At 42.7% G+C, this 121,896-nt stretch overlaps 2 protein-coding genes across 5 annotated transcripts in view; one reads left to right on the top strand and one right to left on the bottom strand.

Moving 5' to 3' along the window:
* Positions 1-2,273: 2,273 nt before the first annotated feature.
* Positions 2,274-65,501, bottom strand: PCYT1B (phosphate cytidylyltransferase 1B, choline). 3 transcript variants are annotated; one of them, XM_054005940.1, is made up of 8 exons: positions 65,164-65,501; positions 34,069-34,168; positions 29,848-29,964; positions 27,528-27,679; positions 24,657-24,735; positions 17,571-17,713; positions 12,895-13,083; positions 2,274-5,754 (listed from the first exon to the last, which is right to left on the bottom strand). In XM_054005940.1, the coding sequence occupies exons 1-8, from the start codon at positions 65,233-65,235 to the stop codon at positions 5,542-5,544; spliced, it is 1,065 nt and encodes a 354-aa protein (XP_053861915.1). In that variant the 5' UTR covers positions 65,236-65,501; the 3' UTR covers positions 2,274-5,541. The 3 variants fall into 3 exon arrangements, with proteins under 3 accessions (XP_053861915.1, XP_053861914.1, XP_053861916.1); XM_054005939.1 differs by lacking the exon at positions 65,164-65,501 and adding an exon at positions 47,811-48,037; XM_054005941.1 differs by lacking the exon at positions 65,164-65,501 and adding an exon at positions 47,891-48,037.
* Positions 65,502-73,614: 8,113 nt separating this feature from the next.
* Positions 73,615-121,896, top strand: part of POLA1 (DNA polymerase alpha 1, catalytic subunit) — a 332,559-nt gene continuing 284,277 nt past the window's right edge. For both annotated transcript variants that reach the window (XM_054005937.1, XM_054005938.1), the window contains exons 1-14: positions 73,615-73,696; positions 83,330-83,454; positions 89,217-89,313; positions 90,143-90,223; positions 96,460-96,575; positions 96,876-96,938; positions 98,579-98,677; positions 103,145-103,340; positions 103,534-103,690; positions 104,551-104,729; positions 108,687-108,799; positions 109,408-109,524; positions 114,300-114,374; positions 116,446-116,584. In XM_054005937.1, the coding sequence (XP_053861912.1) occupies positions 73,669-73,696; positions 83,330-83,454; positions 89,217-89,313; positions 90,143-90,223; positions 96,460-96,575; positions 96,876-96,938; positions 98,579-98,677; positions 103,145-103,340; positions 103,534-103,690; positions 104,551-104,729; positions 108,687-108,799; positions 109,408-109,524; positions 114,300-114,374; positions 116,446-116,584 (1,585 nt within the window). In that variant the 5' untranslated portion in view covers positions 73,615-73,668. The remainder of the gene's footprint in view (positions 73,697-83,329; positions 83,455-89,216; positions 89,314-90,142; positions 90,224-96,459; positions 96,576-96,875; positions 96,939-98,578; positions 98,678-103,144; positions 103,341-103,533; positions 103,691-104,550; positions 104,730-108,686; positions 108,800-109,407; positions 109,525-114,299; positions 114,375-116,445; positions 116,585-121,896) is intronic.

Genomic DNA, 121,896 nt, shown 5'->3' with positions numbered 1-121,896 from the left:
GGCCAGAACTTTCCTACTGAGATTTTAAATAATGCTTGTTTCAAGTAATCCAGAACACCCAGAAATGCCCTGAGTGTCTACACTGTGAAAGCTAGGGGTAGGGGGGGAAATCAGGACCAAAAGTGAAAGTTAAGGTAGACCAGCTCAAAGGTTCCACTGCATCTGGGCAAAGACTGAGGAAGGCCTGAAGTATATGATGCTGCAGCATACCTGAATACCAACATTTATGGGGATGTTCTAGGCACCAGTGGGCAGAACCCTATTGATTTTGAGTAAAACTGAAAAACCAGAAGGGTGAAAATGGTGGACACATGGAGCCCATGGCATCTGGTTAGCAGAGCCAACAGCTTCACCCAGCGTGTAATTGTCTATAGACAAGAGAGCTTGTGGGGAGGAATGTAAGGAGCCCGCTGGTGTACACTATCTGGCCTACGGAAGCAACGGTGTGACTCTCTAGTTTAGAAAACACGGCTTTCACTAAATGTAATTGCATTTTCTTGTGGATTGCAGCCCTCCAGTTTGGCAAGGTACTTGTGCACGTATTTATTTTTAAGTACGTAAGTAGTCCCATTGACTTCAAAGTTAAGCACGTGCTGAAATACTTTGCTGAATCAGGGCCTGTAGCGAGAGGGGAATGAGGGAGAAGCTGTAATAAGGGGGTGGGGGGAGGAAAGGGATTAGGGGAGATATCTATTTCAAAACCAGCAACAAAAGCTCCCCCCAAACCCAGCCAACAGCAAGTACCCTTGGCCCAATGCCAGTGTGTGTAGAGGAATATGGGAAACTGAAGATGTTCGTGTGAGACGTTAAAGGTAAGTTGGAGAAAGTGTGTTATGGGAAAGTAAGAGTTAGCAAAGACATGATCATTATGGTTTCATTATAACTAGTTCAAGCGAAATTTTCAATGAGTGTTTTTAAGAATTGTAAAGGTTTTGTTAAAATGCTATCTATATTGATAGTAAGAGAAGGACATGTATGCAGATGTTAATTTAAATAATGTATAATATAAAGAGCCAATGACGTGGTGGAAATATAATTATGACAAAGGGGAGTTTAATGTTAATTAGCAGTGTTATGAAGTATAAAAAGTAGTTTTGCTAATTGCATGGGAGTTCCAATTAACATTGTGTGGACGGGGATGTTTCCAGGATTATAAGGTTCTACAGTACTACATTCTTGTCAGTGGACTGATCACCCATTGATACACCATTTCATCTTCGAGTGTGAGTATTTGTGTATGTGGTAACTGCATGCCTGTCTGCCTAACTAATCCTCCTCCTTTTGAATAAAGTTCAGTTGTATCACTAAAGTGTTGCCTAGTGATCCTCTCTAACTACATTTTCTGTAACTGACCTAGAAGCTTGAACTTGAAAGCTAAGTTGGGTTTTCTTGCACCTTTATCTTTAACAACTTAATATTAAGTGGGAATTAATTAAAAGGTTACACACCTACTAATTATGGGTGCCTTCTAACAGATGCTATACTGTAGCAGGAAGAGAGTAAAACCCTTTTTTCTACTCTTTGATTAATTATATAACTGATATATGAGAGCTGGCTGCTCCCTGGCCTGAAGAGCTTACAGCCCAGCTGGCACGAGACAAAACACGGGACATGGGTGCAGGTAAGGGAGGAAACAATACTGAAGACAGCCCCACAGGACAAACTCCTGGAAGAAATGGGTCTGAAGGTGGTGAAGGCAGGTGCTTGGCGTACAGGAAACGCAAGGGGCACACTGCAAAACGGAGAGTGGGAGGAGGGTTGGCAAGGAGCTGCTAGGAGAGACGATTGGGAGGTGGATGAGTTTAGCAGCAGGGGTTTGGACAGGTTGGAATGGCTGGCTTTTCAGCTCATTTAGGCTAGGTCTACACTACCCGCCTGAATCGGTGGGTAGAAATCGACCTCTCGGGGATCGATTTATCGCGTCCCGTTGGGACGCGACAATCGATCCCCAAATCGACACTCTTACTCCACCAGCGGAGGTGGTAGTAAGCACCGCCGACAGAAAGCCGCAGAAGTCGATTTTGCCGCCGTCCTCACAATGGGGTAAGTCGGCTGCGATACATCGAATTCAGCTACGCTATTCACGTAGCTGAATTTGCGTATCTTAAATCGACTCCCCGCTGTAGTGTAGATGTACCCTTAGTATCATGGCTGTAGAGAGAGGGGATATCCACAATGGAGCCACTGGGGTTAGAACATGGGCTTGATGGTACCCAAGAACGTTCCGGTAATGACTGGCAGAGCCGTAGTAAAATAAAGATGGCAAGCTGCACTCTCTGTTGTATTTCATTTATTTTCCCCATGGAGCTTGGGCTTATAAATAGGAACACAATAAAGCAACACTTGTTAAAAATAAAAAATGAAACCCAGCGATGACCAAAAAGTGCAAATCACCATCAGTATGTCCAGAGATGGTGAGGAAATTGGCTGTCTTCTCTGTGGGTGGTGGAGATTGTGCATGGAGGGTGGTATCCATACCAAGAGAACAGGCGCTCAGGCTTTCTTATCCCAAACGCAGACCAGACATCTGGTACAGGTATATGGCTTTGTCACTTGGTAAACCACACGTGACTCTGGGAGCAATAGCTAAGCTTAAAATGAGGTCATTCTGGTGAGTGTTTCTCCTGTTTCCCATTACTAGCCAAGCAGGCTAATTTTCCTCCAAAACTTTGCTGAACAGAGGGCATTGTTTTAACAACAACAAAAACCCACCAACCCTGACAGCCTCCATCTCATTTGGACAGGGCTCCTTGGTATAAACAGCACCATAGAGAGCAGGCTGTTTTCACTGTGGAGGGGTGGTTTGTGATGGAGAAATCAGAAGAACAAACAAGCACACCCCAGGGATGAAATTACAGTAGCTGGTTACCTAAGGTGGGCATGAAGGTTTTAATCACACCATCCTCTCTCACAGGGCAGGTGGCAGCCAGACACTGTGGCCCTCTTATTCTTACTAGTGAAAGAAGCAGTGAGTGCCCCTGGTACCATGATAGCTGCCAGTTGTTGCATCTCTGTAAAGAGACTGGTTGTGTCTCCAGAAAACCAGTTACTCAGCAAGGACGTCTTTCCTGGAGAGAGAGTCAGATAAGGGCCTGGCTGAGGTTGCATATGAAAAATCAGCTAGGCCTTGTTGGGTGGATAAAGGAATACTTGGCTATTAGGAAAAAAAACCACAAGGCTGGCTTGGGGGCCTGCAGCTAGGGTCCTTCAGTGGCCTACCTGGAAACTGCTGAGGGTGGGGCTCACTACCAATAATTTCTAATTCTGCAGGGCAAGGGAATGCAGCCAGAAGGTAAACTACTGCCAGTACCCTAATATACATGAATACACACCGTACATTTACACACCAACACCTGTTTTTCACAAACTCCTATTCTTGGTGCCTCTCTGAAATGTTACTGCTAGTCTGTTCTTCATGGGCTGGAGCAGAGTCCTCTTCTTTTGCTGATTGATGTCTCTGCCTCTCTCTCCTCCCCACTGGAGCTGTGTTGTCCTGTCTATACAGGAAACCAACAAAATGAAGAATACTACAATCTACAGTAACTTTCACCCTGGGACGTGCTCGCAGCATGAAGGAAGCGAGTGGAGCAGTTGGCTTTTGGCTACTGTTGTCCATGCCATCCCTTGTTCTGGCTGCCTTGCAGGCTGCAAATTGGAATGTATTGCAGGTTTAGTATGCCTTGCTGGTTTGGTGCCCAAACTGCTCAGTGGACTAGATGAAGAAACACTTGACATGCTAGCATAAGAACACAGGTAGGTCCAGTGCAGCAGTCTCTAGAGCAGTGGTCCCCAAACTTTTTACCTTGCACCACCCTTGGGGCCATAGCTAGGGCCAGGGCTGGGAGTGGAGCTGGGTGGCACTCCCTCCCTGCCCCAGGGGGGCATGATGCACAGTTTGGGGACCCCTGTATCAATGTAGAGGTGGATGGAGCAGATCACTTCTCTGTAGTGCTGTCCGATCAGTTTCTAATCTCATTTTCCAGGTTGGGAGGAACGTGGGAGTCTTATGGGAGGTAGTTCAGCCAGCCAGCCACAAAGCTGTAGGTCACCCAATCCAACAGCCACCCCTCCCAGTCGTTGCTCATCTGGCGTAGATGGCGTATGAGAGAAGTCTCATCTCATGCTGAGCTGAGAGGCTAGTGATGTCAACATGATCATGTAAAAAGGAGAAAAATTCTTAAAGTTGATGTCTTTGTGGCTCCATTAGGGCTATGAGGCTGCTCTGAGGGAAGGAGGGAAAACACCAGCATCCAATTCTGTGCATATAGTTTAATTATTTTCCAATTGGGCTGCCAATGTTTGGATGTATTAAGAGCAGGTGCCAGCAGGCAGTTAACCTGGATCCCAGACTGGGAATGCATATCCATGTGTGTGCATGCATGTACTGTATACCTAGCTGTAAAAGAACGGACAGTGCATACATGCTTTGGTCTTGTTTAGAGAAATGCCAAAAGTTTTAAGGTTGATCTGATTGATACATGGGATGGGCAGAAACGCTGTTGCATAGACAGTCGGTTGATAACTGACATCTCCGAAGGTATGGTAGGCCCAGGAGAAATGTGGCTGAGGGGCTTTGGCTCCTGTGTTGATTAAGGTGATCACTAAAATAGCCCAATTCTTTTAAAATATTTTTTTCCCAGACAAGAAATCCCAGCAAGGACATTCGCTGTCCTACGCTGCAGCCTTCAAAGCAATGTCACAAAGAAAACCAGAACACAACAGGTGGCTTCTGAGGCACTAGGAACAAGGAGTGAGATTTGCTAAAGCAAATGGGATTCAGGCTATATTAACCTTTGCACATGCCCTGACAAAGGCCTGGTCAGCAAATCTTCATTCAACTCAATCTGCTCAATGCATCTCCAGTGCCGACTGGCCAGATCCCCGTTGCACTGGCCTGGTTTAGTTTTTTGGTGGCTTTTTTTATTTTGAAAGAAAAAAACACATTTCCTGTACTGGAGAAGTTTTTTGCTGCTGTGACGAGAGACCTCATCGCACTGGCAGGGCTCAAGTTTAGTAGGGTGACCAGAGAGCAAGTGTGAAAAATCAGGACACTTTTTTCCCCCCAAAGGTGGGGAGGGAGGGGGTACAACGCCTATATACGATCAAGCCCCTAATATTGTTGGGTCACCCTAGGTGCATGCAGAGTCCAGAAGTGGCTAAATTGTCTCTTCACACAGTGCTGCTGTGCACATGCTCACTCAGTCTAGCTCAGGGGCTGAACGTTCCCCTGCACTGCAAATTCCCCGAGGTTCTTGGCTGGCCCTAGCAGCTGCAGCAAGTAGTGACTAGTGACAGGTACTTACTCCAAGGTCATGTGTCAGTTAGTTGTCCGGGTGTGTCTGAGCCCCAAGAGGAAATGGGGCAGGGGTGAGCTGTTCCTGAGAACTCGTCCCTGGCAATGCACCACTCCTCTTGCAATGCCTTTTCCTACAGCGCACTCGCCTCTGTCAGCAACAGCTGTATGTAGTTCCTCTCCTCCCAGCCACCTGCATGTTATATGAGTGTTGGTATCTTTTTTTTTTTTTTATCGTTTATTTTTCTTTACTTCTCATCCTCATCTCCTTCGCTCATGCTGCTGATGGAGGCCGAGGCCGCTTTCGGAGAGGAAGGGGGTGAGGCTTTATTGAACAACCAGGGGGAGGGCGGCGATGGAGAGCGGGATGGAGAGCGGCCGCGTGTTGGGCTGCTGGTTGGGCTCTGCCTCGGCGACAAGGCCTGGAGCATTCGGCCACTTCGCTCCTGAAACATCTGTTTCTGAAAAGCAGTTTGAAAAAGAGGCTGTGTGAGTCAGGCACAACAACAGGGGGCTTGGGTGCTGTGAGGCCAGTTGGGGACAATTACCTGCGAAAGGGGAGAGATTCTTTGGCCTTCAGGAAAGGGAGAGGCTTAACGTGCATTTCTGCTCTGAAATATGGCCAGTCAAAATGGCACCCTGGAGTCACAGTTTACAAGCCAAATGGTTTTGGTACCCAGCAAACTAGTGTGGATGCGAAAGTGCTGCTGGGAGCTTTCCAGCTACACTACACATTCTGCAGGTCTCCGAGGGGACGCTATAGGCAGAATTTAGTTAGTTGTTCAGTTCCTGGGTGAGCCAGAACAGACTCCATTTCACTCCTGCTTAGCTGGGCTGGCTCCACTGTACCAACAGGAGTCAAAGTCATAGAAATGTAAAGCCAGATTGGGCAACCCTGGTGATTATTCACAGAGTCGTCCCTTTGGTAGGGTGAATTGGGGCAACCACTCCACGGGCCGGTGCAATTGGCTGGCATGGTCAGTCCCGGAAGTGATGGATTTGTCACTTCCACCCCAGACCCCACACCCCTCTAGGGACAGCCCTGGTTATTCACATCTGAAGTCAATGGGACTGTGCTTATGTGACATGTGCACAAACCGGCCTTTACTTTGTTGTTGTAGCCAGCAGAGATGACTCTGGATACACATATGGGGTGAAATCCTGACCTTATTCAAGTCAGTGTGAGGTTCTCCATTGACTTCACCCATGGACTGGATCTTTTGAGCAAAAAAAGATGCCACATTTTGATGGAGTTGCTTTTCAGAGCAGCAATGTACTGTTAAGTTTGTTACAAAGGAGATGTGGGGCTTAACCTTCGTGGTGGAGTGGGGAAGGTGCTGTCTGGGCTACTTCTTGTGGAGCTCTCACTGCTGGCTGAGTCAATGAATTGTATTGGTAATTCTTTCAACAGCTTGCAGCTGGGCTGGGCTCTTGTTCAGAGCAAAGTGTAGCTCAGGTGTGACCGAACGCATTGTAACATGTTTCTAAACAGCAGCATAGGCAGGGTTGACACTGTTGACAACGATGTTAACAATCTTGGCCACTCCTGGGCTTCCTTCTAGGATTGGACCACAACCCACTAACACAGTTTGAAAGGTGTTAAACCTTGTTTACACCATTGTTTAGAAAGATGGTTAGTTAATGTGTTTGCTCACACACGCCCTATATTTCTAGTCTGCACAGGAACACAGCAAGTGGCTGCTTGCAGCCCGAGTTCTAATGAAAAGAATAAGGCCTTATCTACATACAAAAGTTGAACCACAAACCTGCTAAACTGGCGCAAACTCTTATTTTTGGCTAAAGAACCTAAATAAATCTAGTTTAAGCCAAAATAAGTGTGTCCACACAGCCTCTGGCACCAGTTTAACTAACATGATTTAAAAGCACACCTTAAGTTTGTGCCCCAAGGCTTCCTCCTCCAGAGTATTTCCATGCAAAATAAGAAGAGTTCTTTCTAGCTAACAGTTCTGCACAGCAAGGACAAGAGCTGGCTGACAAGGCCTTGCCAACGAAATTGTGTGACTTGCCCTTTGCTAACTAGCTGCAACTTCATGTGGCTATGTTAAGCTTTCGGGTCATCTTTTGTCTCACGAAGCTGGTTTTCTCTCTGTCCAAACTCTGAGCCCTTTTTGCTGCTAGAACTTCTCCCGGTTAGAGCTGGACAATAATCTCCAGCTGAATCCCACCCCACCCTCTCATGGCTGGCTTCCACTGCTGCATGGCAGATGGAGATGTGTGTCTCCCTCCTGCTCAGTGCTAGAGTTCTAATTCTGTGCCTGTTGAATACCGGCTGGATATACACACCTAACCGCAACACACACAACCCATATAAATACAGACCAGAAATCTTAACAAAAACCTTGGGTTGGATTTCATTTTCCATTGATCTAAAGAGGAATAACTGGCAAGGTCTGTTATGATTTGGTTTTTATTTTAACTTTCCTTTGAAATATGTGGTACTTGCCAGTGCTGGAGGCAGGATAAGGGTTAGATGAATGAATGGCCTGCTCTAATATGGCACATCATATGTTTCTAGTGCCATGCATGGCCTCATGGCTGAAGTACTGGAATATAGGAGATCTTCTAGTTCAGCTCTGCCCCAGACTTCTTATGTGGTTATGTAAATTGCGCAGTCACTCTATGGCTCTGTTCCAGTGTTTCTCAAACTAGGGTCACCGCTTGTGTAGGGAAAGCCCCCGGCGGGCCAGGCCGGTTTGTTTACCTGCCCCGTCCGCAGGTCCGGCCGATCGCGGCTCCCACTGGCCGCGGTTTGCCGCTGCAGACCAATGGGGGCTGCTGGAAGTGGCGGCCAGTAAGTTCCTCGGCCCGCGCCACTTCCAGCAGCTCCCATTGGCCTGGAGCAGTGAACCGCGGCCACTGGGAGCCACAATCGGCCGGACCTGCGGACGCGGCAGGTAAACAAACTGGCCTGGCCCGCCAGGGGCTTTCCCTACACAAACGGTGACCCCAGTTTGAGAAACACTGCTCTATTCTCTATCGGGGATAATAATACTTCTCTATTAGACCATCATAGGGCTGTGAGAAGGATAAATCTATGGGTGTGGTTGAGGTGCTCCCATACTATAACAATTAGCATGATAAAAAAACCCATAAGTAGCTAGTGTGCTGTCCAATATTTTGAACATACACCTTGCTGAGTATTTTCTGCTGTGCTTTTCCTCTTGGAGGACCCAAGAATTCCTCTTGGAGGACCCAAGAATTCCATGATTTTTCTCAATTCAATTTTTTCTCCCAAGTCATCAAGACCTTGTGCTGTGGTGACCTTCCTTCTGGTCAAGAAGGTTGGATGGCTCCCTTCGGAGCTCATCACATCTACTACAACAGCAGCTAGAGGCATTGCTGAAATGAATGGAAGGCCCTTCTGACCTCTGGAGACTAAGCTAGTTTCTTCCACCATGCTCCTGGTTGCTACTGGCCCAAGGAGTGAAGTACCAAAATAGAATAACAAATCTGAATTAACTCCAGAGCCCCCACACCAACCTTATATTTTATCTTCTATTTGAATAGAACTCTGAAAATTAATTTTCAATTATCAACTTAATGTCACACTCTACCTTCAGCTGCAAAACCAAATGGCAGAAGAGGATACAATCTCAGTAAATTCAACTTCAGCACAATATTCAGGTTGGTATCCCCGCTCCCCCTCTCTGCCCCCGCAATGGCCATGTGTCCATACTCCTGTCCTGCTTGCTAGGTCTGAACTATTTAATGCTTTGTAAATCTCCTGGGCTAGCAGGAAGTTCTTGCTCTTTGCAGTAGCTTCCAGCCTGCTAAGTAGAGGACCGGTTCGGGCAGGAAAGGGTTAATAGTGCTAATAGTCCAGCGCTGTCAATGTAATCAATGCTGGCAAAGATCCCAAGCCTGTAACAGCATCACAATCAATGGCAGTAGCAGTCCCACTGAGGGGTTTTAGTGTGGAGGGTTAAGAGAAGAAAGTGATGTGGTCTGGCTCTGTAAAGCATTAGTGTTATTGGTGCAAGAGTCTTTGTTGGGTTTAGGAAGTTCTATGGGGCTGTGCAAAAGTTACATTTACCGTGTATGGAAGTCTCATTTTCTTTACAAAATAAAAGTGACCAGGTAAAGAACCTAAGCATTGTAAAACTCCCTCTGAAGGGCTGCAGCTGCTGCGATTTGAGCTTCTGATTCTACAATACAATATGGACGTTTCAATGGGGTCAGATGTGGGCTTCAGGGTCCAGACTGAAAGTATATTGTGCACTAAATGTGGGATCCTGGATTTTGATTAAACTGACCATAAACTGTGGCAGTATTCAGGCTCTGGCCAGTCAAACATATTCCCAACGATGATCAGGACTGCTCTCCAAACGCTGAGACGTCCCGGTTGGGGAACTGAGCGGGCTGCTCTTTAAACTAATTTCCTACAATGTTGTTCCATTTCTGAGGACTTGTGTAAACATTTTTATTATTAAAAACATGGACCTTTTTGAACATCTTTCTTCAAATAGTGCAGTTCAACCCAGAGGATGTTATACTCACACCTGCCAGCAGGTTTGTGCAGGGAACTTGCTCCTTATCGACTTTACATTGTACTGCACTATACAAGGGTGAGATTGCAAGACAGCTTTCGGTCTGGCTCTTTTTCTAGAGTTTTATAGCACATTGGCCATTATTGTATCGCAGCACCTCTGGGGCTCTCTGCAGGAAATACATTGTGTATAAAACTATCTTGGTGAACAAATTCTCAAATGAATTCTATCCATCCTTTGCAATTTTGAAAAACAACATTTTGACCTTTTCCAGAAATTATATATGATTTTAAGTAGGTTGCCCAGACTTTAGTTTATATTTTAGAAAAGGGATGCCAGCACAAAGTGTATTATTTCACAAATAGTAATTATAATAATAGCATATTAATGGGATGCAAATTACTGATCTAGGAGTATAACATGCCTATAACTATTCTTGGACTTTTAATGTCAACATTCAAAGCAACATCTAACTAACACTGATGTGGCAAATTAATGTTAATAACAGTTTTGACACTGATAGCAAGTTATCATTATTTAAAAAAACAACAACTTCCAGTTGCCAGGCTGAAGATGATTTTTGAAAACACCTCAGTTCACTGTCACTAAAGCTTTCCTTAGAACAGGGCCAGCTCTGATTTCACTCTTCACCGGACACTTTTATGGGACTTTGCTCTGCAAATGTCTCTGCATAAAATTACATCTGATTTCCTACTCTGTATCTGCCATCCTAAATCAGAGGGCCAACAAATGTTCTTTAGCAGGAGTTTTAGCCTAGTGCTTTTCACTAAGGAATTTCAGTCTATAAAAATGTCTAATGTTTAAGATAAAATATTTCTCAGTAGTATTTTTTTTAGTGCTTAGAGCAGGGAACTGAGTCAAGGCCCTAGCCTCTATTCCTACCTCAGCTGATGACTCAGCGCATGGCTAGTATAGTGCAGATGCCACTTATCTTGGGAAAGCAGTTTTGCCAGTAATGCTTATTCCAGCCACATGAAATAAACTATATTGGCAAAAGCACATATTTGCTGGTATAACTGTTTCTGCACCAGGGGCTTTTGCTGGCACAACTGTATCGGTCAGCTCTCATCTCTTCACACCCCTGACCAACAGAGCTACGTCAGCAAAAGTTTGTAGTGGAGACCTGGCCTTAGGCACTTTACCTAACAAATAAGACTCACTCCCTGTTCCGAACAGCTTACAACCCAGTTTTAGACCTGACACACTAAATTAGAGTAACAAACGTGGGGAATGAAGGAAAGGGTAGGCCCAGAGGTGCAATAATACAAGTCTATTTAGAGTCACATGCATACACCTTGCTGGTGCCACTCTTTCATTCTGCATTTGTAAAACAGCTACAATATGACGTGTCCACCTCACAGGGGAGTTGTGAAGCTTAATTCATGAATGCTTGTAAAAGCCACTGAGATCCTTCAATGAAATGCACTAGCAATGTGCATCAGTAAGTTGTAAGTGTATGTTGTTATTGTGTTCTATAAAAAGCAACAACAACAGAAAATATTTCATTTGTTCATAGTCAGTTTTTGTTATACGCAAATCATTCCTGCTACAAGTTCATATTAAATCCCATTTTCTCCACTGTAAAATGAGGGTAATAATACTGCCCTCTTTTGTAAACGACTTTGACTTCTAGTGCTGATAAGCTGAATGGCAGACCTAGGTAGTATCATTATTATTAAACTTTTTAAGCTGACTGGTTGCATCCATTTGTGCTTCCTCGCAAAGTGTAATCCATAAATAATTAAAGCCTTGCATATGTTGTCAGCCACTTGACCCACTTTGAAGTGAATAGAAGCTGCGTGACTAAATCCTAATGTACCTTTGAATGAGCCCACATTCTCCTGGGGGCATGCTGGTGGGACGCTTGCTGGTTATGTACACTGCTGCCCTCAGTTCTTTGCAGTTTGTCAATAGGAAGCCTGTGGCTGGATGGATCCTGTGTTCATCAACCTCTGCAAAACACTTTCACACATGCATAACTTTAAGCATGTGAGTACACTCATGCTAAAAATTATGCATGTGTGTAAGGGCTTTGCTGGATCAGGCTCTACATGACCCAGAGTATAGAACCTTTGAACAAAATGTAAGTTCATAGATTTGGTTAGAAAAGACTCAATAGTACCTTAATAATAACTCCTGTGTCAACTACTGATTGTTTTTACAATACTATTGAGTTTTGCAACTAATTCCAATGTAATGTAAGACTTGGGACAGTAAGAAGAAATATCTCTAGGAGTGGCGTGGGATGCAGTCTCTCTGGTGATCAGTTCCTGGGGCTGGGTGTCAGACCATCTGCTGGGTTCTACTCCTGATTGTTTCACTAACTCACTGGGTGATTTTGTGTGACTCAGTTAATCCCTCTGTGCTTCAGTCTCCCCAACTGTAAAATGAGAACTGTAAATAACAATACTATGACCACCTTTGGGAAGCGCCCTGAGATTTCTGGATGAAAGTGGCTGGGTCAATTGTTCACAAAAAGTAGTGACTTACAAAAGTGCATCTTGAAGCCTGGCCTAAAACGTGTATCTCTCTGCAGGCATCCCTATGAGTCTGTATATTTCTCAGTATAAAGTTACAGCTACAACATGACCATTTTTATATTTTTATTATGCTATTTTAAAATATTGCCAAATTCAGATTGTTAATGTTCCCTGTCTCTCTATTGCCATTTTCTGGCGTATAAGCTCTTCCTGATATAGGTGCATAACTCCTGTTTATTGATGATGGGGGAATAGGGGGAGAATAGGCCTCAGTGTAGAAATGTACAATGTGTCTGTTAATACACAGTACTACGTAATGCAGTCTTACACTGTAACATACTTGGGCACTACATAATGTTGGTAGTGCCTTTTAAAAATACAAACGCAGAAATTGGCCTGAAAAAGACATTGGAAGTGGAAGATGTTTGCACTGTGATTCTGGTACATGTTGTTGGATGAAATGAGTGGAATTGGCACTGACCTGCTAGATTGGCTTTTAAAACAAAGACTGCAGCAAAAGAACTTGCTATGGGTCTGTGTTAAGAGAAGAATAAATCAAAGGCAGACAGAATTCCTGGAATGAAGTACCTACCCAAGCTCCGTCGGGTCCAAACAGCTCTAAAAAGTTGCCAATGAACTCTCTGGACTTCTCTTCCCATTTCTGAATGAGGTCATGACTCTTCTCTTCCACCTTATTAACAAATTCTTTTGATTTTTCCTCTACATTTTTCACTTTTTCTTTCATTTTGTCTACCTGGTTCTGAAAGCGATATTTCTTTTCCTGTTTGAAAAGTATGTGTGGACAGACAAAAAAATTATCAAGTGGGTTTGGGGAAAGAAGAAAGCTTGTTATTTGTGCTTAAATACACAGGGCTTTTTCTGACTACTATCATGTGTAATATTTTAATATGTAAATGTATGGATGTTCTGAAAATATTTATCATTTAGTGCTTATCATGTGTTATGTTCCCCAGTAGAAAAACAGAGCTCTAGATATATTAAAATAGGGTGTTCTTTAAAAATAATGTCAATTTAGTATTCGTGCAAGTAAAGAACTAATACCCCAGGCCTGTAGCAGGCAACATGCAAATTTCCCCACACTCTTTTGCCAGTGCATCCCAATACTGGCTTGCAGCCCTGATGCTATCCCAGTCCAAGGTATCTCCTGTGAAGAGATCTTTTCAAAACAGAAGAGAATCTTCATGACTGAGGTTTTGGATAATCAGAGGTCCCCTGCTTATACCTGAGAGAGGCGTCTAGGCCAGAAGGCTAGCTGACCAAACAGTTGAGGAGTGGAGGGAAAGAAGGGACTGATCAATGTCCAGAGATTCGCTCAGCTCATCAGAAGAGAAAAAGAATGGGCTCTCAGAGCTGCTAATTGCCTCAGATTCAAAGCTTTAGTTTTGAAAAGCTTCTAAACTCCTCAGAAGCACAGCCAGTCATGCAGAGCTTAAAGGATCTGTGGGGCTGAAGCTCTGTCTCTGGAGATCTTATGAGCTCTGTGGGAGCAGAGCTTCAGTCAGTTCATAACCAACTTTTGGCGGCCTGGGAACTTCAGTTAACTAGAATTTGAGTAAATCTGGATTCCACAGTAATTAATTAATTTTCCTCTAAAACAAATGTTCTTTAGCTCCACTATGGCAGCTTAACCTATAAAAGTGCAGCTTTGGTCAGAGAAGTGGGAGTGTAAATTTGGCATCTTATGACTTGAGGATCTACTTCCTATGTATAGCCAGAGTCATATTTTCCTTGCTGGTCTTGTTAGCATTGCAGTTAGGTGAGTGTGAGATGGATTTTATTCTAGCTCAAATATCATCAGTAGAATTGTCAAAGTCCAGTTGCAGAATCTTTATTAGTAGTGAGGAAGAACAAGCCAGAAAATACACAGCTTGGCTTCCAGCTTGAGTTTTCAGGGTTGGCATTCAGAAAACATTTTGTAAACCTGTTAATTAATCAGATATGATATGGAGTGATTGGGGTCTTGATTTTTCAAATGTGGCCATGCAAATGCATACACCAAAATATGTGAGCATTCACACACCTGATTTACATGCACAATTCCCACATTGCAGATGCAGATTAGTACTTGTGCTTCTGGTGCAGCTAGTTGGTCATCTGCATGCATAAATATTCCATTTGAGCAGGCAGTTATGGTAAGTACACAAATTAGGCGCACACGCACACACACCTGCACCTGAACTTTTAAAATGAGCACCGTTGGGACAATGAAAAAGGAGCTCTACAGTGCCATTTTAGAGCTACTTTCAGAGTTGACGTGTGCTTCAAAGTTTACAAGTTCTAAAATATGCCCATACTTTTACTAAGTCATTTTTATGCTAAACATTTAATGGAACTAGCAATTGCATTGTATCTTAAACTCAAAATGTTAGCACCTCAAAGCTGTAGCTGACACAGAAATTCAAAACAACACAGGAGCATTTCCTTTGCAGCTTAGTAGGACTAGCCAAAGAGGCTAAGTCAGGATAACGCCCCCCACCCCAAGCCCCACCATTACATAGGCAACCAAGCCTTAATTTAGGAACGCCTGCATTTTCATTTTCTACTGGTGCCCTTTTATTTGTTCTGAAACACTAGAAGCTCTTGGAGAAGAGCAGAGCTTCTCCTGTTAAACTGCTGTAACCCTAAGCCAGCAGGGATTTCAGAATGCATTAGGCTAGGTCTACACTACAGACCTAGCAGTGGCACAGCTGTAAGGTCTCCCATGTAGCTGCTCTTTGCCAGCCTGAGAGAGAGCTCTCCCGTAGGCATAATTAAACCACCCTCAACAAGTAGCAGGAGTTGGCAGGAGAGCGTTGCCCACCGACATAGCGCTGTACACCGGTGCATCTGTAGGTGTAACGTATGTTGGTCAAGGGTGTGTTTATTCACACCCCTGACTGACAAAAGTGCTAGTGTAGCCATAGCCTTAGTCTCTAGAAGTGGGGTGAAGAAATGCTGCATGTGCTGTGCAACAGTAATACCCTCTGACCAGTTGAGGAACGGATTTAATGAGCTCCAAAGCCAATCCACACCCAGTGTGTTCCTCTGTCGGAATGATGGCTGCAGTACTGATCCTCCTGCATGGATAGTTACAGCAGGGAAAATATGGGGAAGCCTCTAGGCCTACAACAAGGATACACAAGATACCCCTACTTCCACCTCAAACATAAAAACTAGCAATATAGTAGACCTGGATTGAGAATGAAGGTTCAGAGGGAAAATCTAAGGATCCTCCTAAATTGGAGTGACCGATAAATCTTGAGTCACTGCCTGAATTAAATTAGTGAGCCCCTTCGTTATGTGGCACATACAGCTCAGTCAGGTGGGAAATAGAAAAGCCAGTGCTCCAAAATGAAATATGAAACAGACAAGAAAAATGCCTACGTCTGTGTTTCCGACTCCAGCTGAGAGGTGCATATTACAAAAAAAAAAAAAAAAAAAAAAAAAAAAAAAATCTATAGACTGTCTGTGATTTATTCTGTCTCAAGTACGGGAGAATTGTGCCACTCAGCCTGTCATTTCTTGGCTTGAGAAAAGGCCAGATTTACAAAGGTACTTAGGAGCCTAAAGAGACAGACAGGCATCTAGTGGGACCAGTGCTTAATTTGTAATGAAAGAGGTGCTGGGGCTCAAGCAGTTTTTTTACTTTTTACTAACGTGGCAAGCCCAGAGGTGCCAGGGCTATGAGCCACCAAGCCGAGAGATGCCGGGGCTCAGTCCAGGCAAGCCCTCATACAAATTAACCACTGCGTGGGACTTACCAAAGTGCCTAATCGAGATAGATGCCTAACTCCCATTGCAAGTCCCAGGGTCTAATCCAACACACACAGTCTGTCCTCATTGCTTAGAAAATATTTAAGGGGGCACTGTCCTCTTCAAAATGACATGTCTGTCTGAAATAAGTTTGTTTGCTGTCGGAACAAGTAACACTTCAGATTACTGGAAATGAAAATTTGGAGGGAGAAAAATCTTTCTCCCCCGTTGCCTACTTTGTGACCTGATAGCACTTTATTTACAGTTTCCCCTGTTGTTCATATGGCTCTTTGATACAGAAAAAGGGGGAATAGAATATTAAAGAAAAAGTAGGAAAATATCATTGCAATCCCACAAAAATTGGCAGGGGGACTCAAGGACAGGTGTAAGACTTGTCAATACTTTTGACTCATTTTTTATCAAAATTGGCTAGATATTTGCTTAAGTGTTTCTCTTTATAGCAAAGTGCTAAAGTGAGGGCTAATGAAATAAATACAACTATCCTGCACATAGCAAATAAATGGGAAAAGTACATTTTGTGATGCATTGTCCTTCCTTTAAAATTTTTCCTCATTAATTAGCTATAGTCATTCACAACGTTCTTTTGTAATATGGCACAGTGCAGAGGAGCATTTCAGCATTGTCACTTTCACGGGGATACGCTGCTAAGCCTTGAAAGAGAAAATGGAGGAAGGAAAACGTACGTTTCCTTCACATCTTTACCCTTCTCCTGGACAGTACAGAGAGTGCTGTCATTAGAAGTTGCTTAATTTGAAATACTGCATCCTCCAGAGCAATCCTCCGCAACCTCTGAGCTTTTATACTGGCTCTCTAATTCATTCCGTTCTGCTTAGGTTTTGTGACACATGTTACATGACTTGACACACTGCTCTCCGACTTCTGCAATACCTGTCAAAACAGTGGCTCACCATTGATATTTCCCTCCCTCCCCCCGGGCTTACACTGGACCCTTTAAGCTTACTTTAACATCTTTTTTTTTTAATGTAATTGCTTTGTAGAGGAAGGAAATTGATAATGACGCTTGTGCTTTCTATGCCTTTTCCTTCTGATCTCTGGCATTTGGCCACATCACAGCAACAATAAGGAAACAAAGTCAAACTGCAGGCTGCTTTTTGGAGAGACTGACTGTCTTCCTTACATGACTGGCAGCTTTTTTTAGCGGTAGTGTTATTAAATTAGCAGCAGCTCCATGAGAAGTATGCAGTAGTTTGGGAAATTGGGAGCATTGGCTTTACTTAAAGAGCTACAGTTTCCAAGAACAATGCCAAATGGTATATGTGAAGCTGATACTTGCCAGGACTTATTAAAAATAAATCCCTAAATAAACCCACCAATGTTCATTTTTCTCAGTTAGTTTTAACCAACTCCTGCCCTGTTCCATTTCCCATTTCAAAAGCACAAGAGAAAATTAGCGTATCTTAACCCCTACTCCAAGGTTGGGCTTCTAATGGAAACCCTATCAGAAGAGGGAGAATTGAAGATGCGCTTACTTACATTTATAAAACTAACATTCAGCTCTTTGGCGGTATATCCTCTTTGGAGGTTGCGTCGAGCGTAGACATCATAGTCTCGTACAATTCTAGTAATGATGTCTGATGTTGAGATACCTTCAGTTCTCTGTGTTGGCACAAACATTCCTGGTGAAAGTGGAAAGCAAAGAGAGATGAGTGACATGGCGAGATAGCACAGCAGTTAGGTAGGGATGCATGTTTTAGCATGAATGCTCCTGTGGTTAAGGTGTGTAACTGGGAACCGAGAGATATCCAGTGAAATTCTGAAACTAGTGGGAGTTTTGCCATTAATTTCAATGGGCCCAGGATTTCACCCATGTGTTCTAATCCTGGGTCTGCCACTGGTTTCCTGTATGACCTTGGAGAAGTCATTTAGTTACCTTGTGCTTCATTTTTTCAGCCCGTAAAACTTGAATAATATTTGCCAGCATCCAATGTTATTGTGAGGTTTAGTTGGCTGTCTGTGGCATTATAAGATCTTTAGATCTTATATTTCATTCTATATTGCTGTTCTCATTCCCTTGGGCTCTTTGACTCTCTCGTATAGCAGAGATTCTTCATTACACTGAAAAGTTGTTTGCTTGTTCTCTTTCACAGGAAGAGGAAGTACAACCGGGATGGTGAAGAGGGCTACTTATTATATTACTAGCTTATTTCCTCAAAATATTTGACTAGTTTTTAACTGCTTGCCATTAAGACTAGCCCATGTGTACTGTTAAATAAAGCCAGAGGCAGAAGCAATATTAGCAGTAACCATGAATACATCTTCTGTACAGCATTCAGTGAAATAATGCACACCATGCAAAGACGAAAACTCAACTCCCAGAGCCAGTGTCTGGCTTATGAAGTAGAGATGACTGTGTTAAGCATTCCAAGCTCTCTACCAGGGATGGGCAAACTAGTTTGCATAAAATAATTCTACTGGTCAGCCTGGAAGAAGAGTAATGGCTTTGATAGTTCAGTGAGAGTTAACTGCGATTAATCCACAGCCTTAGTAATGACCTAAGTAGGTAATGGAGATTGAGGTTAGGCCACCCCCTACATGAGTCTTGGGCCAGCGAAGGTCAGGTTTCATAGTTCCACTTGGAAGGGAGAGCAGTTTAAAGGCACTGTTGGTGAATGATTCACAGCCCATAGTGGCATTATGCTGAGAAAACACTGTTCTCCCTCCTTCAACTCCGAGGGATATGTCATAGAGATGGACGGATATGTAAAATATTAAATAATAAAGGGAGGAGAACCTCAGGGCATTGTCTGGCCCAGACTTCTGTAGACCAGATAGAAATGCAAAGGGCACCCACTTTGAGGGCCAATAGAGAAACCATGTCCAAATAAGGCTCCATATCCAATCGTTTGTTTAATAGTTTATATATGAAACTGCAGGTAATACGGAGTTGTGAGGCTGGATTGGAAATAGTCTTGTGAAATAATAGTACTTACTACTTAACGTCTTAAAGGATTGTGCAAATATTAACTAATTAATCCTCACAATGCCCCTGTGAGTTAAGTAAGCGTTGTTAGCCCAATTTCACAGGGTTCAGGGAGGGAATCAAGAGGCAACAGCCTCTTGTGATTTAATGATAAACACATCATTTCCCCCCTCTATATTCTAATTAATATTCTGCTAAGCAGTTTTAATCATTGTCACAATACTCTCCCTAGCATGCTTTTCAGAATTGCAGCAGTTGCTAAGGAAGCTTTTATGGGAAGCAGTAAAACATATCTAAGCACAGGTTGGAGCTAAGAGAATGCCTGAAAAAATACTGGCTTACAATTGTTTTAGCTTAAACTGCATTTTTAGCCAGTTTCAGAAACAGATCCTGGCATGTAATATTGGTAGCAGAGCAACGTTTATGTTTCTAAAATGAAAACGGCTCTTTATTAAGGGAACTATTTGCAGACATGCTGCATCTGCAGCTAGCATTCTAGCCAGGTGCGCACAGACTGACTTCTTGGCACTTCCTCCAAATCCTCCCTCTTGTAACCTGTGTTCCTCCTTTCAAGTTCCATGCCGCTTGCTACAGAGTTGAAATTTTTTTTATAGTCTTAAACAAAGCTATCTTTACAATAGGAGATCAAGAATCACCCTTCCAACCAGATTTTACCTGCTGTCAATCTCTGTTACCTGTCCCATAGTCATTTTGTGTGTGAACCTTCTATTGCTGTCCAAGGTAGTTTGGTGCAAGAATCAAGTGCAAAACATCCACCAGAGATCCACAGTGAGGATAAGAGTGGATGGGAAAGGAGAAATCAGCCCTTACTTTTCTTAAAGCATGAAATTTATGCTGGTTAGTCATTTACTGAATGGTCTTAATTGTCACTAGCTAAACAAGTCATATTACTGACTGGCTGGGGCATATGTAGGACAGATAACCTTGCAAAACTGATAAATAAAATTAATCATGGTTCAATACAACTTTCTGATCTATTGTATTTCTATAAACCATCTATTAAAAAAAATTAAGGCTTTTCTGATCCCACTGCATAGTTGCTTTAAAACTATACAGTCCATTTCTATTAAGGTTCTCCTCATCTATTAAATCTGGTTGTCTCCTTTTCTTCCATTCCCCACACCTGTTCTAATGCTATTGTTCTTCAGCGTCAAACCTAGCCTCCTGTCCATGGTGTTGAAGACCCAATTTGCTGCAGAAAACCTGGGAGGGGCGGGGGTGCACACTGTGAAGAACCTATGTAAAGGGCTATACAATCCCCATACACAGCGCTGCTCCCCAACACTCTTTACGAGGCAACGTGAAAGGGGTGGTGGGGCTACGGAAAGTGAGAAGGTTCACAACTATGCAGATTCATTGACCAAACCCCCCAGGCTGGGAGGACTGACTGCAGTAATAATGCTTTCATATGGTGGCCAAGGATATCACCTAAGGAGACCTCAAAGGATTTTACAAAAGAGGTAGGTATCACATGTGGGAACTGAGGCACAGCGCAATGAAATTACTTGCCCATGGTCACACACCAGGCCAGTAGTAGTGCTTGGAATAGAATCAAATCCAGTTCTCTCTTCACTCAGCTATGATGTTCCACAGTCTTGGGGAACAGTTTCCATCTCCCTCCATCCCGTCAGAGATCCCTAACACACAGCTGCTTACTTCAATTATCTATCGAAACCCCTTAGCCATAGCCAACGTGAGATTTTAATGTAAAATGAAATCTGCAAGCTGGGCCAGCCACAGGAGCAGGAGAGGTGGAGTGCTTGAGAAACCTATGGACACAGCACTGATTCCAGCTACAAATAATGGCCAGTTAAAAAAAAAAAAAAAAAAAAAAAAAAAGGTGGCTTTTTCTGCTCCCTTTTTAACTAAATGTATCTGAGAAAGCTACCTGAGGTCATAGGGGAAGAGTGCAGTACGCAATTGTACCAGCAACCCTTTGTGAGGGGGACTGGCCTTTGAAACCTGACCTAGGTTATGTGACTTAATTGAAGAAGTTTCAATTTCTTGTCAGAACTTCTGTGTCACACCTTTGTTTTACAGTAATGAGAAGTAAGAGCTGGCTCCATGCAGCAGCCCCAGAATTGCTAGATTAGCCCTCACTGTCAGCGCTTGCCAAAGACTGATTAGTAATGATACTGTACTGTTTGACTAATATGGTGTTAATCTGTTCATTTTTGACAATGTGAATTCCTCAAGGAATCAACACATAATTAACCCATTGGTCACTGCCTATCGTGTGTTCTCCTCTGTTCCCAATCCGCCGAGGTTGCGAGTCTGTTACATCGCCCATTTTGACAGTCTGAAGCTTTAGCTCACTCATAGAGGCTCATGCTTTTAGCTCACTACAAGGTAATAGTTATCAAACACAGTGAGCATTTCACTTAACACTTGCAAATTACCAGATAGTAGATTCTGAGGCCTTAGGAAATTCTAGAGAGACGTGCACACATTGATGTAGGCTGGGAAGAGGGAAAGTCTCATGTGCCTGAAACAGTCTGCTCCAGAGAGCTGTGGGAGGAAGGTTTAATTGCTTCCCTCTTCTGCAGTGTTCATTGTGTTATGATAGCTGCTCATGATAAAGAGGCTTTTGACATCACAATGGTTTACATTTTTCTCACAGGGCCCAATCCAGCTCCCATTAAAGACAAATACAAAGAGTCCCATTCACTTCAAAGTTGGACTGGATCCACTGCCTCGGAACCCACAGATCACACGGCAAATCGTTTGTCTGACATGGAGGAGACATAGGTGCAAGAGAGCAGACACAGCAGATCTAGTGAGTCACTGAGCATCACAACAGTAACAGAAGCCAGCAGGGCATTGAAAGGATTGATTTTTTTAAAAATAGATGTAGGCTGTAGAAAAAGAGCAACATCCTATCATGATAACCTTCATTTAGACTGGCAGGTGGAATATTTTGTCAATTGTCTGACTTCAAGGTGGCATGTGAAGGGGGGAAAATGGGTTTGTGTTCTTTATTTTTGTTGCTTTTTGATGCATAAAGAAGGCTTGAAAATTATATTTGTTTTTTCCTCTTACTGATTTTTGTAATAGAAATTGAGGCCTTTTCTGCCTATATTCCATGGCAGACGCTATGGATGAACATACCTAGGGTAGAGGCAGTCCAATATGGACCTCCCAATGCAGATCTAGTTTATGTGGGTACTGATTAGATGCTATGGTGCTGGGTACTAGAGCAATAAACAGTTTTTGAAATATATTTAAATATCTTTTTCCTAAAGAAAAGGAGAGGGAAAACTGCTGGGAAATAAAATAAACTCGGGGCTTGTATAAAAGTTGATGTTCCTTACAACAATGGGAACTATGCCCATGCTGCACATTGATCAGATTTTCAAAAGAGCTCAACTTGCTCTTAGTAGGAGTGCTTCAGTGTTCAGCACTTTTGAAAATCCAGCTAGACATTTAGGTGTCTGACTGGGATCTGAGCTCTTCTGAAAACCTGGCCCATTGTGTTTGTACATGCTACGCTCACCAAAACTATGTGAAAAGAACAGTATTGAGGTTACAAGTCAAGCACTTAAAAGTTGGGAAATGCCAGGTCGTGTGTTCAATCTTAATTCAGATATCTCGTTCCGTGGAGATAGTTCAATTCCTATGAAATTCTGCCAGAAACCAGGCAGGTTTCCAACAGAAGCCTTCCTGTCAGGCAGATTTTGGAACCTTTCTGGTTTCCTGCCACCTCTCCCACTGGCTTCTCAGCAGCCCATGTGGTGGACTGACAGGGAGCCAAGAGCCTGGGAGCCCCAGCTCTCATTTCCTTAGCAATCCAGGCTTCCAGACTCCCCAGCATGTCAAATTTCAAGTCCTTGCTCCAAAGTATAAGGGCACAAGAGCTTCTCAAAGAAACGGTCACCAGAATTTATTAACATAGGCAAAACAACATGCATTTCCCTCGCCTTTTTCTTGGAAAAGGCCAAACTGTTTTGGTTGAAATGTTTCAAAAAAATTCAGCCTGAGGCAGATACCTTGCATGGAAAGCTTCAGCATATGATTATGGTTTGACAAAAAGCAACCAAAAACCATGGTCTTATAACGGGAAGTGTCAGGCAACCTTCATAGTAGGTGGTGCTATCAGTTGTGCCTATAATATCATTGTGTAATGTATTGCATACCTTTAACAGCATACACATATAAATCCATACTCACTCATTAGCTATCTATCTAAACAGTTAAGAAAAAAAGAAAAGAAAAAAAAAAGATTAGAAAATACTATATTCTGCAATGGTCTTGATTCAATATTGGGTTATACCTATGGCAGCAAGGCCCTGGTGGTGAAAAGTCAGACTTAGGAGGGGTGAGGACTGCAATGGCACAACCACCAGTGGCCCCAAAGAGAACAGTATAGTCGAGGTCCAGATATGGTCAGGACAGCTGGTGGGTGCACTGTAGGGTGACCAGATGTCCTGATTTTATAGGGACAGTCCCGATATTTGGGTTTTTTTTTTTTTTTTTTTTTTTAATATGGGCTCCTATTATCCCCAACTCCCATCCCGATTTCTCACACTTGCTGTCTGGTCACCCTAGCGCACTGATTTAGTGGGAGACAGCTACCAAACCCTGATCAGTCACAACATGCCCTGACAGACTCCATTAAGGCTACCAAACTGAGTCCCCGATAGACCAAGGAAGGGAGCAAATTCCACGCTCTGGAACTCTAGAACTCCTAGACTCCTATCCTCACACCTCAGGAATGAAAGCTATGCTCAGCTGGTCTCAATTGTTACCATGGGCATTGAGGAAGAGGCAGAGCTTGGTTCTTCATGGCCCCACGCCTGGGCAAAGTGGCTGAAAAGTGTCACCAGATCAGATTAATCCGTTCACTTACACCAGCAATGTGTTTTACACCTGCAAATGTAAATGGTGCAAGGCAGTGGAGAATCAACCCTGCTGTCTCTGTGGCAAGAATGGTTACTATTTGCTCCATTTAAAATTAAGGTTTCTTTCTGTTTTATATGTTTGAGCTACACTATGGTTGGAGAGGGAATGAGAAGAGGGGCTCACACTGAAAGTTAGACATGAATGAGCTTCTCTCTCACTTATCCTAAGGCCACATTACACTCCTTTAAGGCCCCATTGCAGTGCCAGTCATGTAACAGGGCTTTGGGGTAAATGCGTATCTGGTCCTAATGATTTTTAATTGCTAACCGTACGCTTTCCCCATAATAGGAGTCACACTTGTGGGTCAGAATAGAGCTGCACCTTAGCCCAGGGAAAACAGGTGCCTGAATGTTGGCCATGGTACTATAGGTACATGGGAAGTAAACTTCTTTTGCAGCATTTCAATACTGCTTACGAACCACCGCAAATCAAAACAGTAATCCAAGCAGGAATGTTTACTGGCAAACTCAATGGCTTCCGGAAGGTTACAGTTGTAACCTATTTTTGTTTACCCAGCCTGGGTCATCACTAGTGGCTTCAAGATGCGAACCTTTTTGCTGAAGTCAGCAGCACTTACTTGTTGACAGGCCAGACGGGAATGTGCATTAATCTCTGTTTTCCCTCCTCCAGCGGGTGTGGTTACAAGGCGATAACATACATAGATGGGCTTTAAAATAAAGGCTGAAATGCAGAGAGTTAAAACAGAAAATTGCCCTCACCTGCTTCCTTTATGTGCTTGTACACATCATCTGAGCCAGCGGAAGAGTATGGAATGTCATCATGGGCTACAAAATCAATCTGCAAAAGTTACAGGAGAAGAAACAATCAGATGCAGCCATCAGGGAATCTGCATTGGTTTTGGAAGGACAGTTTCTCTTCTGAACTGCGTCTGCCTGCCTTTGAAAGTCTCATCTGAAAGGTACTATTTAAAACATTGCTCTAGGGCTGGGGCTGCAACAGAGCACACCATGTGGTATTATGGTAGAACTCAGGACTTTTGGCTCCAAGAGTACAGGTATAACATACCCTTGCTTTGTATGTGATGTCATCCTCTATGCACAAAGGATAAGGGACCTACTGCTGCTACTGTTATCTACAGGAGATCTCCTTTAACTCAAGTGGCAGACAGTTGACTTTTAAAACTGAAGGAGCAGGGTTTCTATTCCCAGATTTGTGTGTATGCGTTTTGTTTATTTAGAAACTGTCTATCAAACCGTAGATTCATTACAAAGAACTATTTCATTTGAGCTAAAGTAAATTCCAGTGAGCTGTAGCTGCATTTGGGTTTATATACACTGTAGGGCAGTCAGTAGGGTGCACTTCACCAGGTCTGAAGTTCTATCCATTAGAGGACAGTGGCACACGTACATACTTTTGGCTGATGATGGCATTCACTGAAATCATTGGGAGATTTGCCCTTGATTCGGTGGGAGCAGCAGGAGCAGGACTTTAGTCAGAATGTACGGACCAGATTGTTAAAGTCTATTCCCCCTTTCTGCACCTGCATTTTGTGGGTGCAGTTCTGGGACATTTCATCATTTCAGAAAAATTCAGGGGTAGGGGGACAAGTTCTGTCAGTGTATAGAAGATTATATGTGGTTGTATTATATCCTGCAAAATCTGGGGGGACGGAAAACAAAAGTGGAGCTCATAGAGCTATGAAAAGTTTGAGGAGGTCAAACCAAGGTCGAGGAGAGCAGTTGCCCTCCTTACCCCATAGCAAATGATGACCCTGGTGCAACTGATTCTTTAGCAGCTCTACGCCACATGAAGAGCCCCCTATGCAAATCAGCCCAAGCACACCAAGCAACTGGGCCCCAGATTTTCCCTAAAGAGAGACTGAGCACTGCTCTACCCTACAGAGTTAGGTCCCTACAAGGCAGTTTACATCAACCCAACACTGTAAGTGTCTACGCTAAAATTTTGCTCCTCCCAACGTAACTCGCCCGATATTCCGACTTAATAGCTCCATCTCCACAAGGGGCAGAGAGTCAGTGTCAATGTAGTTAGGTTGATGCTGTATCAGTGTAAACACTGTGTTACATCGACTGTTGCTAGCTTTCAGAAGCTGCCCCACAATGCCCTGCACGGACAGTTCAATTGGTTCAAGTGCTCCTGGTAAGGATGCACACCACTGAAACACATAAGCAATGTAATTACTGGATGCTGACATAAATTAGATTGACTTAATTTTGTAGTGTAGACATGGTCTGTAGTTTATTGCTAGACTAGTCCCTTATATCTGCCCCCAAACATTAACACAAAAGAGTATTCTTATTTGTTACAGTTAGGCTAACAAAAATTATCTAAGCATTATCCACTTGATTAATCCAGATGAGGGATGCCACCATGATCTCTTTTCCTATTGCTTTGATCCAAATCCTAAAAAAATGCTAACTCTGTTCTTAGTACCGTGACAAAGTTCCTCCTCTATCTTGGTGGGTCCTGCGCTTATTGGCAGATTTTCCTGCCTCAGAGATTCACCATATGGGTTGGGGAACAGCCCAGAGACCTTCCCCTCTGGAAGAACTCACAGTCCAGGTCAATTGGGAGGTTTGGGGGGAACCCAGGCCTGCCCTCTACTCCGGGTTCCAGGGCCCTGTGGACTGCAACTGTCTATAGTGCCTCCTGAAACTACTGCATGACAGCTACAACTCCCTGGACTACTTCCCCATGGCCTCCTCCAAACACCTTCCTTATTCTCACCACGGGACCTTCCTCCTAGTGTCTGATAACGCTTGTGCTCCTCAGTCCTCCAGCAGCAACACTCACTCTCAGCTCCTTGCGCCTCTTGCTCCCAGCTCCTCACAGTCACACCACAAACTGAAGTGAGCTCCTTTTAAAACCCAGGTGCCCTGATTAGCCTGCCTTAATTGATTCTAGCAGTTTCTTCTTAATTGGCTCGAGGTGTCCTAATTAGCCTGCCTGCCTTAACTGGTTCTAGCAGGTTCCTGATTACTCTAGTGCAGCCCCTTCTCGGGTCACTCAGGGAACAGAAAACTGCTTATCCAGTGACCAGTATATTTGCCCTCTACCAGACTCCTGTACCCCTCTGGTCTGGGTCTGTCACAGTATTTATTTGGTGGATCTCACTTGCCATGGCATCAAGAAGATAACATGCACTTCATGTATATTATAGCCTTGGGAGTTAGACTTTAACTATATGAAATAACTGGGTGCCTCTGAATAAGGGAGTACCTGGCAAGTTGTGGGTATTTTTAATCCTTAGTCACTTTCTAACCCATTGGAAGTTTCATGATGTAAATCCCTGACATATGCTTAGCTCCAAAAGGCAGGAGATCTGAGAAGAGTGTCCTGTTCACAGGTCAATGAGTTAAGTTTGCATTATTGACGTGCTGGTACTTTGTCAGTCTCCAAAAAACATAATACGTGTCCACTTCCACTTACATCAAAAAGAGCCAGAGAACAGAAAGTTTTCTGATTTAGAACTGGAAGGTGATTTGTAATAATTGGCTGTTGGGAGTTGAATTACTTAATTTATTCCAGCTAATACATAACAAGGATAGGAGATTCTATTCCCAGCAGTTAATTTACAGAAGGAAGGGATGGGGTTTGGAGAAGAATGGTACCTTATGTTTTTCTAGGAACTCCGGTGTGAGTGTCCATGGAGCATCTCTGATGACTTCATCTACGTAGCGACAGTGTCTGAGTGCTTCATACCGCTCAGTTTCATTCATTACGGTGAAGCCTTTGAACTTGTGGGTTAGATCATCACTGCAAACTGACATAAGAACAATCAACAAAATATTTCTATGTTAACTTTGCACAATTAGCGCATCTGGGTGGTAAGAACTTTCTGATCAATATCCTTATTTTAAAGTTGTTCGTTGAGTTACATTCCATTTTCAAACCAAATAAAGATGTGCCTCTTTCTGTCTTTGAAATGGAGACCAGAAGTGCATGCTAAATAGGAGGAATGATCTGCAAAGTTCCAGAGATTTGCTTACACATCTCTAAATCACTGTTGGACAGTTGTATTGAAACCAGCACAAATTAATAACACACAAGTGCAGTCATAGTGGCCTGGGCTATGGATTTAGCAGATTTCACAGCATGTGAGGTTTGGCCTGATCCGTATTCAAACAGGAAATCTCTGATGAAAACCCAATTGTGGGATTGTAAGAGGCAGTGTGCTCTGGAGGAATGTTGCATAGGATGTGGACTCAGGAAATGTTATATTCTAATCCTGGTTTTTAATAAGCAGGGAAATAAGGCCTATATCCCAGGGCTGTTGTGTAGATTAGTTAATGTTTGTACAGCATTCTGAAGGTGTAAAGAACTATACAAATGCTAAATCTTATTACTGCTGCAGGAAGGGTTATTGATGACTCAGCAGCTGGACACGCTCCCCTCTGTATCAGTGCTGATCTAACACTCCAGTGTGGTGCTAGTGCAGGGGTGTGCAAACTTTTTGACCCAAGGGCCACATCTGGGTATGGAAATTGTATGGTGGGCTATGAATGGTCACGAAATTGGGGGTTGAGGTATGGGAGGGGGTGAGGGATCCGGCTGGGGGTGCGGGCTCTGGGGTGGGGCCAAAAATGAGGAGTTCAGGGTGTGGGAGGAGACTCCAGGCTGGGGCAGGAGGTTGCTGTGCGGGAGGGTGTGCGGCTCCAGCTGGGGCTCTGGGTGGGGTTGGGGGTGCAGGAGGGTGCTCTGGGCTGGGACCGAGGGGTTTGGAGGGTGGGAGGGGAGTCAGGGCTGGGGCAGGGGGTTGAGGCATGGGAGGAGGTACAGGCTCCAAGTGGCACTTACTTCAAGCAGCTCCCAGAAGCAGCAGCATGTCCTCCCTCCGGCTCCTATGCAGAGGTGCAGCCAGGGAGCTCTGCGTGCTGCCCCATCCGCAGGCGCCGCCCTTGCAGCTCCCATTGGCTGTGGTTCCCGGCCAATGGGAGCTACAGAGGCAGCGCTTGGGGCGGGGGCAGCATGCAGAGTCCCCTGGCTGCCCCTACGTGTAGGAGCCGGAGAGGGGACAGCTTCCAGGCTCCTGCTTCCAAGAGCCACAGCACACATGGAGCGGGGCAAGCCCCGGACCCCGCTCCCTGGCTGGAGCACCGGAGCAGGGAAAGCCTTGGACCCTGCTCCCCAGCAGGAGCTTGAGGGCCAGATTAAAACATCTGAAGGGCCAGATGCAGCCCCCAGACCGCAGTTTACCCACCCCTGTGCTAGTGGATGCTCTTCTACTGAAGGTGTCATCTTTTGAATAAAGATGTAAAATAGAAGTATTTCCTTTCATTGTGCCTGTCCACTTATGGTACACACCTGTCAGCCACCAAGGGCTTCTTTTTGGTTACCACACTCTCCTGGGCCTACTGGTTTGCAATGTATTTATAAGGAGGGCTGGCTCCAGGTTTTTTGCCGCCCCAAGCAACAACAACAAAAAAAAGCTGAAGCGACAAAAAAAAAACCCCAAAATCAAAAAATGGAGTGCCGCCCCTTGAAAAGTGCCGCTCCAAGCACATGCTTGGGACGCTGGTGCCTAGAGCCAGCCCTGTTTATAAGATCCATTTAGTGAATTACTTTAAAAAAAAAAAATCTTAACTCCAAATAAATATTTCCACAACAAGAAATAAGACAACAAGATGCACACAGTGAGACATGTGACACCAGACTCTGGTGCAGCGCAAATTTTATGTGGGGATTGATGGTTGACAGTTTAACTAGACTGGGGACTGTGCATATGCAGCTGAGGACAGAGTTTGACTTGATTCTTACTTTGTTTGACATAATTTTAAGATGGACTATTTGTTATGGTGTAAAATACCATCAAAACAGGAAGTAGTGCTCAAAGTCAGAGTGTATAAACAGCTGCAGCTGGGAACATGGCAATACTGCTCCTCTGCTACTTCAGAATAGAGGCAAAAATCCAGTAAATAGATGTGCTCTTACCTCCTACTAATAAGTAGCTATTTGGGAAGAGAGTTTTGGCTTGCATAAGAGCTCTAGCATGGCCGGAGTGGAAGAGGTCAAATATCCCATCTGCATACACTCTAACTGGTCTGTCAACTGTGGGGAAAGAAACACAACAACGATTTGACTGGAGGATAGCTAATGTGATGACAACTTTTAAAAAGGGCTCCAGAGGTGATCCCAGCAATTGCAGGTCGGTAAGTCTGACTTTAGTACTGGGCAAACTGGTTGAAACTAGTAAAGAACAAAATTGTCAGATGCATAGATGAACATAATTTGTTGGGGAAGAGTCAACATGGTTTTTGAGAGGGTCAACAAGCATGTGGACAAGGAGGATCCAGTGGATATAGTGTACTTAGATTTTCAGAAAGCTTTTGACAAGGTCCCTCACCAAAGGCTCTTAAGCAAAGTAAGCTGTCATGGGATAAGAGGGAAGGTCCTCTCATGGATTGGTGACTGGCTAAAAGACAGGAAACAAAGGGTAGGAATAAATGGTCAGTTTTCAGAGTGGATAACGGTAAATAGTGGTGTCCCCCAGGGGTCTGTACTGGGATCAGGCCTATTCAACATATTCATAAATGATCTGGAAAAAGGGATAAACCCGTGAGGTGGCAAAATTTGCAAATGATACAAAATAGCTCAAGATAGTTAAGTCCCAGGCAGACTGCGAAGAGCTACAAAAGGATCTCTCAAAACTGGGTGACTGGGCAACAAAATGGCAGACAAAATTCAATGTTGATAGAGGCAAAGTAATGCACATTGGAAAACATAATCCCAACTACCAGGAGCGGTGCCAGGGTTTCTGCCGCCCTAGGCAGCAGTGCTCCTCCTCTGAGCATTCGGCGGTGAGGGTCCTTCTGCTCTGAGTCTTCGGGGCACTTTGGCGGCGGGTCCCGGAGCGAGTGAAGGACCTGCCGCCGAATTTCCGCTGAAGACCTGGAGCGGAAGGACCCCCCCACGCCGAATTTCCGCCGAGGGCAGCAAAATGCTGCCCCCCAAATCCTGCCACCGTAGGCGACCGCCTAGGGTTGCCTAGTGGAAGCGCCGGTCCTGCCAACTATACATATAAAATGATGGGGTCTAAATTAGCTGTTACTGCTCAAGAAAGACATCTTGAAGTCATTGTGGATAGTTCTCTGAAAACATCCACTCAATGTGCAGTGGCAGTCAAAAAAGCAAACAAAATGTTGGGAATCATTCAGAAAGCGATAGATAAGACAGAAAATATCACATTGCCTCTATATAAATCCACATCTTGAATACTGTGTGCAGACTGGAATTGGAAAAGGCTCAGAAAAGGCAACAAAAATGATTAGGGGTATGGAACAACTTCCATATGAGGAGCGATTAATAAGACTGGGGCTTTTCAGTTTGGAAAAGAGATGACTGCGGGGGGGGATATGATAGAGGACTATAAAATCATGACTAGTGTGGAGAAAGTAAATAAGGAAGTGTTATTTACTCCTTCTCATGACACAAGAGCTAGGGGGTCACCAAATGAAATTAATAGGCAGCAGGTTTAAAACAAACAAAAGGAAGTATTTTTTTCACACAATGCACAGTCAACCTGTGGAGCGCCTTGCCAGAGGATGTTGTGAAGGCCAAGACTATAACAGGGTTCAAAAAAGAGCTTGATAAGTTCATCGAGGATAGGTCCATCAATGGCTATTAGCCAGGATGGACAGGGATGGTGTCCCCAGCCTCTGTTTGCCAGAAGCTGGGGATGGATCACTTGAGGATTACCTGTTCTGTTCATTCCCTCTGGGGCACCTGGCATTGACCACTGTCAGAGGACGGGATACTGGGCTAGATGGACCTTTGGTCTGACCCAGTATGGTCATTTTTATGTTCTTATGATTTTCAGCTTTAACAGGAGTCATGTGTAAATCCAGCTGATCAGTTTTGGCCTCTAGTAAGAATGTTGTGGGGGTTGTTTTCTCCTCAGATATGCAGAATTACAGTGGGTAAATTTAAAATGTTTTATTCCGCTTACTCTTCTACATCCTTGTGATGGGGCACCTGTCCCACACTGGGCTCTAAGGGGTTAATAGAGCCCTTGGGAGGCTGCGCAGGAGGCGGCAAATCAGAGAGGGGTTGCGAGGAGCAGCCAATTAGGGCTGGGCTGGCCTATATAAGAAGGGCAGCAGAACAGCTTTGGTCACTTCCTGGAGCTTGAGGAGGGAGGTAGACTGGCTGCCTTGCAGGTTGAAGGCAGTAAGCACCCTGGACAGAGCAGTGCTGCAGGCAGAGACCCAGGGAGCTAAAGGCAGCTGCTTGTGGGCTGCAGGGATCTGCAGGCTGAGGCCCCGAGGCAAGGGTAAAGAGGGTGCTGTGGCAGTGGGGAAGTGGCCCAGGGAAATCTACTGAGGAGTAAGAGGGGGTGCTGAAAGCTTGGCCATCTACAGGGTCCCTGGGCCGGGATCCTGAGTAGTTGGCAGGCATGAGTCCCTCCCCTTCCCCCACTTGCCACTGAGGAAGTGGCTAGACTAAGGGACTACGACATTCCCCCGGAAGTGGGGAGTACAGAGTGTGGCACAGCTGGAGGGCTGTGTCACAAAGACAATGCCCTGGTCCTGGGAGTGATGTGGATCCCTGGAGGAGAAGTGACTGCGGCGGGATGCCACCAGAAGAGGGAGCCCTGGCTAGCAGAGCTGATCCTTGGAACATCCAGCAGGGGGCACTGCAATGGTGAGTCCCAACCCATCAGAATCCTCTTTACTGTGTTCTCCTCAAGTTGGCCTCTTTATTATCCTCCCCTTTCCCTGAATTCTCACTTGGAAAAAGCTCTTTTTCCTGTCTCACTCCATTTGTGAGATCTCACTTTTTTCTCTGCTCCCTGCCTTTCTCTTCCTCAGCTTAATGCTGTACACCCATGTTTGTTTCCTCTTGCATCTACACCTTTCCTCTTCCCTCAGACTCTTCTCCTTTCTGATTAACCTTTCTATCTTTCCCATTCTTATTGCCTCCTCCTGTTTGCTCCCTACTACCCATCTCTTCCTGCACCCCACTCATCATGCCCTGGCAGTCGGCTGCAGGCCTAAAGAGGACCTGCCTCACTGAGTGGCATGCCTGGCCACTTGGCTACAGATAGGCAGTCCCTGTATAACTGAAAGAGAAACGACTGGGGCTCTGAGCTCCAGAACTGCTGCTGCCGTGCAGCAGAAAGACATGTCACTGCTCAGGATCACCATATCTCCCATGACTCAGGTGAAATGTGGAGAAAACCATGTTTCTTGGAAAACTCCCTGGGAAGATGGGGATGCTTCCTCAAAGCAGGGTAACCGGCAGCTTTTTGGGGCCCCCTGTAAAACCATCAGTTGGGATCCTCCCCACCATCTGAAAGGTCCATGATCCAGAGTATGACCTACCATAAACTCCTCTGCCATGATACCGGATTAGAAGGGAACAGGGGAAGTGTTTAACACTTGTCTGTGTGTTATGCAAAGGGAGCTAGAAAAATAGTGGATCAACATTTCCATTTAGACAGGTGGAGGGAGGAACTTGTAATGTGACCACCCAGGGTCTCAATAAAGGGAAAGGCTCCCTGATTCCCTAGGGCTGTAATTAGTCAGTCAGCATGAATCAGCTCATACCACACACCATTTGGAACTGGAGAATGGGCGCCAAACATCACACCATCATTGTGGGAGCCCTGATGCTAGGGTGTTGCCTGCACTGCAGGCCTTGACTGGCATTGTAATGTCAGAAAGGAAAAAGTGATTTCTCACCACACCATATAGGTACTCAGGCAGAGTACATATATACACTCATAAGCTGTGGTGCTGTCAGAGGAGATATATCACAGAGGCCATGAAGTGTTTCGAAATGTGAGGAAAACACTCATTTTAGCCAGTATCCCATATGATTTCAGTATGCAAATAACCTGTGTGTTGAGATTTGCTGAGTTACCTCTTATGTCCAAATCTCACTGCTCAGCATTTTTATAACTGTTCAAAAATTAAACTATACATTTAACAACTAATTAAAGTGTGTGGTCTGTATCTCTAAGAAAACATAAATATCCTTTTGTTACACCTCCCTGAGCCCCAGTCAGGTAATATATGCTGCTCCTCCTCCCAACTGAAGAGTGCTTTTGAAATAGTGAAATACTTTCACAACTGAAAGTCTGTGTCTGTAGAAGCTGCTTTTAGTTCTGTTAATGCTGCTGTCAGCAAAGATGTCCAATTAATCAAGACTCACCTGGTGTTCCCAGGCGGGCCTGAGTGATGGTTAGTTTCTCATGTGGGGCTTGGCACTGACAGCTTATTTCATCTGCAAATGGAGCAGGTGCAATCAGAGTCTGGAAGGCAATGGAGGGGTAGAGACAGAAAAAAACAAAACAAAAATTACATGAGCAAATATCTAGCTCATTCTTCAACCAGGAAGACAAACCTGAATCATTTCATTGTATGTCAGCGAGTCCTAACTGTGCATAATGATGGCTTGTTTCATTTTTGAAATCACTCATGAGCTCACCCAATTTATACAAAAAGTGCCAATTAAGCACTGAGGAGACTATGGTGTTTTTAAAACACCATGCAAACTAAAGCTTGGTCTTAGTCAAGCAGCTCTAATGTTTTGGAAGTGGTTCAGGAAAATAAACAATCTATCCACACATTGAATTCAGGTCTCTCTGGCTACCGGCCCAGTGTGTAAGAAGCTTAGTTCTTGGACTGTTGATTGTATGAGCTTTCTCTTTTCCTGGGCTATGTCTTGTCTACTAAATCCAAAACAATCAGCTGGCACAGTAGCTTGTCTACTGGGGGACTCAATCAGGGTGAGTAGGGTTCTTTTCCTTAGTGTCTTTCCTGAAGTTTTCAGATAAAACATCTACTTTTTGCTATTTATCATTTGTGAGCATGGGATAGTTGCACTTAGATCAGTGTCCAGGAGGTAAAACGCTCAGTTATATTAGAAGTAACTGAAAAACTGATTAGATACTAGGATTTTGGAAAACACTAACTGATCATCTCCTCACTAGCTTTTGAGTGGATTGGGCACAAACTCCACCCACTGACAAAAATTAGATATAAACTACCTCTGTTGAATTTTTCATGAAGCAAGGGTTCTTGATACTTCATTTTATTATTGATAAAGGGCAGACAAAGTCAGGGCTGGACTGAGGTAGGAAATCCCAGTGAAATTCTGACTGATTTATCTGGAATTCCTTTCATTATTATTATTATTATTATTATTATTTTATTATTTTGTATTGCAGTAATACTTAGACACCCTAACTGATGTCCAAGCTCCATTTTATTAGATGGGGCTATATATACATATACTAAGAGACAGTGCCTGGAGAGTTTATACTTGAAAGGTACAAGAAAGACAAAGGGTGGGAGAAATGAGGTGGTATATCCCCATTTTACAGATAGAAACCTCCTGATGCAACGAGAGATTAAATGTTTGTCAGGAAGTTATCAGCAATTATAACCTCAGGTATTATATGCCTTGCACCTTGTGATTTGTTATGGGGGGAAATACCATTTGCTTGTTAGTTTTGAAATCCATTAGTTGAAAGTAGTAATCAATTAACAATAAAAAGGTTTCCTCCTTTGTCAAAAGCAAATACATCACCTATTAGTCTCTGGGATTTCATGGCCTTGCATCATCTGTCTTGTTGTTTTGCTCTTTGGAAGAGACTGCATGGAGCATACCCAGTTGTGATATCTGTTATTTGAGCACTCCTTATTAGCCATAACAAAATATTTCTTGCCATTTAGTTACATTTTTCAATATTTAGAAGACTGCAATGTCATCTAGTGAGCATTTTTCAGCAATGCCAGACCACTGTCTCCTTTTAGCAAAAATTGCCCACTTATCTCTTTTCTTTTGTTGGAATGGCTGATATGGGTTCATATCGGTGACTAGCGTTGCTCTTAATTTAGGCCATTCTTGTAAATATTTATTTTTCTTGATGACAAATCTCCAAACTTGACAGGCACTTGCAATGGGACCCTTTGTTCTTGACCTGAGGGGCTGGCTTCCACTGGTACATAAAGGTGAACTCTAGGATTTGTTTGTAGCCTATCTTGGTTGGGATTCACTACCAATATTGCTTTTATAAAACTCTCATCATTCCTACAGATTTAAAAAATCTCCTGTATTGCAGTGAGGCTGTCCTACTTTCACTGATGCCTTCATCATGTTAAATGTGTCTGCCACGCACTGACAAAATTAAAAATAAAATATGGGAAAATCACTTTCTGTTTGGGTCCTGTGGAAGGGAATCCTGTTCAACTAGCTGCCCACATAGCACAGTGCACACTCGTTTCTTTATTTTCTAATCACTGTCTTTTTGCTTCTGTCTCCGTGATTGTGGAGTGCTAAACTGCTTTTTTATCTCCAAGCAATGTCAACTTGCACAACATCCCACACAGGCTGCTTCATGCTGGGATAAAGAGGAAGGCAGGAATGTTAAAACAATAATGGCTATGGTCTGAGGCCTGCAACTGGTAATCACATCCTAGGTAGGTACAGGCTGTTTCCTGGGAGATTATTTGAAGAAAATAGGTCTGGTTTGCAGCAAGAGATTTTTTTTTTTTTTTGCTAGTCAAACAGAGTAAATCTTTTACCCATATACATTTATTTGCAATACTGAGCAGCTTTTTCTCTCAGCCCCAACTAAAGCCAAGCACATCCCGTTTTAGCTTCCCACTAGCCTGGGTCTTGTTGGAAAAGGTCTTGCCAATTCTTTTCTTACCATGTGACCCCTCGACCTTCTGACATTAAAACGAACAGTAATTAGGGACCAGTGACTAAAATCAGGAACATGTCAAGGAGGAACACACATTCAGAAATGCATACAAATAATGTGCTTATAGATCAAACAGAATACAAAGGAGACTCTCCATTGGTACCTGAGGCTGTCATTGAATCTAGATGAGGAAAATTGTAGCTGAACCTCGTCACTTTTGGAAATAGAACTTGGCCATCCAAGTTACTTAGCCCTTGAACGCTGAGGGAAGTAAATTGCAATGCCTAACTGCCTTTAAAAATCTGGGCATAAGTGCCAAATTTAGCCCTGGGCTATAGTAATTGTAAAGACTATGTGAAATCGTCCTGACAACACTGAAATTCCCCCTCCCCCTTCTAACCAGCTTGAAAATTGTTTCAGCTAAACTGGAGCCATAGTATAGACCAGGCTTGGGTGGCCTGAACTGTTTTTATTGAATCGGCTTCAAAATCACCTTAAACTAATTCAGCAAAATCAGCGGTTTTGAAATCACGTGAGTATAAATCACGGGTGGCCAACCTGAGCCTGAGAAGGAGCCAGAATTTACCAATGTACATTGCCAAAGAGCCACAGTAATATGTCAGCAGCTCCCCACTCCCAGCGCCTCCCACCCACCAGCAGCCCCACTGATCAGCACCTTCCCCTCCCTCCCCGCACCTCCCGATCCGCTGTTTTGTGGCATGCAGGAGGTTCTGGCGGGAGGAGGGAGGGGGCGGGAAGGAGTGGGGTAGAGTGGGGGCAGGGCCTGTGGCAGAGCCAGGGGTTGACCCATGAGCAACCCCCAGTACACTGGAAAGTGGCGCCTGTAGCTCCAGCCCCAGAGTCGGTGCCTATACAAGGAGCTGCATATTAGCTTCTGAAGAGCTGCATGTGGCTCCAGAGCCACAGGCTGGCCATCCCTGATATAAATGGTTCAGGCCACCCAACCCTATGGCTCCAATTAGTTTTTAAATGGTTAGAATTGTGGGGAAAACTCCCTGGTGTAGACAAGCCATCTCCCTTTAGCCTGAAGATCCCTGTGCACCAGCTGAGTAGTGGATCTAATTTTGCATGTCTCTCTGCCAATCAAATTTGGGTGTGGAGGATCTGGTACTATGAGCGGTTTGAGATCCACATTACCTTTGCACCTGGTTTCTGTCCATTCAAATAAGTAATCTCTAAGGTACCCATGTATTCTTGGCTCAATATCCCTAGCTGTGGCTGACAAACGCAGATCAGATTATTTACTTTCTTTTTATTTGAGTTTACAAAGAATGTTGCAATAACAGGGCTGGCTTGCTTGCTATGTCCCCACCAAGGAAATCTCTCTCCATCCATTTGCCAGCATATTATATTTCAAACAGATTACCAACCAGGACACTGAAGCTAACTGTTTTCTTCCCATTTATCCCCCTCTGCCAGTGACTGCAGAAAAACACTGAGCCAGAGAAAATGTAAACAAATAATATTTTAGTTCAAAAAGAAAAGTACTAATGAACAGTGTGGTTAATTCTGCCATGGTGGCATCTACCTGGATATAGTTATTTAGGAACTGCTGTCTGTTTCTGGTGCAGTTCTGATGCAGCAGAGGGTGGGGGGGAGAGGGGTTGCAGAATATAGCCTGGCTCCTTATTTTTCTTTCATATGTCTCTTTGTGTTTTATGCCCTGATTGTTGAACCCTATCTGATTTACTGTTGAAAAGGACACAGGTGAACAGAGGCAATTTGGAGGCAATAATTTATAGAAAATTTTGGAACTGACTTCCTCATTTTTCCCCCTCAAAGAGAATAGTTTTAATAAAGGGTTTGAGTTCCCTTCCTCTGACTCTGTGTGCTAGCAAGGAATTCAAATGTCTCCAAAGCGGAGGAAAAAGCATCGGAACTCTTGCCAGGAGAAGCCCCCAGTCCGGATCACTTCCTTAAGCTAGTAAGCGTAGACCTATAGGCCCAGCTTTCCTCTTCTTGCCAGGGAAACTTTCTAGGAGAGTTTATCTCAGGTTATGACGAGTTTGCTGAGATTTCTCCAATTACTCTGAATAAATTCATTGAACACAATGGAACTGGCAGAGCTATACAAGGAGGAGTTTGGCTCCTGGATTCTAAATCCAATGGCTATACAACAATTATTAAGGGCACACTCTGCCTAAATATATTTTACAAGGTGCTGTTACTTGTAACCCCTACAATTTCTATAACTTTGAGAATGGGGTGGGCAACTGATATAAGGAGCTCTCTCCCCTTCCATCTATTGGAAAAACTGAGACAAAAGACCTGAGGAGCAGATTGTATTTGCACAGACGCACCTACTTTGTGTAGGTCATCAGCGGAGAGACCTACTTTGCAAAATGATCAATTTTGGCTGTTTTGGGTTAAAATGTACTTTAATCTTGGGTGCAGGGGTAATGAAATTTTGATCCTTATTGTATAATGAAAGGACAGCAAAACTGTCCGTAGCCTGCCCTAATTAAGGGGGGTTACCCTAAGCTTACCTCATTTGCTAAGCAGGGGGTAGGGATGCCAAATCCAAGTGAAAGTCAGAGGAGGTGGAGACAGGGTTTCTACCTAGTGATGTGACCTCTGTTTAAGGAGTCCTAGATATCATTTGACCCTCCCTCTCCAGTGTTTAAAAATAGACTTAATCGAGAGTCCTTATTTCTGCTTCGTAATCGCTACTGCTGAAATCATTAAGCAGGTCTAGAGTCCTGAACATTAGACCTGGTTTGTGGACAGTGTCGTGGTGAAAGGCAACACAGCGGATACAGCAACAGTGAGGTTCCCCGCTAACCAGTGAAATCGCTTAAAAAGTGGGCTAAGTGGTGGTTTGCATTCTAGCATTGCGGCTAGAGGCAGTGAGCAGTGTGAGTGGCAAGCAGAAGCACTGGTGAGGAGTGGCAGGGATGACTGCGGCAGGGGTCACCTGTGACAGCAGAGGCATCACTCGACCATTTCCCCCCTTCAGGAGTGGGAGGTGAAGCCGTGTCAATGCACTGCTGGATTCTAGGACTTTGCTGACCTCACACAACAAACTGAGTGGGTGCAGTGGAGGGAAAGGGGAGTGGTATGTTAATGGCCATTTGTCTATTGGACTTTCACACAGCAAGGTGGGAAACTGAGGCAAAGGACACTGCCCAAGATACCATGGGGGCAGGTGCTTACTTATAGTTTCCATGTTTTTGAGTCACTGTGGTGTTTTCCCAAAGTAATACTGTGTTCCTCCTCTCATAATAAAAGTTTTCTTTTTGTTGTGCAAACACTCAGTGCTTGTGAGCGGGGATGTCTTGCCTCTTAGTGAATGTCTACACAGTGTTATAAAACCCAGAGTCGTGAGTTTCAGACTCTAGGTCTATAGATTCAGGTTTGTGCTACGGCACTAAAAAAAGCTGTCTAGGCATTGGGGCTTGGCCTCTGAAGCCCAGAGAAGTGGATAGATTTTAGAGCTCCAGCACCAGCCGCAATGTCTACAGTGCTGTTTTTAGTGCCATAGTGTGAGCCCTGCAAGCCTGAGTCAGTAGTTCTGGCCTCTGAAACTCATTCCTGTGGATTTAAAAATGCAGTGTAGACATTCCCCTGGATGGCTGTAAGGGTGGTGTTTAGTCTCCCCGTTTTCTGGGTGGGGATTCAAGCTGGTTCTGTTTATTGTTAAGAGGAGCATTATAAAAGTTAAGAGGAACTGTAGATCTTGAACTCAGCCCTTTTTGTTGCCACCATCACCTTGCAGTTTTTCAGTTGGTTTATTTGATATGTTTGGCAGCATTTAGTGTACAGTCTGTTTCATTATATCCTTTAGAACAGGGCTGGGTTGGTTTTGTTTGTGTGGGTCTTTCACACAGCAACAAGGGAGAGAAAAACATTTTTGAAAATAGGAAAATGTTGTTGTAAAACCACAGAATTAGCAGAAGGATTCAGGGACAATACTTTACGCTACTTTTATCTCATTTTTTAACTCCCTAGATTTCAAGTTGACAGTCGCTTAAAAGTAGAGAGAGACTTTGGACCAGTTCCAAAATAGGACACCTGATTTCAATGGAACTAATCACATGCATAAGGACTACTCATATAAGGACTCGTAGCACTGGACCCATAGTTTGCAAACAATGACTAAAAATCAGGAAATGTGAAAATCCGAGGGGAAGATTTAAAGCAGTTTTTCAACACATTCGTTAAGAATAAAATACTACCAAAAATCTTATAAAATACTACCAAAAATCTGAAGAATGAGAAATATACACATGCTGGGTCTGTAAAATATTAGACCTAAAACATGAGCATTCCTTGCCGATGAAGAATCTCTTAAGGCAGCGGTTCTCAAACTTTAGCAACCCAAGAACCCCCAGTTTGATTTAAAATTTTTCATGGACCCCCTGGCCCCACACCTACCCCACCCCTTCCCCCAAGGTCCCACTCCCGCTCCTCCTCTTCCCACTCCACCCTTGCCCCTCCTCTTCCCTGCCTCTTTCCGCCCCAAGTGTGCCCCGTCCGCGCTCCTCCTCCCTCCCTCCCAGTGCCTCCTGCACGCCGCTGAACAGCTGTTCAGCGGCGTGCAGGAGGCACTGGGAGGGAGGGGCAGGAGTTGATCAGTGGGGCCCGTGGACTCCTGTTTGAGAAACGCTGCCTTAAGGACTATCTAGGTCTGCCTCTGGGTACTCAAGGAATGCCTCTTGAAGGACCAGGTGTTCAGGGAGTGAATTTTTACTCCTGTGGATAGGTGTCTGATTTACGATTATCTTTTTTGCATTTATTGTTTCATGATTTTACCTCCCAATTATAAATTAAAACTATATTGCCAGTAACCATGACCCAGCTGAGGTGTATTACACTGCAGTTACAATTTAACTGCCCTTTATCTCTGTGTACCTCCAGGTAAAGATTCTGCAAGTGGGATTTATTTAAAAGTTCTGTTGATGCATGAACCAAAAGAGTATCCAGCTCATTCTCCCAGATTTCTATTGGCTCTGCAGAGCAAATATGAATAAAGAGTAATTCAGAATAATTTATTTATATTTTTAATAATATTTTTAAAAAATTCATCCAATTTGCAAACAATCCAGACAGCCATTTTTCAAATACTATCTGGGCTTCATCCTCCATAAAGTCATGTTATGCATTACTAATCGTTGTATAATAATTATTGACTGACTAATAATCACAAGATGCAAGTATAAGTTTCAGAAAGGAAGGAACAATGCAGAAAATTCTTCCCATCATTTTACAAAGCGTGTGGTGATATGTCTAGATTCATAGCTTTTTATGGCCAAAAGAGACCATTATGATCTAGTCTAATCTGCATTTCAAGAAGTGGTTCTAGCTCTACCAGAAATTAAAGTTTAGAAAGTATGACATATTTTAGAGGTATGTTGGGTCCCAAACTCAAACAAAGCACAAGTTAAAGAACCAAATATGTACCAAACATCAGGTACACAAGATGGAAAAAGACACAGTTCTGCAATTCAACACTGCCTCGGTACAGACAAGCATTTCATGGGAGTTAGCCACCAACACAGAACCACAAAAGAACAACCTGAGGGCAAGCCATTATTTAATACTTCCGTCAACCTAGCAGTATCTACCTCTGGTCTTAGGTCGGCTTAATTACATCGCATGGGGCATGATGTTTTTCATGGCCTTGATCAATGTAGTTAAGCTGATCTAACTTTATAGTGTCAACCAACCCTTAGTTTTGGCATATCTTTGTATATATCTTTGTATATAAAGCTGGCTGTGTCGGTGGTTTCTATATATGTATTTCTGACAAATGTGAATAGTTCTTAGCTCCTTCCTATGGGTTTTTTCTGCTTTAGTATTTTTTATGTAGTAAATTCCTTGCTTTTGCTGTCTAGTTACACTAGCCTTTTTACTCATCTTCCTAGGCTGTGATACAGACATTCACAATAACTGAAAAAAGCATTGTTTGAGAAATAGACAATGTTCAACTGAAACAGCAAGTTCCAAATAGCATAACACACATACATGTGAGCAAGAAATACAATACATTCTATAGTATATAATATTCGCACCAATTCTCCTATCCTATGTGTGACTCTTGCAATGACATCTCAGTAGTTATATATATCTGACCAATAAATAATGCAACATCTTGTTGCCAGGGGTACAGCATATTTAGATATGTAGCAATGGTGTGACTCTCAGTGAAGTGAAAAGCAAATCACAATCTAATTATTGGTGGTGATATGCTGCAGGCAAAGAAAAAATATTTTAAAAGTGTGCCAAAGAAAGTTATGTGCATACCAACAAAGGCCAGATTTGATACCCTTTTTAAATTTTTGGTCCAAAACAGCCAGAAATCATGAATACTAGTTTTGGGTCCAAATACAGTACACAACTTGTGCAGGGCTAAGATCACCTACATTTAGTCAAACCATGCCTCTTTTAAGCTGTTCAGACACAGCCTTATTATGCAGTCATCTGCTCTAATGCTCCTTCTCCATGACATCTGTACCCCAGCATAGATCCAAATTGAAGAAGAGCCGATGTCAGGCTCCCTAAATCACACCACATTGTGGAAAAACAAAAGCATGGCTGGTTTTGTAACTATAATAAAACCCTTTATATCTATAATGTTGCTAACTATAAGTTAAAATCATATGCATTTGTTGAGGCGTTTACTTGTGTGAACTGGTAAGAATATCTGAAATACTTCTAGAGCAGTTGTGGATGAATCATCCTGAATCATTGTTTAAATATCAGATCAAATAAAAAGGAAAAAAAGGTCAGAGATCAAAATATTGAAAGTCAAGGCTAATACAATTTTTAGAAATAGCTTCTTCAAATTTCATACTTAGTCGCATCAATGGGGAATAATCTCTACAGCCATTATAGCTCTAGTTTAAACCATTATTATAGCACCACCGAGTGAGACTAATATATAGTAATCTTTCTCATCTACTCTTAACTGAAATGTTAGCGTTTTTCAAAACTCCTGAATGATTTCACCAACACAACTAGCATATTTTTAAAAATTATTGTAAAAATGATTAAAGCCCCTAAGATAAAATTTTCAAAAGTTAATGGGACTTAGGCTCCCAACTCCTGTAGGTGCTTTTGAAAATGTTACTGTAGAGACTTATTTTGGAAGGAAGAGACATACATGAGTAAAGAAAACTCCCACTGCACTTCAGTGAAAGGTCAAACCAAGTGGTAGTCCTTCAAGTTTGTTTTCAGGTAAGTTTCTATGTGTATTGTTTTTAACTGCAGCACAGTAATTAGAAATTGCCATTGCTTCTTTTTGTTGTAGACACTGTCTGGGATTATCTCCAACCCCACCTGAGCATGTGCATTGTTATTTATTTACTATTTAGGTTTTGGTAATTCCCACTGGGCGATAGATGCTTTCCAAACCTGGATGAAGACAAAGGCCTTGATCCTGCAAGGAGCCAGGAGCTATCCACAGGGAATTAATTGCAGAATCAAGCCCAAAGCCTACATCATCATAAACAAACTAAATAAATAGGTTCAGACAGCTGCATCTTCCAAATTAACTCCCCCTCCCCTTTAATCTTCTCTATTCCACGTGCCTCTGCTTCCCAGCTAACCTAAGGGCTTGCCTATGCTGTGGATTTTTAGCCACTTAGCCAATTATTGGTGCAAACATGTCCCTAGTGTAGACACATAGTGCACCAGTTTAAAAAATACAATTTTCATTGATGCAAATGATCCCATTTTCAAACAGTTGGTGCTTCCATAACCAGACCATGTCTACAGTATAGGTGTATACTGGAATAGCAACACTTGTATAGCTGCACTAGTGGCTAACACCCACATTGTAGACAAGACTAGAATGTAATGGATTGTTTCATTGTCTGAGGCGAAGGTCACTGAAGGGGTGTGAAGAAAGGAGCTATTAATTGGCAGGCAGGTGCATGAAAATAGGGAACACAGCGTAGGCAAAGTTAGAGGGAAGGATGGAGCAGGGAGTATCTACTTCAATATGAATTCTTAGTGGAGCCTCTGACTGGCTTTTTTTAGTTCAAAAATCCCAGACAGCGTCTGCAAAAAAAAGAAAGTCATGGCAATTTAAATAAAAATAGTGCTACATATAGAAAAAACTCATATTTCAATACACATTGAAACTTACCTGGAAACTGACTTCAGTGTCTCCTGCTTTCCTCATTCACTGAAGGACACAGAAGTTTCCTTTAATCCTACTGTGACACTTCATGCCAAGGTGGCAGCCTCCATGACATAAAGTCAGAGGGATTGACTGAAAAAGAAATATTTACATTGTGACAGATATTAATTAAAATATTTGCTGTTTTGGGGAATCAAATAAGCAATTCTTTTTTTAATTAAAAAGCCAATAACAGTAAATATCTACAATACAAAATATCCATTTATGAAGTCCTACTAACTCCTATTGCTTCTGTGAAAATATGTATTGACCTATGAAAAGTTTCATTATTAATTAATGGACACTTTCTTCAAGCATTTCATGTTATTTGATCTAATTTTGAATTATATGTATATTTAGATTTTAAAAATAGCTTGTTTGTTTGTTTTTAACCTGCCTATACAAAGAGTTCAGGGCGCCCTGACTATTCATTACTCTCAGACCAACATAATGACCACCCAGCTGCATGGAAAAAAATAATTTGTAAATAACACAAATTCAGCTCACCAGTATTACATAATTGCCTGGTAACAAATTAAAATACAGTGTAATAGAACTATTGTAAAGTTCTTTTAATTAGGACTCCCCAATGGAGAGCCTTGTATCCCAGTTAAGTGGCTGTCCCAATTAATGATCCAACCCAACACCCATTGACTTCATAGGAGTTGGTTCAGCAACTAAGAGTCTATTTAAAAAATCTGAAAAGACTTAAAATGAAATCAAGTACTGTACTGAATAAGACTAATGGACTAGAGCCTCAGTTGATACACTGGCATAGCTCCATAGTTTTCAATGGAGCTATGGTGACTTACACCAGGTAAGGATCTGGTCGCATATACACTACTTTCCATCTTTAGTTGATCTTTATTAGTTCTTTTAATCTTTATCATTTTTGTATGTAAGGAACAAAGCTTAGAAATTCAAGCCTTTTATTACTCTGTTCGGTTCCATTTAACCCTTCTGGCCATTGGCTATCAATGTTTCCACTTTAAGACACACTTTTGCCAAAAGAGTTCTGATTAAGCAACAGTCAGGACCATTCACTATCATGTGGATAGTGGATTGTATTCTTAAATATTCAGGACTATTCACTAATAGGTGGAGTATACTGTATTCTTAAATATTCTGACTTCTCCTCTATTTCAACACTGGCACATTTCTTTCAGCAAATGTGGAGGTAAGGCAGATATGTAGTCCCACAATCTCATCTTGGAAGTATGAGTTTTCCATAAAGCTTTATTCCAAGTGTGTCTATTGTCATTACTGATTTATTAATATTCATGAAGCTCTAAAAAAGATCATTATGAGTTCCTGTTTTATTCATGTATTCTGGTTGCCACCTTCATTTCCATAGGAATTCTACTGGAATGACTGATACTGTAAAAACCTGCTTCACACTGACAGTTTTTTCTTTAAATTCTTTTTATGTGGCAGAATAGAAGGGATATAATGTATTCAAAAGTGTTGTATTATGTGTAAGAAAAATCTTAACAGCATTAGTAAACAGTGCAGTACAAACATTAAAAAAAAGCCCACCCAAAGCCTTTCCATTTATAAATTAACCATTTTTTAAAAAAAGTTGTTAGTTAATTATAAGAAGAGCGAGTGGAAAATGTTAATTTAGGCCAACTCCAGCAACTGTTGCTATTTGTCAGAACTGTATAATATTTGAAATATAATGTTAAATGTAATTATTGACGTTGGATTTTTTTAATTGTTTTAATTAAGGTTGTGATTTAATTCTGGTGGTAAATGATCTCATTTCCAGTGCTAAACTATTGCATAAGTCAGTGTCACACCTTATTGATATCCATTTCTCGGCCTTCTTTCATATGTATCATTATTATCCATGCCTTGTGGCAACACATATAGGGAAAGGTTAACCATTACCCTTGTCTAGAATAATGAACCAGACAGTCGTAAATGCAGAACAACGATAAAAACGTTCCAAATGTAAGAAAGATTAGCACATGAAAATACACTGCACTTAGGCTGCAGCACCCCGAATGGAGCCTGTGCTGCTTTGACTGTGAAGTGGCCTGGGCTGCTTGGATGAGCCTTTTGTCACCTTCAGTCAAAGACTAACAACTTGTTTTATTATCACACACCTTCCCCACCCCCCCAAAGTCTCATTTCTCCACACTGCCCCTTCAAACAGCACTCTTTTAATCAACTGGCAAGCTCCCCGCTCGGATATAAAGGATGGGTGGCATTTACTATAATTTAGAGCCCTAAATCTCATTGGAAGCCTACCCTCCAAAGTTCTTTATGACTTTAGAAAAGCAGCAAGTAACACCTCATTATCTTGTCTTATTTGTTAAAGAGCTGAATCCTGCCTGATGCAGAATGAACCTGCAGCACCCTGGGAGTGAAACTGAACAGTGATGGTGGAAGAGGGTTTTTAATGCAATACATCAGACATACAGCGATAAAGGAATTCTCTACCGAATGTGCAGCCAGCATCTCTGAATGCACTGTTGTCATACACTAATTATTTAAGATCTGCAGCTCTTTTTTTACGCAGCTTTCCTGAGTCACATGCTTTCTATACCTGAAGTGAAATCATGGAAGTGTACACTGGCAATCTCCTTAGAACCTTTTAGCAATGTGAGTGATCTTGTCATATCATTCCCCCCCCCCCATGCATCCTTAATTCACTGTCTTTTATTTAGGAATGTGGCAATTCTGCTTATCTGTCATTTTATTTCCCAAAGTCAGCACAAAGACAAAGAACAGGCGAGGATACAATGAACAGCCTTGCTGTAAATCCGAACCTAAGAAAGGCTAAAGAAAAATGCCATTTTTACATTTTCCGACATTGTTCTAGAAAGAGACCTGCCATAACAGAATATTAACCTCTTCCTCACAGACAAAAACACAATAATCCTAAATAGTCTGTGTTTTTTCCACAGCTGGCACAATAGTTTTTGTAATCCAAGTTCTCCCAGTGCAGACTCTGAGCACAATCAACTGAGATACGTTCGGCTGCAGCTGAATTCGTATTTACATGTTAAATCTTTAAACAATTGATTCCTTTACATTCTAATAAGACAAAGAGCTCTTGGGTGACAAATACATGCATCCTTTGTCTCTACTTACCAACCGAGGCTGAGGGCATGTGTGTTCTATCTCCTCCATGGTTTCTGAAAGAAGCTCATTAGAAAGGGATTTTGGGATACCTGTTTCTGACTCAGCATCGGTGGTGAGCACTGGCATGGCCAGTGAATGTTTGTTTTTCTCCGCGATGCCCTCTCTGCTGTTCTCTTTGCAGCCAGATAATGTTTTTCTTTGTCATGTAATTCCCTCCCCCACCCCTCACCTTTCTTCTCTCTCCCTTCCCTTGAGGAATTAAAGGTTTTTCTTTCAAGGAGAAGCGAAGAGGCAAGGCCTCAGTTTATCACTATAACAACCAGCCAGCAACAGAGCAGCTGGTGTGGGATACAGTATTCTCATTTGCATGATGTCTTCTGGTTGGTTACTGTCACCATAGTACCACTCCAACTGATTTATGTGCTGTATTGACATTAGATGATACACACAGCACCAGAACTTATGGAAGGAGGGGTTATTTAGCACTATAGGACTTTGTTAATGTGAACAAACACAGTTGCACTCTACATATCAGACATCCCCCCTTCCCAAGATGCATATTAAAATTCTCCCAAATTATACCCCCATCTGACATGATTAATGGAGAAATGTACTCATTTTTGCATGTAACCAAGCTTTAATTAGTATTGCACTCTGTTGGATGGAGATTTATAGACAAAAACTGAGGACCACATTTTTATATATGGGGACTAAGATGCATGTGCAAAAATCTGTGCATTTATTGCACATACAAAAGCCATACTTGCAGAAGGCACAATTACAAATTGTTACATACAGATACCAGATATGCATGTAAAAGCTCACTCTAGAGTCTAGGTGATTCCTTAAAGTCCTGGCTGAGACACAATGGCTACTGTCCATGCACAGGGTGTAAGACTGGGAGTCAGCCAACTGTCCTGACTCTGCCATTAGCCTCCCATGTGACAGGGACAAGTCACCTAACCTATATCTGCTTCAATTTTCACGATAAAGTGGGATAATAATACTTTACTCTGAGATCTTTTACTTTATTGCACTATAAAAGTGCAAAGTATTACTTTTCTAAATTGAGATCACAAGGCAATTAACAGCTTGATATTTCTGTTAACTAAAGATCAGTGACCTATACAGCATTCTGTGTTGCAGAGGATGTGTACTACTGACATGGTACTGCTGTTTATAGAGAGAGTCTTAATTCACCCAGTCTTATATGGCTTTGCTGTTCTTTCTTGACTTATGTCTTTGTAGTTCTTTGGTGCTGAAAGGACAGCTCCTCCAAGTGGAAACTTTACTTGCAGAATCAATTAGTGAAAAATAGATATAGAGAGGGACTGGTTATCTGGTCCTGTTCATGCTAACACTTACCATATTGCATAGTTCTTACTACTGTATTTCCAGTGTCTTCAATGGCTTTGTCCACTGATGATTAATTACTGATAGAGCTCCATTTTTGCTATTCTTTTTGGAAGTGCAAACAAAGACTACTAATATTTTTAACACCATGTTATCTAGACTTGCTCATCTAGCCACAGCCACTCATGATATTAAGCACTGCACACAGTCGTAAATGTTTGAAACTTGGTCCCTAGCACACCACTAAAATCTGCAAAGCTGTTTTACTAAAGGGACTTGAGAGTTGGACTTTGAAGGTAGCTTGAAAGCAAAAATCTACCGCCCCTCTCTTTTTGCCATTTTGGAGGAAAAACAGTCAACGTATATCTCTTACATGATTTCAGGCTACGGTACCTCTCCAAAGTCAAATGACTCAGAATACGAATTCTAATTGTTACAATCCAGACCACCAGGTGGACTTACTACAGAGAGAGAATGAGAAATCTGATAAACAGTGAGTGGCTTGTCCTTCAATGAGCTAGTAATGGAGCCTGTAGTAAAATATTTGATTAACATGTTTATTACTTCTCCCATTGACTGAATGTATTTTCGTGTAGTTCTTGACACTTGTACTTAGACCATTTATAAGGATGTATTGAATATGTGATATTGGCATTTATTATCCATTGTAGCAAGGTGAATTGGCCTTCCTCTGACACAAACAGGGAGGAACCGCTTCCTGTCTCCTAGTGGGTGGAGCCATGCTGGGCCTGCCCCTTGTGCTGGAAGTGGAGGGTGGAACAGGAAGTATGAGAGACCAGGCCTCCCGCTCAGTTAAGGAAGAGCCAGCAACGGAGTCAGACACTGCTTCCTTGCCGCTGGCCCCTGAACCAGGGATTGAACTGTATCAACCCTGCCTCTGGAGGAGCACAAGGAGATGCTGCTACCTGGTGAATACCCCCAAGTAGCTGCTTGAACTGCCAGGTGCCAAGTCCCCAGGAGCCCGAGTGCCCATGAGGAATGAAGCCCTATGATTAGGTAGGGGTAGGAAGTAGCCTAGGGAACCAGACATTAGTCCAGTTGTGTTTGCTGAAACTACAGTCAGCATGTTTTGGCAGGATCCCTACTAACCCAGTGGTGGGATTCCCCACCACTGTTAGGGCCCTGGGCTAAGAGCTGGTAGAGTAGGGTGGGCCCAGGTCCCCTTACCCCCTGCTGCCAAACCCACCCCTCAGATGGCAGCCTTCCACCTTAGGCCACATGGCCTGCATTCGTTTGCTATCTACCCCAGCCAGGGAGCTTGGCCATAGATTGCTTCTTCTCTGGGGGCTTGAGCCTAACTGTTTACTGTCTGCCAAAGACTACTTTTGCTCTACCCCAGATGGTGAGCTGGGCCACAGACTGCTTTTGCTCTGCTCCAGCCAGAGGGCTTGAGCCTGACTACTTAATATTGCTCGGCCCCGCCCAGAGGGCGTGAGCCTGGCTGTGTTTGCTGCCTGGCCAAATCAGAGAGCTGGCTATAGATTCCTTACTGATTTACAGTGCTAATCCCCTGTTGATCAGCCCTTAAGTGGCGTAGTGAGGCATAGTGGCCTCCCTCTGATGCAGACAGGGAGGAACCATTCTAAGCCCCTACATCCATAGTTGTAGATTACTTTCCTACTTTGATGTATGTATGTGCTTTTTGATAAATGACAGCAGCAGGACACAGGAGTATATATATATAAAATATAACCAAGTATTTTTACCACAGCAAAATACAAATTAAATCCCTAACCCCCTGTGATTAGGGTAGGAATCTGGACAGTGTCTTAAGAATTGACTTGTTTTTTAGTCATCCTGTACAGCCATTTTATGACACATAGGTTATACGTTTTCACTACTGATATACCAGATTTTCTCAGACTTGTTGTACACAGCAGTAATGTCAGGATAACTTTGAGTTGATGCTTTTGTAATGAAGAGAATACATTGGTTGGCTTGAAATGTAATAGGCTGAAAGATGTGGCTTTCAGTAGCACTTAGCCATGATGGCTACATTTAACTTTTATTTAAAACATAATTTGAAGATTTTGTTGCTCCAGTTCAAGCTTAATAAAGGAAAAATAGAAATTAAAGTGAGCTGACACCATGATGAACTATAAGAGAACCATGACTCACAATTGTTCTTCATTAATAGGCAGCTTTATTTAAAATGTCATATCAGACATGGCACAGGCAGTAGAGAAGAGGAACTCTTCAAAAGAGAGGGGGAGGTGGGGATGAAGAGGAGATGAGAAAGGGCATGTTAAAGGGAGAAGATGCAAAGAGTGCAAGGGAGAGACTGGATTGGGGAAAGAAAGGAAAAAACATTAAAAAAGAGGCAAACTCTGAACAAGGCAAAACATGTTTTATTTTTTGTTTTTGTTTTGGGTTTTTTGTTTTTGATGTCACTAAACCCCCTTGCTGAATCTTTTCTCTTGTAATTAAGTTGCCTATCATTTATTTTCCCTGTATACAGGACTCACACACTATTAAAGACATTCTCGGGGGAAATAATTAAAAACATGATTAATGAAGCACCATGACCTTAATTTGTTACTCATTTCCTTAAGAAACAAATGCAGTGCTTTTTAGGGTAATATTCACCCAGATATGGAAAGTAAATGCAGGGCCCTTCACATCACACAGTGGGGCTGAGTAAGGTGGGGACTTGGGCAGAGTGTCAACATAAAGCAGTCCTCTGCAAACTTTTCCAGGCATGCCAGCTCTTAAAAGACCAGTGTGGAGAGAATAACTGCCAGAGGCGGGAGTACCACTTGATGTATACTCAGCTGGACCCAGAGGTCCAAACCCCTCCCCATCAGGGAGTGCAGAGGGGATGTAGCTATTCTTCCAGCTCAATGACTGTGTGTGAGTTGGCAATGTAAATTTCTTCCTGTCCTTTTCATGCTTTTCTTTAGTTAACTGTGCAAAGTCTATTACTCTAGCATTGTGCAGGGAAGGGTGAATTATACCTTTATTTCATTTAAGGTCTGCATATTAAATCTTGTCCACATTCTGATTTAAAGTTTACAGTACAGCTATTTTTTCATCTTATGGCAGCATTAAAGAAAATGGTTCTCTCTTGCATTAATACTACAGCCTATCTAAACTATACCAATGATGCAGGATGGAAGTGGAATATCCTCTTGCTGCTGCACATTGTATATCCCAGTTTGGGGGGGAAATCTTGATTAAAATCTTTTCCCATTTGCCTGAACAGAAAAAATAATTAATAAACATATGTTGCCCTTTAATAAAGGCTTTTCTTATGGAAATGCGTTTATTAAATTGAATAGGGTTAAATCGTTAAGGTTCTATAGAAATATGATAGGGTTCTTTAGAAAGTATTCTAAAATATATAGAATTGTATATAGCGTGATATCCTTCCTATAGGCTTTTTGAGTCATTCTATAGAAGTGATATAATTTTCTATAAATTCTCTAGACTTAAAGGTCCTGTAAAAAGGCTACAATATTAAATTCTGTCAGACTTTTCTATAAGCATTTAATCCAAAGATTTATATATGGTTTATAAGCATTATTTAGGCCTCATAAAACACTTTTGAGGTAGGTAATACTATACCCATTTTACATATCGATAATGGTCCTGATCCCAAAAAGCATTTAAGCATGTGCATACATTTGCTCATGTGAGTAGTCCCACTGACTGCATGGGGGCTAGTCTGAGAGAGAGCAGTTAATGTCCCAATCCAGGACAGAATTAATACACATGCTTGCTCTTAATCATGTCTTTTAGTGCTGTCCTCAACATGATGCTTTAGTGAATTGGGTCCTGACTGATTTGCTTTAGGTCACAAAACAAAGTGATTTTCTCACAATGCTTAGTTCTACCCCTTGGACAACAAAGGGTGGCATTTTCATTATTTTAAAATAATATTCTGACCTAAATTGAGAAGTCAGGAAATTCCAAGTTAAGAGCAACTCACATCCTTGTGGTGGTTAGATGCTGCATGTGATTATTAGAACTGGGAGCACTGACTGTTGGGAGTCTGAAAGGACAAGAAACAGGAAGGAGGGGGGAGGAGTTGAGGAGGCTGGGGGAGTTACAGAGTGTGCAGCTACAGCTTGGTAAAGAGATTTTCACTGTAAATAAAGTTCTGTTGAAGTTTGTTAATACCTTGCCTGGTGGATACAACATTTTGGCGACGAGGATGGATCTTCTGCCTCTGAACCCACCTGCACCCTTTCTACAAAGCCCAGGTGAGCCTCCAATTGCTTTTACTGTCTGGATCCATATGTTTGAGACTTATCTGCTTGCAATCAGTGCTACAGAGATTTCTGAAGTAAGAAAGCATGCTCTGCTAATCCACTGCCTTGGAGCAGAAGGGCAGCGTATATTTTACACTTTTCCCCTTGCAGATGATAAATATGAGACTGCACTCACTGCATTAAAGAACTTTTTTGTGCCAAAAGTGAATGTAGTAGCTAATCGCTACAGATTTCGCCAGTGTGAGCAGAAACCAGGGGAGACTATAATGCAGTATATTGCTTCCCTGAGGAGTCTGATTGTAACTTGTGACTTTGGGAATATGGCAGATGAGATGATTAGAGACCAGCTCATTGAGAAAACAACAATGCTTCATGTAAGAGAACGCTTACTTCTAGAACCACAACTTACACTAGAAAAAGCAATAACCATTGCTACTCAGATTGAGTCAGCTACAGCTGAAGCCAAAATAATGAGCCAGGGTACAGGAGGCCCAGTCCAGGCTGTGACTCCTTTGCAGAAAAGTTCACTATCACTGCAGACAAACAATTGCAAAAGGAAAACTAATGAAAAGCCACTGAATCAGCAAATGCAAAATACAGTAAAAGCATGCTTTCGCTGTGGATCCCCACAACATCTTGCAAGCTACACAGGATGTCCAGCAAAAGTAGCTCAGTGCAATCATTGCAAAAAGATTGGGCATTTTGCTAAAGTATGTCGCAGTAGCCAGTTCAATCAACAGGTGCATGCAGTTACAATACCAGATGTTACTGTGCTGAGTGTAGACAAAATCACTACTGCACATATTCCAGAACAGATAAAGAGCACTGTAAATGTTTCTGCCATACCCTCAGGCAAATCACACTCTATTCAGCTAATGTTGGGCACTGGCTCAGCAGTATCTATACTACCTGATTCCATCTATTTGCGTTACTTTAAAGATGTGCCTCTTACTGAACCCAAACTTCACTTGGTATGCTATTTGAAAAACCATATTCCAGTACATGACTGCCTGCCAGCAATAGTTACTTTTGGTGATTGCTGTATAACTGCGGAGTTCTACATTGTCCACAAAGGCACTCCTATCCTTGGCAGAGATTTATTAGCTGCTTTAAATCTCAGGGTAGTTAATGGATGAATTGATCTTCCCCAGCAAAGCACTCTTGTGGTACACACATCTGTTTCAGCTGGGACCCAACTCCAGGTTGAGGAGAAACTCGGCTGTGCTTATGGGTTTCCGCATAAAGTTAAAATGCGGAATAATGTGATGCCTGTATGACAGAAATTACGGCGCTTACCATTTTCAGTCAGGGAAGCTGTTTCAGAGGAACTTAGAAAACTTGTTCAAAAGGACATTATTGAAGAGATTAACTCCTCGGAATGGGTTTCACCTATAGTAGTGATACAGAAGAAGGGTGGAGACATTCACCTTTGTGTGGACTTAAGGGAGCCAAATAAAGCTATTGTGATTGACAGCCATCCTCTTCCTCAAATAGAAGAAGTATTTGCAGAACTCCATGGAGCAAAGATGTTTTCTACTCTTGATTTGCAGAGCGCACACCACCAGGTTATGTTGCATGAAGACAGCAGAGATCTCACAGCATTTATTACACATGAGGGACTATTTCGTTTTAAACGTGTTCCATATGGTCTCGCATCAGCCCCAGGTGCCTTCCAAAAAATGATGTAATTGATTCTGAAGAATCAACATGGAGTTCAGTGCTATTTGGATGATATTATTGTGTTTGGAAATACTACCGAGGAGCATGACAATAACCTGCAGTCTGTATTAAACTGCATCAGCAAAGCAGGCCTCAAGCTCAATAGGTCCAAATGCAAATTTAGACAAACTGAACTCTCCTTTCTGGGGCATACAATTTCACAGGCTGGACTAGAACCTGATCCAGATCATATCCTGGCAATTTCAAATGCTCCTCCTCCAACAGATTTGCAAACCTTACGTTCCTTCTTGGGTCTTACCTTCTGGTATGCAAAATTCATTCCCAATTATGCTTCTGTCATTGAACCGTTACGAGAATTACTACGGAGAAGTTCAACCTTAGTGTGGTCAACAGATGCACAAGCTAGTTTCGAAAGGGTGAAAGACTTGATTGTACATAGTCCAGTACTTGCACTATTCAGTCCCACATTGCCCACAATTGTAACTCCTGATGCTTCTGATTATGGACTTGGGGCTGTCCTCACACAACTTCATGAGGACAACACAGAGGGGACTGTTGCATTTGCTTCAAAGACACTAAGTAATGCTGAGAGAAAATATTCTACAGTTGAAAAAGAAGCACTTGCTTGTATCTGAGCTACTGAAAAATGGAGAACTTACCTGTGGGGCCGCACGTTCAAGTTGTGCACAGACCACAGCCCTTTGACGACGTTGCTCACCATGAAAGGACTGGGAAGAGCAGGATATCGTATTGCTAGATGGTCTGCAAGACTACTCTCTTTCAATTATGAACTGGAATATAAGCCTGGAAACAAAAATGTGGTAGCTGATTGCCTTTCTCACCTGCCTTTGCCTTCACCAGATGGTCCACCAGAGGATAAGGATGTAGTAGTTGCGCTTATTACAAGCACTCTTACTGCAGTTACAAGAGAACAATCTCAAGCTGTTTGTTCAGTGTGTCCAATTCAACAAAAATTACAGGAATTTCTGACAAAGAGATGGTCCAGTAACCCTAAAAACCTTGACCCAGTTTTGCTGCCTTATTTTAGAGTTTGGGATGAGCTTTCTTTGCTCGATGGCTGTGTGCTATGAGGTACACACCGGCTACTTGTGCCAGAAGGATTACAGTCAAAACTTGTACACCTGGCACACGATACTCATCAGGGAATTGTCAGAACCAAACAACAACTACGGGATCTGTATTGGTGGCCAGGGATGGACTCTCAAACTGAAGCACTCATAAAAGCCTGTGTCACTTGCCAAATGTATGATAAGACAGCAGTGACATGTACCCCTCCATTACAGCCTGTTCCTCTTCCTGAATCTGCATGGGAAAAAGTGGTGATCGACATTGTAGGACCCTTTGATACTGCTCCAATTGACTGTCGTTATGCCACCACTTTAATAGACTATTTCAGCAAATGGCCTGAGGTAGCGTTTACATAGCAAATTTCTTCTGCTACAGTAATTAAGTTCCTCTCTTCAGTTTTTAGCCGGGAAGGTAACCCCAAAGAACTGGTTTCAGATAATGGTAGTCAATTTACTTCCCCGGAGTTTGAAACTTTTCTAGCAGAGAGGAACATTTTACACAGGAGGTCATCCCTATATTACCCTCAAGCCAATGGGGAAATCTAACGGTTTAACAGAAGTTTGAAAGAATTTGCAAACAGCTAAACTGGAAGGGCGATCGTGGATACCCTTCACTACTGATTTCTTGCAAGCATACCAGGCGACACAACATGTCACAACGCAAAGATCACCCACAGAGTTACTGCATGGGAAACAGCTGAATACTAAACTGAACATTGCTGGATTTTTAAAGGCATGACCTGATGCCCCAAACAAGGATGATGTGAGAAAGACAGTTGAACAGAACCAAGCAAAGTCTAAGGCTTTCACAGACAAACGGCGGGGTGCTAAGGAACCAAAGTTTGAGTGTGGTTCCTTTGTTAGAATAGGAAAACCTGGAATCTTACGCAAAGGGGACCATAAATTCACAGCTCCTCTTAAAATCATAGAGAAGAAGGGACCTTACACCTATCGACTTTCTGATGGGTGGGTATGGAATGCTTCTTATCTTGCACCTGCCTATGCACCAAGAGGAGATTATGCCAACACCCAGTCTGCATTGAATGACTTCACCGTAGAACCAACACAACAAGACATTGCACTGGAACCGGGGCTTGAGAGAGGGCCTGTCAGATCCAGGCAACCACCTGCCTGGACTAGAGACTGTTATGTAGTATCTACAGTGTTTTCAGTGTAATATTCCTGCCAACAGTATAGTGTCTTGTTTCATATTTGTACCTGTGGTTAGAACAACAATGTTTATTTTAATTTGAAAAGTTTCTTAAGAGAGGAGGGAATGTGGTGTTTAGATGCTGCATGTGATTATGAGAACGGGAGCACTGGCTGTTGGGAGTCTGAAAGGACAGGAAACAGGAAGGAGCGGGGAGGAGTTGAGGAGGATGGGAGAGTTAGAGTGTGCAGCTACAGCTTTGTAAAGAGATTTCCACTGTAAATAAAGTTCTGTTGAAGTTTAATACCTTGCCTGGTGGATACAACAATCCTGGGCGAAGAAAGGGAATAGCAGTCTTCTATGAGTTAGTGAGTTTTGTTTGTTACAACCTGGATATCATTTTTAATGGAGATTTGGTAGTACATATACTTGGGTTCTTGTTTTATATACTCATGTTTATGGCTTTTGAGAAATGTGAGTCTACTCTGGAAAGTAATGTAAAAACAGCACCTGCCTACTCAACAGATTTGCTTCTGAGTCATATCTGCTGACTTTAGTGACAAAAATAAGATTTTTATGGCTTTTTACTTCTGTTAGCTCTGTACAGCTACCACAGCTAGGAGAGTGAATTGGGTTCTATTCCTTCTTTTGCATCAACAACAGGGCCATTGGTCAATTTCCAGTCATTTGCACCAGTACAATCCCACTGGACTCAGTGCATGTGATCAAAACATGTGTGTGTATATAAAGTTTGCTGATTTTTCCAGTGTTCCCATTTATCTGAAAACATATTTTTAAATGCATAGTTGAACTAGGTATGGTCAGAAGGCACAAGGCCTGTAAGATTTAATTTACTTCTAATTACATAATTTAAATGTATAGACATCTACATTTTGTACAAATAACTTTATCACAAGGTGAATTATCGCAAAATCATAAACTTCTGAAAACAGGGGCTTTTAATAGTGGCCCTGATACACATTTTGCAGAAGTTACATGAAGAACTTTGCTATGGTAGGGGGTCCTGCACTCTGGTTTTTGTAAGCCAAACTCATTGCACACAGCAGGGGCTCTTCACTTCCTCTCCACTCCCACCCACCCTGTAAACACACAAGCTCTCATGTGCCATTTTCCCATTCCCCTATATTTAAGTGACTCAGTGCTACCCCCCACCCCTTCCCGCAGGCCAAAAGTTCTGTGTGCCCCCTATTCCCCTTTCCCCCCATACCAGGGGCTCTGTGTTCCCTCACTCTTCCCTTTCTCCCTCATATCCCCCTTTCTCCAATGTACCAGGTCCACCAGTCTCTCCCTGCCAGGGATTCTGTGTGTGACCCCATTTCCCACTTTCCTCCATATCCCCCATTACCTCCTTCCCCCACACCAAGGTTTCCCAATCTGCCCCTGCCAGTGGTTGTGTGTGCCGCCCATTACTTCTTCCCCCATATGAGGGTTCCTCATTCTTCCATCCCCAATGGCTGTGTGTGCACGTCCTTCCACTCAGATCAGGATTTCCCCAATCTCCCCTTGATCATGCCAAGAGCTCTGTGTGCCCCCATTCCCTCTACTGCAGAGTCCCCCATTCTACCAATGCCAAGGGATCTGCGTGCATCCCCATTTCCCTTTCCTCCATACCACGGTCCCAAGCTCACCAGCCAGGATGTGTGTGTGCGTGCCCTACTCCTCTCTCCCGCCATACCAGGATCCCATATTCTCCCTCCCCCATGCTATGGCCTGTCTATGTATCCCTATTCTCCCCCCCCCCCGCCATTTCCCGCTTCCCCCCCAAGAATATTGGGCTTTATATGCACTGCTTTTGTAAACTAATTTGGAACAAAATTCCAGTTGATGAGCAATGATAGTGGATTTCCTCCCAAGAGGATAACAGTTTGTATCTTACACTTCTGTTAGATACATAAATAGCTGACCAATTAGTGTTAAGACCAAGTAGACCTACCATTTCTGTCATTAGCTGAGTGGCTGGCTTGATTCTCTTTGCTAATTTTAACAAGCCGGTTTTCACTTATCTGGTTGTCAAGGAAGGACAGATTGCCAACCAAACATTTCTGCAGTCAGATTCATCTGTTGAATGCACAGGATGAGACTGAAGCATTTTGATGAACTCAGCTAGCTGTTAATAGGCCATTTCCTCCATAGAACCAAAGACTAGGGTACAAATTATACACACATGTACAACTGCCCCTTTGGCTTCAGAATTTGGCCCCAAGTTAATACTAGAGCTGTACACCAGAAATTTACAACACAGCATTTCAACATTTCCAAAACTGGAGGCCTTAAGAAGAGTTAAATTAGAGCCTTTACCTCCCTATTGGGTTTGAAGAACAACAATTTCTTCTTCGTGTCCAAATTCTATTGCTTATTTCTCCTCAACATTGCTAAGATCCATCCTTTTCTCTGTATCCCTTCAGTGAAAGCTCACATCCAGACCCTCATTATGTCTTCTTTTTATTAATATTACCTCCTCTTCTCTGGCTTCCCTGACATGCACATCAGCTCCTTCAAATTTACACAAAATGCTATTGCTAAGATTGGCTTCCTTGTCCATATTATTGATCATTTTCTCCCTGACCCATATTATTGATCATTTTCTCCCTGACCCTGACTGTTTGCTGCATTCTCCTCCTCCACTGTCTCAAGTTCAAGCTTCTTGAGTCTATCTTCAAAGCTCTGCCCCTCTACAACTCGTCCCTCCCTACTTATGCACCCGGCCCTGTTCAGAAATCACCCCCAAACACCAATTGCTCCACTAATGATGCCAGCCTTTGGTTGGCCATTTCTCAGATTTTCATACAAATATCTCCGTACTTCCTTCTAACCATCCCAGATGTGTGGAACACACTTTCTGGGTGCATCTGAAAGGATCCTATCCCTGGGTGCATTCAAGTTCCCCTCCTGAAGGGCCATCTTTGCTGTGATGCTCACATAAAACTTGCTTACTTACTGTTATAAACTTGTGAAATAACCTGGGAAGGGAATAGATACATTTTTTATTTAAAAAACATGTGATGTGTGTGTGTGTGTCTATGTATGAAATCACAGATGAGATGGGCAGGCCATGTCACCAGAATGTCAGTTGAGTGACTGTCAGAGAAGATCTTTTGTGGCATGCTAAAGGAGGGAAAGCACTTTCAGAGAGGCCAGAGGAAACCTTTCAAAGACTCCCTCAAATTATCCTGGAGGCATTTCAACACTGACACAGTTTTGGGAATATCTCATTCATGATTGTTCTACCTAGTGAAGTCTCATCCATATTGGAGCTACAGTCTATGAGCAGAGGAGAAATACTGAGGCAGAGCAGAAGTGCCAGCAGCGTGAATCTCACAGCAGCAGCATGTCTGCTATTAATCAAGTAACCCATAGTGGCATCTCTTATTCAGTGTGCCACAGACAATTCAAAGCTCAAATTGGTCTGATCACCCACTCAGGTGTTCAAAAAACCAAATCAACAAAACCAAATCAATCAGTGATGTCATGGTCATCTTTGAACTCAAAGGATCAACAACAACTGTACTCATAAAATCTAAATAGCATAGCCTATTATTAAGGTTGCCTGACACTTCCTATTATAAGACCCTGTTTTCAGTTGCTTATAATTTTTCCAATCTTTAACCATTTGGGCTGAAATTTCCCAAGCCTGGTGTCTGCATCAGGCGCAGTATTTTTGAAAAAATTCAGCTAAAATCATTTAGCTGTTTCCAAGAACAAGGCTAGGCTCTAATATGTTGGTTTACCCATGTTAAACCTGGAGACCTTTTCTCTGAAATGCTCTAGACTCCCCCTTGCTTTGGAGCAAAGACTGAATTTGTGTCAGGGAGGTATCTTTTGCCATCCTCATGCAAATCCACCCAAATTTGGGCAACTTATAAACCTTTGAAAAGTCACTATTTATACCTGCTCAGTAGAGACTTTTTCGGTTTTAGCTGCTAAAATCTCTTAACAGTTCACTCTTAATGAGTATGCTTGAGACTTTCATAGCTCCTAGTGCTGATTGGACTGTGTGCGTGTCATTCCCAAAGAGCTGCTCTGACCTGGGGTAGGGCTGGGCATTGGAATTGAGAAGAGACAGGAATGGGACAGGGATGGGTTTTAGGGGATGGGGCAGAAGGAGTCAAGCGTGGGGGAACCTGGGCAGAAGAGTGTGCCCACTTCAGCATAGAACCTGGAATGAAATCCAAGATTCCTGAGTCTCAGCATGTATCTGCTATCTGAATATATTTGTGAAAACTACTAGCTAAGTGTGTTCCTCTTCCCTTTCTAGTGGTGGTCCACATAGCAGATGACAACCTACTATTGCTATCAGTTGCTCCTGTAGCTCATGTGGCAAAGGTCTTTGTGGTGGATATAAATGTTAGCGTCAATATGATGGCATGAAAGGTTTTTTTTCTCAGTTTACAGTTTAATAAACCACAAAATTACACACAAAAGCTATGCTAAAAGGACATTTATTAAGGTTGCAAAGTCAAGCACCCAAAAAGTTAAGAAATGCCAGAATTAAGGCTGCCTGTACAACCTTAACTTGGCTCCCCTGTGAGTATGTATTATGATGGTTTTTAATTACATGATCAATACTATGTTATGTATGGAACTATACTATGTTTCCACAAGACTTTGCCTCATTCAGTGAGCAGAAAGGCCTGAGCTTCTCAACTTTGTGTGTAGACAAGGCCAAAGGTAGAGCACAAGAGACTGTCTATTTCTACTATATAGTGGTGCTGTGGGAGATGGGAAGGAACATAGTACAATTTCCAGCTCGCAAATACTAAATGTAAGACAAAATTTTAGTCTAATATACATGCCTATCCAACACTATGCTTTAAGTATGCACGCAACATTATAACCTTCTACACTGATGATATATTATTTTAATAAAGCTTTGCTGGCCTCATCCAAGTATACTCACAGTAACGTCATGAAAGTTCCAGGACTATTTTTATAGTTTATTTTTCACATTTTACTCAGAATGGACAATGAAACTAGACAACTTTCACTTCCTGGCTCTCATGTACAAACACAGTGTTGGTATTCTTGTGGATTTCACATCTGTATTTGAAGTGAGCTAATATGGGCTGGTATGCCACACTGGTACATCCCACCTTTGGACAAATCAAAGGAGTTATGCCCTAGAATTTGCAGGAATGGTCTTCTCTAAACATCAAGAGAGGGCATGGGGAACCTGAGAATAGAATAAAAAACAAAACAAACATGGTCCAAGACACTACCCTGGAGCATAGCCACATTGGGAAGACAGTTTCACAAAGAAAAGGCTGCAGCAAGAGGCTGATACAATGTAGATAAAGCAAACCATGATCCTGATGGGAAGGGAGGAAGACAGACGTATGAAGAGGTTTGCAAGCCTAGCTAAAGTGTGAAGGTTGGGGAGGTTATAAATAAGGTTTGGCAAGCAGAGGGAAAGGTGGAGTCGGATTCATCATTTTCTTTTTCCAGTTTTAGCATGGGAAGAATTTTTGAATAAATAAAATAATCTATTGTCATTAGGCCAAATGTTGTTTAAAAAATACCAATATCTCTATGTATGAACTAGAAAGTTCAAGTGACTGTAGGCAAGAATGAAATTTGGCTTGTGTCGTTTCACTGTCCAAATTGATTGAAATGCAAAAGAGTAACCATATATAAATGGTGAAAGCAATTCAGTGTTTAAGTTTTTGTTTTGATAAATTTGACCCTGATTCTACTCTAAGATCTAGAAGGGAATGATGGCACGTGTGCACGCACGCACACACACACACACACACACACACACACACACACCCTAAGCTACTAATTATTTGAAATGTTATTTGAAACTGTTTTCTCATGATGATCTCCTTTTATCTACTGAAAAAACTTGAATTAGTGAACACACAGATACTAAGCTAGCTCAGAACTCACATCTATTTCTAGTTCACCAGTGGGTGTGTATTTGATCTTCAGCCAGGGCTTGGATTGTAACAGCCTCTCTGCAATAATGTGCTGCTTATATATTCATTGTTCATTTTTGTGAAACTGTAGCGCGAGAGTGCTGAAAGTGGTTAAAACAGAGACTTTCATGCTGTGGCAATAACTACATGCTTTGAAAGCCATTGGCATCAGAACTAATTGTTAGACATTATAATAATGTAAATGTTCATTCTCAGGTGAGTTTGCTCTGGCTTGTCTTCCCTATTTAATTTATATTATAATACGTTGTACTTTTCTTCTCTGTTTGGATGGGAATAGGGTTTTAAATAGGCAGGTGGCCAGATTCTGATATCTGTTACAGCAGAGGTTTTCAAACTATGGGACATGCCCCGTGAGGGGGGCACAGCGCAACGTTCTGGGGGGCTCAGGGAGAGAGCACTACCTCCACCCCCTGACTCACAGTGGGCCACCCAGCCTCTGGGTCAGTATCAATGCCTCCATGCCCAGTGCTGGCTCTGACCCCAGAGACCATCACACTCACCTTCCGCCACCCTAAAAACCTGAGGGAGGAGGGGTAGGTATTGGGGAGCATAACCAAACATTGCAACTCAAAGGGGTGGGGAGCTTAGCTCAAAAAGTTTGAAAACTGCTATGTTATAGTGATGTAAATCCAGTGTCACCCCGTTAACGTCAATGGAGTTATTTGGATTTAGTTTAATGTCACTGCAATAAGAATTTGGCCTGCCTATGGGTTTTAAAAAGTGTTCTCATCAGGCTCAGTCCATACACTTACTCTTCTTTGACTCTTTCAGTGTCACTAATGCAGTCAGGCCATAAAAAAAAAAAAAAAAAACCTGTGTCTGCCACCGTGCCATCTTGAACTTTACCTTCCACCTTGATAGCCTACTGCGTTAGGAACAGTTTGAATCTGATGGCTTTAAGGCTTCATGTCTGCACTTCAATTTCCATTTCTCTTCAGCCTGACCCTAACAGGTGCTTTAAAGTGGTGTATGAAGACAGTGTCTAACAGACAGAAGACCCATTAAAAAGGCAGATTGCTGCAGTTTAAATATAGATGTTTAACCAGAATATTACACAAACATAAATGAAAAAATACGCACTTCTTTTTGGTGATTCAATCAGTTAACTATACTTGAAGAATAACATATTTTGGAAACAAACATAACACCTAAGTAGGTGGCACATAGATCTCATCAGGATCCTTATCTGAAACCTGTTGTTTCATCTATTCTCATTTTAAAGGTATATTCTTCTAAAAATTCCTTGAAATGTTTCATTTTTAAGGGTTACATTAGTTTAAATAGGTCGCGTTGCAATGTGGTATAAATAGCACAGTTTGATAAGTCATTCCTGGAATAGTTACAAAGGGCCAAATTCATCCCTGGTATAAACCCTGATGATAATGGAGTTACAGCAAGACTGAATTCAGACCAATACATAGAAGAAATAAAAGAATTACTGAACTATACGCACTCCGAATGTGTGTACATGTGCATATATACATATGCTCTGAAAGATATATGGTATATAAAAATGATAAAATAATGGTTAGACATTTCTAAACAAAGTATGGCAGTGAAATTTGCTAACACTACTATAATTTATGATCTGCCTGCATTCTATTAATATTTTACTCCTGCATTTTCAAGAGATTCTAACATTTACAAGTATAAAATTGGTGTACAATGCCTCAACAAGGAAGTATTATTTTAACTATTTATCTTACAATAATACTGTACTTTATTAAGATCAAGTACATACTACAACAACTAGACATAAAGATAAGCTGATGGAAAAAAATCTCTTATTAATGATTGTATTTGCTTTTCTTAAGGCTGCAATGATAATTCCTAATTTGTTCTATTCATAACCTGTATGTTTGTTATAGTTTGCAGAAAAAACATGAAAAAAATCTAAATTACCTTTCGTTGAAATTTGGATGCATAGGTATCCTGAGTTTCCTCCTCTGTCCTGCGTTTTTGGCAACCTACCATCTTCCTTAACTTGCTTCTCTCACACTTCTCTTTGCAGCTTTCACACTTTCCTTGACCGAACCTTGAGTTACTTTGAGCACAAAAATTGAAATTTCCACTTCTGGTATTTAAAACATGCCAAATTGTTCAAGAGAGGTTAAAGATCAGCTCCAACTAATCTGCTGTGATAAGGCCATTTAGCATATGAAGACCCAAATCTGACTAGCTGTTTTTCTTTTCTGCAGCCCATAGTCCCTTTTTCTGCAGCACTTGTTATGCTCTGGGAAACAAACTCATTGCTGTTGTGTCGGAGCTGAATGTCAGAACTGGCCAGGCATTAGTGAAAAGGACATTGTTTAATCTGCACTGTCCCACAGTGGAGCTTTGGCAACAATTTGTTTGATAAATTAACTGTGTCATTGTGTACTGGCTCAAATGCTGGTACTGCCTGAATGACAGATGTTCTTCTGGTTGTACAACAGATGACAAAGAGCCAGAATGGATTTACTTTGCTTAAATTAAAAAAAAAATGTGACCAGTTCAAAATTCCAAAGTATTTTACAAAGACACTGAATGAACACAAACTGTTGAAATGGTTTACATATTTTATACTGAATTGATCTGAGGGCAGAATTTATGGGAGGGGGCTGAGAGATGGATAAAACTGATGTCGGGGTTGAACTGATGAGGGGCCTGGAGGTACAGAACTGATGTGAAGGGAGAGCTGAGATATGGGCAGAACTGGTGTGACATGCTAATGTGGTATGCAGTGTTGCTGTAGCCATGTTGGCCCCAGGATATTAAAGAGACAAGGGGTGGGTGAGGTAATATCTTTTATTGCACCAACTTCTTCTGGTAAGAGAGAAAAGCTTTTGATCTTACACAGAAGCTCAAAAGCTTTTCTCTCTTACCAGAAGAAGTTGGTCTAATAAAAGATATTACCTCACCCACCTTGTCATGCTAATGTGGGGGCAGATTTAACATGGGGACTGGATGGGGACAGAACTGGTTTGGGGGTTGGCAGGAGGGTTGCCAACCCTTCAGGATTGGCCTGGAGTCTGCAGGAATTAAAGATTGTCATGTGATGAAATCTCCAGGAATATGTCCCACCAAAATTGGCAACTCTAGTTGGCAGATGTAGGAGTGAGAGTTCCTGCAGTAAGAGCTACAATCACCTTACTCAATAAATTTCAGAGAGTTGGCATCCATAATTGTCGTACACACACTGAGGCCAGACAGAGACAGTTCAAAAATCGAAAAGACCAAAAAAACACAATTTAATCTTCTCTCTCTCACACATGTGCGCGCACACAGAGAGACTCCCAACATGATTTTTTGGGGATTTGACTCATGAATTTTGAACCTTTGGGATTGGCAGTACTGGACTAATTTCTTTTAATGTCTAGTTTGCTTGTCGTCTACTTTTCCTCAGTGATATGATCTTGTGCTGTACACACATTAAAGAGGCAATGGATACACTGGGGAAAATATGCAGAGATCCAAGTGGAACAGGGTTATTTATAGGTAGCTCAAGAATTTGTTTTACTGTCTTCAATGTTCCTTCATGCTCTAAGAAGCCGTATGACAAGGAGAGCCAACAATGTTCTGATAATGGTAGGTAAAACGCTCGTAAACAGGTAAGAAACTAAGATTAAAAACTAGCATTCCTTCTTTCCTCACAGCACAGGTTCACTAATCTACATAAAGGAATGTCCAATCCACTTGTAGACAAGTAAAATAGTTGTCATCAGTCTGTTTTAGAACATAAAGAGTAGCTCTTTTAGATTTTGGAGGATAAACCATATTGTCCTTCTTACCATTTCTGTAAGGACCTAGCACCAGCAGGGAAACAAGTATATGATGGTGCACATCCTACTCACTCAGATGCTGAAAAGACGAAGGGCTATAAGCAGTCTGTGCATTTAGGAATGCTCACACCATTTCTGGAGTTACCGCATTTCTCCCTTTGTGAGCAGCATGTACGTCTCAAATGAACACAATCTGTATACAAACGAGGGATTGAGTAATATGGATTGTGATTGGTCAGCACTGTTGGTAAACTGCCATTCTGAAGAAAAGTCAAAGGTCACATCCCAGTAGAAAATGCTGACCACAAAGCTTCACTAGGGCCCTAAATATCACTTTGTTACAGGGAGATCACACCAATTGAAACATAGTAAAAGTTTAGTAAAATCTCAACTGATGCTTTTAAAAAGCATTTCAAATAATTTTTATTTTTGTGTAATTTCAGGTTAAATGTATGATTTTCCAGACCCCAGCTTTGCTCCTGGATTGAAGCTGGGGCACTGCTCTGATGCATGTGACTGAAGACATCTGCGTAGCAATAGGAGTGTAACAAGCAAAGTTGAGGTATGCTCCCCCAGTTGTGGACAGGGAGAAAGGAGACAAGGCTCTTTGCCTTGTTCCCAGCTACTTGGTCAATTTAGAAATCTGGTGCTAAGCAGCAGGAGGAAATGTCTTCCCCTGAATGAGCCCTCTGCCAAGAGTCAGCATCTTCCACTGCTGGCAAGATTGATGCAAAAGACCAGTACTCTGCTCTGCTTTGTGGTCTACACTACGACTTTAATTTGGATTTAGCAGCGTTAAATCGAATTAACCCTGCACCCGTCCACACAACGAAGCCATTTAATTTGAAATAAAGGGCTCTTTAAATCGATTTCTGTACTCCACCCCGACGAGCGGAGTAGCACCAAAATCGATTTTATCATTTCGAATTAGGGTTAATGTGGCCGCAATTCGATGGTATTGGCCTCCGGGAGCTATCCCACAGTGCACCATTGTGATCGCTCTGGACAGCAATCTGAACTCAGATGCACTGGCCAGGTAGACAGGAAAAGCCCCGCGAACATTTGAATTTCATTTCCTGTTTGTCCAGCGTGGAGAGCACAGGTGACCACAGATAGCTCATCAGCACAGGTAACCATGCAGGCCAATAATCAAAAAAGAGCACCAGCATGGACCGTACGGGAGGTACTGGATCTGATCGCTATATGGGGAGAGGATTCAGTGCTAGCAGAACTTCATTCAAAAAGACGAAATGCAAAAACTTTTGAAAAAATCTCCAAGGGCATGATGGAGAGAGGCCACAATAGGGACTCAGCTCAGTGCCGCGTGAAAGTCAAGGAGCTCAGACAAGCCTATCAAAAAACAAAGGAGGCAAACGGTCGCTCCGGGTCAGAGCCGCGGACATACCGCTTCTACGAAGAGCTGCATGCAGTTCTAGGGGGGGCCGCCACCACTACCCCACCTCTGACAGTGGATTCCGAGGCGGGGATAATCTCATCAGCTACACCTGAGGATTCTGCGGACGGGGAAGAGGAGGAGGAGGAGGACGAGCTTGCAGAGAGCACCCAGCACTCCGTTCTCCCCAACAGCCAGGATCTTTTTCTCAGCCTGACTGAAGTACCCTCCCAACCAAGTATCCAAGACCACGACCCCATGGAAGGGACCTCAGGTGAGTTTACCTTTTAAAATATAAAACTTGTTTTAAAAGCAAGGGTTTTTAATGATTATTTTGCCCTGAGGACTTGGGATGCATTCACAGCCAGTACAGCTACTGGAAAAGTCTGTTAACGTGTCTGGGGATGGAGCGGAAATCCTCCAGGGACATCTCCATGAAGCTCTCCTGGAGGTACTCCAAAAGCCTTGCCACAAGGTTTCTGGGCAGTGCAGCCTTATTCCGTCCTCCATGGTAGGACACTTGACCACGCCATGCTTGCAGCAAGTAATCTGGTATCATTGCATGACAAAGCCTGGCAGCGTATGGTCCTAGTGTTTGCTGGCATTCAAGCAACAGCCGTTCTTTATCTTGCTGTGTAATCCTCAGGAGAGAGATATCGCTCATGGTAACCTGGTTGAAATACGGGAATGTAATTAAGGGGACAGAGGTGGCAGTTCCTATTGGGCTGTTTGCCTGTGGCTGAAAAGAAATCCTTCCCTACAGTTAGCCAAGCGCAGGGGGGAGGGGAGAATTGGTCCAGAGCTTTTCGCGTTTGGCTAGCAGGGATCTTCGCTGATACCAGCCACGTGGTGGGGGGCGGGGTAAAGCAATCATCCCAGAGAATTCATGGCGGGGTGGGAGATGTTAGTTTGGTTCCTGCAGAGATCTTCCCTGATACCAGCCACACGGTGGGGGAGGGATAAAGTGATCATCCAGAGAATTGGATGGAGGGGTGGTTAGTTTGTTTTCTGCTGCTGAATGTTAACAGGAAAACCGCAGCACTCAATGGGCTTTGCTTGGTATGTGGGAAAGGAGGGCGCAGAAGCCAAAAGACAATGGCTTACCATGGCCGCATGGAAGCCGAATTCTGTTGCCCGGACCTGCGTCTGTGATCTCTAGCAGCAAAGCCACAGGCACTCAATATTAAGAGGCAAAATGCGACCTTGCACAGAACTCACATGTGCTATGTAATGTGAATAGTGTTGGTCACTGTGAAAGAGTATAAGCATTGTTCTGCAAAATGTATCTTTTTAAAAAATTCTCTCCTTTTTTCCCTCCCTCCAGCAGCTGCAAATTCTTCAAGCCTCCCTCCTCCGTCCCGAAGGTTATCACAGATAAGGTGTCGGAAAAAGAAGACACGAGACGAGATGTTCGCAGAAATCATGGAATCCACCCGCAGTGACAGAGCTCATCTGAATGAGTGGAAAGACACGGTTTCAAAGTATAGGAAAGAAGCCAGTGAACGTGAGGACAGGAGGGACCAACATGAGGACAGGAAGGACCAATGTGAGGAGAGGAGAGACGCTCGAGATGAGAGGTGGCGACAGGAAGATCAGAGGAGGCAGGATGCAATGTTGGGGCAGCTGCGTGAGCAAACAGACATGCTCCGGAACGGCAGCAGGATAAGAGGGGGCCGCTACAGCCCCTGTATAACCCCCCTCACCATGTTCCATAGCCTCCTCACCCAGATTGTGTAAGAACGCGGGGGAGGGGGAGGCTCCGTACACCTTCCCATTCCACCCCAGTGGACAGCCCAAGCAAAAGGCTGTCATTTTTTTAACATTTTTTAGTGGCCTTTTCCTTCCCGCCAATCCTCCTCCCAAACCCCACCCGGGTTCCCTCCCTCTTTTTATAATCTATTAATAAAGAATAAATGATTTTTAAATGATAGTGACTTTATTTGGTTTGAAAGCAAGCTGGGGGAAGGGGGAGGGTGGGTTCCTTACAGAGAATGAGTCAATAAAAGGGGCGGGTTTTCATGAAGGAGAAACAAACAGATATTTCACACTGTAGCCTGGCCAGTCATGAAACTGGTTTTCAAAGCTTCTCTGATGCACAGTGCTTCCTGGTGTGCTCTTCTAATCGCCCTGGTGTCTGGCTGCGCGTAATCAGCAGCCAGGCGATTTGCCTCAGCCTCCCACCCCGCCATATAGGTCTCGCCCTTACTTTCACAGAGATTGTGGAGCACACAGCAAGCAGAAATAACAATGGGGAGATTGGTTTGGCTGAGGTCTGAGCGAGTCAGTAACTATCGCCAGCGACCTTTTAAATGGCCAAATGCACATTCTACCACCATTCTGCACTTGCTCAGCCTGTAGTTGAACTGCTCCTGACTCCTGTCTAGGCTGCCTGTGTATGGCTTCATGAGCCATGGCATTAAGGGGTAGGCTGGGTCCCCAAGAATAACTATTGGCATTTCAACATCCCCAACGGTTATTTTCTGGTCCGGAAAGTCAGTCCCTTGCTGCAGCCCTTTAAACAGAGTAGCGTTCCTGAAGACGCGAGCGTCATGAACCCTTCCCAGCCAGCCCACGTTGATGTTGGTGAAACATCCCTTGTGATCCACAAGTGCTTGCAGCACCATTGAAAAGTACCCCTTGCGGTTTATGTACTGGGTACCCTGGTGCTCCGGTGCCAAGATAGGGATATGGGTTCCATCTTTCGCCCCAACACAGTTAGGGAATCCCATTGCAGCAAAGCCATCCACTGTGACCTGCACATTTCCGAGAGTCACCTCCTTTCATAGCAGCACCTGAGTGATTGCTCTGGCTACTTGCATCACAGCAGCCACCACAGTAGATTTGCCCACTCCAAATTGATTCCCGACTGACCGGTAGCTGTCTGGCATTGCAAGCTTCCACAGGGCTATCGCCACTCGCTTCTCAACTGTGAGGGCTGCTCTCATCTTGGTATTCTGGCATTTCAGGGCAGGGGACAGCAAGTCACAAAGTTCCATGGAAGTGCCCTTACGCATGCGAAAGTTCCGCAGCCACTGGGAATCATCCCACACCTGCAACACTATGCGGTCCCACCAGTCTGCGCTTGTTTCCCTTGCCTTGTTCATGACTGCTGTCTTGAGCTGAGCAGGCTCCATGCTTGCCGTGGTATGGAGTCTGCAGTGTTCACCCAGGAAAAAAGGCACGAAATGGTTGTCTGCCATCCGTTGCTTTCATGCAGGGAGGGAGGGAGGGGTGAGGCTGTACCCAGAACCACCTGCAACAATGTTTTTTGTCCCATCAGGCACTGGGATCTCAACCCAGAATTCCAATGGGCGGGGGAGACTGCGGGAACTATGGGATAGCTACCCACAGTGCAACGCTCCAGAAATCGACGCTAGCCCGGAACACGGATGCACATTGCCGAATTAATGTGCTTAGTGTGGCCGCATACATTCGACTTTATACAATCTGTTTCCCAAATTTGAATTATATAAATTCGGATTAATCCTGTAGTGTAGACATACCCCTAGCTTCACGTAGTCCTCCTTACCTCTGCTCCCACAGTGTTCGGTTTAGCCATTGAAATGATGGAGTTATACAAGCCGCAGTTTCTGCTGATTGGGAATCCTGCAGCTTCTTTTGATTTCAAGGCAGAAGTGCAAGTAGGGTTTACTCTCCAGTACACAGTACCGGCAAGAGATTTTTAGCGGGTATGGGGTACCGGAAAGACTTGGGGAGGCTACGCCCCCCTGCACTCTGGAGTGGGGGTGGAGCTGCAGTCTGCTCCTTAACGGAGCAGCACTGCGGCTTGGGAAGGCATACGTTCTTTATATGGGTTTAACAGCACAATACGTATGCTAACAAACTTAAACAAAGCCTTTGTTTAAGTTTGTTAGCAGGTGTATTGTGCTGTTACACAGGAGTCCTCAAGAGGGAAGGGGTGGGGGGGGATGGAAGGTGTTTAGACAGTGTTTTTGATTCCTGCTGCAACCTCCAGACTATGAACATATACTGATGGAAGCAACAGAGGGTCCTGTGGCACCTTTGAGACTAACAGAAGTACTGGGAGCATAAGCTTTCGTGGGTCAGAACCTCACTTCTTCAGATGCATCTGAAGAAGTGAGGTTCTGACCCACGAAAGCTTATGCTCCCAGTACTTCTGTTAGTCTCAAAGGTGCCACAGGACCCTCTGTTGCTTTTTACAGATTCAGACTAACACGGCTACCCCTCTGATATACTGATGGAAGCATTCTAACCAAGGGACAGAGGACTTGAAGGTAATCTGGAGCCTTCATATTTCCTTGATTCTTTGCAGATGGATTTATGAGTTGTATATGGTACAAAGACTGTTCTAGCCTCACTGATTTCTGATTTTTCTTTTGCAATGGACAAAGATCATTGTCTGCTCTGAGAAACCTAGGAGGGGAAGTTAACATAGTGGTTAAATTCATCCTTGGTGTAACTCCACTGATTTTAATTGGCTTACACCACCAGGGCCCGCATTCAAATGGCTCAACCTCTTCTCTCAGGTCCGTTCCTATGGACAAATGCCGTGGATGAAGCCTTCATTTTCTACTCATACACCGAGCAAGCAAACTGTGAAGTGTTAGTTTTACTATGCACACGCGTTTATTATTCTAGCACCTAGGAGCCCTACCCAGGGGCCAGCAAGGCACGTGACCCGCACTGGTCTAGGTGCAGGCTGCAGCGATAGCAATGCTGGTGTCTAGCCACCCCTAGCGTGGGCCGAAATGGCTCTTTTCTGCAGCCTCCAGCATGAGTTTATAAATTGCAAATTATTTCCCCGGAGCCAGGACGAGGAAAAAGCCCCATAGCCGTGTCCTTTCATTCCCTTCCCCGGACACAAAAGGCCTCACCCTACTCCCCTGGAACTCAGTGGCGACCGACCGCCCCCCAGGGGCGCCTGTCCATAAATAGCCACCCTCTCTCCGCTGGCGGGAAGCGTCGTAACTTGCGGGGAGAGGGCAGCAGCCAGGCACCTCGCCCCATCAGGCAGGCACCCGCCCGCCCGCGCCTCTCTCCTCTAGAGCCGGAGCCGCAAACACAGAGATTACTCGCAACACCCAGTGCGCCCGCGCGCAGCTCCGGCTCCTCCCCTCGACCTGCACAAGAGGGTGGAACGGGGCGGGCTGCAGAAAGACGGGACGCGCCGCGGCTTTTGATTGGCTGGCCGTCCGGCAGGGGCGCCTGGGTCGTCTCTCTCGCGCCACTTTCGGGCGCGTTGGCGCGAGCGGAGCGAGCGTGGTCAGGGCCATGGCGGAGAGCGAGAGCCGGCGCGGCGGTGAGAGGCGGGCGGGGCTGTGCGGCCGCTGCACGGAGCGTGGGGGGCTCGCGCAGCCCGGGGGCGGGTAGCGGCTGGACACGGGTGCAGCGGTAGGGGGCAGGCTGTGCATGGGGGGCGGCGGGGGTGTTGTGTTTGGACTCCCCTTAAGCGTGTCTCCGATTTCCTGGGCGGGGGTAGTAGTGCTGCAGGATCTGGGCGGGGCAGTTGGGAGTGGCCGCTTTTGGGGGTGCTTTTCGGGGGGGGGCACTTCATTGGTGTCCCCAAGATTCTCCTTGGAAGGTGACAGGGAGAGTGTGTTGAAATCGAGTCTGTCTTAAAAAAATAAACACACCCGCGTGTTAAAAGAATCTGGTGCTGACACTGGTCCCTGTGTCATCCTGCTGAATTTGTGGTTTTGCATCACTTGGTTTTTTTATTTTTATTTTTTTTTTTTTGAGAATGGTTTTTCTTCTTTCCGGGCTGGGTTTAAGCTCATACATAGAGGTAAATGTCTGTACCTGAAATGCTGTCAAGTGCATGGAATAAACATAGGGATGCGAGAACTATAACCCTTTTTAATTTAAACCCCCCTCGCTGTTTCATGAAAACCTAGTGTAGATGACAATCATGCCTAGCAGAAGTGTACTCTCCCTCTCCCCCCCCAGCCCACAAGATGTCCTTGTTTTTAGGACAGTTTTCTATACTTGATAGGTGCTGACTTTCCTCATATCATCACTGATTTGAGCCATAACATTACTGTTTTGAGCCCTGAATTCCTTCACCCTCTAAATCTAGTAAAATCAAAATCAGGGTACAGAGAAATTGTATTCAGTTTGCTTAGAGTGAAAATACCTCAGAGCATGCAAACAAAGTTTAATTCTGTGTATTTGACATAATTTTTTTTTTTAAAACTGCTGTTGTGGCTTAACAATAACTAGAAACCACTATTATTTATATTATAGCACTTGAGATCCCTAATCATAGACCAGGACTCAATTGTTCCAGGTACAGTACAAACATGGAACAAAAAGATGGTCCCTGCCTCTAAAGAGCTTACAGTCTAGTATCCAATAAGGGACAACATGTGGATACAGACAAACTGGGGGTACCAAGAGACCGTGATAATATTGGTTAGCATGATAGGCAATGGGCTCAGCATAGTAGCAACCTAACCATTAACAAGTTTTTATTTTGGTAGGTATCACAGCAAAGGAGAGTTTTAAGCAGGATAATATGTTAGTTTTGCAAATGTTTATGGGTAACTTCTCCTAAGCATGAGGAGCAGCATAGAAGGAAGCATGACAGCACTTGATCGAAAATTTAACAAGTGGGCAATGGAGGCTGACATCATGGGTAGATTGGAGGCGGGAGTCAACATCTTGTTAGTGAAGGAAAGATGATAGGTAGGGTTGGGACAAATAACTTATGTTCGGTGCAATAGAGCAGTGGTCCCCAACGCAGTACCTGCGGGCGCCATGGCATCTATGTGCACCTGCCTACTGGCCGCCAGACAAGCAGCTGCTGAAATGCCGCCGAGAAGCGGCGCCGCCAAAATGCCACTGATTTTCGGCCGCATTTCGGCGGCGACGCTTCTTGGCATTGCTGCTTCTCGGTTGCATTTCGGCAGCGATGCTTCTTGGCATTGCTGCTTCTCGGCCGCACTTCGGCGGCTGCTTGTCCGGTGGCCACACTCCTCGGCGGCTAGTCGTCCGGTGCCTGCCACATGGAAAGATTGGGGACCACTGCAATGGAGAAAGAGGAGCCAGTGGATGGGTGCAGCAAGGGTGGTGACATGGTCAAAGCAGGCTAGGAACATAATCTTTGCAGCAGCCGTCTGAATGGTTATATGTAGGGCCCTACCAATTGACTGTCCATTTTGGTCAGTTTCATGGTCCTAGGGTTTTAAAAATAGTCAATTTCATGGTTTCAGATGTTTATAGCTGAAATTTCAGGGTGTTGTAACCATGAGGATCCCAACCCAAAAAAGTGTTGGCGTGGGGGGGTCGCAAGGCTATTGTAGGGGGGGTTGTGGGTTTGCCACCCTTACTTCTGTGCTGCTGCTGTCGGGTGCTGCCTTCAGAGCTGGAGAGCAATGGCCAAGCTTTGAAACCAGCACCACCGCCAGCAGCAGTGCAGAAGTGAGGGTGGCAGAATATTGTGGGGGTGGATTGCCATACATTCTGGTTTCCTAGCAGCTTCCCGTCTGGGTTTGGGGGCTGACAGCCACCCTCACTTCTGCACTGCCTTCAGAACTCTGCTGCGGGGGATGCATTTCCCCCTCTTCCCCCCCCTCCAGATCCTGCAGCACTGCCCCACCCCCTGCCAAAGAAATCCAAGACCTGCTCAAAGGGAGCCCAAATACAACACCCCCATATAGACCCTGCCCCCCCACAATTTTTGAGGTCTGTGCTGCTATCCTCATTCTGCAGCTTCACAGAGCTTCACATGCTCTGGCCATGCCTCCTCTGCTCCTGCTCATGGGCAGATAAATTATTCCAAAGCTGTAAAAACTTTTATCAATATAATAACAAATACTTCAGAGGCAACTGTCCAGCTATATTCAGTGGACCAAAAAAGAGGGTGGGGGGTGGGTCACACACAAAGATCCTACTCAGCATCTGACATTTTGACTCATAGCTATTCAGGTTGGGTAGAACTGGGGGAGATGCTGTGAATTTGGTAGGGCCCTCGATATAAGCAGGGCAAGATCTTGCAAAGAACTTTGTGAAGGTGTACCTCTGCGTCTGCATGAGCCCCATTACAGTTAGTGGGGGTCAACCTCTGTTGATCTTTTTGTGGGAACTGGACCTCAATGATAGAGCTTTGCAAACAGTAACTTACAATGTGCTACTTTATTATCTAACTATTTTGGTTTAGAACAGGTCTTTACATTTTAATCAGTCGTGCTGGCTAAAAGAATAAATCTGTTAATCTGACATTAATATGGGGGCAGGTCTACATTAGAAGCACTACACTGGTGCAGCTGTGTTGCTGTAGCGTGTGTGATGAAGATGCTCTATGCTGACAGGAGAGCACTCTCCCGTCAGCATAATCACGTCACCTCTGCTAGAGGCGGAAGCTATGTTGGTGGGACACCTATCTAGTGTCCGATCACCAGCCATTGGAGATATTCACTACTAGCAGTCACAGATCGGCTACATGCCATTGTAGGCAATCTCATTATACCATCCCCTCCATAAATTTATCAAGCTCGGTTTTGAAACTGGTTAGGTTTTTTGCCCCCACTGCTCCCCTTGGAAGGCTGTTCCAGAGCTTCACTCCTCTGCTGGTTAGAAACATTTGTTTAATTTCATGTCTAAACTTGATGTCTAGTTTATATCCCAGGGGTCGGCAACCTTTCAGAAGTGATGTGCCGAGTCTTCATTTATTCACTCTAATGTAAGGTTTCGTGTGCCAGTAATACATTTTAACCTTTTTAGAAGGTCTCTTTCTATAAGTCTATACTATATAACTAAACTATTGTTGTATGTAAAGTAAATAAGGTTTTTAAAATGTTTAAGATGCTTCATTTAAAATTAAAATAAAACGCAGAGCCTCTGGACTGGTGGCCAGGACCTGGGCAGCGTGAGTGCCACTGAAAATCAGCTCGCATGCCGCCTTCGGCACGCATGCCATAGGTTGCCTACCCCTGTTATATCCATTTGTTCTTGTGTCCACATTGGTGCTTAACTTAAATAACTCCTCTCCCTCCCTGGTACTTATCCCTCGGTTTTATTTATAGAGCGTAATCGTATCTCCTCTCAGGCTTCTTTTGTCTGGCTAAACAAGCCAAACTCTTGGAGTCTCCTCTCCATAAGGTAGTTTTTCCTTATGGAGGAAAGTCATAAGGTAAGTTTTCCATTTCTCTGATCATCCTAGTAGCTTGTCTCTGCACCTGTTCCAGTTTGAATTCATCTTTCTTAAACATGGAAGACTAGAATTGCACAGAGTATTCAAGGTGAGGTCTCACCAGTGTCTTCTATAATGGTATTAACACTTCCCTGTCTCTACTGAAAATATCTTGCCTGATGCATTCTAGGGCTGCTTGTCACTGAGAGACTAAATAAAAGCATAAAGACGAAAGTTAGACGTCTAAAATAACCTTCCTTTCCAAATCATAGATAGTGACAGTTGATGCACCTCTAAAGGAGGTTGGGTGGCAGCTTAACAATTGTCACCCTTCCTTTCCTGAGTCTACTGTAGGTGCATTATTACCACAATCTACCTATTCTGCAGCTCAGCAGCTCCAACAATCCTTGATGTCTGGGCTACTTTCTTCAGTAGCTTCACGGCGCCGGATCAGCATTTTGGCACCACTGCTTTGTTCGTGCCTCTTCTGCACCCAATTGCGGACAGATTCTCTGCCTCCGCAGCAGCATGTGGATGGCAGTTTTGTTGCACCCTCCTATCTTCTACCTTCAGTGTGGTGTTTTTGAAGTGGGGGGGCAGTGGTGAGCAGTGGTCTCCCACACTAGCCCTTTCTTCCTCTCTGGGTTGGTTTTAAGTCAGATGACTGAACCCACCTGGAACCTCACTGCTGGCTCCTCTGCATCTTCTTGGTATGGCTGAGCAGCCTAAAAAGCACTGAACAAAATCTAAACAGTGCTCCGTCTATGAGACAGCCTTCCTGGCCTTGGCAGATGGTGAGTTGTGCTCAGCCTTCGGTCCCTAACTCTGTTAGGTCCCAGGGCCATGAGTCGGGCAGGAGAGGTGGGATCCCCTGCCCACCAGAGCAGCTGCAACTCCACTGGGAGAAAAATAGACCAGGAGTTTGTGAGGAGAGCAGGGAGAGACTCCAAAGAGAAGGAGTACCCCATGTTGTTCATTGTTCAAAAGCATGCGGGAGGAATCTGAGCCATTCTAGACCTCAAATGATTCAACAAGTGGATGAAGAAAACAAAGTTTCAGATGGAGACCCTGACCTCTCTGGTGTCATGCCTGTCGAAGGAGGATTTTCTGACTTCAGTGGATCTGGCAGATGGATATTGTAATGGTTCCTCGCTCTCCAATGGGGAGGGAGGCCACTCTGTCTCACCTTATTGGATGGTAACCCTTGGGCTTGGGTCGCGCTGGCGGGGCCGAGCTGTAAGCCGCCTATAGTTCTGTGGTCATCTAATAGAGGTAAACAAGCAATAACAGTCTGGGGCACTTGTCCTCACCCTTGGTTGGGGCAGAGCACTGAGTAGTTTTTAGCACGTAGCCCCTCAGTTGGTCCGGGCAGTACTTAATAATCTAAAGCTTTGCCCCACCCAAAGGGCCAGAGCCGGGGCAGGCTGCAGCGTTAGGCTCCTGGCTAAGGCAGTCAGTGAACACTCAGTCTGGGGCTCTAGCTCTTTGGGCGGGGCCAAGCAGGGAGCAGGTTGTAGCCAATGTTCCCTCTAATTTTTTCATTCATGCGCGGAATGCATTTTGTTACGTGCAGCACCAATATCGAGGTAGTGTGTAGATGTGTGCCACCAGTAGAAACAAAAAACATATATATAATTATTTTAAAAAGTTACCATAGGTATGGCCAATGGTACATGTAAAAGGGACTGTAAAGATTTCCTGGAATCTGACATTTTAGGGCCAGATCCTCAGCTGGTGTAAAGCAGCCATGAAGTCAATGGAACTACTTCAATTTACACTAGCTGAGGATTTGGCTGTTCAAGTGTATCATATTAGAATGACTTCCTTATCACTATTGCAAACGCATAGACTGAGTCTTATACACATAACAGGCTTTTCTGAAGGGCAGAAAACAATGAAATCCTATAATGTGCAACCCATATTTCAGATTGCAGTTCCCTTTGTTCAGTATTTAATCTGGTGGCTGGCAGTGCACAGCTGAACCTAAACTGAGATTCGTCACCCAAATGAAATGAAAATTCTATGGTGTCTTGAAGATATTTTTCTTTGGCTAAAGGTGTGGCATTTCATGGTCTTGTATAAATCTTGGTTTAGGATGTGGATCAGACTCAATAAGGTATATATTTCTGGCAGATAAAATACTGCTTATCCCCGTAAATCATGTGTAAACAGAGGCATCACAGAACAAAGAACAGAAACATTTAATTGCTGTAACATAAGATCTCCCTTTTAAAAAAAAAAAGGGGGCTGGGGCCGAGGGAGAGAAGTACCTGTCCATGCTGCAGCCCGATCAGGGCTGGGGCCAAGGGAGACACGCGCTTTTCCTGCATGCCCCAAGCTCCCTCAAACCCCCATCACCGCCCCTCACCTCACCCCACCCCACTGCCCTCACCCACGCTCTCTACACATTCTCCATGCTCACCTGTGTGCGCGGTTGGTTCGCGACCCTTGATGGCTCTTGTGCGGCTGCACAGGCATGCACCTTAGCGGGAGCACAGGCTATAGGCTAAGCCTCCTGGCTAATGCAGCTAGCAAACACTCAGGTAGGGATGAGCACCCACACAATCTAAGGGCTGGGGGCGGGGCGCACCAACCAAGTCTAGTGTCCTAGCTTGATGGACAGTAGACGTACATAGGCCTCCGTGGTGGGGAGTCTGCAACCTCAGGGGTGGCGTGGCACGGGCTGGGGGACGCAGGCCCACCAGACTCCACCACATCCCAGCCCAGGGCGCTAGCAGTGTTGGAGTGGTCCGCCACTGGTCAGCGGGGATCCAGCCGCAACACACTGACCTAGGAACAGTCATCAACGTAGCCAGGCAGTTGTTGGCTGCCCCTGGACTACTTTCTACCTCCCTGGGGTGTGGTATTTCTGGAATCCACAGTCCTCTGGCTCCTCTGGGTACACGGTGGATGGCAGTCCTGGCAACTCTCCTTCTGGGTCTGTCTCCTCTGGGGGCAGGGTGCTGCAGAGTGTAGGTTGATCTGCCGGGTGTCACAGCAGAATAGAGGTGTCCATCTCCTTTCCTGGCTGCTGCTCACCTGAGCTGCATAACCCTCCCTTTATACTTCCTGTCCCATCCTGGCGCTTCTGGCGAGACGAGTGGGGTGAGTTCGGCTCTGCCCACCAGGGAGTGTAGATAGAGGTCCCTCGCTCTCCAGTCCGGAGGGAGGCCACTCTGCCTCGTACACATACCTCCACAATCCTGTCAGACCTTGCCATCACAGGTTCCTAAGGTTTGCTTATGGCAGGAAGTAACATCAGTACTGGATGCTCTCATTGGGCTTGTCCTCTGCTCCTAGTGTGTTTACAAAGATGTTGGCAGTAATGATACCCTGCAACCTCAGTCAGGCTATCCATGTGTGCCCCTTCCTGGATGATACTTGTTCAGAACACCGTCCCAGGAAACAGCACATAGAGCCACATCGCTGACACCGAGTATCCTATAAGAACCCGCTTTATCAATGTCAAAAAAACCAACACATACTTAGGAGTGGACATAAATACCTTGATAGCAAGGATCTGTCCATCATTAGAAAGGTTCAAGAAGATTCAGGACCTCTTCATGTTGTTTGGGAGCTGCAAGAGGCCTGCTATAGCATTGGGCCTTCAACTACTAGGCCTCCTCGTATTGTGCATAGGAATCACTCCCTGGGTGCAATCATGCATCAGGTGCCTTCAGGGCTTCATCATAAAGGTACAGGACTACCTTGGAACACATGAAGGATCACGTAGGGGTCTCAACACAGGTGTTCAACTCCTTAAAATAGTGGTCAGCCCATGGCAATGTTCGCAAAGGTATGCCCCTATGCTGCCCAGATCCTCAAGTTCTCATAACCAACGCCAGCCTGGAGAGCTGGGGTGCACACTTGGGAGCCCAGACAGTTCTAGGCCCACATCATAAACCTTCTAGAGCTAAAAGCAATCAAGCTGGTGCAGTGAAGGTTCCAGTCCAGCCTAGAGGGGAACCCTGTCCTGATTCAGTCGGACAACACGACTGCCATCACGTGTGGACAACCAAGGGGGAGCAAGGACCCCAGTGTTACACACAGAAGCAATGGAAATTATGTGATGGGTAGAGAACTGTCTCCTGTTCCTCAGAGCAATTCATGTAAAGGGAGACCCGAACCAAAAGTGGATTGGCTCAACAACTCTGAGTGGTGCCCGAATTAGGGAGTCTTTGAGTTAATTGTCCAAATGTTCAGCGTTCCCTCAACTGATATATTCATTAACCATATGAATGCAAAGAGACCAAAGTACTTCACCAGGGAGGTGGATCCCAGATCTGGGGGACAGATTGCCTGTTGCACAGATGGCTGCAGGGTCTCCTCTGTGTGTTTCCACCCTTCCCATTACTAGGGAAGGTGGTTGAGAAAATAAAATGAGAACAGATAGCAGTCATATTGATAACTCCCCATTGACTGAGGAGACTCTGGTTTTCAGACTGAAAATAGGACCTCCACTACAACTCCTAAAGAGATGATACATCTTCTCACAAGGTCATCTTCATCATCTGGACGTCAGTTGGCTGCATTTAACAGCCTGGCTATTGAAAGGGAAGTGCTGGTATCGCTGGGTTTGTCCTTCAAAGTCATCAAGACACTGCTTTCATCTAGAAGAGTATCGACATTGAAAATGCATTCTTCCATCTGGGCCAAGTTCTGGTGCTAGGATCACAAAGCAAATCTTAGAAATACTAGCTATTTGGGACATTTTCTGAAAATGCTTTGACAGAGCTCTCCAACCCAGCACCATAGCTTGATGGGTATCTGCCCTCAGTAGCATGATGTTTGTGGGATCCCTGAGTTCTCTGGCAGAGCACCCTCAGGTAGCCAGATTCCTGGGAGCAGTCTGATTAACCGAGTTGGCAGTCAGACCACTCAACTGGTTGTATTGAGAGCCCTGACAAGCCATCCCATTGAATCGCTGACATCAGTGTCAGCATTCTATTTGTCCATCAAAACTGGCTTTCTGATACCCGTTATGTCTGCCAGGGGAGTGTTGGAGCTGGCAGTCTTTTCTGTGCAGGAACCTTACTGTTTGTTCCACAAGGACCAGGTGGTGCTTAGGACTCTGGAATTGTTTAGGTTGAAGGTGAATTCTTCCTTCCATGCTTCCCAGCAGGAGGTTCTCCTATTATTCTGTCCAAGGCCACAACATCTTACTGAGAAGGAGTGGCACACCTTAGATCAGCAGTGGGCAACCTGCGGCCCATCAGGGTAATATGCTGGCGGGCCGGGAGACAGTTGGTTTACATTGACCATGCACAGGCATGGCCGCCCGCAGCTCCCAGTGGCCGCAGTTCACTGTTCCTGGCCAATGGGAGCTGCAGGAAGTGGCGGCCCTCCACCCAGGGCCCTTCGGAGTGGCAGGCAGCATGTGGCCTCCTCCCTCCCCCCGAGCACTGGGCAGCACAGCCCCAGTGCCAGGGGCCCCCTCAGCACTGGGCAGCCCCAGCTACTCCAAGTCCCAGCCACCCTAGCCCCAGCCAGCTTCCCTTCCTGGAAGAGGAGCAGCCTACTTGGGCTAGGGTCAACTAGCAGCAAGAAGGGAGGGGGCTATGCAGGGCTGTGTGGGAGGGGGCTATGCAGGGCTGTGTGGGAGGGGGCTATGCAGGGCTGTGTGGGTAGGCTCAGTCTTCCCCTGCCTATTGGACGCTCCGCCCATGTTTTTAAGGAGTAATCAACAGTGGAACCATTGTTTCTCTAAAACTAATATTAAACAGTTACTGTGGATTAAATGTCTGAAAACAAGAACAATGCATAGTTGAATTGTACTTCTGATGTTTTTAATATTGATTTCAGCTACATCAGACTCTGGAAGTTTTGCACTATCACGTTCTCGCCGTGAGAAAAAATCTAAAAAAGGACACCAAGAAGCTCTAGAACTCTTGAAAAAGGCCAAGGCGGGTGAAAAAGTAAAATATGAGGTAAATAGTTAAATCTTTTCTCTTGCTTGAACTTTCTGTATAAAAACCTAAATTGAGTTTGGGAATATTGATCTTTGTCCTAACCTGTATAAAGCTGATCACTTGCTTCTGGAAATTATGGGGAATGTTAAGAAAACAGTATTAATCAAGACAAACTGGCCTGAAAGGTGTTTTATTAGTAAAATTTTTCGTGAGACAGTAGTTATTTCTGTATTTGCTACTTCTCTGTCCCTTGCCATTGGAAATTGAAGAAATTGGTGAGCAACATTTAATTTTCAGTCATTAAAATGACTTATTGTTTAAGCATGAAGTTTGATCTGCCTTGACAATTATTCTGTAGTGAAAGACTTGCCTTCAGGACTTCAGCACATATTAATTAAATAGTGGACTAGGAAACAACTTAACTTATGACTTTCAAAGGATTATCTGATCCACTATGGTAATGTTAAGGCACTGCATCTTGGAAGGAAAGGAAAAGTCAATTTATATTGAAGTATTAAACTACTACAAACTGCAGCAAAATGACGTAGTAACTAACCAGATATGCAACATCAGATAGCCTTTTTTCACCCACTTGGATGTGGACAGAGGTCAGGAATAATCAGACCACTCAAGTTGCATGTTCAGCTTAACATTGCCTTGTTTCTCAGGCCAGGTCTATGCTACACACTCACTTCAATATAACACTGTCGCTCAGGGGTGTGAAAAATCCACAACTGAGTGACATAGTTATATCGATCTTAGTGCTCTCTACACAGGGAGGGGATTATGTCTTTGGCTGGAGAGCTTCTCCCACTGACATAGCTACAGCCTCTTGCAGAGGTGGAGTTAAGCCAATGGGAGACCAGACGAGCTACAGCGATGGAGCTGCGCTGATGCAAGTTGGTAGTGTAGACCCCGTCTCACTCATAACTTTTTGTTAAATTAAAGTGTTTGCAAAGCTTACGTTGCAGTTGATATACCTTGTGAAGCATCCTGGAGGTACCCATGATTGTGAGGCACCTCACTATCAATTCCTTTAGCTGAGGAAGCCTTGTATGTTCCTGCTGTTGGTCAGTTCCCCAGCTCCACGAGACTTCGGCAACACGAGCACTGCCCTCCAGGCCTTTGCCAGTCCAACTGTTTCTTAACAGGTTAAGGGTAGGCACACTCTAACCCCCAAGTCTCTCACTGCACCACCTAGCCCCTGATCTGTGGTACACTCTCAGAATTCCCAGATCTTATATTCCCAAAGAAACAGTATACATAGCACTTAGATATGTGTATGGTAAAAACAGGAAGAAGGGTTACATATAAAGTAAAGTCATAAATGCATTCTAGAATCTAGACTTATTTCACTGGATACCCCTTTGACTAATAAAGCTTAGCTCCCAGAGTCTTTCCAGCGCTCATCAGCCAACCCTGGCTGTGATCTGTTTTTTGTTACATGAAGTAAGCTGATGTGTTTGCTTTCTAGGTGAAGGATGCAGAGTGAGTCCTAGTCTAGAAATCTGTTGTCTTCACATGTAAACAGGACTCCCGCCTGCTGATTTATTTTTTCTTGTAAATTTCCTCTCTGTAAAATCTTCAAATCTCTTCATTAGCATTCAGCTCAGCCTATAAATGGGCATCCATTGTGATCCATACAGTATTCAATTACATATAGCCAGGCACGTAAACATCTCTTGCCCGAAAGAAACTTTTTAATTCCCTTCTGGTGACCCCACCCAATTCATAGCCCCTAACAATAATTTTCACTATATTTACACCTATCTCCTTACATATTTTCTGTACATACATTTCACAATGATGATGAACATTGTGACACAGATCTCCACTGAAAGCCTTACATGACACCCTTTGGCAAACCAGTATGAAGATACTAGACCCTGGGGATCCCAGTAACCCTTAGGCACTCCTGTTCCCTCTGCCAGTTGGCACCAAGAAGTCCCTTAATAAAAGAACTAAAAAAGAGCCACCGTGGCTCAAATCCTAGTGAGGCAAATAGAAAGGAGCATAAACACTGCCAAATTAAGTGCAAGAATGTAATAAGAAAAACCAAAGAGGAGTTTGAAGAACGGCTAGCCAAAAACTCCAAAGGTAATAACAAAATGTTTTTTAAGTACATCAGAAGCAGGAAGCCTGCTAAACAACCAGTGGAGCCCCTGGATGATCGAGATAGAAAAGGAGCGCTTAAAGATGATAAAGTCATTGCGAGAAACTAAATGGATTCTTTGCTTCAGTCTTCATGGCTGAGGATGTTAGGGAGATTCCCAAACCTGAGCTGGCTTTTGTAGGTGACAAATCTGAGGAACTGTCACGGATTGAAGTGTCGCGAGAGGAGGTTTTGGAATTAATTGATAAACTTAACATTAACAAGTCACCGGGACCAGATGGCATTCATCCAAGAGTTCTGAAAGAACTCCAATGTGAAGTTGTGGAACTGTTAACTAAGGTTTGTAACCTGTCCTTTAAATCAGCTTCTGTAACCAATGACTGGAAGTTAGCTAATGTAACGCCAATATTTAAAAAGGGCTCTAGAGGTGGTCCCGGCAATTACAGACCGGTAAGTCTAATGTCTGTACCAGGCAAATTAGTCGAAACAATAGTTAAGAATAAAATTGTCCGACACATAGAAAAACATAAACTGTTGAGCAATACTCAACATGGCTTCTGTAAAGGGAAATTGTGTCTTACTAATCTATTAGAATTCTTTGAAGGGGTCAACAAACATGTGGACAAGGGGGATCCAGTGGACATAGTGTACTTAGATTTCCAGAAAGCCTTTGACAAGGTCCCTCACCAAAGGCTCTTATGTAAATTAAGCTGCCATGGGATAAAAGGGAAGGTCCTTTCATGGACTGAGAACTGGTTAAAAGACAGGGAACAAAGGGTAGGAATTAATGGTAAATTCTCAGACTAGAGAGGGGTAACTAGTGGTGTTCCCCAAGGGTCAGTCCTCGGACCGATCCTATTCAACTTATTCATAAATGACCTGGAGAAAGGGGTAAACAGTGAGGTGGCAAAGTTTGCAGATGATACTAAACTGCTCAAGATAGTTAAGATCAAAGCAGACTGTGAAGAACTTCAAAAAGATCTCACAAAACTAAGTGATTGGGCAACAAAATGGCAAATGAAATTTAATGTGGATAAATGTAAAGTAACGCACATTGGAAAAAATAACCCCAACTATACATGCAATATGATGGAGGCTAATTTAGCTACAACAAGTCAGGAAAAAGATCTTGGTGTCATCGTGGATAGTTCTCTGAAAATGTCCACGCAGTGTGCAGAGGCGGTCAAAAAAAGCAAACAGGATGTTAGGAATCATTAAAAAGGGATAGATAATAAGACTGAGAATATATTATTGCCCTTATATAAATCGATGGTACACCCTCAACTCGAATACTGCATACAGATGTGGTCTCCTCATCTCAAAAAAGATATACTGGCACTAGAAAAGTTTCAGAAAAGGGCAACTAAAATGATTAAGGGTTTGGAATGGGTCCCATATGAGGAGAGATTAAAGAGGCTAGGACTCTTCATCTTGGAAAAGAGGATATGATAGAGGTATATAAAATCATGAGTGATGTGGAGAAAGTGAATAAGGAAAAGTTATTTACTTATTCCCATAATACAAGAACTAGGTTTAAAACAAATAAAAGAGTTCTTCTTCACACAGCGCACAGTCAACTTGTGGAACTCCTTACCTGAAGAGGTTGTGAAGGCTAGGACTATAACAGGGTTTAAAAGAACTAGATAAATTCATGGAGGTTAAGTCCATTAATGGCTATTAGCCAGGATGGGTAAGGAATGGTGTCCCTAGCCTCTGTCTGTCAGAGGGTGGAGATGGATGGCAGGAGAGAGATCACTTGATCATTGCCTGTTAGGTTCACACCCTCTGGGCGCCTGGCATTGGCCACTGTTGGTAGACAGGATACTGGGCTAGATGGACCTTTGGTCTGACCCGGTACGGCCGTTCTTATGTTCTTATGCACTGTGATGCTTCCCTGGAGTACCCAAGATTGTGAGGCATTTCACTACCACCTGCCCTTAACATGAGGAAGCCTTGTCTGTGCCTGCCCAGGGTCAGGTCCCAGACCCGCCTCAGGAAACATATGCACTCTCCTCTTAGCCCACGCAGGCTCTGCTGTCCCTTTGGAGACAAGCAGTAGGTGCACTCCAGCCCCTGAGGTTCCCAAACACCCCCTTGGCTTATCCAGCCCCCAGTTCCACTGCATGCTCACAGAATTCACAGCTCCTCTATTCCCAAAGCAACAGTACATCTCAGAATCCTCTCTCCGCTCAATTTACAGCACTTATGCTTGTTTTCACTATAACCATATGGCAGTTTTTATTTAACAGAGAATAGAGCAGTGGTTCTCAACCTTTTATACTGGTGACCCCTTTCACATAGCAAGTCTCTGAGTGTGACTCCCCCCTTATAAATTAAAAACACTTTTTTATATAACACCATTATAAATGCTGGAGGCAAAGTGGGGTTGGGGTGGAGGTTGACAGCATGCGACCCCTCCCCCCCGGAAATAACCTAATGACCCCTTGAGGGGTCCCGACCCCCGGTTTGAGAACCCCTGGAATAGAGATTAGAAAAGAAGCAAGAAGAATTAATGGAAACAAAGGGTTACATGTAAAATAAAATCATAATACTCTTTCCCTAGGACCTAACAAGACATTCTCCTGTCTCCTAAAGGTTAACTCATCCAAAGTCTCTCTCCCAGCGTTAAACAACCAGACTGGCTGTGATCTAGTTTACTGAAATCGAAGTAAACTAGATCCACTGCGTTAAACAACCAGACATAGCGTTGTCCACTAGCGCTTTTGTCCATGAAATTGTCGGTCAGGTGTGGGTTTTTTCACACCCCTGACTGACAAAAGTGCCAATGTAGAGAGACCCTAAATCCTGAACCGTAGTAGACTAGACAGTATTTAGCCCAATCAGTTTTTCTCACCCTGCTGGATGTTGCAGGTAGGTTAGTTCTCAATACACAGGCTTCCCCTTTAAGCCTAGGATGAGTCTCCTCAGTTCAAGTCTGTCTTCCCAGTGTACTTGTTGCTTCCAGCATAGGTGGGGGAGGTGAAAGGTAAAAGCATGATGTCAGTGTCCCCTATTTTATATCCTAAGTCTATGTGCCTGGAAAACACTAGCCCAGACATATCCTGGTGGGCTTTGCTGAGTCACAGAATTGAGCAATCTCCCATTGTGTGATGCTTGCACAGCTCTCTTACAGCTTTGTAAATTCCTTGATTACAACTCCCCCGCTGATTAATGGTCATTTAACACCCACCTGGGAGTGGATCACCCCCTTAGTTGTCAGGGAGGACTGGCAGTGAATGACCCTGAAACTTGCAATATATTTCAGTAACAACCATACAGCAAAATCTCATAACTTCATACACACTAACAATATACATATTTTGACTGAACAATCTGTTTCAGCAGATCATGACCTTTCATATATGATATCTTACATGGTATTCCTTCTATGAAATAGATCATAATTATACGATGGGGTGAATATGGGGGCTCCATGGTGCTGTTTTGAGGTACATAGTGTCACAATACTAAAAAGCAAAAACAAAACACCTCAAACTGAAGGAAGCCCTGCACTTGCTATTTCTGAACAGTTCACCCTGGTGTGATTAGAGAAGAAAAATCCAATCTAGTCTGAGTCCTTGATAAAGCTGCTTTATTAAAAATATGATAGCTTGAGAATAATTCTGGTATGAATTAATATGAATATCTAAATATGCCTTGCTTGCAGGTTGAGGAGTTCACAAGTGTTTATGAAGAAGTTGATGAAGCACAATACTCCAAGATGGTCAGGGAACGCCAGGATGACGATTGGATTGTAGATGATGGTGTGTAAGATTAATTTAGGGGGCTCCCTTTATATGCTGAGTAGAAGCATAAAATATATGTGGGTATTCTTGCATATATTTCTAAGCCACAGGTTGAATGGCTCACAAGTTCCAATATCTTTTGTATGCATTTTAAAAAACAAATCATAAAAATTACCCTGAAATTATCTTAACTCCATCAGGTTTCATGAAAACGTTTCCTCAAAATGTAAATGCCTCAGTGCCCTCTATAGATTATCAGTTATAATACAGACAAAAAAATGAGCTGCTACACTGAGACATTTGATCTAGATTTTTAAAGCAATTTACGTGTTGCGGCACTCAACATCACAATGCCGAACTGATTTAGGAGTCCTTAGGAGACTAAGTGCCTAAATCTCTTTTAAAAGCAAAAATCAGAGTCCTAAATCAGTTAGGTATTGTGTCGCTGAGTGCCGCAACACATAAATAGCTTTAAAAATCTGGGTCTTTATGCCTAAGCATTGTTGAATTTATAATAACACTTTCAAGATCAGTGATTCAAATATTTTACATTGACTGCAGATACAGTGACTTTGTTCCATTTAAAAATGGTTCCCTATTGCAAACTACAGATATATTTTTAGCTGATCATGTACTAAAGTAGTTACTTTGAGCCAAACCCCGTTATAACTTGGTTTGTTTTTTAGTTTATTTTTGTACTCAAAATATATAGATTTATAAAGTAATGAAAAATCAAGAGTTTGTTAAACAGAGGAAGCCCCTTAGCGATGGAGATTAAGTTTAAATTTCATCTTTCTGAATTTGCAAAGGGTCACTTAAAGTTTATTATAACCTTCTTCTTGTACAGATGGGATAGGTTATGTAGAAGATGGAAGGGAGATCTTTGATGAAGATCTAGAAGATGATGTCCTTGGTTCCAAGAAGAAAGGTAAATGAATTAAACTCTTGAAAGTTTCTCTGGTTGCTTTCGTGCATAAAATTGGGTACTTCTGTTGACTTCATCCAGTGGAAATGGGTCAGTAAGCCCAAATATTAGCACAGCTTCCTGGGAAGGACAGCTTGTACAGGTGTCATTGATACCGGAAGTGACAGAGGTTACATAAATGTGTCTGGAACCAGGGTTTGGCCTGCAGAGCCTCTGTTTATCCTTGGTGATGGTGTGTGAGATGTTGATTATCAGAGCTTAGAAATGTAGGGATGAAAGAGACTGAGAGGTCATCTAGGCCAGCCCCCTGCACTGAGGCAGGACCAAGTATGCCTAGACCATCTAAAAAATCTGTTTTAAAAACCTGCAACGTGGGGGATTCCACAACCTCCTTTGGAAGCCTGTGCCAGTTCTTAAGTATGCTTTATATTTAGGAAGTTTTTGCTCATATCTAACCTAAATCTCTCTTGCTACAGATTAAGCCCATTACTACTTGTCCTGCCTTCAGTAGACATGGAGAACAATTGATCACAGTCCTCTTTATAACAGTATTTAACATATTTGAAGACTGTTATTGGGTCTCCCCTCAGTCTTCTTTTCTCAAGACTAAACTTAGGCAGTTTTTTTAGCCTTTATCTTGTTGTCTTAAACCTAGACGACGTGCTTTCTGAACAGTTTTCATTTGTGTAGTACAAATGAACTTGATGCTAATAGTATGAATACGCAATCAAAGTGTTGATGGTGGTAGTAGTAGTAGTATTTACAATCTTTGTCAGTAAAGCTGTTCATTTCAGTGGTCTGCTGTGATCTATGTTGGTTCACAATTGGCAGTTTAGCTAATAAGTTAATGTTGTTACTACAGGTTTGTATGTGTAAAAGAACATTACAATGCTTTGGTTTTAGCTGGATCCTTAATAGTTGACTAAGTTTCTTTTAAGTGTGTACACTAAGTTATACTACATTATGTCCTGCTGTGTCTTAAATACTGGGCCAATGAGGACTTGAGACGCTCAACAGATTCTTCACTTAGAATCGTAGACTTTAAGGTCAGAAGGGACCATTATGATCATCTAGTCTGACCTCCTGCACAACGCAGGCCACAGAATCTCACGCACCCACTCCTGTATCAAACCTATGTCTGAGCCATTGAAGTCCTCAAATTGTGGTTCAAAGACTTCAGGGTGCAGAGAATCTTCCAGCAAGTGACCCGTGCCCCACGCTGCAAAGGAAGGCATTCCCCCCGCCGCCCCCCCCCCCCGCCCGGGCCTCTGCCAATCTGCCCTGGAGGAAAATTCCTTCCCGACCCCAAATATGGCGATCAGCTAAACCCTGAGCATGTGGACAAGACTCACCAGCCAGACTCCCCATAAAGAATTCTCTGTAGTAACTCAGATCCCACCCCATCTAATATCCCATCATAGGCCATTGGGCATATTTACCGCTAATAGTCAAAGATCAATTAATTGCCAAAATTAGGCTATCCCATCATACCATCCCCTCCATAAACGTATCAAGATTAGACTTGAAGCCAGATATGTCTTTTGCCCCCACTGCTCCCTTGGAAGGCTGTTCCAGAACTTCACTCCTCTGATGGTTAGAAACCTTCGTCTAATTTCAAGTCTAAACTTCCCGATGGCCAGTTTATATCCATTTGTTGTTGTGTCCACATTGGTACTGAGCTTAAATAATTCCTCTCCCTTTCTGGTATTTATTCCTCTGATATATTTATAGAGAGCAATCACATCTCCCCCCAGCCTTCTTTTGGTTAGGCTAAACAAGCCAAGCTCTTTGAGTCTCCTTTCATAAGATAGGTTTTCCATTCCTCGGATCATCCTAGTAGCCCTTCTCTGTACCTGTTCCAGTTTGAATTCATCCTTCTTAAACATGGGAGACCAGACTGCACACAATATTCCAGATGAGGTCTCACCAGTGCCTGGTATAACGGTACTAACACTTCCTTATCTCTACTGGAAATACCTTGCCTGATGCATCCCAAGATGGCATTAGCTTTTTTCATGGCCATATCACATTGGCGGCTCTTAGTCATCCTGTGATCAACCAATACTCCAAGGTCCTTCTCCTCCTCTGTTACTTCCAACTGATGGGTCCCCAGCTTATAACAATAATTCTTGTTGTTAATCCCTAAATGCATGACCTTGCACTTTTCACTATTAAATTTCATCCTATTACATTACTATAGTCCAGTTTACAAGGTCATCCAGTTCTTCCTGTATGATATCCCGGGGTCCTTCTCTGTATTGGCAATACCTCCCAGCTTTGTGTCAGCTGTAAACTTTATTAGCACATTCCCACTTTTTGTGCCAAGGTCAGTAATAAAAAGATTAAATAAGATTGGTCCCAAAACTGATCCCTGAGGAACTCCACTAGTAACCTCTCTCCAGCCTCACAGTTCACCTTTCAGTACGACCTGTTGTAGTCTCCCCTTTAACCAGTTCCTTATCCATCTTTCAATTTTCTTATTGATCCCTATCTTTTCCAATTTAGCTAATAATTCCCCATATGGAACCATATCAAATGCATTACTGAAATCGAAGTAAACTAGATCCACTCGTTTCCTTTGTCTAAAAAATCTGTTACCTCCTCCAAGAAGGAGATCAGGTTGGTTTGGCATGATCTACCTTTTGTAAAACCATGTTGTATTTTGTCCCAATTACCATTAACCTCAGTGTCCTTAACTACTTTCTCCTTCATAATTTTTTCCAAGACCTTGCATACAACAGATGTCAAACTAACAGGCCTGTAGTTGCCCGGATCACTTTTTTTCCCTTTCTTAAAGATAGGAACTATGTTAGCAATTCTCCAGTCATACAGTACAACCTCTGAGTTTACAGATTCATTAAAAATTCTTGCTAATAGGCTTGCAATTTCATGTGCCAGTTCCTTTAATGTTCTTGGATGAAGATTATCTGAGCCCCATGACTTAGTCCCAATAAGCTGTTCGAGTTTGGCTTCTACCTCGGATGTGGTAATATCTACCTCCATATTCTCATTCCCATTTGTCATCCTACCATTATCCCGAAGCTCCTCATTAAAGACTGAGGCAATGCATTTGTTCAGATATTGGGCCATGCCTAAATTATCCTTAACCTCCACTCCATCCTCAGTGTTTAGTGGTCCCACTTCTTCTTTCTTTTCTTCGTCTTTATATGGCTATAGAACCTTTTACTATTGGTTTTAATTCCCTTTGCAAGGTCTAACTCTACATGGCTTTTGGCCTTTCTCACTTTATCCCTACATGTTCTGACCTTAATAAGGTAGCTTTCCTTGCTGATCACTCCCATCTTCCATTCCTTGTAGGCTTTTTGCTTTTTCTTAATCACCTCTCTGAGATGCTTGCTCATCCAGCTTGGTCTACAACTCCTGCCTATGAATTTTTTCCCCTTTCTAGGGATGCAGGCTTCTGATAGTTTCTGTAACTTTGACTTGAAGTAATTCTAGCTCTCCTCCACCTTTAGATCCACAAGTTCTTCGGTCCACTCCACTTCCCTAACTAATTTCCTTAATTTTTTAAAGTCAGTCTTTTTAAAATCAAAAAGCCCTGGTGGGCTGGGCTGGTTTGTTTACCTGCCCCTTCCGCAGGTTCGGCCGATCGCGGCTCCCACTGGCCGCGGTTCACAGTCCCAAGCCAATGGGAGCCGCTGGAAGCGGTGCGGGCCGAGGGATGTGCTGGCTGCTGCTTCCTGCCGCCCCCATTGGCCTGGAGCGGTGAACTGCGGCCAGTGGGAGCCACGATCGGCCGGACCTGCGGAGGTTGTGCAGACTGCATGTGACTTTACAAAATGCTGTGACTTAAACAAAATAAGCATGGGCCCTGGATTTCAATGGTATTTAACTATATATGGTGACATAAGTTTTACAGTCCTTCTCTTTTAGCTAGAACATCACGAAAAAGCTGCACTTGAGTGAATTTCAAGTTTCACTTCTAAATTGCTATGAAGTATTTTTCAGCATATATTGAAAGCAATCACATCCTTTTTCTGTTTATTAAAAAAAAAAAAAATCATTCATTTCCCTTATCAAACCTTACGTGCAACCTTTTCTGTAGAGGTTAGTGGAGCAATATTCAGGACAAATTTGTGTAGTCTTGCTTGTTACTCTACAGTCTGCCCAACTTTCTTCAAACTTACTGTTCAACCTGTAGAGTAAAACGGTTAACTTTCAGACCAAACCAGTGTGACTAGCCAAAGTTTTAATAGGGCAAAAACAACACTTATAATAGAGCTCTGTAAATTTTCTTGTAGCCATTTAGATATTTGTCATCTTTTGGCACTGTTTATAATAAAATGTCTTAAGTTTGATAAACATTCAGTGCTACTTGAATGAAGCTGCATCAGTGGTGATTGGGGTCTCATGTTTTAATGACCAGCTATCTAACTGAAATAATAACTTTAACTTATGAAAGTGAGCCAACGTTAAGTCATACAAACATTTTCAAAAAATCCAGTAAGTCTTTTTGTCTTCAAACAAGTGTAATTAATTTCTTAAATATGGAAATGTCTGTTCACTTTTTTCCTTATTGGTCTACTTTAAAGAGGTTGGGGCTTTAGACATTTCCATATGTAACTTGCATGCTTAAGCCTGTGATTATGTATTCATAAATATACAGTAAATCTAATTTATACTGCTAGTTCCATCATGGACAATCTAAAGAGATTTACAAATGATATGCAGGGATCCCTTTCTCCAATAGAGAGGTGAAATGTTGCAATTGTGTAACATCATTTTGCTGCTCTAGCATCTTTAGATGGAGTGTGCAGGATGTAATTACCCAAAGTTTAATATCTGCACTCTTGTCAAAAATGCCATAGGCTCTCCACTGGCAACAAATGATCAGAAACTCTTAAAACTCATGCACTTTCAATAGCGTAGTGCCCCTAACATTATGCTGGGCTCAATAGTGACTACCAAGTGCCTCTTACTGAAGTATAAACATAGTTTCTTATAACAACTGCGTTTACCATAGAGGCTTTCTGTCCTAGCACTGGGATACTCTTGATGAGCTTGTGAGATCAGACAGGATTTCAGAATAGGCAGCAGGTTTAAAACAAAAGGAAGTATTTTTTCAAACAACACACAGTCAGTCTGTGGAACTCTTTGCCAGAGGATGTTGTGAAAGCCAAGATATAACAGGGTTCAAGAAAGAACTAGATAAGTTCATGGAGTATTAGTCCATCAATGGCTATTAGCCAGGATGGGCAGAGATGGTGACCCTAGCCTCTGTTTGCCAGAAGCTGGGAATGGACGACAGGGGATGGATCACTTGATGATGATGATTGATGATGATCTGTTCTGTTCATTCCCTCTGAGGCACCTGGCATTGGCCACTGTCAGAGGAAGACAGGATACTGGGCTAGATGGACCTTTGGTCTGATCCAGTATGGCTGTTCTTATGTTCTTTAGTGCTTTCTTTGTGTTTAAAAACTTGACTGAATTTCTTTTGGTTCTTGTGAAAGCTACCAGTTAATAACCTTGAGGACAGAAGACATCTGTTTATCTGCAGGATATGTACAGGGGCAAGGGAAGCTTCTGCACAGCTCCCTGAGGGCAGGTCTACACAAACATGTAGTTTGCAGCAAGCTGGGGTATGAATCTATCCCACACTAGCTGTCCATGTGGACCCTGATGATGTGCACTAATGAACTAGACACGCTAGGTAACTTGACTAAGGTCACATAGGAAATCATTGGCAACACAAAGAATCAGACCTTGTCTCCATGGTCCTAGGCTTGCTAACTAACCACTGGACCATCTTTCCTCTATGCAAATACTCTACTGTACCATACTCTGGAGCAGTGGTTCTCAACCTATTTACTGTTACAGGCCACCTGTGCGGCCCACAATGAGTTATTTGGGTCGCATCCAATACTACCTGTATGGCCCTGTGGATGTCACATGGGCTGCATTGCTGTGCTGATTGGGCTGTAGGTTGAGAACCACTGCTGTAGTGACCATGTTTTAGTATATGAGAGGTAGTTCAGTAATTGGCCTGTGTGATACTTCCAAGGAGGCTACAAACTCTGGTGATAGCTTTTTGTAATTAATTCTGAATGTAATTAGATTGTAACGCTTTGCATGAACTGCGAACTTAGGCTGGATACGAGCGAGTAGCCTAAAGGTTAAAGATGATCCCTTTACCAATTCCATCAACTGTGCAGCCCCCACTGATAACTGGAGCCTTTAATTATTTGAGAAATCACTTCTCTCTCTTGCTCCTGTAGGAAAAGGTGACAAAACATCCACAAATGACAAAAAGAATGTGAAGAAGTCTGTGGTGTCAAAGCCAAACACCATCAAGTCTATGTTTATGGCTAGTGCAGGGAAGAAAAACACAGATGTAAGTTGTATTTTTATATTTCAATTTAAATGTCCTACCTTCAGTTAGACTTGTAACTTTATTTTCTTTACTCAAAGTGACAAATGTTTTGGTTACTACCGTTTGACTTTTTTTAATCAATTGGCACACAAGCCAGACTTAAAAGCTCTCACTGAGAGTTTCTGGGTGCTGGTCACTCTTGAAAATCTGGCCCATGGTATGTGGGGAACTTCCTTATTCTGTATTGACCGAGTCTTTCGGTTCAGTTAAGTGCATATAATTAAGTCTATATAGCTAATACAGCTGTCTAATATTTTACAGAAAACTGTAGACTTGTCCAAGGATGACTTACTCGGGGATATTCTGCAAGATCTGAATGCTGAGGTAAGTAGTTGAATTCTGAGGGGTATAATGTACTGAACACCCCAATCAATGATGCAATTCATCCAGTTATCAGAAGTTTTTAAGAAGCATTTTTTTTTTTTAAATGGACCACCTAAGATTTTATTATTTTAGTGAAGTCATTCCCAACTCTTGGCTGTGACAATCTTTGTCCCGTGAGTCATCTTTAGGTACACAAAAAGTCAGGTCAGCCAATGACTCTAGTTAATCAGCATGACAGTACTCATTACTGTATTAGCAGACTTCCTTAAAATTACAAAGACTAACACTTTCAACAGCACGTATCGCAATGTCCTTTGGCGTTACTGAACATGACACATCATTAATATAAATTAAAATTACAAATATATTTTAAAAAAGTTAGAACATTGCCATGTCCTTCACTTAACTTTGCTATAAATATTCGATACTCATTCCCATGCTATCTGATACCTAACTATAGGGTTATGTCACCTTATTAACTGTTACTAACATCACAAACATCTAAATAGTTCAGGAAATGCTTTCATGCTATCCTGATATTGTCTGCTGTTGCAAGGCATATGTGAAATACCAGATTTTGTGGAGGCTAAGTGAGAAAAACATTTTAATACAAAATACTTTCATTATATTTTCACTTAAGTATACAGTCTGTTGTTGTGGAATAGTTGGCTAGTTAATAAAGCTTTGGAGTTCACTAATGTTCTAAATGGCGTTGTCTCTTTCTGCGTTTATGGGCACAAATGTACATCTTAAAATTGCTTGTCCACTAGTATGCCAGTGCTGAAAACCAACTACAAATTTTCCTAAATAACCCATTCTCCTGAACTATTGTCTACTGAAACAGTTTGTAAAGCCAACACGTTAAACTTATGACTCTCAGCCATAACTGAATTTTTAACTTTTTTTGTCATACTTCATATTAGCTGTAGTCTAAAAAAATCTACGGTGAGGGATGAGAAGCATTTGAAAAACTTTCCATTGCATCCACACATTTTTAACTGAATTTCTTTGGCTCTTGTTGATCTCCAAACTTCATCCAAAGATTTGTGTTGTCAAAACGCCTTCTTTTATTTAAATGCCAGCAGTGTGCTTGATGCTGTATAAAATACAAAGAAAGATGGTCCCTCTCCTGTGACTTGTGATCTAAAATTTTTATTGACTTTCTTTTCACACCAGGATTTTGTATAATACTATATTATCAGTTGGCATAAGACTCCCACTGCTGCTTTGACTGTTCTGGACCCCCTTGGCCATTGTTTTGCATTCTCCTCTAGTTTAGGAGCAAGCTATGTAGCTGCTTTTAATTTTTTTTTTAAATTAATTTTTTCACAATGTTAACACTCAAAACCAAAAACGTATTAGAATCCTTGTGGCCTTGTCACTTTAAGTAAATTTGGGGGGGGAAAAAGTTGCTTAGTTGGTGTGGAAGGATTTCTCACTCGCTTTGGGAGCGTCTCCTCAAATTCCCTAAGTGAAGATACTTAGTGTCACTTTTTGTTGGGACTCTGATACTTTTGTAGTAGCTGATGCAGCATGCATGCAGAGTTAGAGGGTGAAGAGAAAAATTGGGTGGCTTTTTCCTTCTCTGTCAAATTCTACTAACGCAGGGCCATTCTAATATTTTCCTTCCTCCTTTTTAGACTGTTCAGATAACTCCACCTCCAGTTGTAAAGCTAAGAAAGAAAAGACCTGTTGGAGCGTCACTGAATCCTTTCTCTGTACAGTCACCGGCCCATATGGTAAAGTTGCAGATCCAAATAAATATATATATAATTTTTTTTTTTTTGCTTATGACTTTTATGTTTTGAATAAGTAAGCTCCTGTTTTATTATTGGCTTCCTTAGTAAAAACAGAAGGTCTTTAATTTCCTTTTTGGTACTCTAATGCAGAGACGAAAATACACTTTTGTCTCTGCTTCCACACAATCTTTTTTGTAGTTGGGTGAGTGCATACTGTAGATTGTTATCACTTCACCATTCATACAGTGTTTTAGAGTTACATGACACTTTACTCATAGATATGTCATATGCACTAAAAAGCTTATGTAAACAAGTTATGACAAAAGGATATTGAGGGGTTTATTAAGGGAGAATGAATTTTTTAAAGGAATTTGGAGGAAAGGATGCTTGGCAGATGGGGCACAACGAAATAGGCATGAAGTGAGGTGGGAAAAGGAGATAAGGCAGAAAGATTGGAAAGAGCTTGTAAAAAGAGTGGAAAATGGAAAGATGTAAATAGGGGAAATATTATTTAGGAATGTGGGTGCATATACGGCCCTTCGGTTTTGCAGACGGTGCGGAACCAGTGGAAGCCTTCTGATAGGAGTAGAATGGTTTGAGAGGAGGCATGAAAGATGACTCTACCAGCAGCTTTTTTGGAGAGACTCACTGCTAAGAAGCAGGGAGACTGGAGGGTAGGCTATTGCTGTGTCATGAGCCTTGATATATGGGCAGTGGTTTTAGCAGTGGAGACTATGAGGTGAGGACAGAATTTTTATGTGAAAAGACTTAGTGAGAGCTGCAAGGAGAAGAGAAGAGTCAGAGACTGAGGCTCAGGACCTGGAAGTGGGACAGATAATGGAATTGTTGATGGAGAGATACAGAAGCAGGAAAGCTGAGAAGTTAATGTTTGAGGAGGGGAGTTTGGCAGCTGGGTATCCAAAAGATGTCAGGCAATAAGATACAAGACTGAGTGGAGAGGAAGCCCCTGGAATTTGAAAATCAGCTTGTGTAGTAGAAGTAGGATACTAACTGTGGGATAGATAAGATCACTGAGGGGGGAAAAGGAGGGGCCAGAAAAGAGAAACCGAGGAACAACAGCAGGGAAGAGGGTCAAAGGGATTTGGAGATGGCTGATAAATGTTCATGGGCATAGAAAGAGATGTAGCATACTGGGACAGTTTAGTGAGGGATACGATTGAAGGATACAAATGGTATAGAGGAGATAAATCCTATTTGCCATTAAAATACAAGAATGACAGTGCAATTGAAAAACAAATTAAAAACTGAAACATACTCTTATACCATGAATAATTAACTTGTGGATTTGTCACAAGAGATTATTGAGACTAAATTTAATAGGATTAAAAAATTATCCATATATCTAAATGAGGATCTGAACCCTGATGCTTCGGGGGTGATAGTCAACTACTAGCTGACATAAGTTAGGAAGAAACTTAGCCATCAGGCACGCTCTTCCATAATTGTCCATGCTACTATTTTCCTCTGAAGCATTTGATACTGTCCTTTGTCAGAATGCTGGATTAGATGCGCCACTGGTCTGATGGTCCTATAACAGCGGTTCTCAAACTTTTGTATTGGTGACCTCTTTTACACAGCAAGCCTCTGAGTGCGACCCCCCCCCCCCCGCCCCCATATACATTAAAAACACTTACAAAAAGTATTTAATGCTATTATAAATGCTGGAGGTGAAGCAGGGTTTGGAGGTGGAGGTTGACAGCTTGTGACCCCCCCCCCACATGTAATAACCTGAGGGGTCACCACCCCAAGTTTGAGAACCCCTGTCCTAGGGCTGGTCCACACTAACCCCCCATTTCGAACAAAGATATGCAACTTCAGCTACGTTATTCAAGTAGCTGAAGCCGAACTATCTTAGTTCGAACTTACCGCGGGTCCATACGCGGCAGGCAGGCTCCCCCGTCAACTCCGCGTACTCCTCTCGTGGAGCAGGAGTACCGGTGTTGACGGTGAGCACTTCTGGGATCGATTTATCACGTCTTGTCTAGACGCGATAAATCGATCCCAGAAGAGCGATTGCTTACCGCCAGACCCGGAGGTAAGTATAGATGTACCCTTAGAAGGAGCAATTGGAGGTTTTTAAGAGCTGTCCACAAGGTAGAATGAGAACCAGGAAGACGGTCTTGAAAACTAAGTGGAGGTGAGCAGGTAGTGACTAATGTTTTCAATAGGCAGATCTGGAAACATAAGTATAGAGAAGTGTCTATTTGGTTGAACTAGGAGGAGTCATTAGTACCAAAGGGTACGTCCAGACTACCCGCCGGATTGGCGGGTAGTGATCGATCTATCGGGGATCGATATATCGCGTCTCATCTAGACGCGATATATCGATCCCTGAACATGCTCCCGTCGACTCCAGAATTCCACTAGGGCGAGCGGCGGTAGCGGAGTCAACGGGGGAGCCGTGGCCGTTGATCCCGCTCCGTGAGGATGGGAGGTAAGTCAAAATAAGATACGCAACTTCAGCTACAGAAATAGTGTAGCTGAAGTCGACATATCTTACATCGACCCCACCTCCCCCAGTGTAGACCAGGCCTTAGTGGAGGTGGCTTCAGGAGAGTGCAGAAGCTGAATAAGAGAGGATGAGGTTGGAGAAGGTAACAGTTTAGGATTCTGGAGAGTAAAAAGGGGAATAGGCAACTTAGGAAGGCTTATTTAAGACAGGAATAATGATTGGCCAGCTGGGGTAGACAAGAGGTAAAAAGAAATAGAGAGAATAAATATTAACATTTTTTAAACTTTATTTTAGTTTACAATAGTTTATTTTGGTTTACAATAGATCAACTGCACAGACCTGTACTATTTAGTGGTTGACACTGGAGCCTTAGATAGAGCATTAGACTGGGACTTGGGAGACCAGGGTTCTATTCGTGACTAAGACCCTGGCCTGCTGTGACCGTGAGCAAAACACTTCATTTTCCTGTTCCTCAGTTTCCCCATGTGAACTAGATGATGACAGTAGTGAGGCCTTGCTCAATAAAGTGCATAGAACTATCACCAGTTATTGGAAGATCTCATGACTCCCCTCCCAGAACACCATTTTCAAGGTTAAAGGCAGGGGGGTAGGATGAGGTAGTTGCAGCTGTTCCAATGTTCTGTCTGAAGCTCTAGCTCTGAGTGGACCTTGTAGGCGGAAGAGAGGTTTTGGGAGCATGCAAAAGTGGAGTGAGAACATTTAGGGATTTTTTTTTCGAAGCAGCAAGCCTCTAAATGCTTTGAGTTTGTGCAAATGGGAACTTTTGAGAGGCTTATAACTCCGCTAAATGTAACTGAATAACAAAAGGGGCCTGTCCCCTTATCAACTTCTAAATCTCTGCTTCAGAACATAGGGAGGCTGGAACTCTTCAGTGAAATGGTTGGAAATCAATTTTAACATTAGGAAGACAACCTCTTTTTCCCCTAACCTAGCTATTGGAAATGAATGGTCTTTGCTGAAACTTTAAAAAGACGTATCAGCCGGAGGTAGAAAGAGCCTGTAAAACTTCAGTCCAAACAGTTAGTTTGGCAAAGTTATAAACAACTGAAAAATTACTTGGGCTGCCTTAACATGGGCAGGGCCCCATGTATCCTGTGATTGTGTTGCTGCAGAATTCATTCCTTTGCTACATAATAATGCTCCAGAATCGGACCTTTCATTTGAAAATTGTTGTTGCCTTTATGGTTTCACCGAGTACCCCCAAAATGTAAACAGTCTTAAATGATGCAGTGTCCTATGTCTGCATCTGTAGAGTACCTGAAACTCTTAGGACTGAGGGGTGTAGTGTAGCCTGTCCTATTAATCTCAATCAGGGCCCCCTGGAATTTGGATACTATGGTTACATAAACTGGCATTCATCAATTTGCTGCAGTTAGGCACACAACTGTATTTTTCCCCTGCCATACCATACCTACCACTTCCCTTACAATTATGAGGTAATTTGAGTACTGTGCGCACTCCCTGCATTGTTCCATGGAGCAAGTCAGAAGAGAATTGGGGGAGCGAGAATTTAACTTCCTGGCTGTACCAATGTATGCTGGCAAACTAGGCTGTCTGGGGAGCTAGAGAGAAGCTGTTGAAGCTGACAGCCAGCTGTCTTCTTGCCTGGCACAATGGGGAGAAGGAGGTTCTGAGGTCAGCTTCTTCGCTCCTGAGCTGAGGCCTGGGGAGAACAGCAAAAAACTCATGCCCAAAAATAATCAACAAATGCTGTCTATTAATATTTTCAACTGTGACCCATAGAACTGTCTGTTTTTTTGTTTGGTTTTTTTGGGTGTAGGTTTGGGAATAGAAATGGTAGAATAAATGTTGCCATGGAATTGAGGCGTTGTTGCTGAGAAATTTGATGTTGTGTTGAAGAGTGTGCAAAACCCTGACTGTAGGCCTTACTGCCAACTTCATTTATAACTAAACACTGTAATTCTCCTTTAAGGAAAATTAAAGTTTAATTTGTGCCTAAAATATTTTTTCAGGTAGTAACCCCTATAGTAAGGAAAGCTCCCACTACTGTCAAAAAGGAAGTTCTTTCTCCAACTACCGCTGATCCTAAGCATACCACTTATGCAGCAAAACCTGTTGCAGTCCATAAAGAGAATGGTGCTGAATATACAATAAAAACTGCAGAAAATGAAGAACTGGTGAAGGCAAAACCAGAGAAAGCTATTCAAGGTATTTTAAAAATTCTGGCAACGGAGATAGCAAATGTAGCATGTTCTAAAATATTTTAGTTACCATTGGGGCTAAGTGTGAAAATAGCTTAAAGTGATTCATATTAATGTTGTATACTGTGTGTATGTACTAGTATTATATAGTATATTGTATTAATGATTCAACCCCTTAGTTCTTTTTACAATGCTTACAGAAAATGATCAGGGCATGATGGATTTTGAGGATGGGGATTTTGATGAACCTATGGAAGCGGATATACCAGAGACTGCCGGGGCCCTGAAGAAAGAACAGAAACTAGAAAAGAAAGAGACACCGCAAGTGGATTCTGTGAAGGAAGATGCATCCTTTTTGTAAGGATCTGTGGTTGCAAAAAACCTTTTTTGCTGAAAGAAGTTATATTTATGACTTTATTATATTTGGACTTGATATTTACATATTTATTTTTCTCAAGGCATTGTTCTGATATTGCACTGTAGGGACTTGAAAAACTTGCATGTTGAAGGGAGTAAACTGGCTGACGGCTACTTAAGAAAAGGGATACTTCATGTTTCTGAGGACAGACAATTCCTGTCTGGGTAAACAGTGTAATGTTTTAGGTTAAGTGCTCAGTGTATATTGCACAGAGCTGGTGATGTAAAGTGGAAGTTTTAGACTGCACATCTTGGTGCTGATGAACAGAAATCAGGAATCACTAAAGATTTATATTCCCGCATACCTTATAATTGCCCAAAACATTAATGATAGTTAAAGCCAGTTTCCCGTGGCAAATAGTCATGCCATTGAAGTTCAAAATGCAAAAGTAATGATTTTAAGGTCCTTTTCTTATATAGGAAAGTTTTGAAGCTCTTTTTAAATACTGTTTCATGACTGAAAATTATGACAAGTCAAATCATGGTTTGAAGTGTACAAGGTGCTTCACAGAAACAAATAATGACTCTGTCCCACCCCAGATAGCTTACAGTCGAAGGTAGCCTTGCAAACTGATGGGATTATTCATGCTGTAAAGACTTGCATGTCTGGGGTCTGTCTAATAGTTTAAAGGAACTATTAATGCCTGTCTGTTGGATATATGAGAGCTATATTTGTGGGGGAAATAATGGAGTATTGCATGTTAGCTGGTTTCTTGTGACAGATCTTAAGTCATGTCTTCTCAAAAGTTATGGTTGTAGCGAACATACAACCTTACTCATCTGTTTTTCAATACTTGCAGAAGTTCTTTTCTCCCTGATATGTCCTGTTGGACCAGAATGGATAAGGATGAAACTGATTTAGTTGCCTCAGAAGTTCAAGTGGACCCCAGTTGCCTGCCACTAGTGAACGGGGAAGATGGTGATCAAGTCTTTAGGTTTTATTGGCTGGATGCTTACGAAGATCAGTATAGTCAACCAGGTATCTACACATTTAAAGACCGAAAGTAATTCTCTCGTTCCTTTCAATTTAATCTCGCCATGAAGGCAAGGATTTTCAAAGGAGCCCAAGGAAAGACTAGCTGCTCTCTATGCCTGTTGAAGTTCTCCCCTGGAAGCTGCTTTGTAACTTGTACAAAGTTACATATATTCCTCCCTCTATATGATATAACTACTTGACAAAATGAAAGTCTTGTCTATTATTTGTGGTCTGGTATAGTGTTAGGGGGGAAGGAAAAGGATTTTAGTGCTGTTAAATCTGGGGAATATGCTGACATTATTTGCCTCTGTGTGCTAGGAATGAGTTGATGTGTCTAACTTCTTGGCTAAGTGGTACAATAGTTAAATGCATTTTGCAGTTACACCTTTCTTAACTTGTGGTGCCAAGAGGTTAAATATGAGTCGGTCTCTTTGTATGCTGAGTGCATTGAAAAGCTTCCTGATGAGAGCAGCTAGTGATCACTGAAGCCGTGGTGAAATCAATGATTCTAATATAAAATAGCTACTCTTAAAGACCCTGTTATTGTTTTTTACTTCTATCTTGGCTTGTAAGTCAGTGGTAGCTGAATGGAACATAATTATGAAAGGATTTATTTTTCTTGCATGTTTTTCTTGCATAAGAATGTCCTTATTTTGACATTTCAAGGTTGAATAATAGACTGCACCTGGTTTCAATTAATAGTGCAAGGGGGGAAGTAAATTTTGACATTACTTTTTGTTTAACAGTTTCATTATTTTTATGGAAAATGGGCATAAACAATGTCAAATACATTGCTTGAAATGAAGCTGGACTGCAAGGTAAATAAGACTCTAAAATCATTTGTAACTTTGAAATACAATCTGTTTTCCTTCATGGTTCCCTTAAACTGTTTTATGGAGAGAATTGGAAGGCTGTACTCCTATCTTAAAAATTTGATGAAATAAATAATAAAATAAAACAATAGGTGTCCATCTAGTGCTCTGGTCACCTGTCCCATAGCTTAAAAAGCTAAGAATAAACCAGGAACTACTCCTAAATATCTCAGCCTTAGCCCACACCCTTATTAAAGGCTTAATGAAGGAGGTGAGGGAGAAAGAGAACCTGGGCTCTGGTAGACCAAGGGAGCAAGTCATGAAATTGAAGACCTCCCAAAAATTGTTTATATTGAAGGAGCTCCAGCTCAAACACCTCTGATCTCAGTAATGGCAGTATGTTGTAGGAGGAGAGAGAAATCTCCAGTAACCAAGTCCAAAATTATGAAGCAATTTTTCTTATAGGTTAACACTAGGCTTATCGGAATGTGATTTTTATTTTTTAATAATTTTGGGTGGGTAATGTTTGTTTTGAAGCATTTTTTAACATTTTTATCAATGTAGATTTTCATGGTTGTGGGAGATTATGGGAAGAGGTTCAGATGATAGCAGGGAGTCAGACAATGACTGAATGACCGTACATCTTGAGATTCAAAAAGTGAAGGCTTTATAGCTGTTAAAACAAATTGTCAACATCACATTGTGGATATATGTAAAGTAATGTACATTGGAAAAATAACCCCAACCATACATACAATACGATGGGGGGGCTAATTTAGCTACAACTAATCAGGAACGATCTTGGAGTCCTCATGGATAGTTCTCTGAAGACGTCCATGCAGTGTGCAGCAGCAGTCAAAAAAGCAGACAGGATGTTAGGAATCATTAGGGGGATAGAGAACAAGACAGAGAATATCTTATTGCCCTTTTATAAATCCATGGTACGCCCACATCTTGAATACTGCGTACAGATGTGGTCTCCTTTTCTCAAAAAAGATATACTGGCATTGGAAAAGGTTCAGAGAGGGGCAACTAAAATGGTTAGGGGGTTGGAACGGGTCCCATATGAGAAGAGATTAAAGAGGCTAGGACTTTTCAGCTTGGAAAAGAGGAGACTAAGGGGGGATATGAGAGAGGTTTAAAAAATCATGAGTGATGTGGAGAAAGTGAATAAGGAAAAGTTATTTACTTGTTCCCATAATATAAGAACTAGGGGTCACCAAATGAAATTAATGGGTGGCAGGTTTAAAACAAATAAAAGGAAGTTCTTCTTTACGCAGCGCACAGTCAGCTTGTGGAACTCCTTGCCTGAGGAGGTTGTGAAGGCTAGGACTATAACAGGGTTTAAAAGAACTAGATAAATTCATGGAGGTTAAATCCATTAATGGCTATTAGCCAGGATGGGTAAGGAATGGTGTCCCTAGCCTCTGTTTGTCAGAGGGTGGAGATGGATGGCAGAAGAGAGATTACTTGATCGTTACCTGTTAGGTTCACTCCCTTTGGGGCAGCTGGCACTAGCCACTGTCAGTAGACAGGATACTGGGCTGGATGGACCTTTGGTCTGACCCAGTATGGCCGTTCTTATGTTCTTAAAACAAATTGTTGACATCACATGTCAGGCTATACAGAGTAAACATCCTTGTTCTTGAGCAGCAATTTTCTTAATTTTTCCTGTCTGTAAATTTCTACCATCATCAATAGAAATATTTGTGTGTGTGTGTGGTGGTGGTGGGGGGGGGGTGAAATCAACATTTACCAATAAAAATAAAATCCTTCCAAGCCTAGTTAAAACCAAACTCCTGAATTCTACCCAGAAGCTGATTGAAAGGTAACAGCACTGGTTTAATGTGCTCCCATCTTACAAGTCCACTTAAGTGGACTGCAGCATTCTGTGCTAGCTTCAGCTTTCAAATGTTTCCAAGGTGTAATCCCATGTAGCGTGCATTATAGCTGGTTTGTTGTACCTTTAATCTTGCGGTGATGCAGATGTGGATAATTGTGGCAAGGTCCACAATGAAAAGAAAAGATTGGTGAAAAAGCTGTCTTGGCTACACCGTTTACCTGGACATCCAGGAGCACCCTGAATTTAACAGCATCCCCAAGTTGTCAACCTGTACTGTTGCACTCCCTTTGTGAGGGGCACTGATGTAAGTTCCACCAAAGTCCAGTTGCTTCCCCTAACCTCACCATTCTCTCTCTATTACCTCGATGGAGTCACAACCAGCTAGCTGTCGTCCAAGACCTAAGTTTTCTAGGCACTAGGAAACGCATCCCATTGCTCCAGCAGAGTCAAATGTGATGGGGATGTAGAGCTGGGTACCATCAGCATACTGAATGCAATGAACTCTCCTCACTAACCCTCCTAGTGGCCCCATATACTCACTGAACAAGACAGGTGACAAGCACCTTGCAGGAGAGCCCTTGGGGCAAGGGAATTATTTCATTGACCATGAGTTGCAGGAAAGATTGTTGTACTTGTGGGGTCTTGTTTTTTGTGTGTGCTATTCTTTTGAGCAGTGAATTGTCAAATATAAAACTTTCTGGATTTTACTACGGGAATTATTGCTGCGAAAATTCGTAAGTTTGGGACTTGAAGCTGATAAATCTATTTAGTGAAATTTTCAGTGGATTGCAAAAGGCCTTCCACCAACTTAATTGGGTACAAAGGAGTCTTAACCTTGGAGAACTGAGTAAGGAAAAAACTTCATTGTCTTGGTTACCATCTAACACCCCTCCATCTGGAAGGTTCGAACCTTTTATTAATTGACACCACACGTATTTCAGCATTTTCTTTCTTCACCTACTTTTTCTTTAGGGGGAATGAGAAGCTGTAAGAATAGAACTCTGAGAACAGAAGATAGTGGTGTGATGCCATCTTCTGTGCTTGACATTGCTTGGTTACCACAGTTTTGGAGGTGGATGGTTAAGGACCACATAAGTACTAGGTTTATAAAGTGATTGCTTAGATATTTGTAGAGCACTGTCTGTCAGTAGATGGAACTGTCAGGGAATACAAATTGGAAATTACTTTGGTCCTGTGGGTGAATTAATCTTTCTTCACTTATACTTTAAAGTGGCAGCTTTTCTGCTAGCAGCATCTTTGAGAATTTTTCGTTCCCTAATATCTAGTCTTTTCTTCCTTTCTCAGGTGTGGTATTTCTGTTTGGTAAAGTGTGGATTGAATCAGCAGAGACCTATGTCAGCTGTTGTGTGACAGTGAAAAATATTGAGAGAATTATCTATCTACTGCCACGTGAGATGGTAGGCCTGAATTTCAGTGGGCTGCTGATGGGAAGCTATTGAAGTAAAATGCCTTCTGACTTGCTTACATGGAAAAAACAAGCTGTGCTGATTGTTGCATATGTGATATTCATCATGCTGAGTAGAATATCCTTGATTTTCAAGCTATAATGAGGTGGCTAGGAAAAGGACAGTTCCTTTACCTGAAACTAATGGTGGCAGTTTTCTTGGGTGATCTCCTGCTTACCATGTTAAGTTTCCAAGTCCTCTGTTTTAAGTAACATTTCATAAATTTTACATTTTGTGAACTCCTTTACTTTGTATCAGAGGGGTAGTCGTGTTAGTCTGAATCTGTAAAAAGCAACAGAGGGTCCTTCAGATGTATCTGAAGAAGTGAGGTTCTTACCCACGAAAGCTTACCCACGAAAGCTTATGCTCCCAATACTTCCTTTAGTCTTAAAGGTGCCACAGGACCCTCTGTCCTTTATTTTGGTGCCATAATATTCCTTGGCTACAAGCTTTGATTGTATGTCAGTTTACCCATTAAAATAACCCTAAATTTTGCTGACTTGTTAATGTTTGTTGTCACAATCTGTAAATAAAATAATTTGATTTTACTCTCTTTAAAGCAAATGGACCTAACTTCTGGTAAAGAGACAGAGAATCCTGTGACTATGATGAACATCTACCAAGAATTTAATGACCAGATTGCTGTAAAATACAAGATCATGAAGTTCAGATCCAAGGTTTGTCTCTTTTGTACATCCCACTCAATCCCTTCCTATTTTTCTGTTTTTGGAGGGCAGAAAACTTTCAGTGGATAGCCATGCTGGTTGGTGTATGGGTGGAAAAGGCAAAGTTATAACTTGCATGTATGTGTATGTTTTCCTGTAACAGTGACAATCTGAATCTTTCTCAACTCAAGAATAAGTGAAACAGAGTTTGGAGATGGGCCTAGTATAGAACAGAATTTTAACCCCAAAGCTAATATGATTAATGGCAGAATATTGATAAAAGGTCAGCATCATCATCTCTGTGTGAGAAGTCAGCTTTCTTTGAGATCTAAGGCTGTGTCCTGACTTTTCTTACTAGGACTTGTTACATTCAAAACAGTTTTCAAATATGGTTATGACCAAACAGTTTGTATACGTGCCATCATGATTATAAATGTCAAACCTTGCTAAAATCCTGCCAGCAGATTAGTTAATAGTACAGTTTTAGCCAACACAACTTTGGGTATCAATTTTGTTTCTATATTGTGAACCCCAAACCACTAATGGACCTGGTTCAAGGTCTTCCTTCTTCCCCCTGTCTCTGCCACATATACTAGAAGTCAGTGTACTACATTTATGTAGCACTTCCAGTTTACTGTAATGCACTTTTTTGCCCAAAGCTTGCTGAGGGATACACACAACATGGCTTCACTTACTAGAATAGAGAAAGTGTACATGCCCAGGTGAGCTAGCAACTAAACTGCAGTCCTTCTGTGATGCTAACAGTACTGATTCCTGGACTGCCAATATTCATTTCTCTTAAACATCCTAATTTTTGTAATGAATATTGAGCATAAGGGGGAAAAACCACCTGTGTCCCTCTGGATAGGGCACTGGGCTAGGACTTGAAATTTGGTTCTTTGATTTTTCTTCCATTGACCTGCAGTGACATTGTACAAATTGCTTCACCTTGTTGCTTATTTTTTCCCTTCCACTTTTTATCTGTTGTTTTTCTCTTTAGATTTTAAGCTCTCTGGGGGCAGGAACTGTTTTTTATATGACTGTACAATGCCTAGCACATTAGGGGGTCCTGATCTTGGCTGGACCTTCTAGACACTACGTACTGTAAACCATTAATAAGACAGATAACGTTCCCTTTTTGTGGGAATTAGGATGCCATCTTGAGATTTAAACTGTTCATTGGATCCCTAGTTGTGCTTGACATTTGTGATTCCACTACGTATTTGGGCCACTCTACAAGCAGTTAAGAGAATGGTGAAGCGGAAAAGATTGCTCTATTGGAAAATAGAGGCAGACACGGTGTGGGATAGAGAATAGGTATCTGAGGAATCTGTTCATAAAGGTACAGTTCTGCAAAGCAAAATATGCAGAAATTGTGCTAGCAAGGGCATCACAAATTTGGACTGAAGTGCATTACTAGAGCTGTGTTGGGAAGCTTATTCAATCACTTCACAAGCACTCATTAACTTTTCTTTCCCTTTTCCCTCTTTAATATGTGTGGATAAAATGCAAGTGTCTCTTTGCAGTCCAGACTTGGATGAAGATGAGTACAACACTAGCATCATGTTTCTTCAATTAAGTGCTCAGATAGCTCTTCCTACTTTCTTGGAGTATCAAGTTGAGAGTTCACAAAGAATTACAGTGTAACTTTGGGATTAGTTTTGATTTTCTGGGATTAGTGATCAGTGCTGTCATTAAACCCTTGTGTAAAATGTTTGACAAGAGGTTTGAAAGGCAGAGGAAAACAGAGGAAGAATGAATAAAAACACAGGTGTGTAAAATGAGGGGAAAATCAAAATATTGATGGACAACTCTAAATGTTCTAAAGCATGATGGAAATGCAAGTGCTTCCCAAATGCCTCCCAAATAGCAAGTTCACCCAATAAATATCATACATCTGTGCAGCAATATGTAATCTAGTGCAATATTTTCAGCCTTCAATAGTGGACAGATTGCATGCTTCTTTGGCGCCTTCCAGCAACACATATTTCATCTGTTTCAGATTTTCTTATGATCAAAATAATTCTGACAAGTTTACCTTTGAATTTTTTTCACTGTTTCTACTTGGATGTTCTTATTATAATGTACTTGTACTTGTAAATGGGAGATGTAGGTGGGTAGTTTTAAGATTGGGTATAAAGCAGGGATATGCTAGCTCACTGCTCAGGAAGAGAAATCTGAAGAACCCTGAAGTTGAGAAAATAACTAAAGTTTAATGAAGTGGGCTTCAATAACAATGACTTGAAAGCATGCTTTGGATTGTCCTTTGAAAAGGTGCTGAAGGATCAGAAGAACTTTTAAAAAACAAAAAACAAACAAAAAAAAACCTTGTGCACGTGCAGAGTGACAGTTAAAAGATGATACAGGAGAGATAACAGATTAAAATAAAGATACAACTGCAGGTTGAGATTATAGATGTTGAAAGTGGGGTAAGCCACAGTGCAAAACCCTCTTTTATATAGGTGCAGTGTGTCTACACTGGGTGTTGCACTGGGTGTTTACCCCAGTACAAATCTTGTCAGATAGACAGGCCTGTATTTCAATATGATGATAATGATGATAGCTTTATTCATTGCATAGCAAGATATCAAACAAAGGCCTTCTGTGTGAAGACCAAATACTGATCTGAGAGAGAGAACAAACAAATGTTGTATCGTACTGTTCAGATGGGAATTTGCTACCAGGTCTGAATTGACTTTTCTCTGTATATTAAGACTAGCTAGATGGGGAAGGATAGGGGGAATGGTCTCCTATAAAGCTTTGAATACTATATAAGCATACTTTAGCTAATCATAGTTCCTGCATTGTCAAAAAAGGATGGGAAAAATTTGATACCTTTTAATCACAAAACTGCATATCATATGAACTTTTTTTTTTTTAAAAGAACATGCCTTTTATTGAGGCATTAATACTTCAGTATTAAAACATGCCTGGCCTGTTCTTTATCTTTCAATAAACAAAGCTAAGTAGTAAAAGGCTTGCTTTCTAGTTTGCCAATTCTTTGAAATTCTCCTCCCTCAAGTTGCCTTTGATTTCAATGGGAGCTGCAGGATCAGGCCCTAAGACACAAATACAGCTTTCCTTGAGGTCGATTTTAAAATTGTAAATTAGCTTCTCCAAAGCCAGTAGGCTTAAACAGTTACTTACTTTTTTTGAAAAAAAGATTGGCTCTAAAATTTTGTCCTGTAGCTTTAATGTATATATTCAGTTCATCCGTTAACAGGGCTATTTTTGAAATATTTGGAAGAAGTTTTCATTAATTATTTCCTCCATTATAATCAATTTATTTTGAAAAAGGCATTGGCATCTGAAGTCAACTTGCTATAAAATTAATCTGCTTTGTTTTCATGTGCAAAGTGCATAGCTACAGTGGCTACGTGGATTTCTGGTTTGTGGGAAAATTTGGTTTTGTTCCAGTTCAGAGTAAAAATTGAAATTTCCCAGAAACTGGAAATTCCATAAGTTTCCTTTTTGAAAACACTGACACATGATATTTCTGAAACAAAATATGCTCTTGGACACCCCAACAGCTGCTGACTGAAATTGATGTGATTAGCAGTAGCAAAACTGACAAGATTCTCTGAAGAGCAGCGGTGAAGCTGACCAGAATCCTGTAAATTTCAGTTGATAGCTGGCAGGGCTTGCACTTTTGCAGCAGCGCTGCTCAAAAACCTCTTCTTACAAAATGATTGAAAATACTTAAGTGAAAATATTGCTACATACCAAGCTGATGTGACCCGCTCAATAGAACTACATCTAATCCACGACCTGATGATGATTTATATTGGAACAAAGGGAAGATCACTTCAATCAAGGAAGTTTTGAAACTTAACGGCTAATCATTGCTCCTCCATGTCTAATTTCTGAAAGAACACTTAATGGGCAGATAGCATTTTTACGGCTCTTTACACTTCACTGTAGTTATGAACAGAGGCTCACATGCTCTCTTTTACTCCATAGTCAGGTTAAATCCACAAGAAGTGGTTTGAACCTATGTCTTTAAAAAAGACAAGACAGTAGTGGAGTCCTGGTCTATGACTAGAGCCAGTAGGACCTATGGCAATACAAATCACACGTGCCACAAGTGACTCTTCACCATCTGTTTGCATAATGGGTGCAATGTGCTGTTCTCCAGCTGGTGCAATAGCACAGGATAGCCACGCAAATCCGGAATCCTTAGTCTCCAGGAAATTTTAACATAGTTCTGAACAGTAAGGCTGTGTCTACACTGCGCAGCTTACAATGGCGCAGCTGTGCCACTATAGCCGTGCCGTTGTAAGGCAGGCAGTGTAGCCACTCTTTGTCGCCAGGAGAGAGCTCTCCTGATGACAAAATAAAACCACTCCCAATGAGGGACAGTAGCTTCGTCGGCTTAGTCTACACTGGTGCTTTTCGTCTTTAAAACTTTTGTAGTTTAGGGGTATTTCCCTCCCCCCCCCCCCCCCCCCTCTCCCCCCCACTCCTGAGTGACACAAGTTTTTTTTTTTTTTTTTTAACGATAAAAGTGCAGTGTGGACACGGACTAAGTGTGGTTGGAGCCTGTTTAGCATCGCTAGTAACTTATGAACATGATGTTAGAGACCTACTTGTCCAATAGCAAAGGGAGGCTAAGCTTTATAGCTGCTGTAAGGAGAGTAATGAGATCAGATGAATGAGCATTTGCATCACGTTTGGTTTTTATTCCTTTTTTTCTCTTATTGGAAAGAATGAATGTTCAGTATACTGATATTTAAAGAAAAATCTTAGCACCTAATACATAGTATTTAAAATGTTTTTATTTTGCATAGAAAGTTGAAAAGAATTATGCTTTTGAGATCCCGGATGTTCCAGCAAAGTCTGACTACCTAGAAGTTAGGTACTCGGTGAGTAAAACTAATCTGATGAGAGGCCACATCGCTGGAATAGTTCTATTGAACTTAATCTTATTTACATAAGTACATATAATAACAGAATTTTGTCCTTAACTTATGGCTACACCCACTTTGCAACATGTAAACTAGTTGCTTTTTATTTTTAAAATTTGTCTTTTGGAGCTTATTTAACTTGATGGGTTTTTGTTTGTTTGTTTTCCTTATATCATTGATGTGCTGGCCAGTCCCTGCTGTAGCTAGTTAATTACAATGAAACTGAAAGTGAATAGCAAATTAAAACATTTTAAATCCGTATATCCTAGATCTACTAAAGCTTTCAATTTATCTCGGTTTTAGCTGCACTCCCCAAAAAATAAAACACGAAGAAATTAAAACTAAAATCTCATTCATCAATGTTAATGATGGAGGTATTTATTATGGAAGTATTTATTCCTGATTAGTCAGGCTTTCTTTTTTATTTTTTTGTTTACTTTTGTGCCCTTTGGCCTCAGTTAAACAATGTATTTAAATGTGTGTAACTTTAAACACCCAGGTGAGACTGTTCTCAGCCTAAAATCAGGCATATGCTTAAGTGCCTTGTGATAGTGAAACTTACTATACACAAATGTCCTATTTGTATTCCTCTTTTATGAGGCTCCAGGGCAAGAGAAACTTTCTTTAGAAATGAGGGAAATACAGTAACAGACACACAAGTTCCCAGCAGGACTCTGGGACAGGGATAGTAACAACTAATTTTAATCATTTTAAAAAAAATTGACTAGGTTTCAAATTGACAGTATTCCCTTCTAAATATCTTTTGTTAATTGCTGATAAGGGGACATTACAGGCACCAACTTAATGCGTTCAGCCACTTTGCAGGGATTAAGGTCATATCTGAAGGGTAAAGTAAATGCATGTTAGCTGCCCAAAATGCTGCTTTAGCACTTCAGGAGCATTCCAATCTTATCAGTCTGCAAACAGTGGATGTAGCTGGAAAGCTGTCAGATGCATAAAACAATATAATTAACTTCCAGTATTTATTTAAGCAGTTTCTATATTAAAAATGTTGAGTTATGTGGGTCATGGCTGATACCAACATACTCTTATTTCCCCTATGCACGCAGATTTTGGCGTGTATCTTTTTGGATCAATTTCCTGGCTTGTGTGTAGGCTTGCAGATTTCCATTTTTTTTTTTTTTTAAATAATTTCCACAGATAATGTGGGTTTATTTTTAAGCATTTTTTTTTCTTTTTTTTTCTATTTAAATTTTCACAGTTGGGGAAAATTTGAAGAGGAGGCAGGACAATTTTTTTTAATTACAGTAGACATTGAGTTTCAAAAAGTTAAGCTTTATAAAGCTTTTAGGGGGGAGGGATAGCTCAGTGGTTTGAGCATTAGCCTGCTAAACCCAGGGTTGTGAGCTCAATCCTTGAGGGGGATTGAGCCACTTAGGGATCTGGGGCAAAATCAGTACTTGGTCCTGCTAGTGAAGGAAGGGGGCTGGACTCAATGACCTTTCAAGGTCCCTTCCAGTTCTAGGAGATGGGATATCTCCATTTTAAAAAAAAAAAAAAAAAAATTCATGAAAACACAAATTGTCAACATCATATGTCAAAATATACAGAGTAAATATCTTTAAATCAGCAAATCATACCTGTTTTTACTTTTCATTCACTAGTTTGTAACAAGCCTTATTCAAAATTCAGTGGATTCTGACTCAAGTTCTCAAGCAGCATTTTTCTTACTTTGCATTTCTGTACATTTCAGTTATTATTGATGGGAATACCTTTTCATTGGTTTGTGTAAGTTTGGAGAAATAGATGCTTGCAGATATTTACTGGTAAAAATGGAATTAGTCAAAACCTACTTATGTAGAGTTTTGTTAAAACAATAGTCTGTATTATAGCAACCCAAAAAGTATTCTTCTGATGTGATGGAGTTTCACCCCTGTAAAACTGGCCCATTTCAGATATGGTTTAGTTTGTTTATACTGCTGCTTGAGCATAATATGTTGACATGCCTTTTTTTTTTTTTTTTTTTTTTTTAATACAATGACTTACCCCTTTCTTTTGATTATGTCAGGCTGAATTCCCCCGGCTTCCTCAAGATTTGAAAGGAGAGACATTTTCTCATGTGTTTGGAACGAACACTTCTAGCCTGGAACTTCTCTTGATGAGTAGGAAGATCAAAGGACCAAGCTGGCTGGAAATAAAAAATCCACGTATGAGGATTTGCATGTCAAATACTTAATAGATTGCTGAAAAATAAATTTGGAAGGGAATGGTAGATGAGTTGATCAGTTCTATCTTGTCAAATGTTTTAGATTAGAAGTCCTTGAGGGCAGTATTAGGAGAAGTGATGTTTTTAGATTTCACAAACAGGACCTATTAGAAAGCCGTTTATTCTGAGAGGCAAGCAAGGTTTGCCTATTTGGTCTATTTTCACTGTTGACCACTCTTGAGCTGATTTCCTTCTTTGCTTCCTTCACCCTTCCCCCCCCCCCCCCCCCAATTCTGTACTCTCTGTTTTGTGCTCTTTGTGACTTGATCCTTCAGAATGTCATTTTTTATACAAAAAGGTATAGCCTGTGGGCAACGGCACCACAGTAGTAAGGTGACTGGGCTTCTTGTGATACCCCCTTAAAGAGGAGTGGGAAAGAAAAACTTGATTTGATTCTGTGACCGAATTTCTAAATGGTTCTGAGTGTCAGTTTAGCTCCAATAATGCCACAATGTAAAATGTTACAGGAATTTAGGCAATCGCCATGCTTGGCTTAAAGACAGTGTTTGATCATAAGTGTTTAATTTTAACTTTACTCTGACTTCTGGAACTGTTTCTGGATAATACCCAGTACAAATTACTCCATCAATAGTTTACACAAAATGACATGGTTGGAAACACCCCGTGAGCTTTCAACTTCGGTCATTGTTTGAGTGTTTGTCTATGGGGATCCCACTCTGTGTGCAAGTGCACCTAATATACATTCAGAATCTTTGAATATTAGTGTCTCTGGAGCCATGCCTGCTCCCTCCATGTCTTCATGCTTCCAGCAACCCCAGGGCATAAAGGGCAGAGCAGCTGCAACCATCTCTTAGTTCCCTCTTACCAGCTGTGGCAGTGAGATGGAACCAGGCATTCTGCCTGCTGCCCCTTAGTCTATTCTCCAAATCTATCCTTATCTAGCTTATTAGGGTTAATTCCTTAAATATCTCCCCCGTTTTCTTTAATTTTTTTCTTTACGTTTATACTTTATTTTTAAAAAAAACTTATTTTCTCTCAGCACTTTGTGCCACAACCACTTAAAATAGCAGTTTCAAATCCTGCCCACCTTGTGACTGGCTTATTCCCCATCCAGACAGTTTGCTTTTGTCTTGGTGAGAGCCTTCTGCCTAATTGATGCTCCATCTGCCAGTTGTCCCTTCTCCAGAACAAGAAAATCGAGAGAGGCTAAAATTATGTCTTATAGAGCAGCCTGTGAGGGGCATTTCAGACCCACAAGAATGGGCCTGGAGCTCCAAGATGGGACTTTCCACCTCTTAGTCTGTGTGCTCCCATGACATCCAGGATGCAACGGCAAAGGTTGGTATCCATAAGAAGTCAAATCTGGGACCCACTGGCCATAAAGACATGGTAGCCAAAGACAAGCTCAGCACTGTTAGCTGCTGCAGCAACAAAGACAAGTACTGCCTCTTCCACACTGAGGTAAGATCAGAGCATTGGATCAAACATGGTACCTGGTACTGATCTTACTTCCTTGAGAAAGGAAAAGTTAGGAGGCCTCAAGGAGAGCTATTTCCTTTACACTCAGTTCTTTGGAGGAGAGTGAAGTCCTCTTGTACTAAAGGGGCAAGTGACACTGATTCAACTTTCTTCTTGGCACTGAAGGGCTCTGAGGCTTCTCTGGTCCCTACATCTGATACAGATTATTTTAAACCAAAAATTGAAATACTGACACTGTCAACTGAGGAACTAACTGTTGTTCTGGTTATTGCATTATTGGTGATGGAAGTTCTCTTTTTTCCCATACCATTTTTTCTACTGAGTGTGCATCATCTGGCACTGATTCAAATGGCTAAGCTCCTGGTACAGACCTTGCCTGAGAGATCAGCACTGCAGATAGAGGAGACCTTTTCCTGACCATACTTTCTTCCCCATCCAATGCTGCTGGGAGCCTTCACGTCATCACTCTCCAAGACCAGGAGATGATTCATTCCTCCAGACCAGAATCCCTCATTTCAGAGCCCCAGCTTACCCACCATGTGGATGGCAGTCAACTGTATCCTAACTAACCTGGTTATAACCATATGCATACAACTTTCCACTATGCCTATTTAGGCTTACTAGGGTGCTTTTAGAAGTGGGTCTCCTTCCCGATTGTTGCACAGATGTAGGTCTCATTCTCCGGCGGCCTCAGTTTCAAGACCTCCCATGGAAGTTCTCAGGGATGGGAGTGGATAAAGAGGAGTTAGGTCCTGAACCTCTGGTCCAGTATCCTTCAACTTCTCCCACAGACCCATCATCATCATGTCCTGAAAAGGCAGACTCTTTTGCCCTCATATCAGCTCCAGATGATTTCAGAACTTTTCAAGAGTTGGTATCTTGAATTGTTGATACCTTGGAGATTGAGACATCAGTGATTGTGGGAAAGGCCCATCAATTATTTGCTTTCCTCCTCTTTTGGGCAGTTTAGCAAGGCCTATAAATGAAGGCCTTTTGGAGCCAGCTAAAGATATCAGGGCCCTGATATCCTCGCCCAACTGCAAAGCAAGTGGGGGGAAAAAAAGATATTAAGTTTCATAGAGGGGCTTTCGAACCATTCTGTATACCTCTGACCCCGGTGTCTTTGGTAGTTCCTGTGGCATAGGAGAAAGCTAGGCAGCCTGGCCTACCACATGCCACTTCTGAAGATAAGTCTCTAGAAAGCTTGATCTCATTTGAAGGCAAGCTTATGCCTGCACTTTGCTCCAACTACTCATAGCAATTACTTAGCATTGTTCACTAAGTATGACTTTTTGGCATGGGACCAGGTTATCTTCCTCTGTGAACAAGCTTCCTCCAGAAGCTAAGGAGGAATTAAAGTCTGTAATCTTTGAATGGTAACTGGTGGCAAAATCATCTCTACAAGTGGCTATGGATGTTTTTGATACTGCAGCTTGATCTGTGGCTTATGGCAGCTACAGTGGAGAGGCTTTATGGCTTGAAGTGTCAAGCATCACAAAGGAGATACATAACCCCTTAAAGGAATGGCAGACTTATTTTGCAGTTGAACCGATGAAGTCTTGCATTCCTTGAAAGACTCCAAAGCCACATTGACATCTGAACAACTTGCATATCAGAGCCATGGTTTAAATACCAGAGATTTCAATCTGAGTCCACCTATTCTCAACAATGGCCTCCTGATTAACCTCTGAGGATGAAACCCATGTGTACTCAAAGGAGGCCACCTGCTGCAGTCACCAGCCACTGTGACTTCATTGAAACAGCATGTTTGACAAAAAGGTTAAGAGTCATAACCTAGCCAGACTAGAACCATCCCTGAACCCTATCTTTGAATGCCATCTTTTCCTATTTTGTCATGTTTGGACTGGAATAGCCAACAATAAATGGGTACTAGAAGTCCTCTTCTATAGGTACATTATACAATTCCAGTCTGTGCCTCCTCTCCCCCATCCATCTGCGGTGACCCTTCTTCTGAAAATCAACTGAAAGAATTAGCGGCCTCCCTGCTTCTCCTCAGAGGCATAGAGGAGGTGGAATTTAAAAAAAAAAAAAGCCTGATGTTTCCTTACTGTGAAGAAAAAATGGGATCTTTGTCCTATCCTTGGCTTGAGAGAACTGAACAAATTCCTGAGATTCAGAATGGTAATGTCAGCCTCCATCATCCTTTGCTTGCAGGCTTAAGACTGTGTTGTGGCTGTCTACCTTCAAGACACATGATTCCATATTGCAATCCAACCAGCCCATAGGATATATCTGCAATTCACAGGAGGGTCCAATCGTTATCAATACAAGGTACTGCTGTTCAGCCTCTGTACAGCACTGAGCGTCCTCCCAAAATATTTAGCTCACTTTTTAAGGAAACAAGGCATATGTCTGTCCATATCTAGATAATTGGCTGATTGGTGGCAGGTACCATCAGAATGTTGTTACAACTCTGAACTTTGTCCTCCACCTGTTTAGAGAGCTGGACCTTATCACAAACTACAACGAATCATCACTCAGCCCATTGCAGACAATAGAGTACAAATCGGCAAAGGCATGCTTTCTAGAAGAGAAGTTTCTGTCTATCTAGACAGTCTTTTCCAACATTAAGATAAATCAATCACTCACAGTAAGAACCTGTCTCCAACTGTAAGACTGCATCAGCTTTCACTTATGTGATGCCGCTAGCCATCACCTATGTGTGTTACATCCAATATCAGCCAGTCCCGTATCAACCTGTGGAACATCAAATGGACGTATTTGTTGAAGTTGTAGCTCATGTATTTGGTGATTTCTAAATTCATGGACAGATGCTCAGAATCTTCAAAAAGGGGGCCCTCACCTACAAAGGCATTGATTACACACTCCTTAGGAACTGGTTGAGGTGCTTATCTGGACCATGTTCAGATACATGGGATATGGTCCCAGAAGGAGATGAGTCTCCTCATTAATGTCCTAGAATTCCAAGCAATCAGATTAGTTTGCAAAGCATTGCTCCTGGCTTTAAAGAATTTCACTGTACAGATCAATTTATGATGTAAACCAGCAGGGAAGTGCCCATCCTTTGTCCTTGTGCCAAGAAGCAATCCGATTATGGACATGGTATAATGGACAATTGCTCTTCATCTTTCGGGAGCCAACAACAATTTAGCGGATTTTCTCCAGCAGACAATCTATCACCTGTCATGAATGGCCTCAGCAGAGCTCCCTTCTCAGACCAATATTTCAGCAGTGGGGAAATCCCATTATAAGCTTAGTCACCATCCAAGAGAACACAAAGCGTATGTCCACACTCCTAGCCCGGGTGGACAGACTCTCAGTAGTGGAGCTCAAGTTAGTGCCCTAAAAATAGCAGTGCGGATGTTGGTGCTTAGGCTTGCAGCTCAAGGTCTTAAGCCTGGATGGTTGGGTGGGTTTGAGAGCCTGAGCTGCAATGTCCACACTACTATTTTTAGCATGATAGCCCATGCCCTGCTTGCATGAGTCTCTCTCTACCTGGGCTGGGACTTGCTCCCAGCTGCAGTGTAGACACTCCCAAAGTGCCCAGTCTTCTTTGTTTCAAAGGGGGTCAGAGCCCAGGATCCATGCAAGACACCTTTCTCATATGGCGCAATCGAAGTCTCCATCTCTCTAATATCCAGGATTATATGGAAAGTCCGAATGCAGCAGATCCTGATAGTTCCTTGTTGGCTGAGGCATTTTTGGCTAATGGGTCACTTCCAAATGTCAACTCAGCCTCCAATAGCAATTCCAAACTGTTCAGAAATAATGTCACCGAACAAAGGTCACATTGAACCCGGACTTGAACTTGTTGCACTTGACAGCTTGAAC

Source organism: Malaclemys terrapin, chromosome 1, assembly GCF_027887155.1.
Source record: "Malaclemys terrapin pileata isolate rMalTer1 chromosome 1, rMalTer1.hap1, whole genome shotgun sequence".
Classification (NCBI taxonomy): domain Eukaryota; kingdom Metazoa; phylum Chordata; order Testudines; family Emydidae; genus Malaclemys; species Malaclemys terrapin.
This window is presented reverse-complemented; position numbering and strand designations above follow the sequence as displayed.

Excerpts from the sequence above, each read along its gene's own strand:
- PCYT1B (XM_054005939.1), bottom strand. The coding sequence starts at position 47,927 with ATGCCAGTGCTCACCACCGATGCTGAGTCAGAAACAGGTATCCCAAAA. Across the intron at positions 27,680-29,847 it reads TAGCTACTTATTAGTAGGAG|TTTGCAGTGATGATCTAACC; the intron begins GTAAGAGCACAT and ends TTCTTATGTCAG. Across the intron at positions 13,084-17,570 it reads TGAATGTTAGTTTTATAAAT|GAAAAGAAATATCGCTTTCA; the intron begins GTAAGTAAGCGC and ends CTTTTCAAACAG.